The 143,119-nt window shown below is 45.0% G+C and overlaps 5 protein-coding genes across 6 annotated transcripts in view; 1 reads left to right on the forward strand and 4 right to left on the reverse strand.

Moving 5' to 3' along the window:
* Nucleotides 1-3,992: 3,992 nt before the first annotated feature.
* LOC102519947 (glutathione S-transferase A4) lies at nt 3,993-16,832 on the reverse strand. The gene is made up of 7 exons (XM_006182381.2): nt 16,816-16,832; nt 14,115-14,220; nt 12,868-12,919; nt 12,089-12,221; nt 9,322-9,463; nt 5,872-6,003; nt 3,993-4,279 (listed from the first exon to the last, which is right to left on the reverse strand). The coding sequence occupies exons 1-7, from the start codon at nt 16,830-16,832 to the stop codon at nt 4,157-4,159; spliced, it is 705 nt and encodes a 234-aa protein (XP_006182443.2). The 3' UTR covers nt 3,993-4,156.
* A 6,270-nt stretch (nt 16,833-23,102) lies between these two features.
* Nucleotides 23,103-37,640, reverse strand: LOC102514716 (glutathione S-transferase A4). The gene is made up of 7 exons (XM_006182361.3): nt 37,540-37,640; nt 36,482-36,586; nt 30,875-30,926; nt 29,447-29,579; nt 28,430-28,571; nt 26,794-26,925; nt 23,103-25,052 (listed from the first exon to the last, which is right to left on the reverse strand). Exons 2-7 carry the CDS (start codon nt 36,569-36,571, stop codon nt 24,930-24,932), a joined length of 672 nt encoding a protein of 223 aa, XP_006182423.1. The 5' UTR covers nt 36,572-36,586; nt 37,540-37,640; the 3' UTR covers nt 23,103-24,929.
* Nucleotides 37,641-41,335: 3,695 nt separating this feature from the next.
* On the reverse strand, nt 41,336-89,437 carry CILK1 (ciliogenesis associated kinase 1). Of its 2 annotated transcripts, XM_032463276.1 has the most exons (14): nt 88,903-89,437; nt 72,275-72,557; nt 68,783-68,837; nt 64,466-64,587; nt 63,429-63,508; nt 58,454-58,586; nt 56,934-57,105; nt 54,810-54,977; nt 52,157-52,468; nt 50,448-50,638; nt 50,196-50,344; nt 48,978-49,106; nt 45,939-46,061; nt 41,336-44,920 (listed from the first exon to the last, which is right to left on the reverse strand). In XM_032463276.1, the coding sequence occupies exons 2-14, from the start codon at nt 72,373-72,375 to the stop codon at nt 44,766-44,768; spliced, it is 1,890 nt and encodes a 629-aa protein (XP_032319167.1). In that variant the 5' UTR covers nt 72,376-72,557; nt 88,903-89,437; the 3' UTR covers nt 41,336-44,765. The 2 variants fall into 2 exon arrangements, with proteins under 2 accessions (XP_032319167.1, XP_032319168.1); XM_032463277.1 differs by lacking the exon at nt 68,783-68,837 and having other exon boundaries at nt 88,903-89,422.
* Nucleotides 89,438-92,880: 3,443 nt separating this feature from the next.
* Nucleotides 92,881-113,398, forward strand: FBXO9 (F-box protein 9). Its single transcript, XM_032463278.1, has 13 exons — nt 92,881-93,281; nt 96,437-96,523; nt 98,681-98,836; nt 101,618-101,675; nt 103,002-103,101; nt 105,104-105,234; nt 105,975-106,089; nt 107,789-107,907; nt 108,110-108,200; nt 108,860-108,955; nt 109,259-109,352; nt 110,895-111,046; nt 112,806-113,398. Exons 1-13 carry the CDS (start codon nt 93,279-93,281, stop codon nt 112,912-112,914), a joined length of 1,311 nt encoding a protein of 436 aa, XP_032319169.1. The 5' UTR covers nt 92,881-93,278; the 3' UTR covers nt 112,915-113,398.
* Nucleotides 113,399-133,580: 20,182 nt separating this feature from the next.
* Nucleotides 133,581-143,119, reverse strand: part of GCM1 (glial cells missing transcription factor 1) — an 18,128-nt gene continuing 8,589 nt past the window's right edge. Inside the window, exons 3-6 of the mRNA XM_006182364.2 lie at nt 137,984-138,236; nt 136,882-136,994; nt 135,767-135,895; nt 133,581-134,344 (exon numbers count right to left, since the gene is read on the reverse strand). Of these exons, the coding sequence (XP_006182426.1) occupies nt 133,616-134,344; nt 135,767-135,895; nt 136,882-136,994; nt 137,984-138,236 (1,224 nt within the window). The 3' untranslated portion in view covers nt 133,581-133,615. The remainder of the gene's footprint in view (nt 134,345-135,766; nt 135,896-136,881; nt 136,995-137,983; nt 138,237-143,119) is intronic.

Below are 143,119 nucleotides of genomic sequence, written 5' to 3' on the forward strand. Positions count from 1 at the left end.
CTTAAATTTGGAAGAAGAGGATGCTTTGGGCCTGGCAGGAGTGAGCCTGGCTTCTCGCCCTAGTCCTGGTCCTGGCTCTGGGAACCTAGGTCCTCTGGCCTCTCAGGGCCTCAATTTCCTCACTGTGCAAACTCCAATGATCTTATTGTTGCCGGTGGATCCAACCGGTGTTCCAGGTTCTTGTCCCGTCCCAGAAAGAATTCAGAGACAAGACTTAGAGGTTAAGAAAGTAAAGTGAGGATTTATTAAAGGATGGATAGTACACTCTCAAGGCGAGAGCGGGCAGGCTCAGGTGAGCTGGCTGCCCTGAGTTTCTTACGCAAGTTAGTTACATAGGGTGTAAAAATGAATGAGCAGAATATTCACTGAGGAGGGAAGGGCTTGGGGTCGTATTTCCTGATTATCATCCCAACTCCACCTTCCCAAAGGGAGGAGGGATTTTTGTCCTTATTTAGTCTGGAAGAGAAGTGTCATGGCGTAGGTGCATGATGGGTACTTCTAACCAGCAAGGCTAATTTTATTGAAATGAGGGCATAATGAGCAAAAGGTTACATTCAGACACTGGAAATTCCTGCCTTTTCTGATCTTCCTTTGTTGGTCTCCAGGCCAAAAGGTGTGGCCCCTTATCAGCCCAAAGATTCCCACTTTTCTTTCTCGGCCCAGGGACCCCTGGTGCTTATGTGTGTTTCCTGCATTGGGCTTGTGCCCCTCCTTTCTACCCAATTCCTGCCATTTGGTCTGTGTCGCCCTTTCTCTGCTCAGATCTAGCTATCTGCCTGCTCTAACAATATATCTCTTGGAAGGTTGTTGAAAGAATTAAATCATAAAATGGATGTAGAGCCCCTGGAAGAGAGTCTTGTCCATAGAGAATGCCCAGTAAATGTTACTTTTTTTTTCTCATGACCCTTGCCTAAAGCAATCTCTAATCTCTATGGGGTGTAGTTAGAGCATGAAGGACCCTTGATCACTGATAAAGCCACGTCTATTACCTGATACTTGAAATTCCTTTTAAAAGGAACACAGCTTTTACCACAGTTAAATATGAGGTCTCAAGTACAAACCTACAGAGAGAAGAAATGTAAGAAATTACAAGAAATTGTAAATACAAACACAAAATAAGTAAACCACGTGACTCCAGCTGCAACCCATGCAGGACACACAGGTGGGGAAGCTCTGTGTCAGGGAGCCCCAAAATATTCATGTTCAAGTAGTTCTAGAACAGCCTGCAAATTCCTGCCCTTTTGGGAAAACTGCCAGTTGAATTACAGCTTACTTTTGCATTAAATCCTATTTGCTTGAGATCGTACCTTAACTAATTCAGGGGCTTCTGAGATTTCTCCTGCAGGAGCCTGACCATCTCTCTGATGGTGTCTCCTGTGAAGTCTTATTTCATTGACTGACACAGGGCAGTTCTGCAGGATCTTCTTGCAGGAAGAGGACGTAGCAAGATGACCCAGGGCCATTGTCGTGGCATTGTGGGTTCAAGCCAGTTTTATTCTGCAGGAGCGAGATAGACAGAAGGCAGATCAGTGATTGCCCAGGGCCAGAGGTGGGGCAGCATAATCCTGAATAAGGAAACTAATTGAACATTTTTTAATAAATAAATGAAACCTCAGTGATGCTGCTTCAAAAATAGCAATGTGGCATTTGTAAAAAAACAACAACAACAAAAAACAGAAACAACAAAAAACAACAACAAAAAAACTGAGCTGTGAATATAAGATTTGTTCCCTTGACTGCATGTTTGTTTTACTTCTTTAAAAAGTTTTATCTGAAAAAAAAAAAAAGCCTCAAGTTCCAATAGTGTTACAATCCGAAAGGAAAATAAAAGTCCACCCTTGCAAGATTTTGGGAAGGGCCCAATAGATACTGGATGGGAACGGGCTTAGGGAAAAAGGCAAAATATGCTAACTCACAGCACGATAATGTCTGCTGAAGGCTATGAATAGAAATACCAGGTTCAAGTTTGCCAAGAAAGATCTATTCCCTAGCTGCCACTTGTCTCCCAAAATGAACATCAGGCCACTGACAAATACATTGAGAAGATCACGGGTCCCAAATTCTGGATCCAGGTTCTGGCTCGGTTGCTCATTAGCTTGTGATGCTAGACAAATTTGGCTCCTGTCCTGGGTCTAGTTTGTCCCTTCCCTAAAAGCAGGATGTAATTCCCGCTGGCCCAGGACAGCACAACACGAGTCTGTCTGTTACTGAGTCCAGACTCCTGCTCGCCCCACGACAGACCAATAAATCTGGAGACGAGGTGTTGGGGCAAGGAATAATGACTTTTATTCAGAAAGTCAGTATACAGAGAAGACGGCAGGGGAGGAGAAATGGGGCCTTGGATGCTGTTGGGAGCTACTGGGGTCTCTGCAGCTTGCTTCCTGGGGCACACAGAGTTACCCCCAAAGAAAGCCCTACAGGAAAGGATGAAGGGCTTAGGATGGTTACAATAGAGACAGCAAGTAGCATCTAATGGGATTATTGGGCAGTGAAACCTGCCCTGGCACTGGGGGTCTGTGCCTCCGGGGTGTGCTCTGGGGCTTGTGTTCAGACCTCTTAGAACAAGGCAAAACTGGCTGGGAGCGCTGGGAACTCAACCACGGGGTGCTCTGCTTCTCAAAGGAGGAGCCCAGAGCAAGGGGTCAGGACCCAGGAAGCGGTTGTTTTTAAAAGCAATCTAAGGAGGAAAAGATTTTATCTTTCACTGTAAAACTTTCAAATTCTTTTAATTATTTACCAAGAACATGCGATTATTAAAAAAAAAAAAAGAGAGAGAGAGAGAGAAACTGGCCTGTAGTTCTGAATCATCAAAAATAATTTCTTTTTCCTTTTTTCACTTCATCTCGATCAGGTCAGACTCATGCCTTTGGTGGAAGTCAGAGGGAAAAGCCATCCCACACGAGGGGGCGGGGTTTCCTCTGAGAAGCCGCCCCTCCCTCTCTCAACCACCATCTATTGGCCGTGGCTGTGTCAGGTGGGGGATGAGATGGGGCGTTCGCTAAACGCGACCCTGAGGTTGGGCTTTGTGCGGCGAGCAGGAGCTTAGCATCCCCGACCCCACCGCTGGGCTCGGAGAGGGCGGCGCCGGGCTCTCAGTAACTCTGCTGATTGGCCCGCCCTCTGAGGGGCAGGAGGGACGGATGGGGCAGGGTGTAGTGGAGGAATGGCCACGCCCCGTGGTGGTCCTAAGGAAATGGCGTGAATAACAATAGAACTCAATAATGATGAGTCATTAAGTCATTTACAAGTAAGGACACTTACCTGGACACACTCAGAATCTGATCCAGTGTGCAGCCCGGGCGGGATGTCCCAGCAGCAGCTTCCAGCTGGTAGAGTTGTGTACCCCAAGCCACTGGCAGGGGTCTTGCTCCAGACCAGAGACCCCACCACCACCACCCACCCCCGCCCCAGCGGGAGCCACAGCTAAGCTCAGAACAGCACCCTGAATAGCGCTCTACCCCTCATCAAACAGAGCCCTGAGGTGGAGCTGAGCTCCAAATTTCACTTCCTGGGAACCCATCCGTACAGGATGTATTATCAAGACTAGAGAGTTTTGGGGTCCATTTGTATAAATATTCAGCAGTTATATCTAATCTCAGTGTTACTTGAAATTGTTTGACCAAAACAAAACCTAGTCCCTGGTGTCTCTGTAAGTGGAAGAGGGTTGTCTATAATAAGGTTGCTCAAGGTTTTTTCGGGGTTGCAAAACGATGTGTCCTGGATGCTCTCTGTCCCTCATGCTTCCTCTTAGGATTTACTAGTGTCTGCCAACGTCTTTATCATTTGCCCCTTTTTCTCTATCCCAAGTACCCAGCATCCCCGATCCTGCCCCCTCCAATCCACTCACTCTTCCTTCCGTGGTCCCGATCTTGATGCAAACAGCAAGAACAGCGCCCTCTGGAGGGCACTGCCCACAATATACCAGCTTCTTTATCCACATTTGACAAGCTTAAAAAGTGTCACATATCAGAATGGTTTTAGACTGCATTTAATTGGCATTTGCTGTTTGATGGCAATATAGTTTTGTTCTTTTGGAACACTTTACTCTTAGAACCTACACTTTACCCCTAGAATCTACAGTTGGATTCAGTTGGCGGCGTGTGCTGACGCTGTGATTGGTTCATTAGTTTGCCATCGTTAAGACTGCAAACTGCCTTTACAACTGCAAGACGTTCCTGACGACTTCAACGTAACGGCCATCTGGGGGCGGCTGCCTCTGTCTCCCAGGCTGCAGGAACTTCTTAATTGTAGGCATGTTGCTGATTCTTGTTTTAAATGCCTGAAATGAGAAACAGTAAGATCAGGGCTTTAAGAGCCATCACAACCTTTAAGAAAAATCAAAACTTTGTCATGAGGGAGGGGAGCTTCGATTATCAGCTTGTGAAGCCCAGGGTGTTGAATCCAAGTTCATCCTGCCATACGTGTTTGCTGGGTGCTCTGCAGAAGGATGATGCAATTGCTGGTCTGTTTAGCATTAGTGAAATTTTCTTATTGAAAAAATCATTGACATAACTAGGCAACAATGCGTATTAATAAGTCTAGAAATTCATATTTTTTGACCTATCAATTCAGTGTTTGGGGAATTTATTATAAGGGAATAAGTGAAGGGGTGAGTAAAGACATAACTGTAAGAATGCTAGCACAATGAAAAATTAGAAATAAACTATGTTTCCAGGAAAATGAAACTGGTTATATAAGTCATGGTACATCTCTGCAAGAAATATAAGTCAGCAATTTAAAATCATATTAATATGAATGGAAAGAGTAAGTTTCCTCTGTTGACAGGGATTGCAATACATTGCATTGTTTAGTTGGAAAAAAAAAAGCCCAGGGTAGAACACAATATACCCTATTTTCTGTTTTGTGCGAGAAAGCAGGAGTGGAGGGAATAAATACATATCTGTATTTGCTTGGATCTGCATAAGTAGGAGCCTTGGAAAGGTTTACAGGAAACCAATAAGAGATGATGGGGTGGGAAGGTGGGAGGGCAGTAGTGGGAATGAGATTCCACAATTTACACCCTTTTTGTATAGCTCTGATCTTGCAAAAAGATGTGACTTTATTGCCTAATGAAAATAAAATAAAATAAAATGATATTACAGAAGAATATCTGATGACATGTCAAGATATTTGTGATAATTTTTTAAAATGTTAAAAGCAGACCACAGCAATATTTAGGATGATGCCATTTGTGGGGAAATGTCAAAGAGGACAGGAAATCTAATGCAGTAACATTTGGCTGGTAAGATTATAGGTCTTTTTTCTTTTCTTTTCTTCTTTTGGTTTATATAAATATCTTACGTGTATCTTTTGTGATCATTAAAAAAATGCTAGTCTTGAACTACAAAAACCTCTGGTCACCTATTAGATGAAATGTCTGTAAGGAATTAGAACAGAGGCCAGGGAAGGTCTGGCAGCGGCAAGATTCAGAGAGAAAGAGGTCAGAAGACGGGCAGGGTAGCAGGGGAGAGGCAGTGCCTTTCCAGCAGAGGCTCTGAGCAATTGAGGGGCTTCCTGGGGGTCCCTGGCATGAGGGGGACTGACAGAGGCAGAGTGGTTTGGTCAGCTGGGATGGAAAACAACAGAAACAGACTCGTCAGCCTTGCTTAATCAGGAAAAAACACTCAAAGCACTACAAAAGGTGGAAAGCATTAAATGTTTAAGCCAAAAATCAAATAATCTATTCTTTCTCCCTTCATAAGGTTTTATTTCCTAACGACCATATCATGTGAGCAGGAGACAAGCACCAAAATGAATAAAGCAATGATTTTTGGAACAGTCTTCTTAACTTTCAAGAGTAACCTGAAGGCACATTTTGTTTCAGTCTTTATGTCTTTTTTCTTGAGCTTTGCGTGGATGTTAATAAACTACCTTTAGCAGAGGGAAGTCAGAAAGAACAGAAGCATTGAGTTCTTCCACCATTAAAATAGCTTCCAACAGCTGTATGTCTGCCCAGCTGAATGTGTTGCCAACTAGAAAATCCTCTCCATGGTCTTTCAGAATCTGCAGAAAGAAGAATAACAAAGAATATCAAATAAAATTAAAGACTATTTTGCCTGGCTAAACACTTACAAAAGCATGGGCTTTTTTGTACAGATCAAATTTACTAAAGAAACCTTTTTCTTGATAATCTCCACGAATGCTGGCAAGGGTAAGATGAAGCTAAGACTCTTACACATTGCTGTAAATTGGCACAATCTTTTCGGGAATTGGTCAGTGATTTTCAAGACACCTGGAGTTGAAGTGCTGGAACAGAGCTCCCAGTTATAAGACTAGAGCTGGTTCAGTAAGACTGTACCCACCATCATAGAGAGACACAAAGGTCATGATTAGCTGGAATCTAGCTACTAGACAACAGGTAGAAATGAGGCACCAATGGGATACCAGAAGTCCAAACCTCAGCCTTTACGCCATCCAGTGAAAAATGAATATAAAAATTTCTCAGGTGCAGCTTTGAGTAGCAGATGTACAAAATATAGGTTTCTTCCATAAATAAGGAATAAGGGTAAGTTTAGGTACCACATCTCTTCTTGTGATACATACAAGAATCAAAATGAATGGTCATATGGATGAAAAAAAGTCTAGAATCAGTGAATTCTAGAATATCCCAGCCAAGGCAAAGATGAAAACAGTTGATGGGCTATATCAAGTATGTTAAATATATAGAATGTGATTTCTGCCAAAGACAAGCTTGCAGCTACAAATTATACAGCACATAATTTGTACAGGAGACAACGCTTCCAAGAGACAGAGGCAACAGACTCATGAAAAAGAAAAATTTGAGCCACAGAGCCAAAAAAAGAAACTGAACTCTTTAAGGAGTTAAGAATGTCCAACATGTTCAAAGAGTTAATGAAAAAAAAAAAAGGCATGTAGAAAAAAAGGACATATGGATTTGAAAAAGATAAAAATAAATTTTTTGAAGTAAAATATATACACGTTGATATAAAAAAGTCCATGGAGAAGTTGGAAAAAATCAGTAATTTGGCATATCGATCTGAGGAAACCCACAGAGACAGAGAGACTGGAACTATGAAAGAGACGTTAAGAGACATGGAAGACAGAATGAAGCATCAACATATATCTAATTGGGCCCCAAAAGGACAAAATAGAGAGAATAAGGAAGAAGCCATCTTCGAGTGTTATTTGGTGGAGAATTTTCCAGGATTTTGTTTAAAAAAAGGGAGACTCTTCAGACTGAAAAGAAACAACACACAGATAAATAAAAACAAATCCAGAAGTAAACACAGAGCACTGAACGTATATTAGATAAAGATGGAATCTAAAAATGATAAATATAGTGCCATCAAAGGAAAGATAACCATGCTAATGATAACAGACTCTGAAATAGCAAAAAACCAAGGCCAGAAGACACTGCGGTAATATCTTCAAGGCGTTAAGAGAAAATAAGTATTAATCTAGGACTCTATAACCATCTAAATAATTATTTAAGAGTGAAGATAAAATGAAGTTATTTTCTGACAAAGACTGGAAGAGCTGACTGCTGACGGACCCTTCTGGGAACTCTCAAAAAATGTTCCTCACGTGGAAGGAAAATGTCCCCAGAAGAAAGGCATAAATTACAGGGAGAACTGGTGACCAAAATCAGCTAAACATGTCATTAATCCACGTAAGTACTGACTGTTAGAAAAAAAAAAAAAATTGGGGGGAGTTTAAAATCAAGTTGGATCTAAAATATGACTCAACAAAAACATAAAAAGAGGAAGAAGGGAGAGGTTTGGAGGGAAAGTAAAGCCTTGTCTAACTGAGAGGAGGATAGTGAGTAATAATTTAAGAATGGCATGTTCATCTTCCAAACCATTAGAAGAAAAATTGAGAATAAAGAAAACCTGATCAATCTAACAGGACACAGAAAAGGCAGGGGGTGGGGAGGGAAAGAAAAGCTTTGTATTTGCAAAGAAAAAACAAAACAGAATGAAAGAAGTAAATTCAAATATATTAGCAATGACAAAGCATTCATCTATATGACTCAAAAACAGAGTCGATTGAAAGAAGGAAGTTGGAGACAAGCTTCTACTATGTTATTGTGTACTTAGAAATATTTTAAGATCCATTTGTGTAAAAGTTTTTTAAACATCCCAAAGCCAAGGCTCTGTTTTTCAAAATGGACAAGAAGAATTTATACCAAATTCCTGACAGTGATTGCCTCTAGAGAAGAAGAAAGGAAGGGACGTAACATTTGGGTACAGTCCAAAGGAGACCTCAGTTATCTGAACAGATTTGTTTTGAGGAGAAAGAAAAAGTTCTTAAGCAAGAAAATGAAAGTATTCACATTTGTTAGTGCTGAATAGTAGCTCCTGCTTTTGAAAAATATTTTAAATAATAGAACAACATGTGATATGATCTTGAGTATAATTACAGTTATGCAAAATCTGAAAAGAAATAAAACTTGTTTACAATGAAAAGACTGGAAGGAAAAACACAAAAGTAACTGACATTTATCTTTGGTAGTGAGGGTGGTAGTGATTCTGTATTGTCCAATTTTTTAAAATAATGAGCATTTACTTCTTATAAGTTTTAAAACTCACCTTATTTCAGAAATTAAGTTTAACCTGAGTGAAAAAAACTTGAATTTACGTGATTTTACAATATAGAATTTAAGTCATTGAGTTGAAGTAAATAACATGCTTTGATTCGGCAAAAGTGGTTTGGTTACCTATGTGAATCAGAGAAGTAGATTTGCAGCTTAGTATCCACTCAGAAATGACTTCAGAAAAGTTGTAAGTTAAAGAGACTTTATCTTTTGACTGAAGTTTGATTTGCCTCCAATATTAAACTTAAAAAAACATCTGATGCAGTGAATTCAAGATGGTGATGCCTTGTACTGATGGCTTATTTAAAAATCAGAGGAGAAATGCTGGATCCTTTTACTGCACTTGGTTTATTCCATTTATGTTTTGTCGGAGGTTCCCTAATTATACATGTCATTTGTTCTGGAATCCTTATTAAAGTTTTGGTCCAAATGCAGCAGGAGCTCTAACAGAGCTTCTGTCTTTTCAGATATTCATTCTTTATTCTTATGAGCAGTGTAAAATGCCCAAATTCTGGATCCCGGCATCCTGGGAAGTGGAACTGGGGCTGTGCCCTGATCTCCCTCCCAGTACTCGTCCGCCCCTCCCTGACTGCCTCCTGGGCTGGGGGTGCGGGTGAGGGGACCCCGGGGGGCTGGGATGTGGGGGACCCTCATAGATGCCAGCCCCGCCCTGTCCCCTCCCCCCTCAGGATCTGAGCACGCAGCTGTCACCGACCCCTCGCCCTGTGCCACACCCGCCTCCGCCAAACTGGGTCGCAGCAGCCTACCTTTTCAAAGACGGGGAAGTACCGAGTTTTCGCTTTCTGGACGACTAAAGCAAGGTCCTCCTCTTTTTCCTCGGGGGGTTTGAACGCAGCCTGCGCGATCATCATCATGAGGTCCAAGGTGCCGTCTGCGTACATGTCGATCCTGGCAACACACCGGAGACTCACTCGGAGGGGAACTTCTGAGTGTGGGCTTTCCCAATCTGCCCCTTTTTTTGGTGCAACCAGATACTGGGGCAGAGGACTTCTGATTCCCCCTCCTCTAATCATGCTCAGGAGTGATTTCTGGAACCAGAGCCAGCCACATGACCACAGTATAGGAGGCTCTCTGGAAACGCTTATTGAAGATAGGAATGTGCTTCTAAGTTGAAATTGCCCATAAACACATACTTAGATTATTACGGTTTTAAAAACCAAACTGAATGAGGTTTACCAAAAGTGCAAAACTATTAGTACCAGACCTTTCCACTTACTTAAGAGAAGGTAGGTATATGATCTAGCGGGTCTTCCCTTGACCTGACAACTGAGAAAGATTTACAGCTCTATTTCCTTCTCTTTAAAACTTCCCTTTCATTGACAAACACTTTTAAAAAAGAATATTTAAAAAAACAAATTAGGTTATTTATGATCTATTCTTTACTACCTATTGGCGCAGTCATGGTATGCTAGATATTTTTACAACTAGCATTCAAACCCATTAAGGAGTGTGAGCCTTTGTACCCCCTTTCTATGTGCTAATTGCCCAACAATTTGGGGTTGATGATCTTCTTTTTAAAAATGTTTTTTCTTTTTAGGGGAGAGGTAGTTAGGTTTATTATTTACTTACTTATTTTTTAATGGAGGTACTGGGGATTGAACCCAGGACCTTGTGCATGCTAAGCATGCACTCTGCCACTGAGCTATACCCTCCCGGCTATATTGTTTTAACATATATAAGAATAATTGGCTTCCATTGTTCTATCGGAATCACAAATAATTTTTCTACCTTGTTAGATTGTCTCCCAGCCTACTTGCTGTAGTCACTTAGACTTTATGTCTAACCTGGAAAAAAAAAAATTAACGATGCTATATACAGTTTAGGACACACATCTTGAAAAAAAAACCTTAGAGATTTAAAAAAAACTAAAAACCTGCATCAAAACAATGAGAAACAGACTGCTTTTGCATAATAGTACTTGTTTACGTTATTATAAAAACGATTCTAGTCATACACTGTGTTTGACATTGTGTTTGAAACGTGGGGCTGCAGGTTAGAGTGATTAAGTCCGTATTAAGATGGGGCTATGGGAAAGCTGGGGTTGGGTGCCTCTTGGTACGGACTTTGCTCATTCCCGTGTTATGCGCACACTCTTTTCTGTACGATAGACTTTGCCTTTTCTTCTACCATGTGTTCGATGTATATCAGGCATCCCGTAGCGTCCACGATGATGGGAATGATGAAACAGACTGCACCTGGGACCTGGGACCCTGGGCTGCAATGCTTGTACCATGTGGGAGCAACAGAATACCAAAAAAACCAAAAACCAAAAACCAAAACCAAAAACAAAAAAACCTATTAAGAACTAAAAATAACTATATCGCATGCGTAGTTGGAGCTAATCATGAACAACAAGATACAAAAAGACCAAAAACCCAACTGCCATTTCTGAGGTGTCAGGAGCAAAAGCAGGGGACTGGTCATGACCCCTGCACAAGGACCACCTCGCCGCCCCTCCAGCCCCTCCAGCCCCTCCCCTGGACCCCTGCCCCAGCCCCCGCCCATTTAAATGACCAAATTACCACCCCACCCCTCTCAGGGAACTAGCAAGGGAAACTGTTACTAGTTTTTGCTCTCTCCTGCTGCAGCACAAGTCCCAATAAAGCCTTGCCTGAGTTTCCGGCCTCTTATAATTTCTAGATTGATGAAGGAGACCAAGAACCCTGGTCAGTAACAATGAGATTTCAGGGCCCACTGAAAAGTCTCCACCGACTCCAGATCCAGATACAATCTTAAGAGTTGGAAATCTTTGTTTTGGCTTAAGTTTACTCATCTCCTGTGAAACAAAACTATCCCTGGGAGAAATAACCCAGGTCATCCCCAGCCACGCCTAGCACAGTGCAGAGCACAGAGCAGCTGCTATGGTTACACATGTAGGAAAAAAATGGCCACAAATCCCCACCCTTCAGTATTTGTGATAAAACTTGGCGCCCAGCCAACACCCCAGCCAGAGTCTCCTGGCTGACTCTTGGCTGACCACAGACATGGGAGTGAGTCCAGCCAACATACATCGAGCCTGGCCCAGGTGTACTGACACGCAGACACCATGGACCACAGACTGGTGAGCAATAACAAATCCTTCTTGTTTTAAGTCCCTGGGTTTCGAGGTGATACATTATACAGCATTATTTGCAGGACGAGATCATTGATACCATGCTCAATATGTTTGCTGAGTCAGTCATTTCCACCTTCATGCAGAATAGTTTATTAGGTCATTTTATGAGAACATACTTTGTTAGGAGTGGGGAGAGAATACGAGAATGTTGGATGCAGACCGCTGGGATGAGTAGAGGGGAGACCTGGAGCAGGTGCTCAGAGTATGCACATGACATGTCTGAGTGGCCAGAGCATCTCGCTCATTCCCTTGCCTCCTCCTCTCCATGCAGGCTGAAAGGCTGCACCTGAGCTGGGTCATAGTTGATGCACGACCACAGAGCTTGGCTGAGAGCCAAGTATAGGCATGACTACTCTGGTACCTGACTGCCTCCTTCAGGTCCATGACTACTCTGGTACCTGACTGCCTCCTTCAGGTCCTTCCCACGCAAGTTGTACTTGGCAGCGAGGTAGCTGAGAACGGCCCTCGTCTGCGTCAGCACCATTCCATCAATTTCAACCAGAGGTACTTGGCCGAAAAGCAGATGTCCATCTGCGGTTTGAGCAAAGAGAGGTTAAGATACGCCCCCTCCACCATTGTGGTAAGCCCACAAGAGGATCCACTTCTAGTTTTGTTGGGTCATTTTAGTTTTCAGCCCAAGTGATGAGTTCAAGACCCCAGTTGTTGAGGAAATGCCTACCGTTTGCTTCATGGAAAAAGTGAGATTTGTTTGATGGTTTCTGTCAATCTGTTAAAACCACTAAGGTATCTGTCAATCTGTTAAATCCACTAAGGAAAAGTGAGTGTGAACCATGAGAACCAGAGAGTATCTTAGATCTAATTCACCCTCCCATTTGCTCCTTCTCCTCCAACCCACTGGAGCATCGTGAAGAATTCTTAAAGGATTCTCTGGTGAGATGGGGAGTATTGAGTCAATTGGCACTGGGTCAGCCTGTGCTATCGTATCTAGTTGATGTCAGAGTCGTAGCCTCCTTGATAAGCTTGTATGAAGGCTGAGGAGGCAATGATGATGATACAGTTAGCTCTGGAACAGGGACACAGTGAGCTGTCAGCATTAGCAATCACACCGCGTCCCTGCTCACACAGTTGTCATCTTAGAGCTTCGTGTTGAAATGAATATTTCCTAAAAACATAGTTCTTTTTCCAGGAAGATAACATTGAATAAATCTAGGCTTACCCTTCTGCAACTTCTCATATTGCTCTCTTGTTTCAAGAAATTCTTCTTCAAACTAGATAAAGGATAAAGACATTGTTATAACTTTAAGGTTCTAGAGAGAGAAAGAAAGAAGAAAGAAGAAAAGAAAGAAAGAGAAAGAAAGAAAGAGAGAAAGAGAGAAAGAGAGAAGGAAAGAAAAGAAATGCCCACAGTTTAAAATTCTCAATGGCTTCCAGGATGAAAATTTTAAAAGGAACTACAAAGCTGCCAACTACCATATTGCTGAAAATTCTGACAGTGTGTGTGTAGATTAGCTTAGACTAATGTGGGACTGGCACCTCTTTGGGGGTGTTGCCTCCTTAAAGGACACTCCCAGTCCCCCATTCATATTTTTCCTTTTCTTCATCTTAGCTCTGCCTTCTCCTTTCCTCCATCCTCCCCTGTGATTTCTCTTCTTCCCTTTCCCCTCTTCCTTCTCTCTCTTCTGTGTTATTCTCCCTCCATATCAGGTCAGATTCAGTTTCTCTTTGATGCTCACATCCTCAGTGAAAGGGACCCAAAGATCATTGACACAGGTGGGGTGTCATCATTGATGGATGGAGTTTCTAAAGCTTTTGTGAGAAAGAGTGACTTTTTTGTCCCACAATCCTTGAGATGGGAGTGAAATAAAGTGAGCAAAACAAAGTGAAATAAAGACAGTCCTGAGCCCATGTTCTAGAGGAGATGACATTCAAATAGGGCCAAGGAAGTCTTCACCTGCATGAAACAAAATACTTGTGAAGCACGTGCAAAAATCTATGGAAAAGTCAGTGAGAGGAAATTCAGAGTTAAGGAAAGATCCGATGGGGCTGGCCTTTCAGAGGAGGGCCAAGGAGGGGCCAGGGTGCAGCTGGGGCCAAGGTTCCGGTGGGCAGCTGCAGGTAAAACATGACTGATTTGCCAGCACAGAGCTGGAAAGAGCCCAGGGCATCAGCTGGTTCCAATGGAGAGAATGATTCAGATGCAGGTCTCCTCTTTCTCTCCTCTGTCTCGTCATCCACCAAGATCTTTCCAGCCTCACGAAGCTTCCAGAACACTTCCCTAAGCTTCTCCGTCCCACCCTGGCTTAAACAAGGGCTGTGATCCCTCCTTCACTTAGGAAGGAAGACAGCTGGGAAGGGAAAGAGTGGATAGAGCTTGAAGGCATCATCCTGAGTTCTGATGGGGGAAGAGGACCACTTCAGCCTCACCCAGGTTATCCTCCTTTCCTCTCCCAGTCGGGAACCAACCTCCACGCCAGCTGCAGCCAGCAACCAGTGGATCGACTCCATTCTGCACCGGCCACGGAAGTAGCAGAGCTTGGGTTTGGCTGCTATGACTCCTGGCTTGGGCTTTCTGAAGGGCAAAAGAGGTTAAATGTGTTTAAAGAATAGACTAACACACGCTGTATGGTAACAATTCCAGGGGGAGGGTATAGCTCAGTGGTAGAGCGCACGCTTAGCATGCACAGGGTCCTAGGTTCAATCTCCAGTACCACCATACAACAAACAAATATCTAATTACCCCCCCCCAAGAAAATAATAAATAAAAATTCCAAAGCAGGCGAAATGAAACTGTTGTTTAGGGACTCATCCATAGGAGGTAAAACTATGAAGAAAAGTGAGAAAATAATGATCACAGACGCAGGATGGTGGGTACCTCTAATGAGGAGGATGGGGGTTGTGATTGTGGGGGAGATGGTAGGGTTCCGGGATACTGATGATGTTTTATTTGATAATGTTCTATTTCGGAAACAGAATAAGTAATTAGCCTTTATAACTAGTCTTCGAAATGTACAGAAATGTCTTTACACTCTCCTGTATATATGCTCTATCGCACAATTGAAGAGAACAGAAAGAACAACCTGTACATATGAAACCATCTGTATTCTGCTTCTGGTCTCTTAAGGAAGGAATCAGGGGTTAATGTGATGGTGTCATGAATGACTGTGCAAAAGAAATCTTCTAACAGTAGGAGGGAGGTGAGCCGGTTGGAACTGAAATGTTCCGTGGAAACTGGGGACTCTTTCTTATCTGTCACAAGACTCTCCTGAGTGCTGGGACAAGCACAGAGGCAGACCGAGACAGAACCAGGATTTAGCCTGTACCTGGCCACCAAGGAGCTGGATCACTTTAGGCCCAGTTCACTCTACGTCCATCTGCCTGCATGTGCTCCTCTGTAACTGGGAAGAATCACACCAGGTGACCTGCCACCTTTCCCAGCAGAATATAGTCATAAGGTGGTGTTCCCAATGACACTTTCATCTCGTTGTTGTAAAAGCCACAGTGGCTGTTGCGTTAGTGACCCCTGCTTATCTCCCAGGGATATAGAGACGATCGAATTGGAGAACACAGAGATTGAGTGCTCTGAATAAACTAAAGCTCTACACCAGCGTAGAGGATGGCTGGGTCTCCTTTTCTTCCATCCGCCTCTCTGACTCTGGATGCAATATTGCATGCTTCAGGGAGACAGCAACGATGCCAGCTGCTGGCGCAGTGCACAGGAGCTTAGAGGCTTTCAGGACACGTCAGGGTGAGCACACGGATGGGGAAGCCGCCCTCAGCACTTACTGTGGTCCTCTGCCCGGGAAGCCCCAAACTGCCACATATCCTGCCCCAGCCTTGATTCCACCTGAGGGTGCTGCCCATGCTAACAAAACTCACAAGAAGGTCAAAAACCAGAATACCAGTAGCTCAGTTTATGATGAGAAATGTAACAGTTAATACCCGCAATCATAGGATGACAACGTCACTCCGATTCCCAAAGTCTTGCAGGCGTTTTGAAGCCATTCCCCGCACAACTGCTCTCTTCTCTGCACTGGATTTTCAGTTTCACTCTTGGAGAAGTTTGATTGCTTTCTTGCTGTGGCCTTGCCCCCACCAGGCACTGCCTGTGTTCGGTTGCTGTCAAGATTCATTCCTTTTAAATTGCCTTTTAGCTATTGCATGTTGACAATTTCAGGAGCTTCGTGAAAACCCACCGCTTTATTGTCTTGGGAGACACAGTGATTCAAAAGATACTGTAATTCTCTGATGTGAAGAACTATGTTTAGGTCCGGCAACTGACTACTCACAGACCTCAAAATGAACCCTACAATTAAGTGAGCGTGGAGGAAATATGAGAAGAGAAAGATGGAGACTGTCTCTTCTCAACTTCTCTCCAGCAAGATAACTCCTAAATTCTCTGATCTCCTGGCATGACCCTTGTAAATTGGTTAAGGATCAAACAGAAGCAGCCCCTCACACGCATAGAAGTCAAAAGGAGGAGGGTATAGGAATTCACCAACATGCCAAAGGCACAGCGGGACACACGCAAACAGTGGGTTCCAGCCCTGGGAGTCACATTTCAGATGGACCAGGTGCCAGGAGGCAGCAGGCAAAAGAAGCTGGGTGACTGACAAATGATTCCAGCCCTCACTCGGAGGACCCCCTCCAAATCTCTAAGTATTTTGCTGCCTTCAGACAAAACTCAAGCAATACTGGTGAAGTCAAATAGCAGCCCTCCACTTGGGAAGTGTCATCTCTCCGCTCTCTGAGTATACTTGACCCCTCTCCACCTGCTCTGGAGAAATGGGCATGAGGCTGCAGGTTTGGCTGGGGCTGGTCTGGGGTTAACTGCTGTCATTCTGTCTCCCTGAAACATTTAATCCACCCAAATTCTGTTTGAAATAAATCCAATGGGACAAAGGAAATCCTGCTCAATCCCTTCTCATAGTGATTCTGTTCTGCTCCCCAAATCTAGCCAAAGCTACAAGTTATCTTTTGGTCTAGAAACCGTGGCTCCAAATAAGATCCATCTCTGGTAGCCTCCAGAAAGCTGTTTCTGAGCAGTGGGCACTTAAAATGTAGGCTGAATAGTCTTTCTTCTGTCTGGCTATTCTCTTAGTGATTTGAAACCCAGAAAGATGAAAACTCTCAGCCCTGGATTTCCCATGGGAGAACGGTACCTCACATGGCCACCGAGGTCATGGCTTGGAGGCTCCAGACAATATATTGGTACCAGAGATCCAGTCAAGAGTGAGCTATGAAGGTGGGAGGGCAGAGCTCACATGGTAGAATGCATGCTTAGCATGCATGAGGTCCTGGGTTTAATCCCCAGTACCTCCTCTAAAAATAAATAAACCTAATTACACCCCCCTCCTGGCTAAAATAATTAAATAACACAATAATAAAGAGTAAGCGACCAGACGACCAACAAGTGTCTACTATATAACACAGGCACTATATTCAACATCTTATAATAACCTATCATGGAGAAGAGTCTGAAAAATAATAGATTTATATATAGATGTATAACTGAATCGCCTTGCTATACACCTGAAACTAACACAACATTGTAAATCAACTGTACTTCAATAAACATATTTTTTAAATCAATTTAAAAAATATATAAAAAGTGAGCTACCAATGGCTGTGCGTGGCGCCAATGGTAGTGAACTCTCTCAGATGAAAAGATTGGCATCAAAATGCCATCCTAAACTTACTAAGAATGAGGCAAGCTTCTTGTTGCCATGGTGAAATCGACATTCAAAGGGATGTGGAGCTATGAGTCCTCGGAGGTGTCCGAAAAAATGAGTGGGGACCCTGGAGCAGCAGACAAATGAACAAGAGCCAGCAGTGGAAGGTTGTCTCTTCCGTGGGGGGAGAGGAGGGTTGCTGAGTGAGAAGAAGAGGTGGGGTGTAACCTCCTGGACGTGGATAACAGCCACTCCGGCTTGTCCAGGTTATGAAGGCTGAGGAAACTGAGGGCTCAGGCGTGGCTCTGATTCTGTTCATCTCCAGCCTACTCCGTGCCAGGCAGGGTACCCGCGTTCTGGTGGATCTTCCAACGGAAATCATAAGTGGGTGTAACTCTCCCCATCTGTGATATCATGTGGTATTTTTCTTTCTCTTTCTGGCTTACTCCGCTTAGAATGATGACCTCCAGAGACACTTGTTTCTTAATTTGTTAAGATTTCCCTGTTCGATCCTTCTCTCTTTCTTTCAACATCAGACATTAACTGAGCTCCCTCTCTGGCTATAGTACTGGGTTGGACACTCCAGGCAGACAAAGATAAATAAGATGTAGTTCCTGCCATCAAAACCCTTACAAAAGGAATACCTATTGATGGAAACATCCAGACTGCCAAGAGGTAAGTCGGCATGAAATAAGTGTTTAATAAAACTGCAGTATCATATTGCAGGATATAAGCAGAGCCTTACAGAACAGGTATATATAAATGTGTTTGGGTTTTTGAGCCTCACCCCACCCTGCCCCACGGCATTACAGATTAAGGGTCTAAACCAAGTCCTTTAATCCTTTTTCCTGGACCTCTAATGAATTTCAACAAAGAATAGGATAAACCACAGATTGGTAATGCAGAAGTTTATGTTTCAAAAAGTAAACCCAATTTTCATCATTTAAAAAAAAAAGTACATTGTCAAAGCTTAAAAGAGCAGGTGCAATGGAAATATTCATTCCACCCGTGGGAAGTGAAGTTAAGAACAAGTGAGGCGCTCCTTCTGAATATCACCCAAAATGCAAACACTCTGAGAGCACGGTTGCTGGAAGACCCACAGCCCCAGGGGGTCAAACTGAGTATAAACTCATGCTCATCTTTTCAACTCGCTTTGTGTACCGACTTTGACCGACAGGTGTGTATGAATTAAACACACCTGGTTCTCCAAGCAGGCTCCCCCTACTGCATGGGTCTTTTGATATTGGAAATTGAGCCCCACCTCCCACGACTGGCGAACGTCACCTATGCACAGCATCCCCTGGGATGAGCAGGGGTGTGCACACCCCCACCAGAGCCCCAGGTGCCCAACGGAGGTGGGCAGAAAGCAGCCATAATGGCATGACGACCTTGGAACAGTCGGGTTGTGGTCCTTGGGTAACAAACACGCCCTAAATCTTTTAGAAAATGTGGAAGAACACAATCTCAGTTCTGCCCCGAGTACCAATGAAAACAAAGACCTCGGTTAAGATTTCAGCTCTCCCTTTCACTTGAGCAAGTTTTTTTGACCTCACTGAGCCACAGTTTCTTCATAGTTCTGAATTCATTTGCTTAGTAAGGAGGTGGAGATGCGAGGAGTGGAAATTGCTGAACAGAGTTAAGGACAAAAAACGGCGCACATCACACATGCACACACACATATGCACAGACACATCTATATCTCCAGACTGCAGCAGCATTCACATGTGCAAAAAGAAGCAACGATGCTTCTTAGAGGAGTGGAAGGTGTTCTCTAGAAGTGCGATTTGGGACGAGGGGCATCAGATCTACTTGGGAAATTGTAAGAAATGCAGAATCTCAGTCCCGGGGCCAGATCTCCTGAATCAGTCTGCATTTTTCACAAGAGCCCCAGGAGATTCACTGGTACCCAGGCAGACCTCAGAGAAATGCTGGGTTCGGTTCCAGACCATGACAATAAAGTGAATGTCACGATAAAGTGAGTCACACGCATTTGGGGGGTTTCTCAGTGCACATAAAAGTTATGCCACACGCTACTGTAGTCTATTAAATGTGCAATAGCATTATGTCTAAAAAACAATGTGCATACCTTAATTTGAAAATACTACATGAATGGACCTGGAGATTGGCATCCTAAGTGAAGTAAGACATAAAGAGAAAGAAAAATACCATGAAATTGGAAGACGAGCAATATTAAGAGCACAACTAAAGCTTTCAGGGTCGCTTTAAAGTTATAGCCCATTTTTAATTGACTCTGAATCTTCTACTTTTCTATCATATGACATATTAGCAAAATACTTGTTTGGTGGGACTTGAAGCATTAATTAGCTGGATTTGACGTGCTATCAAAGGGAAAGTCTCCTATGAGGAACTAGCCCCTCTGAAAAAGAGCTCAGGTGTTTCTGTGGCATTTTAAACACACAAACAGCTGAATGAACCATATTCCTGGGTGGGAAGGGGGTGGGGTTGCTTCTGCAATAGGATGTTTGGGGAGGTAGCTCTAAGCATCTTCTCCGGAGAGCCCCCTATTTCAATTTCAGAAACGAAATTTCCTTTCCATTAGGGTCTTAATGGATAGATTCATGTTGCTTACGGCTTACATACTTACTTAAATGAAACATAGAGCTGCCCGAGAAGATGACTTTCATCCCAGGCTGCTTGGAGAATAAACACAGTGAGCTACCACGTGGCCCACTGCTGTTTAAAGTGCGGGATGGGCTCTGGAAAAGTCTGTGTCAGGGCTTGACTGAGAGACTCCTGCTTTTCCAAATGGCACCATACCCCAGGGATGCAGGACCCCAGAGGAAGACCACTTGGGTCAGATCATTTGGACTGAATCTTCCAAGCACACATGGAGTAGATTATCTAGATGCAGGAGGCTGAGTTTACCCATTAGGCACCCGGCACAGAACGGGTGGTGCCGGCGTTCTTTTCAACTGTGTACGGTAATGTGAGATTTGGCTGAAGAAGAAAAAAATGTAATGGCTCAAAATTAATAAATGCTTAAATTCTACTAAGTAATATGTTATGTAATTCTACATAACATATGTAGAATTTGAATGTAGAACATACATGGTTTTGCTCTGATATTATATGTATCCCATGCACAGGCAATGAAAGTCTTCAAAGGCCTTGTCTAGATGAACATTTGCTATCTTGTTTTCGTTTATGTATCTACACCGAAGAAAAAATATCTGTTCCATTTATTTGATAGAGGCAAGTTTAGAAATAATAGGCATTAAATTAAACCATGAAGTTAAAACAATTGCTGACTACAAGTTACAAATTTGGCCACAAATCTAACTATCCAACCAAGTCCAAGAAGAGAGTATAAAAAAAAATGACCACTAACCTTATCTCTTCCTGGCTCTGGTCTCCCGGTGCTGTGCGGGGGATTAAGTCAAGGCTTATAACCCTTTCCTTTCCAGTTGAAAGCTCCACCCACCTCCAGGGATTGGCCAAGGAGCATCCAGTTTGTATATATCTCTGGGGCTTCACTTTACATCCGTTGTGTATGTGATAGAGCATCAAGTTTCTCAAGTAAGAACAAAGTAAGGTTCCAGGGGCTCACTCAGCAAATATTTACTGAGTACCACCCTGTGCCAGGCACCGTTTGAGGCCCTGGGTCTACAGTGGTGAGCATGACAGACCGAGGTCCTGCTTCTGTGGGGCTTACATTCTGGTTGCAGAAGAAAGGCAGTATAAATACACAGATAAAGTCGATGTGTTCAAAATAATAATAGCAACAATATATCAGGCGATTATATCTTATGGATACGTGAGATCTCTGATGGCAGTGTTATAAGGGGTAGGAGGGAGGAACTGGGACTAATCATAAAGTACCCGCACTACCTGCGAAGTAGTGCAGTGTTGTTTGAAAGTGGTCTTAGTGTAGTTGTATGTAAATAGTGCAAACTTTAGGACAACCGTTAAAACTCAAAAAGAAAAACTAACATTAAATGGCGGGGAGAGTATAGCTCAGTCGCAGAGTGCATGCACAAGGTCCTGGGTTCAATCCCCAGTACTTCCATTAAATAGATAAACAAACAAACAAACCGAATTCCCTCTTCCTTAAAAAAAAAACATAAAAATGAAATTAAAAAATGTTTAAAAACCTGTAATTGACACGCTATGAGAGGAGAGAAAATGGAATCACATAAAAAGCTCGATTAAAACCAGAGCCTGCAGAAAAAGTGGAAGGAAAAAAAAAAAAAAAAGAAGGGAAAAAGAAACAAAGAACAGGGCAACAAATAGAAAATAGTCACAAACATGGTGGAGATTAATCCAATAATCATTTTAAATGTGAATGTCTTAAATGCACCGATTTTTAAGACAGAGGCTATGGCGAGTGGATTAAAACAGGACACAATTATGTTTTTCACAAAAAACCCACTTCAAATATAAAGACGCAGATTGCATAAACAGGGAAGATTGCGAGGTGGGGGGGGCGGTGTCAAATGCTCTGAAAAAAATCAAATAAGTTGGTGAGAAAGAAGTATGGGGTGTGTGGGGTGGGCTCCCGAGCTCATGGTCAGAGGATTCCCTTCGGTGGAGATGTTGGTGTGGAGAGAACAAGGTGCCCGCCGTGCAATCTTCTGCGCGGACAATTTGGGTTCGAGGAATGAAAAGCACAGACAACAAAGAGGGGACACCAGCAAGAACGAGGGCGGGCTGCAGGCTGTTCGCTGCAGACCCCGCCCCCTGGATTCACCTTCTGCTCCGCCCCCTGGAGCCCCCGCCCCTCCATCCCCCGCCCCGCCCCGCCCCCAGGCGCCCGGGCGGGAGTGTCAGGTGGTCCTTCCTGCAAGCAGTCTGCCAAAGCCCCTCTTAGTGCTTCTGCTGGGTCCCGGGGCTCATTAGGTGCTGCAGCTCGTCCCCTGTAGACGCCAGAGCCTCACGCTGTCCAGCTTCCCCTTTCATCGCAGGCAACAGAGCCCCGGCAACTGGCCGGTTCATCCGTGGTGTGCACTCTACCGCGTTGGCTCAGCGGTAAGCTGGTGAGCCTCCTGTCCCCGCTCTGCTCTGGTTTCCTGCCTCAGGGGTCTTTGAAGATACTGAACTGATGCCTTTGAAGATACTGAACCCAGCGCCTGACTTCTTGCTCCATGACTGGAATCTGGTGGCTCCGGAAAATGGGAGGGTGGAGCGCGTTTAAACCTAAGGGTCTGGACCCATGAGGGGCTGCGACAAAGCTGGGGTACCGCACCTGTGTGGAGTGGGGGAGGGGAACTTGCTTCTCAGCTGGGAAGTGAACTGCAGCATTTAAGGTCATGTGACCTTGAGCAGACCCACGTGGGAAGGTGTCTTCACTGGAGGCGGCCTGGCCTCTCGCAATTACTTTCTCTAATCCTCTAACTCAGTGCAGAAGCCAACTTCCTTCCCGGGCTGTCGTCTCAAAGAGCCAGCCTTAAGGGTCCCCTTGTGTCTAAGAGAATTAAAACCCCCAAACACCCTTTGTTCTATAGCTTATGGTCTACACAGCAGGCCTTTGATGAATATTATTGGGCAATGGCCCTGGGTAGTAAAATCCCATCCAGAAGGTCCTGTAAGAGCCCAGATTTTTTGCTGTCCCACAAAACTCAATGATAGAGACCCCTGGGTATTACCAAGTCGATGTCTGGTTCCCATGTGTAAATCAGCCTCCAAATGAGTGTGAAGTTTCTTCTCCCTGAAGAATTTAGAAAGACCACCCTCTCTCTAACACCAACTACAGGTTCAGGGAGTGTCCCCTAAACACCCTCAGGTCTGCCAGTCGGCCGGAAGGACTCAAAGAACTCACTGAAAATGGTTATACTCACAGCTACGGTTTATTACAGGGAGACAATACAGAGGAAACTCGGTCAAGGGCAGAGATGCACAGGGCAGAGTCCAGGAGAGTTCCAGGTACAGAGCATCCAGATGTCCTCATTCTGTGGAGCATGAAACAGCAAGTGCCAGCTCCTCCTGGCAAGCACAGGTGACAATGGAGTACTGTCACAGAGGAAGCCCACTCTCACTCAGGTGAGTCCAGAGTTTTGACTGGAGCTCCATCACGGGGACATGTCTGTCTGCCCACGTGGCTGGGCTGTCAGCAGACCCTCCAGAGGGGAGCTGACACCACGCCTACGCCATAAGTCATAGTTGTTATCTGGCTGGCCCAGGGCCCCAGGCAAACAAAGACACGCCTTTCAGAGATGACATTTCCTGAGACTCAGAGATCACCTCCCAGAAGCAAAGGCCCGATCTGTCTCTTGGGAAGGTGAGGCTTTTTACTATACCCCTGCCCCCATTTTCTTCTTTTTCTTCTCTTGCTCTCAGGAGCCTGGCGGTTGCATCAGCCTGGGTCACCAGTGCTCCTCGGGCCTGCCCCATGCAGCACCTGCCGCCCTGCCGCGACTCCTCCAGCAGTTCTGAATATTAGCATGATGACAGTGCTCACTGCGTCCAAGTGTGAAGACAGACCTTCACGTCTGCGCTGGATTTTCCTCTAATAAAACCCTGAGGCACTTGCGTGGCTGGGACAGGCATTCAGGGTCCTCTCATGACAGTTTTTTACATCTGGGCAAAAATCCCTCTGGCCGTAAGGAATGAGTGCGTCCTGTCTACAGGACCTGAATCAAACAGTTGCCTTTTGTTTCAGTTTTGAAATTCCCAAGTGTGAGTTACTCCCAAAGTGATAATTCTTTCTTTTCTAAAATGACTTCTGCTGTTTACACATCTATCTCGCCTACTGTATGGGGAGTTTTTCCTAAAGCAGGGCCTCTGTTCCAGGGTTCCTGCCTCCTGGCATGCTATTTGGCACGTATCAGGTGCTCAATTAGTATCTGAGATGTAAGTCAACACATGTTTAAAGCAGTATGAACAAGCCACACTTTTAGTTCTTGAAACGTAAAAATTTAGAAGTCTACAAATAACCATTTGGGCAGTAAGAGGATAAAAGTTATATATATTTATATTCTCTTATACTTGGGTCAAATATAACTGGAAAGATACACAAAGGATAAAGATGCTGGCCTATGGAGGGCAGAACTGAAAATAAAAAAACAAACCACTTTAACTGGATAGCCTTCTATGGTTTCTCGATTCTGGAACCATGTGAATGTATTATATATTACAAACGATTTAATTTAAAAATTCTAGCAGCAGGGCAATGATTTGTAAATCCTTTATTTTGGCAAATATCGATGGCGTTCATGACTACCATGGATCTATTATAACTCAGAGGAGAGTTACTCACTATCTAGCGAATTCCGTTGTCATGAGGCACCAAAAATAAGACGAGCCTGGGGCAGGGGGTGGTTAGAATGGGAGAAGGAAAGGAGAAAAGCAGCTCAGGCGAGAACACGAGGTCCTGCCCATCCTCATTACCAGGCGATTAGCAGACAGAGCAGATCTAACTTAAATGCCGGCCTCTCCAAAAAAGGTGTTCGGAAGGGGGTCCCATAACAATTACTCACTGGACAAGACAGGTTGATGCTTCTAGAAGAGAGCTCCTCGACATGAAAGACCAACTTAGGGACAACTACACACAGCACCACGACAGCTGGATCACGACAGCCTGGCTTCCATTAAGACGCTACTGTGGACGCAGCGACCTCGGGGCTGGCGCTCATTCGCAGCCGTGGGAGCCGCTCTACGGCATGAAGATGTTGTACACGGTTCTCACGTAGATGTCATCCGGGGGCGGCTTCCTCTTGCTGCCAGGTTCGAGGAATTTCTTAATTGTAGGGATGTTACTGATTTTCACCGTGAACTCCTGAAAAGGGAAACACAAAAGTTCAAGGCGAACAGCAAAGGTATTCGTTTCTATGAAAACACCGGTATGCAAAATGGCCCATCAAAATGTGTTCAATGAATAGTTGTTGCAGGGATCCACATGAAACCATGATCCAGCATCTGTTTAGGGTCTGATCTCTCTCTCTCTCTCTTTTTTTTTGGGAGAGGGGAAATAATTAGGTTTATTTGTTTATTTATTTATTTTGATGGAGGTTGAACCCAGCACCTCGTGTATGCTAGGCATGTGCTCTACCTGCTGAGCTATACCCTCCCCTCACTCCCGGGTTTGATCTCTTGGTATAGTTATTTATCATTTCTGCCAACAGTGGCTAGAATCTAGACCAGGCTTTCTGCACTATGGAAAACAGTATGGAGTTTGCTAAAAAACTAATAATAGAGTTACCATATGATCCAGCAATCCTTCTCCTGGGCACATATCCAGAAAAACTCTAATTCGAAAAGATACACGAACCCCAATGTTCACAGCAGCACTATTTACAATAGTCAAGACATGGAAGCAACCTGTCCACCAACAGATTACTGGATAAAGAAGATAAAGTATATATATACTGTGGAATACTACTCAGCCATAAAAAGAATGAAATAATGCCATTTGCAGCAACATGAATGGACCTAGAGATTATCATACTAAGTGAAGTAAGTCAGATGGAGAAAGACAAATATATGCTATCTACTTATAAGTTTAATCTAAAATATAATACAAATGAATTTATTTACAAGACAAAAACAGACTTACAGACATAGAAAACAAATTTATGGTTACCAAAGGGGAAAGGGCAGGGAGGGATAAATTAGGAATTTGGGATTAACAGGTACTCACTGCTATACATAAAATAGATGTGTGTTACTTGGAAAAAAAAATTTTTTTTAAGTATATGTGTTACTCTTCAGAGATTTTAGTGTGTGTCTCTCTTGGCTTTTGCTAACTTGGTCAAAGATGTATCAGTTTGGTCTAGACAGGTGATTGGCAACCTTTTTCTATAAAGGCCAGTTAGTAGATATTCTAGGCTTTGCGGGCCACATGGTCTTCATCCGAGCGACTCGACTCTGCTGCGGTAACACAACATACGTATGAGTAGGCGTGGCTTTGTGCCCATGATACTTAATTACGGACACCGAAGTTTGAACTTCATATAATTTCAGGTGTCAGGAAGTACTATTATTCTTTTGATGTTAAAATGTAAAAACCATTCTTCGCTCAAGAGGGCTACACAAACAGGTGGCAGGCCTGATTTGGCCCAAGTGGCTGGAGTTTGCGCCCCCTCTAGTGGAGAAGAAAGCCCACTGGATTGAACACAAAGCTGAGGCCCCCACTAATGAGGCCATCCCGGCTGCTGACTTCTTTACGCGGGGTCTCTGTTTCCTCAGAGGTATATTGAAGGCATTGGATGAGATTAGTTTTTAAAGCCCTTTTCTGCTTCCAAATTCTAGGATCAATCCTGCCACAATACCGAGGAATAAACTGAGTCACACATACAAGTCTATCCCTGGAATCTGGGCAAGGAGAGGGGTGAGAACTCTTTGGGGTAATGTGTAGGGTGCCTCTCAGCAGCTCTCAGACCTCAGCCTCGGACACTTCCAATTTGCGACCTATTTAGAACCTAAAAGAATTACACACACACACAGAGCCAACCAATCAACAGACGTTAAAGAAGGTCTGAGAATTCTCAGCCAACCTTCTAAAATGCTGCTTTATTTACCTGGAGGTGAGGAAAGGCAGACAGGACGTTAGGAATTTTCTCTTCTAGAGCCAAAATGGTCTGCAGTAAAATGATGTCTGCAAGGCTCAGCTGATTACCAACAAGAAACCGTTGTCCGTGTTCCCGTAAAACCTGCAGGGTTTAAGCATTCTGCATCATTTACAATACTCGACGTGGAGAAACTGAGGAAGCTGTGCAATCAGCGCAGCACCTGAGAAGGACCAAAACTACAGCCTTGTCTCCTTTTATAAATAAAGTCGACTAAGAGGTGGTGCCCGATAGGAGAGAGTGCAAAAGGTGCAGAAATGAAGGCATCCCTTAATATCTGCTCTACATCAGAATGAGCTCCTGAAAAAGGGAAGGAGACATTAATTCTGGATTTAACATCCAGTGCTTTAAAAGGATACATTTATTCCCTAAACGTACCTACAGAAAAGAATTAGCCCTGATGCCTTCCAGAGGCTGGGGGGACGTGCCGTAAGTCCTAATCTCATTTGCCAGTTCTGAGTTTCTACGACCTTCAGGACTCAGTCATAAACTAGACATGATGATTTAAAAAAAAAAGGCAGGCTTCCTTTCACATCTTCTAAGACAAAGAAAATTGAAAGAACAAGAGTTCATCCTGACTCTCATTTTGAAAGTCACATATGGATGAAGAGATTCACAGGAATAGATGGTGATCGGGAAGAGGCAAGGCATAGCGAGAGAAGAGAGGAGATGCCTTGGCAGGTGCCCACGAGTGTGAACACATGTGTGTGTCTCACAGGGGCTCTACAGATGTCTCCAAATCAGACAGAGCTAATGGAGCAGAGTGGGAGAAGTCACGGTCAGAGGCCAGAGTTCCAGTCCCGGCTCCCACCTTGGACACATCACTCAATCTCTCTGTGACTGTTTCATTACATGTAAAAGAGGGTAACAATGTCTAGCTCCCATTCTGGGCAGAACCCTGGCACAGCCTTCTCCGTAGGAACCGGCAGTGACCTTCTCCAAGGCACCGCCCTTGTCACAGTCCCTCTCTGCACTGTATCATTCTACCTTCCTAAAGTGCCTGTGGGCAAGAGACCATGAAACCAAGGACAGAAAAACACAGAAGGCCAGAGGAAGTCTGCCTACTCCGTGTTTTTACCTCCTCTTCTTTTGTTTTTTAATTGAAGCATTTAAAACAATACCTGTCAGTTGAGGAAAAGAGAGGAGTTTGAAGCTCAGAAAAACAGACACAGTAAGAAGACAAGAAAAATAACAAAACAGAAAACAAAAAGAGCCAAGAGAAGAGAAATAAAACAGAAATGGGTCTTCTCTCCCCATCAGTCAAGTAGGAGGCCTGATACACACGTCTGCACAACGAACGAATGAAGGAAATAGATAGTTTCTGCTTTTCTGAATCCCTCACAGGGTGGCACCTGGCAAATATAAATTATGAGAATGCACACATGGGCCCCTATTTTTCCCAGAAAATATGGAAGACTCTGGAAGAGTCTGGGAGCTCCAAGACATCCTGGCTTTGTGCTGACAGACTCTGCCAGCTCTCAGGAGTCCAGCAAGGTGGGTCCAGCGGGACTCAGCTCAACTCTGCCTGAGCAGCAAGGGGTGTTTGTGGTCCAGTGGTGCTGTGTTCACAGGCTTCTCTGCCACCTACCTTTTCGAACACAGGAAAGTATCTAATTATAGCCTTCTGGGCCATGTTAACCACCTCCTTTTGCTGATCGTCTGGTTTGAGAAAAGGATGCATGATAAGCAGTTCCAGGAGATCCAGTGTCCCCTCCACGTACATGTCAATCCTTCAAAACACAAAAAAGCAGTTTTCTCAGTCGCCCCTCTTTGAACTCATCCGTTTCCACAACTAAGTATCCAGAGTGCTTTTTAGTTAAGGCCCTGGCCAACTTAAGTGCCAAGAAGCATTCATCTCCACCCGTCCCTCAAGAGCAAAGACGCAAAGTCAGTTCTAGCTGTAATTCAGAAAAACCTGTCACGAATCTCAAAGCACAAGAATTGCCAGTGTCCTCTCCCCCTGGCCCCTGCACCCCAGCCCTCACTCCAGCACCCACGCTCAGTGTGGGCGGTACTTCATGTTTATAAAAATAGTGGGGATCATTTATAGAATGCTTGGTGTGTGCCAAGTGCTAAACACTCTATATCCAGTATTTCATTGAATCCTATGACAGTGTGAGGAATGTGCTATTGTTAACCCCGTCGTAGGGGGAACTCATCAGGACACCAGAGCTTAACGCTTTGCCCAGGGTCACGCTCCAGGGGGTACCAAGACCAGGCTCTGAATCATTATAATTATCAAATTATAATCCAATGCACAGTATCCTGGGCCCTGAATGTTCCAGCAGCTCCCCATTCCTAATACTCAATGACAATACATTTGCAAGAAAGATGAAGAATGATATCAAAGCATTTATAGATGTTGAAACTTGCATCGTATCCCAGACACACGCTCTGTGATCTGAACTCAATTCTCTTCTGTCCTTTTACTCAGACTCTCTGTACTGATTTCCCAACTGGTCTTGACGACCTTTCTGGAGTTTTGTTCCCTGTTTGCACTAACAATACAAGACATGAGGTGGACAGGTGTGCTGTAGAGGACAGCTTATCAGCAAAGCATCGGTAAGTGGACAGGCGAGAGAACACATAAGAGGGGCCACAGTACAGGGTCCTCTCCTTGAGGTCTTTGCCGAAGAGATGGTGCTTGTCCGCTATGTAGTGGAGGATGCTCCGGGTCTGCACCAACTTCATCCCGTCAATTTCAACCATTGGCACTTGTTGGAACAGCAGGTGGTTACCTGGGAATGGAAGCCCTGAGTTAGGCATGACCGCTTCCCTGCCCTCCACACTCCAAAAATGCTCTGCTGAATGGAAAGGGACCCATTTCCTGACCCAATGGGGCCAGGGCCTTCGGAAACAGTAAAGCACCCTCAACTTCATTCAGGGGTGGAGATTTAGCCATGAAACAAGCTGAAAACTAGCTTTGCTCTAAACCTTCCCTGTTGGCTTTCACCCCAAGAGAAATAAGTAGCCTCAGTGTTAAGGGGAGAACTAGTGAAGACATTTCCCCAGAGCTGCGCTGGTCAGGACAGTAGCCAGTAGCGGCATGTGTGCAGCTAAACGTAAAGTGACATTAATCAAATTTTTGAACGATTTAAAACTCACTTCCTTAGTCGCCTTGCACACATTTCAAGTGCTCAGCAGTCACACACAGCCGGTGGCTCCTGCACTGGCCGGCGCAGAAGAGAACAATCCCGTTACTGCAGAATGTTCTGTGGCTGCACTGCTTTGACAATCTGGTAATGAAACCCAAGTCACCACGTGATACTCACGTACACGTGTCCGCAGCTGCAGCTACCTCCAGCAAGTTCACTGTCACTAGTCAAAAAGTAACCGATTACTTTCTTCAACAAGCCTGTTTCAAACACCTTCCATGCACCAAAACCCAGGGAGGGAGGCACGTATGGGATCCAGCCCAGCCCTGGGTGGGAAACTGACGGATTCATGTAGTGTCACGCAGGACAGGTGGCATCACAGCCTTGCAGAGCTGGTCCCTCTCCAGGGAGCCTTGAGTTGGGCCTTAGGACCCTGCTGATGACCAGGAAGGAGGCTGCTTACAGGGGCCTGTGTGTGTGTGTGTGTGTGTGTGTGTGTGAGGGGTGTGACCAGGAGTTAAATGGGGCGGGGGGGGGCCTTTCACTGGTGTCAAGTCTGTCCGGTATTTAGTGCAGACAGCGGCCCAGTGTAAAAGGGACGATGAGGACAGAAGTGGAAGCGATGAAGGAGAGGAAGAAAAGTCTGGGGGGGGGGGTGGGGGGTAGGGAGTCCAGGAGCCAGCGGGGAAGGAGAGGGATGGAGAAGGACCGCCCACTCGGATGGAGGGAGGAACTGCTCCCTCCCTTTCACCAGCTTCTCTGAAACTACTGAATCCAAAGCGACCTCCTGGCAATTTCAGCGACTGCTCCCTCTTGCTTGGCTGGTTTCAGGATGCTGTTCTGGATGCAGAGCATCAAGAGCATCTTTGCCCTTCCACATAAATATCAGTTCTTAAAAAAAATCAGCATTACTGACAGTAATACATTTTGATACTCACCATCCTGCAGCTTCTGCAACTGCTCCTTCGTTTCTAAAAATTCTTCATCAAACTAAATTTAAAAAGACAGCCCCCCCAAAAAAGAAGAGAAATGTCATTATAGGTTCAAGACAAAGATACCTAGTCAAAAGCAGAGAGAAAAGGACACACTCAGCACCCACATCTGGGTTTCTAAATATCACTGGGCTCCCAGGAGAAAAGGTGGACTCTGTGATGTCTAAAAGTGGGGATGGGCTCAAAGACTTATGGACACGTCACAGGCGAAGGCAGGCAGGGCCCTGCACGAGAGGGATTCCCTAGTCACATCTGGGACAATTCAAGGTTTGAAAAGAGTGTTATCAGTTATAGTAACACACGCCAACCAAAAACCCGTGTCCATAACTGATACTTTTTTAAAAAGAGAGAAAAATAAAGCTCTTTTTCACAGGAGAATTATTCCTAGTTAATGTAGAATTATTCCTAATTAATGATAAAACTAGAAAATCCCCAATTTTCACCCTACAACATAAAAACCGATTCCAATAAGGATCATAATAGGTGCTGAAATCACTGGGTCCCAGGGCACAGAAGCTTCCCACAATCTCAAAGTGTCACCCCACAAGTAACTTAATTAGGACAAGGAAAAAATGCCTCTGCAGCGGGAAGATCTGGAGGTTTCTCCATCTCCCAAGTGGTCAAACTCAGCTCCCCACCAGGAGACACCCTGAGACACCCTGTGCTCCCTGCCGTGACCTAACTTGCACCGGACTACAAGGGGAGAATGAGGGACGCTCTGTCACATAAATAGCCTGGACTCCTTCCAGCCTCCAGAACTTTGGTTTTGTCTTTAAGCTCCTTGGGATGCGCAGGGTTCAGAAACTGGATGGCGGGACCATTTGCCTCCAGCCGATCCCACTCCGTGGTCCTCACCACGTGTCTAGACATCCATTTACTTCCTAACTGAAAGCAGGAGCCCCGTTCTTAAGGGCAAATCTTTATTTTAAAAGGATTCGGCTCTTCTTTATAGTATGTGGCCTCCGAGCCTCATAACTCATTATTTCTGTTGGCAGAAACTCAGGCAAAAGACTCAATTCCTCCTCCACACACTCCTTTTCTGTTAAGTGAAAGGAAGGGAAGAGACCAACAACCGTAGGTACTGTTCTAGATGAAGAGACTAGAGACACAACCAGCAAATGCCTGAATCTTGCTTGATTAGATCCTGGAGCAGGGGAGGGGCAGTTGTAACTGCTAAATACATAAGTAACGGTTGTACAGACATTTGGGAGACAACAGGGAACTTCTGAATATGGACCATATCTTTGATGTTGTAAAATTAGTACTAATTTTCTTAGTTGTGACTATGATGTTGAGGTTATTAGATTAATTGTTTATTCCTTCTCAACAGGAAGATACAGGCTGTTGTCTGACACTTACTTTCAAATGATGGAGAATTTAAAAAAGCAGACAGAGAAGGAAACAAATGTAGCAAAATGTGAACAACTGGTGAATTTGGTTGAAAGTTGTCCATTGGACAATGATAGCTTTTCTGTGGATTTTAAAGTTTTCAAACTAAAAGGCTGGGGGCGGAGGGGAAGGAATAGTGAGAGTGACTTTTCTTGTGACTTATAAAACGTGCTCTAATGCACTAATGCATTTCATATCCCCACGGAGTCCCCAGATGGTTCCCTACCCGGTCAGTCCTTGCTCTGCCCCCCATGTCACCCAGCTTCTCTCCTCCTCCTCAACTGGCTGGCTTGGGGGGGGAGGGGAGTGGTTCATCGGGATGATGGGGTGCAGGCATGGCTTGACCTACCCCCTGAGTCCTTGTATGGGAGGAGGGAGCCTCAGTGTCCTAGAGGCACTCCCTCTGGGGCCCACGGAGCAGTAGCCTCCAGGCAAGAATGTTCTGGGCATTTGTCCAAATGCCCAGCTGCGATGCCAGGGGCGTTCCCTCTGCTTCACTGCTCTCCAACTTTTCTGACCATCATTTATAGCGTGTGGGAAGGAGTGTGTGTGTGTGTCTGTGTGTCATCCCAGGCCCACCCCTCAGAGAGTCACATCCAAGGCTGGGAGAGACCAGACATGTACCTTTTATTAGAAACAAGTCCAACTGAATAGTTCTGATTTTGGCTTTTGACTTCTGGGAACACGTAGCAAAAGGCGAACTCTCACTACGGACACCCTGTCATGTCAAGCTTTATAAAACTGTCCGTAGAAGAAACCGGTTCCAGGACAGAAGGTGAGAGGGTGGGAGGGAGAGGATGGAAAAACGTCACCAGGCAGAGCTGGAAGGGGCTGGGCACTGTCTGGGGGCTGCTCTGGGCTGTCAGGACAGAGTGTTTCCTGTCCACGCCGTCAGCCGTCGCTGTTCCCTGACCGGGGTGCTGTTCCCCCTGGAATTCTTTAGAGAAGTGCCCTTGTCCACACCTCGAACTCCGTCTTCACACCCGTCCCTTCTTCTAAGTGAACTGCCCAGAAATCCTGAACGAGGAGTTTGTGGCCTTAACGTCTTCTCTTTCACACCGTTCATCTCCCTCTTCACAAGGAGGATCTGACTGGGTTTTTGGAGCGGGGGGTGGGGGGGTCAGGTGGTCTTCAGGCAAATGAAGCCCCAAGCAGCCAAGCAGCAGCACCCAGCATCCAGCACAGAGCCAGGTCTGGGGACTCAAACCAAGCGTGAGACAGAGGAGGATGCTGACTCCCTGAAATAGGCCAGGCTGCCTCTCAGCAGGTGTCGGTTACATAGTTACCTGCATGCCTGTGCCTTAAGTGTCAGGCTCTACCTGACACTGTGACCCTGGGAATCAGGAACTCACCCAGCGGCTGCCAGCCTGGCCCTCGCCACTATTTCAGATCTGTATGAGCACAAATGTAGCTGAAAATGTCTTTTGGCAAAGTACTAGGAGGACTCCTGATTCTGCCTTTGGGGACTTGCTCTTATAAACCACGTGGTCGGCCCTGGTGAGGGGGGTCAGTCCAACTCCACCCTGGTCAGTTCCAGCCAAGACCCAGGCTGGGCTAATGACTTCACCCCACCTGCCTGCCTGGTCTAGGGTAGGCGGGTCATATGACCCGTGCATTTCTTTATTTAACTTGTGTAGGGCTGGGTTTCTCTTACTGTAACCAGGAATCTTGATTCACAGGAGAATAGGAGGGGCAGGGTAGGATGCAGCTAAAGAAGAGAGGGGATTTGATTTTGACAAGGGATTCTATTACATACATGTGTAAGACCCCCACTGCAAAACCTATTAAATAACTGCAAGCTCTGAAGCACACAGTGATTAGACAGGTGACATAAATATGCCAACCAGGTTCAGGCCAAAGGATCAAGAACTGTTTCACTCTCCCCTTAACACAATTAGAAAATGAGTCCTGAGACGACAGGGGAGATGGAGACGGTTTTGAGCTAGAAAGGTCCATCTCTAGTGGCCGTCCTTACCCAGAGTCAGCAACTGCTGCCCATGGGAAGGAGGGCCTGGTATCATCAGATCTTCCAACTTCCCAAGAGAAGCCAGAAATCAGAATTTGTATGTAAAAATGAAATCGACTAATTTAGAAAACTGTAAAACACTGCGTGGTGGGTTACAATGATATGCACAGAAACCAAACCCAAACCAAATCAGCAAACAAAAAACGAAACCCCGAATCCAGCCACCTTCGTTTGTCACCTGTGGAGGTTGCTAGGGTAACGACTCGTTATTCTGCAAATTCATAAAGAGGCAGAATCAAGCGTTTATCTTGCTTTTCTTACGTGAACTGTACTTCAAGGTAATTAAATAGTTAACCAGTGAGCAATTGCTCTTTAAAAGAAAATCACATTTCATGAATTCAGGTGAAATGACAGAAATAGGAAAGCCACCATTTTGTAATCTCTAACAATGGTGATGCCCAAGGCTGCGAGGCCACTCGTGGAAAGGGGACCTGGGGAGACTTCATGCCGCATGGATCAGGCTCATGTCACGGAAACAAACTGGCCAAGCTCAGCAACGCTGACAACGAGGCAGGCAGACATCATGCACCCCTGATGTCGCACAAGAGAAATGTGTTCACCGTGTCAACTCTGATGCAGTCTGGCAGGAAAAAATAATTAAAGGTAGGGAAAAAAAAGGAGCCGGAATCTGATCAGGCTTAAATTCATGCTGATATAAATAAGTGATGGAATAAGTAAACCAATGGAGGAGAAGACAAATCTTCCTTACATAGGAATTCTAAATGCAGAGACTCCCCACTCCAGGAGGTGAGTATGGGCTGAACTGAATGATTCGGTTCCAAAGAATAGAGGGGAAATTAGTCACTTTACAGTGAAGGAGCCTGGCAGACACCACCTTAACCACGTGACCAAGGTAAGTGCACAAGGGACATCTCACATTAATATCATGTAACCTCTTATATGATGCAGTAAGAAAGACACTCCCTCAAACCCAGAACCCAGTGTAATCATGAGAAAAACACCAGACAGGCCCAAACTATGGAGGATTCTACAAGAAACATGACCAATACTTTGCAAGACTGTCATAGTGGTGAAATAAAAAAAAGACTGAGAAACGGTCACAGATTACAAAACGCTAAGGAAACATAATGACTAAATACACTGCTGGATCCTGGAACAGTAAAAGGACATTCGTGGAAAAGACCAAGTAGATTTGAAACATGTCTACAGTTTAGTTATGCACCAATGTTAATTTGTTTCCATGAGCTTAGGTAGGATGTCATCATCAGGGGAGACAGGGACAGTTACAAGGGAACACTCCGCACTATCTGGACAACTTGACTATTAATCTAAAATTATTTCCAGATGCAAAGTTTATTTTCAAAAAATGCAGAGGAAATGTTACAGATTTTTTAGATACTGAAAGAAATGTAATCAGATGCAACCTGTGGACCTAATTTAGATCCAAGGAACAAGTTCTGTTTGAGACGATTGGACTGAGGGCTGGATGTTAATAAGGAACTGTTGTTAATTTTGTTGGGTGTGATAATCATATCATGGTTATGTGTTAAAACGCTCATCTTTTAGAGAGAAAAACTAAAGTACTCACAGATGAAATGATATGATGTTTGCGTTTTGCTTTAAAAGCAAGTGGAGGGGAGGAGACAGATGAAACAAGATTAGCATAAAGCTAATTGTTGTGGAACCTGGGTGGAGAGTAGGTGGAATTCCCGGCCACGTTTTCTCTACTTTTGCTCTCACCTGAAAATTCCCATAAATAAGACACTACAAGAACAGAACAAAACCAAACACACTGTGGGCCAAAGCAAACAGGTATGCAGACAAGATAGGAAGGCTGCCCGTCTGAAGCCACTGGAGTAAACAGCAAATTCATCGAGAGATTCTATATTCACAAATGTTCTGGGTGTATGGCAAATTGAAGGTTCCTTTCTTTCTCCTCATTAATAAATATTGATGGTAGATCCGACGCCAATGGTTAAGTAAAAGCTGAGAGTAAAACAGAATCCCATCAAATACATTCCATTCAGAAAGAGAAAAACCCTGGAAAGACTCTTCTGACTCACGGAGCCAAGTCTGAAATATCAGTGGGAGAGGACAGGGCTCCGCCATTGACGCTTCCCTCAGAAGTCTCAACGTTGTAGTAAAACCTGTGGGAAAACAGCATAGAGGTAGGGTACCTCGACTCCCGCGGCGGCCAAAACCCATCTCACGGATTCCATCCGGCCTCTTCCGTTTGGATAGTGAAGCTTGGGTTTCGTAGACATCATGGCCTTTCAGGTTTTCTGCAAAACAAACGCAGCAGCTCCTCGCACGAGAACAGAGAACAGCCTTAATTTCTTGTCTTTGACCGAGTGCCCAGGGGCTAAACGACTATTCAGGACTTTGGCACAGGAAATTGTTTTTCAGGTATTTTGGGGTTTTGGGGGAAGGGTTTTTTTTTTTTTTTTTGGTGGTTTTTTTTTTTCCAAACTGCGTTTTCCCTCACTCGACAAAAAACATACCACCATTTTAAAACCTTAAAAAAAAAAAACCCCACACCACCACTTGGCTTTCATATCGTCTCTATTTCTGATTTCTTACTCTGGACCTTGGGAAGCTGGGGCCATTTGCTGTAAAGACATCTGTGCTAGCTGCATGGTACTTCACAGACTCCGAATATCCTATACTTTGACCTTGAAAAATCTGAGATTTCCTAAATTCGGCCTGAACAGGCCAGACGCCGAGGCCCGCGGAGTTATGCACACACCCACGCAACCTCCGCAAAAATCCACTTTCACAGGCAGCGAATTTGAGTTTCAGAGCATCCAGGTGGACAGGCCGAGGATTATCATTGTCAGTAAGGCAGGCCGGCAGTGATCATAGCGGGGTCCTGCAGGCCCCCGCCGCACCCGCGACCCGCGGGGACGCGAGCCCCCAGCCCCGGGTGCGCCCAGGCCACCGCTCGGCCGCCGAGCCAGGCTCCACGTGGCCTGGCCCGGGAGACCATCCGAGCCTGCCTCCCACCCAGGGCTGCGGACTCCACAGAGCAGGTTAATAAAGATACTCAACACAGGGCCAAGCACGACCCCCACCCGCGTCTGCCCCGATGGAGGCGGGGGCGCAAAGGACCAGCTTGGGGGGAGACAGGAATAGGATGGACGCGAGGTGGCTATGGGATGGAGGGAAACTGAGAGGCTCAGAGCCGGGAGAAACAAGAGGGGAAGGGGTGGGTGGGGGTGGCAGGAAGAAGACAGACCTGCGTCCGCTCCGAGAGCCGGGAACCGCACAAAGCGCCCCGCGAGCGGTCTGCAGCTGGGGGACCCGCGGGCCACCAGAGGCACTCTCGGTGGGCGAGGCTCCGGAGGATTTCACCAATAGAGACGGCAGTATTTAGCATGCCCCACCCATCTGCAAGGCATGCTGGATAATACGAAGACAACAGAAATTCAAGCCCGTTTTAACACCCAATTTTAACGATTTGAGGGGATTCAGTGACCTCTTAAGTGTTAGTTAGACTTGAACTTTAGTTAAAAATGCCTGTTAGAAATCCTGCATGAACAAGAACTCGACCTATGCTAAAAGTTTGGAGTCTCCTTCGGTTTATATAGCGCATGCTCGGCAGAGTTACCTCGGATGTGAGGGCGATCTGGCTGCGACATCTGTCACCCCATTGATCGCCAGGGTTGATTCGGCTGATCTGGCTGGCTAGGCGGGTGTCCCCTTCCTCCCTCACCGCTCCATGTGCGTCCCTCCCGAAGCTGCGCGCTCGGTCGAAGAGGACGACCATCCCCGATAGAGGAGGACCGTTCTTCTCGGTCAAGGGTATACGAGTAGCTGCGCTCCCCTGCTAGAACCTCCAAACAAGCTCTCAAGGTCCATTTGTAGGAGAACGTAGGGTAGTCAAGCTTCCAAGACTCCAGACACATCCAAATGAGGCGCTGCATGTGGCAGTTTGCCTTTCTTTTGACGATGATTTTTCTAATCTCTTCAAGAGCAAATGCAAATCATGATACACAATTCGTATTTTGAAAGATATCACATATAGCTACGTAACACAAAAGTGCTGTTAACAAGGTCCTACTGTATAGCACAGGAAACTACATTCAATATCTTGTAAACAGCCTATAGAAAGATGAAACCGGATATATGTGCACACATATATACGCATAACTGAATCATGCTGTACACCAGAAATTAACACAACATTGTAAATCGACTATACTTCAATGAAAAATATTAAGGAAATAAAAGTGCTGTTAACTCATTAAGCAATAGAACTTAATTTCTCTCATTTTGTGTTTGTATACATAACTTTTTTTCTCCTACCCTTCCTTCTTTCTTTCATGACCCGGTGGATCATCCTGAGCTTTTCTTTCATTTTGTATACTTTAGACAAAACTGCCTTAAGCCACAGCTTAACATGGCACCTTCCTGGGTGGGAAGAACTGGGGGTGTTGGGGCGGAGGTGTTAGTAGGGCTAAAAAAGTAATTTGTCTGGTAAATAAGTTAAAACTTAACAATACATACGTATTAGAGAGTAGAATGAAAAATTCACCTGAATTTTAAAATTAAAAACATATTGTCTCCAAAAGGCCTTCAGAGCGATTTTGTTTTCAGAGGCAGCTTCTGTCATTTCTCAGACCATAGATGTTGCTGACTATTGTTTTCACCCAGGAGGGGCTCTTGAGAGTATCTGGCTAGAGAAGCCTGTGTTGCTGACCAATTGCAGCAACTAACACAATCAGATCTTATTTTCCGTGAATTCCTCTGGCAGAAACGTGGAGAATCAGTTGGGGCCTTGCAGGGTGGAGAGAGGCCAATTAAATATTTGTGTGAATTAGAGTAGCATCGTAAGTCTGAAGATGGGTAAGAAAAGGTGAGATATTAACGAGGTGGGAGGAAGAAATGAAGTCTAGAATGATGCCCCCTTCCGCAAACACACACACACACACACACACACACACACGCACGCACTTCCTCTTCCACCCTCCTTGGGGTTTTTTCCCCCCATAACCTTTATTGTCATCTAACGTACTATATTTTTATTTTGCTAACTGTCTGGAATTTTGATAGAATGTAAATTCTATGAGGTTAGGGATTTTCATATTTTTGGAAATGTACTTTATATCCTGTTTCTAGAATAATGCTTAGTATGGAGAATGCTTTCAGAGAATGCTTGTTGAAAGAATAAATGAAAGAATAAAAGAAAGAAAGAATGAATGAATGAATACCTTGCTTTCTAGCTCCATAAAGTTTGGGGGAAATAATAATAAGTAGATTTGTCTTTCATTCCTATGAGCCATCCAACTGGAACTGTCCACTACTCCAGTGACGAGTTAGAAGAAAGGACTGAGATGCATTAACCTGCAGCAAAAGGGTGAGCTTACCCAGAGAGAGCATGTTAAGTTAGAAGGAAGCAAATCAAGAACAACTGGGCACCCTGAGAGTCAGGAAAGTCACTTTCATATGCAAATAACAGTATATGTTCCATTTCATCTTTCTAAATCTAATTCTGACCTATCATAGAGATTCCTCAGTTTAACATGAGCAGGAAGCCACATTTTCCAAACCTGCTGAAGGTGATCGTTCTTCGTTAACCTTCTCCAACCCACCTTTCTATGAGAATTCACTTTTATCGAGCTAGATAGGACAGGCATTATTATTCAGCTTTGTTGATAAGCCAAACATTTATCTCCATTTCCTTATTTGTAATTGGTTGAACCATATCATATTGGTTGATATTTTACTATTTTTTTAACCTACAAAAATGGACCCTTTATACATCCAGCCTGATAAATGAAGGGTCACACCATCCTGGTGATCTTGTTTACCTGAAAGAGAAACTAAGGCAGTGTCGTATGACTCTGTCATTACACAGGCTTGTGGAGAAATAAAAAGTCCTGTTATAATAATTCTGCCATTCCATGACAGGTATCCTTGGGTCATCCTGCTCCTTGGAAAACCCTGAAGTCATTCTGTTCTTGGAGACCCTTGGTGTTACTCTCAGTCTGGGACAGTCTTATAATACCTATCTACCTACCTGCCTGATATGTATGTTCAGAGGCCCTAGGACCTCATCTCAGCCTTTGATCCTTCCCCCACCCACTCAGCAGCGGGCAAAATGGCCTTAACAAAAATCAAGAGCTTTAACTCTCAGTGTAAGAGAAGCTATTATAATTAAATGCCCCAGGAAGAGGGAAACAAAGGCTTAAATTCAGTCTTAGCTATGAATGACTACATCAGACCCTAGTCTAACAGCAGGATTTTTTTTTTTTAATTGAAGTATAGTCAGTTACAATGTGTCAGTTTCTGGTGTACAGCATCATGCCCCAGTCATGCATATATACACATGTATTTGTTTTCATATTCTTTTTCATTAAAGGTTATTATAAGATACTGAATATAGTTTGCTTTGCTATACAGAAGAAATTTGTTTTTTATCTGTAACAGCGGGTTTTCATAGCAGGAAGGCTGGCTGGAACCTGCTGGACATCTGAAGAGGCAAGGTGGGTATATATGCCAAGAATTTACACTGATGGGATCATTACACGGTCAGGTCGGGGTATTCTGATCGAGAAGGGCACATCTACGAATTCACCCATACAAGGTTGATTGGTAAATGTGTTCCCTCAAAATTCTTTCAAAGATTCAAAGAATGGTTGGGAAATGAATTTCCCGTGGAATCCTGTATGGAATTCATGAAGTTAGGAGCTTCTTTTGAAGGTTTATATTGTACCTGTGAGTATATGATGAAAACTAGAAAAATACCAGATGAATATTAATCATGATGAAATCAGCAACAAGAAATTGTTCTGACTTGCATATTTTTAAAACATTCTCAGTCCCTCAACTCGCTAAAAGCTAAATTTAAAAAACCTCCACATTGCAGGATAACTCTGGCTATGCTGGTCTGTCTGCTTCCAATTTCACTTCAATAACACTGTATTTAGCGTTCAGGAGAAGTTACAAAATACCAAAATTCCAAATTAGGAAATAGTACCATTACCACTTGATGGAAGAACATAAAAATAAAAACCAAACACTCAAATCAATTTTTCTTAAACTGTAAATTTATTTGAAGCAGAATTTTCCTTAAGTAAAGTTAACGCTTTTAAACACCGTGGGACAAACTGTTCAAAAAAAGAGCGTTTTATTTCAGAAGGGTCTTGAGTATGTGGTTTCCCATCCTCCTATCTTTTCAATATGAGTATTTGCTTTATAAATAAATATATTCTTAGCTAGTCCTTTATAATCAAATCAGGTGACTAAATTGCTGTCAGATCTGAAATATCAGTGATCAGAAGACTGTTCAGGTTGTTTTAAACTCACATTAGCACAGTGTCTATGAGAAACTGATAATACAGATTCATGGGATATTTGCCCCCAGTTTATCTTCTGTTGGTTCCCATGAGAAGGTCCTCACAATAAATTATACAAAGTACAGTACTTTGGTTGGAAATTGTAAATGTAATTCTAAAAATTAACCACATATATTAAACAAACAAGTTGCTACAGTATGCTTTAAATGATACAAAAAAATTAGTATGTCAGACATTTTCGTATAAACATATTGCTTTGGGTCACACACTGAGCTGAAATGTGCAGCCTGGGTCTTGTTCTCTCTTAAATGGCACAAAACAATGGCTTGATGTCACTTCATGAGAAAACACGGTGCCCGTGAACTTTAACAGTACCAGTAAATGTATCGATTTTTGATAACTCCGGAAGATGACATAGCGTCATTTATTGGACATAGATAGTCCTTCAGACAAGAGATATGTCTAAAAAAATTGCTTGAAAATCAGTTTTCTTCCTGCTAAAATCGTACATGAGCTGGGGGAGCACTTAGTAATTAATGGCAGTTTATTGTAAAATGAACAGCGCTACCTAGAGTATCTTTTACGCTCAGGCAACTTGCCCTGCAGCCCGCACACATACTCCTTGGCTCATACTCATTGTCACTGAACCTTTTCCAGAAAGCCTTCTGGTGAGAAATGAGGTACAGCGGGGGGACAGGTGCAGTTAAACTCATCATTCCTCTTGGTGCCCTGCGATACATTTTATAATTCTATAGTAACTGAAAATATACGTACCAGGTGCCATTTCATTTTCCACTTAACAAAAAGGGACTGTTCCCTGCTACAGTAAACAGCTTGTAGACACAATTTATCCTTTACCCATTTCAGAGGGGAAAAAAAAAAAAAGAGGACAGATTTTGCTAGCTCTTCGGAACAGACATTATTTTTTCAGCCTTCTTGTTTTCTCAATGGCAGGTCAGCTACTTGACTTTCAAATGACTGAATGTGTTTGGTTTCTCAAGGGAGGTTGTTTGCTGATGAACCAAGGAAAGAGGAAGAGAAATATTTTCTGAATTTCAAAATGATTGAATGTGTTTGGCTTCTCAAGGGAAGCTATTTGCTGATAAACAAAGGAAAGAGGAAAAGGAAGAAAAGTGAAATATTTTCTGAATCTGGATCCAACAAAAAATATTAGCAAAACAAGTTTATAATGTGTAATAGCCAGGTAACTAGGTTTTTCAATTGAAAAAAAAAAAAGGACTTAACATAAACTAGGGCCAAGAATACGGTATTCACAACCCAGCTGCTTCTCTGGGGCTTATTTACAATTTAAAACCAGCTTTCCAGCAAGCTGGGTAAGGTTTCAGATTAACTTACTTTTTATACACAACACAGAAAGGGGAAATAAATATTAACCTCACAGTAAAGGACTCATCTCTGAAAACACATTTTCTGTTGCTTTAGATAATGAGTTAAGAAGATAATACAGAAATAAATTCAGCTTCAAGTTGTGCTTACATGTACATATTTATTTCCTGAAGCTTTGCCACCAGTTTGGTAACAGGAAAATATTCCATCTCAGATCCACACCCATCATGTGCTTTTCTCATGCCCTCAGGGATCATGGTACTTGGTCAAGTACATTCTGGAGCCAGACTCTCCACAGCACACATCACTCACTGACTTTAGGTTAGGGCCCTTTGGGAACCGTGGTGATTTGTTCAAGCTGCAACGTGTTATTAATACAGCAATGCAAAAATTTACCAACTTATTAGTTTGAACCATCTCAAAGTACCAATATGCATGTTAACCTATCAAAATGACAATGTCATTGGCTCAACTCCTGGAACCTGGAACCAAACGAGAGTGGCTGGAGCCCTGGGAAAAGGTGAGTCAATACGATCTGGAGACCACATTGCACTTACTGGCTGTGACCTTCCTTCTAGCCTTTCAGGAAACCGTGAGTGGAGGCGAGGGTGCCCCACAGAGACGGAGGAGAGTGGACCTTTTGTCTTTTTCTGTCTCCAAACCAGCTTTGTCATTTTCTAAATTGCTGTAAACATTCCTCTCTGTGGAACCGCCTCTGCCCGACAAATGGAATTCTCACTGTCGAAAGAAACTACACCAGGGTTAAGAATTCAAATGTGGCATGTGACAGACAGCGACATCATGGTAACCGTGACTTCCCAGACCAGTGTCACCTCTGCCATCCATCTTTCCTGCTCCCCCGAATTGCCATAAAAATTTGACTAGAGGACTGGAGAACTGAGCTATGTGCAAAATTCTATGGGTTCTGATCTCATAAAATCTGCTGCTGCTTTGAAACTTAGCTGCTTTCAGATCATGCACATTTGCAGGGATATACATTAAAGTGACTGCATTAACCTTTATGTTGAGAACATTTTGGCTTGAAAAGCTTCCCTTTTGTGGGTACTTATACCCTTGAACTTCAGAAACAGAGGAAAATAGAATGTGACAGCATAGCTTGGTTTCAGCTGGATTTTACTAACCATCAAAAAGGGTGTTACGAAAATCGGAAAAAAATGTTTACTTAGGGTTCTTTCATCTGGGGAGTAAAAAGAAAACAAAGTGAATCATAGAATAGTACTTTGAGAACAGCCCAGTGGTATCAAAACGTCGAACCAATAACATGAAATTGAGAACAGCAGACGGTCACTTTTCTAGTGCTGAGGTCAGTCCAAGAAGTACCGAATACGCCACATCGGAAATTTCACAGGTATCTGCACACATCGAGGAAATAACCCTTTATCGTGTAGCCTTAAATTGCACCCCTGTTGCAATACTGCATCAATATTATTACGTTTTTAAAAATCTGTATAAAATATTACCTGGAACCCCAAAGGAAAATCAATTAATCTTTAAAAAGTTCATTACAAAGTTGACTGTATAAAATGCTAAAACATAATCCATATATACAAAATCCTGCCGTTTAAGAAACTAAGGGGACCCAGTTTTAGAATAAAATAACTTTGTACAAAAAAAGCTATTGCATTCAAATCAATATTAAAAAAAAAAACAACTTTAAAAAAGAATATTGAAATGTCTCAGTTCAAGAAGAACAACTATACTCGGCTTTTCCACCATCTGAAAGTCTGAAGGTGAAACACCACCAGCTGGCTGAGGGCTGGTGTCCCGTGGTCCCCCACGAAGGTCTGGGTGAGGGTCATCGCCGAGATGGGTACTTAGAAGCCCAGTCCGTCCGGCCGTGCACGGGCTGGGCGGCGGGAGGCCGGGGCAGCAATCCGGGAGTGCTTCTGGGCTGGGTGTGGAAAAAAGGTCGCCCGGCATGAGGTCTCACAGCCTTCAGGGAAGAATAACCTGCAGTGAAAGAGAAAGGTGGGTCTGATTTTTTTTTTTTTAATTAAAAATTTTTATTTTTCCTTAATGGAGGTACCAGGGATTGAACCCAAGCCCCCAGGCATGCTAAACAGGCGCTTTACCAGGAGCTATACACCCACCCCCGCAAGGTGGGTCTGACTGATAAGGGATCCACGAAAACAGAGTGCAGATAAGAGCATCGAGGTGACAAAGATGTTAGAAAAAGAGTTTCGAGAGGAGCCTCTTCCTCAGTCCTCTCTCCCAGATAAGGACAACCCGATGGTATGGCGGTCAGGCCAGAAATACTGCTGTCATGCCTGACCCCTCTCTTTTTCTCAGATCCAACTTTGCAATTTGTTAGCAAATCCTACTGGCTCTGCCTTCCAGATCTACCCAGAACCTGGCCTGGGGCAACAATGACCACTGGCCCAGACCCAGCTTTGGGTCTCCCTGCTGCCACCCCTGTTAACCCTGTCAGTCCAGTGACAACAGGGCTTGACTGAGCCTGGAAGGCAGTTGGATCCCCTCCCTTCCCAGCTCATAACCCTCCAGGGGCTCCCACGTGGCTCAGAGTCAAGGATGACACACTTACAGTGGCTTGTGGAGCCTACAATCCCCCTCTGACCTCCTCTTCCTGCTCCCCTCCCCTTGTTCAGGCCACACCTGCACTCCACCTCCCTGCTGTTCCTTGTATCTCCCAGGCTCTTCCTGCCTGAGGCCCGGGCACTAAGAGCCTGCATTACACGGCTTGCTCACTCCCCTCCCACAGATCTTTACTTGCCGGCTCCTCTGCAGTGAGGCCGCCCTATCTAAAGGTGCTTGTGCACCCCCCTCCTCCAGCCCCACACTCCCTACTTCCTTCCTGCTTTATTTTTCTCCTTAGCACTTTGGAGCATCTTATTTGCTTTACTTATTGTCTGTAGAAGACAGGGGAGTTTATCTCCTGCACTCGTGGACCCCAGGACTTCCAGGCCTGGCATAAAGCAGCTGTTCATGAATAATCCGAAATAGAACTCACCAGGGGAAGGGTCGGGAATAGGGGCCAAGTGGACCCTCTGCATCGCAGAACCGATTTCTTTTTTCAGAAAGGAAGGGATATAGTTTCCAGCCAATCCACTAGAACTCGTTGAGCAGGAACCAACTGATTTGAGAAAGGAAAAGCTTGTTATAAGACGTGCACAGGACAGCAACAGGGTAAAGGACAGTGGAGCAGGACAGCAGAGGATCAGGCTTTTACTTTTAGGGAGAAAACAATTATAAAGAAAACAGTGACTTCTGAGCAGAGCATCCCACACCACACTGTTGGGAAGACTGGGGGACAGGGCGGGGGGTGCTGCCCCTGTGGTCTGTACCCATATGGAGCCTGGTGCGTTGGTTTGTTAAAAAAAAATGGGGGGAGGGATTTGGAATTTTCTTTCTCTTTGGGATAATAGATTTAACATGTTCTGGAATTTTCTTTTTTCCACTCCACAATATAGAATAGTTAGCTTTTCATATCAGTTTATACAAATTCTAGGCTATGGCTGAACCATAACTCACTTAACCATTCTCTTACTGATCAGCATACAGGTTAGGTTAATTATTTTGGTATTATAAGTAATTCTACAGGAAATATTCTTGTCCATATCAGAAAAACTAACCATTATTAAGCTATATTAAATACATCCACTTTTCATGTCATTTCCATCTTAAGAGTGTTTTTTGGGGGGGGAAGTTAGGTTTATTTATATATTTATTTAATGGAAGTACTAGGGATCGAACCCAGGACCTCAAGCAGGCTAAGCACGTGCTCTACCACTGAGCTGTACCCTCCCCCCAACCCCTTAGGAGTGTTTTAAGGGCAGGACCTGTAATGCACACATTAGTATTCTAGGCAGTTAATGGAAAGCCTTACATACAGCAAGTAATCAACACACTGGATGGCTGAATTAATATCTATAATGAGTCTAATTATTAAGGCTTAAAGGTACACATGGAATAATGAAGAATCTTATACCAACGGAAGTTATATTTGTTAGGAAGAGTCTATGAGGAGCAGAGTTGCTCCATGTCTTCACAACACAGAACATTCTTGGCAACTGCTTAATAAGGCAGAGTGAGAAAAACGGTCTGGACCTGGCATGGGAGGCATTGGGTTGGTCAGCTGGAGCACATTTTGCAATATTGGTGAATAGATAGAGAAGAAAAATGGGACGAGAACTGGAAGGAAATCACAACAGGAAAAAAATAGTCAAGAAACACAAGAAAAGACGCTCAGCCTCATTTGCCACCAGGACTTGCGAGTTTACGCCCCAGTTAGACACCACTGCACACCCTCAGATTAGCACACACTTGCGATCTTAGCTGTACCCAGAGGAACCAGGGATGCATCACGACTCCCACAGCCTGCTGGGCAGCAATGTGGCAATGTCTGTGAAGTCGAAGGTGAGCACATGCTTTAACCTCACCGGCTTCCGTCACACCCAGAGCCACCTCACTCGTGCACAGCAACCGGGGACATCAATGTTCACTTCAGTGCTCTAACTGCGAAAACTGTCACCAACTCACACGTTTGTCAAGAAGAGAAGGGCTGAATCAATTCTGTTCCAAGCGTCCATCAACAGACCAATGGATAAGTTGTGATACATATATATCTCACATTCCATTGCACACATAGGCATACAGTGGAATATTACTCAGCCATAAAAAAGAATGAAATCTTGCCATTTGCAGCAACATGGATGGACCTGAAGGGTATTATGCTTAGTGAAATAAGCCAGATAGAGAAAGACAAATTCTGTATATCACTTACATGTAGAATCTAAACAAATACAACAAACTAGTGACTATAACAAAAAAGAAGCAGATACAGAGAACAAACTAGTGGTTACCGGTGGTGGGGGGGTGCAAAACAGGAGTAGGGGAGTAAGAAGTTCAAACTATTAGCTATAAAATAAGCCAGAAGGATATATTGTACAACATGGGGAATATAGCCAATATTTTACAATAACTATAAATGGAGTATAATCTTTAAAAATTGTGAATCACTATACTGTACCCCTGTAACTTACAGTGTACAGCAACTATACTTCAATTTAAAAAATTGTGTCCTAGTATAAATAAAATCACACATTGTATCATACACACATATACTGTATCTACCCTACTATACATAGTGTGATATATATTCTATGTATGTATAATTGCTACATACATAATGTAATCATTAAAATGAATGAAGTGGAGCAGGATTATATGCATATAAATCTGAAAACATGGAAAGCCATACTATGTATTTTTTGGGTATATATATATACCAAATATATATATATTTAAAAGCATGGAAATAATAAACACCCAAATCAGGGAGTGTCCAGGGTCAGGGAGAGGAAGAGGAAGAGAGAAAGGGAGGGAAGGCTGAGGCACTGGGCTTCGTGTGTGTTTATAGAGTCTGACTTTATAAGCTGGGTGGTAGGTACATGGATGTTGGTATATTCGTTCTTTTTTGTATTTCTCAGAATGAATGAACACATGATGGACAAAGCAAGGGGAAGAGCAACCCAGATGTTTCCTTGGCATGCAGAAGATGAGGCAGCCCACAGCGGGGGCTGCCCGTGCAGGGGGAGCAGGTGCACTGGGAACCGGGTCCATCAGCCTGGAGGACTTCTGAAATTCATCCACCCAAAAAGAGTGGAAAGGGCCTTCCAAACCATCCACCTTCCAACCAGAAGGGGTTCTGATGCCCTGGGCTAAGTCAGAGCAAGGCAGACCCCATGGAGAGTGACTTCTGGAGGTCTCCCACCACGGAGCAGGGCTTCAGAAGTCAGACTTGGTAAGGCTTTTTCCCTGGAGCCAGGGAAGACTTCACTCTTCCTCCCCAGCTTTTCTTGAAGGCGGAGCCAGAGGGAGCTGGCTAGGTCCGCAGGGCCTGCTGCCAAGAGAGAGGGGCAAAGGCCTGGAAAAGGGGCCCAGGGTTTTCACACCAGGGAGGCCCTCGTGGTGACCCTGGTCTCTCTGTACCCACTCTGCCGCATCCAATCTGCTTCTTGTCATTCAGGGGTTAATAACCAGGACTCACCTGAATTTATTTTGCTGATCACTGATACTGTCCCTGAAGATTTTCCAGACAAACCAGAACTGGACCATGGATTCGATGGAATAAAATCCTTGCCTGGATTTGGGAGTATGCCATTTCTTATATTTATTCCTGATTGGGAAGAAATGTTTTTAGGACGCAAAATTCATAGGGTAATCTTGCACCACAAGTCACAGATGAAATGAACGCAGAACCCAATTTGTGAAGGTTCCCCTGGCAGGGGAGGGGATAGCTCAGTGGTGTCACTCCTCCAGGCACAGCCCTTCAAGAACTTCCTATTGCTCATGAATTAAAATGCAGATTTCTTACAAGACCCCAAAGACGCCTCATGCTTCACACCACATCACCATCTCCGACTGCGCTCGGGCCATGCTGGCCTCTCACGAGCCAAGCCCTTTCCTGCCCCCAGGGCCTTTGCACTGGCCGTCTCTTCTGCCCGGCGTGCTCTATCTGAGGCTCTCTCCACCTGGAGTTCCTTCCCAGTCTCCAGGGCCTTCCCTCACTGCTCTGTCTAAAGCAGTGCCCCACCCCCTCCATTCCATCACCCTTAATGCCACTTGTCACCATCTGTAACTACTGTGTGTCCATTTACTGAGGTCTGTCTCCACCATTAGACAACTCAGGGGTGGGGATACTGCCCACAGGCTACTGGCTAATGTCACTGCATTGACTGTGATGTAAATAGAGGGCCCTGGCGTTGGGCAACGTAGTGGCCCCTCTAAGCTATTTTCTTTGCCCTATTCCCGGCACTGAGACCGGAAGATGCTCTTACTTACTGATGGAGTGACTCTGAACAGACGGCTGATGCTGTAAGTTTGAAATACGGAGAATTCGGAGAGAGGCCTGGGCCCCCTCCAACTACAGCGTTTACACCTAAGCCCTGGAGTCCAGCCACATGGGGTGACGAGGCTCCCACCTGGTTTCCTGAGAGCACACGGGGCTGACAGTTTTGGTGGAGAGACCCTGGGCCAGCTGCCTGGCTCTGATCGCTTCCTCCCTCCTCGGGGGCTGGACCCAATTTCCCCCACCAAATTTCTTATCTTCAGCAACTACACAGGACTGTGAAGCCTGGGCTTCAGCAAATATTTTGGAAGAGCAGCCCCAAGCACTTGCCGACTGAAACAGAATCTCTGTGAACACGTGACTCCAGGGACAGGATTTCTTGTCAGCGATCAGAGCAAAGGCAGGAATCTCTCTTACCGGGCAGGTACCGGGAGTGCCTTAGGTAGTGCTGCTTGGCCGCAGACCGCAGGGTGGGCGTGTCGCGCCTGGGATAGGACGTCTGGGTGGGGGCGCTACTCCCGGCGCCCCCGGACTCGGAGGGCTTCAGGTCCAGAACGCTCTCAAATCTGGATGGAGAGAGGGCGGCTCGTGTCAGCACGAGCTGAGATGCTCATCACACGGAAAGACAGCTCACAACCCCCAGACGGCGGCCCGGCAGCCCGCCCTTGCCTGCAGAGAGCCTCCTCGCTCTGTCTCTTCTTGTTTTTCAGGTCAATCCTGGTGAACGAGGGGCTGAAATCCGAGTCATCCAAGTCAGCCCAGTCATCGGAATCCTTTGTCGACCTGGAAACGAGACCCCACCTCCTCCTACTCTTTGGCTTTATCTCACCATTTTTGTGCTCCAGGCTGGTGAGAATTTTCTGTGTAGACAAAAAGGGGAGGGGGGAGCAATACTTGGCATGAAGGGAGCTCACCCACGAGTAACCCTCATTCTGAACTTTCTCGGTTATGAAAAGGAGGGTCCTGGGGCGTATTGCTCCCCAGTAGGTGCTGATTGTCAGGAACGGTGACCGTGGGAAACACCGTCCCATGCCTGTCTCTCTCTCATCCTGCACAGATTACAGCAGCTGTCAGCCCGTGGAGACACTAAACTGTGAAACATAAGGGCTTGAAAAAAGAGACTTAAAGGTACTTCTTGCGCACGAGGATGGCTGGATTCTCACTCAGGACTCGTCTCTGACAGTGAGTGTGACTTACACTGTCCTAAACAGAATATGAGAGAGTACAGCTAAGGTGTTGGTCACCTTCTCTTTTACAGAAAATGATGCAAATAATGCCTTCTTGCCTCCTCAGTTGCCCTGGAGAGGATTTCACTACAGAATTAGCTACGGTGAGAAATTTCCAAACCCAGGTGGGCGAGGGTCGAGTGGACACAGTCTGGAGACACCACCCCAGAATCTCCGGCACTCACTGACTGAATACTGATCGAAAGAAAAGGTTTTACTTTTGCATAAAGGTGTTAGAAAATCATACCCTCAGACAGCATCACGGGGCTAATGGTAACCAGATTCCCTTCCCAGATGATTTTATTGAATGCAACACTCACTGTTTCCTTGTGAACAGCAAGAGAAGGAGCTGGACTCAATCAACAGCCTGGCACTAACAGCGTCAATTAGGGGGAGGGTAGAGCTCAGTGGCAGAGCGCATGCTTAGCATGCATGAGGTCCTGGGTTCAATCCCTGGTACCTCAGTTAAAAAAATTAATTAAAAATATATCTAATTACCTCCCCCCACCAAAAATACACAGCACCAATTGATGGCACTGATGGAAATAATGATCTACAAACAGTGGGGTGCTGGATGATTTTCAGACTATCTTCACAAGCAGAGGGACCTTTGATTCCCACAAATAGCCCCACCTGGTGGGCAAGACAGGCATCGGGATGAGGGCATGGGGTCCACAAAGATGAATATTAACAGGGACTAGACATTTAGCAAGTTCTAGCTGGGTGCTGGGTACTGTTCTAAAATCTTTCAAGCCTGAACTCATTTAGTCCTCAAAAGAACTGTATCCGGCAGGTACTTTCATTCCCACCCCTGTTTCACTGATGTGGAAGCGAGGAACAGAGAGGCCAGGTACCCTGCACAGCGCCATCGTGCTGTGAAGCCACATAGCCGAGACAGGGACCCTGGTGCCCTGGCTGCCGCGTCCAGCCCTCGGCCGACCCCCACAAGTGGCACTGTAATTCACAGGCAGCGTTAGAACTTGACCTTTAACTCCAAAGCCAAAGCTCTTTGCACAATTCCACGAGACTGCAAAGACAGAGCTACTATAGTTAGCCATGATCTGCTGAAAAAGAAACTATTTCATGCCATAGGTAGGCTCAGAAGAGGAACAGGCCAGACTGCAAGGCTCCCTAGCAGCTCTTCCTGCTTACTGCCTGAGGATGCTTGGTGTGGAGGGGTGGCAAGTGCAGAGGGCTGGGCTTGTCCTCCGGAGGGTGGTCTGTCCTGGCAGCCTCGGCTTTGTAGGAGTACAGGAGATGCTGAGGGGGCTGGCTGGCTTGATGCTGTCTCGACGAAATCCGTGCGTGTGGCTTGGTTGGGGGCTGGGCGGGAGGGACCGGCTTTATGTGGGGCGGTGGGCCTGCCTTTTCCAGGATGTCCTTCTGTGGTTTTCCTGAATCCTGAAGGCTCTGTGTGGTGCTGCCCAGGGGGTGCCCAATCTGGAAGTAAGGATATCGAAGTGCCTGGAATGACACACAGTACTGCTTTAGGAGAAGAATCTGGCCAGAGAGGGTGACACCATTCAGGGTCACTGGCTGGATTTCATGTAGCCAGTTTACCATAGTTGCTTAGCCCAAACCAACTACAAAACCACATCCTGAATCTGTAACACCCCTTGTGATTTTCTTTCTAAAATAGTGTAAAATGTGCGGACTGGTTGCAACACTAAAATTATTTGCATAAAGCAGCCAGGTTCACTGCTATTCCCTTGGCTACTTCTGCAAAGATCCTGGCCTTGTGACTCATTTGCTATGTGTCTTAAATGTAATAGTTCACCATTCCAAGCCCATTTCTTCACTCCATAGAAAGGAAGAAAATAATATGAAATGGAGAGAACCAAATACAATGATCCAGGAGGACTCTGAAGAATCAAATATAAAATAAGCAGGTACAGATGATAAACAACAAGGATTTACTGTAGAGCACAGGGAACTATGTTCAGTGTCTTGTCATAACCTATAATGGAAAAGAATTGGAAAAAATATGTAAAACTGAATCACTTTGCTGCTCATCTGAATTTAACACAGTACTGTAAATCAACTATAGTTCAATAAAAAATAAAATAAAATTAGCAGGCATAGATGCTTTAACACCAGAAATGCCAAGAGGGTAATGTATGCTATAGTTAAACCTTGCCCATCAAGATAGCCTAGTTTTCTGGATAGCCTACAGATAAATCTGGAAGTGCTGGGGTTTGCAATTCTTTCTGAAATATTCCTAGTCTTTTTAAGTGGAAGTCACTGAACATAACAGAACCGTCCTTAATGACTCTGGGACATAGCTATAAACATCTGTGATAATGATACTATCGTACAGGTTTTGGACCCTGGCATCTAACTTGGGAAGTCTTCTCTGTCCTCCCAGGTATTTTTACAAAGTATCAACTGAATTGGGGGTACTTTTGTTTTTTAGCTTTTCTGATCCTATTCTTAAAAGTACACATTCCTCCCTTGGTTCCTCCTTACAGAATCTTTTTCTTGTACTCTCTAGTGTGTATCTTTTAAAAAACTGGGTTTATCAGAATGCTTCCCTCCTGCCCTGAAAACATGTGTGAATTTCATCACCAGAAGCACATTTCTGAGCGCTTTCCAAGCTTCTTGAGCCATCTGGAGTCTTCTGGTACCAAAGCAGGGTTCCTTCTTCCTTGAGCCAGTGGAAAGCTGCTTTTCTCCCATTCCTTAATCCCCTCAACTGCCATCTCTCGGCTCTCACAAATTCCAACACCACATCGGCACTGTCTTCCAGCATCTTCGTCACATTTGCTTAGCTTAATTGTTGACTCTGCTTAGAACTGGTCACCTTTTTGATTCTCTGAGCAACGGGACTGTCATTGAAACAAGTTGAGAAGGGACCGGATACGACTAACACAAAAAGAGGCCTGGGAGTGGTTGAAGCCCACAGCACTACACGCCTCTTTTGGGTTCACTTTATAATCTAAGTCACAGTGGCTTCGGCGGGGGGGCAGTTGGGAAAACAGGAGGCAGGGAATTGGAAGGTGTGCCATCCACATGTAGGAACGGCAGTTGGGTACCTACCTGTACTAGTTCCTGGCGGAGTGATTAAGGCAAATTGCTCACACTTTCTGAGAGGCAGCGTTTGCATTTAGAGAATGAAAACAGTAACACCTATCTCATGGAGCCTTCACGGGGTTAAAATCACATGAAAACATACTAAAGCATCTGCAAACTGTAAAGTGCGGTAACACGTTAATTACAGTTATTCTATCCTAGCTCTCTCTTTTTCATCTGTAAAATGAGGGATTTGGATCTTATAAGATATATGCAAACTCTCTTTCAGCAACCAGTACTGCCTTATAAACAAACTGCTATGTAATCTTAACTCAGAGAGAATATATTTGAAAATGTTCTCCAAAGGTAGGTGGATATAATCTGTTTATTTTCATTTCCTCATATATGGTGATGCATCACATGAATTGTAGTGCTATTTTCCAAGCAACTGTATTGTTTAAATCTTAAGAGAGCTTCAAACTGTTTTAAGTTCTTATATAGTTTTTAAAGAACATTATAGAAGAGTAGGGTATAGCTCAGTGGTAGAGTGTGTGCTTAGCATGCAGGAGGTCCTGGGTTCAATCCCCAGTACCTCCATTAATAAATACATCAATCTAATTACCTTCCCCCCAACCATCACCAAAAAAAGGACCTTACATAGTTCACCACTAGTGGTATTCAATCCTATTTTTCACTCATAATACCAAATAAAATACTTCCCATGAGATTTATAGGAATTATTCACAGTTAGACATGAACTTCACAAGAAATGCATCAGGAAAAAATGGAGGGAAACCTGACTAGCTGTCGGCCGTTTCTTGGGATCCCACTGAAGCATGTCTCTCAGGAGCTGAACTGCTTCACTGCTGGCATTTGGAATCAGGGTCTTCAAGTTATTGGGGACACACTGGGGCCAGCGGAAGTTCATAGCAGTTGAAAGTTGGTAGCCTTCAGGCCAGTCCGTCTGAAAGAAGGAAAAGGAGGGAAACCTTACTCAGCCAGTCGCTGTGATAGGACTTGATATTCTGGCCTGCATGTGTATAAAGGAAAAGTGATCTGTCATTACCACGCCCACGTTCAAGACGGTGGTGCTCTGGGTGCTGAAACACAGAGGACTGCTAATGGAGAGACACAAAGGACAGGAAGGCTGGGGATAGTGGGAAAGACCCTGTATTTACCACTAACTCGTTTTTAACTTTCACACAAGACGGTTCAGCTCTTGAGATTTGAAGGCTGAACCAAATTAGCATTTTCCCCACTGCATTCCACGAGACAGAGGTTTTAGAAACTGTAATGAGATATCTGGGGAGCGAGGAATACAGCAAAACATCTTGTTCTTGGTCAGATTAATTTGAGAAATCCTACATATTACTAGATCCCCATCTTGATGATTCAGAGTCTACATGCTGAGAAACCCAGCAGTCAAGACAGCTGCTCCATCTCAAGCCCTCCTCTTTTCCATGCATCAGAACTACGGGACTCAGCACTGGAATGAAGGGCAGAAGATGCAGCACAAGCAGTCCTCAAGGCCCCTTTTAGTTCCAACTGCTCTTTCACAAGACACATTCCGATGTCATCGCTTTTTATTTTTTTTTTAAAGGGAAGTGTCAGAATGTATAGCTGGTATCATTCATTCACTTACTCACTGAGTGCCTCCTATATGCTTAGTCCTGTCAGGCATCTGAAAAGTAATCCAATATCAATCCTGCCTTTAAAGATACGACTGTCCAAAGGAGAAGATAAGACACTTATTTAAAAAACACAATAATAAGAATAAAAAGTGAAGGGAGGGTATAACTCAGTGGTAGACTGCATGCTTAGCATGCATGAGGTCCTGGGCTCAATCCCCAGTACTGCCATTAAAAATTAACAAAAATTTTTAAAAACCTAATTAACTACCCCCCCCCAAACACACAAACAAACAAAAAGTAGTAAGAGTCACAAGAGAGGTAGAGTCACAGTTATCCAAAGGTAGGAGAGATTCCAGCAGAAGAGTCTGGAAATCTAAAAGAGGTGGCATTAATGATTCTTTCAAATAATTAAAAAAAAAATTTTTTTTGAGAGTCTGGTTTGTACCAGCAATAGTGCTAGGACCTGGAAAATAAACGCACAGTAACAGAAGGCAAATCCTTTCCCTGAGTGAGCGGACGGTCCGGGAACAGATAGGCACACAGATGATACATAAGTAACACAGAGCGCAGCTGCAGACGGAGACACCAGAGGAACAGGGAGGAGGAGGATGCCGAGGGTCTTGGAAGAAGACGGGGGAGATGCCAGGGCACCGAGACGGGTGCAGGCACCGAGTTGGGGGTGAGGAACGAGAGTTGGGGGCGGGGCGGGGGGAGGCAGAGAATATTTTTAGAGGGGAGGACAGCTCCAGAGCTGTTCTTTAGAGGGATAAATCTGGCCGCAGACTGGAAGAAAAGCTGGAGGGAAAAGTCTTGAAGGCAGAAAGGCACCAGCGGGGCGATCACGGCGGCAGTCAGAGATACTGGGCGGAGATGGTCCACCGGATCCATGAGCCTTCAAAGGAGGCTGGTTGCGGGGTAAATCATGAGCGGTCTGGGTCAGATGTGCTGAGTTTGAGGTGGTGGCGAGGGGGCCAGGGGAAAATCCCGGAGACGGGTGTAAATTTGTGAACGGAGTTACGAAGAGGGGTCGCATTTAGGAGGCTTCTGCCTGGATAAGAGTTGTAGGCACGAGAAAAGAGATGCTCTGCCAGGGAGGTGAGGGGACGTGGAGAGAAAAGCAGGGGGAGCCCGGACCCCTGGAAGTCTTCCACCGCAGAGGAGAAGGGGCGGAGGCGGAGGGTTACCCGGGACGAGGACGGTCCCAGAACTAGCCGTGCTGCCCGGGCTGGGACACGGGGACCACGGGAAGCTGCCGCGGCGGCCCACAGGCCCTCGTCCCACGTCATTACCTTTTTCGGAGTCCCCAGCACTTGGCAGATTTTGAAGATCGTGTCGATCTCACTGGCCCCGGGGAAGAGCGGCCGGAGGGTGTACACCTCTGCCATGATGCAGCCCACCGCCCAGATGTCGATGGGGGAGCTGTAGTTGGTGGACCTCAGGAGCACCTCCGGGGCCCTGTACCTGGGGCGCAAAGGAGAGACGTGCTAGTGCCAGGGACGCCGCCCAGAAGCAAACTAAATACAGTCAACCCTCCGGGCGAGGGTTTCTGTATTTCCGTCTTCTGTCTAGTTCAGGGCGGTGCACGGATAACGCCCTGCCTCTCTGCTTCCCGGGGTTTTCTGTCGAGCATTTCTCCACCGGCCTCTTCTCTACAGCATCTTGGAGAAACACAGACAGTGAGAGAGGGCAGGAAGAGAGACAGCGAGACAGGAGGGAAAGGGAGCGAGAGAGAACCCAGAACTGGTCCTCTGTAGGCTCTTCTTGGTCATGGCCAACCGCTCAAATCAGACTCGTAGCGTCTGAACATTTTAACAGCATCAGTTCGCTGGTTTTCAGACAAGGTTATTTGGACAATCTTTTACACGACTCTTTTAGCAAAGGTCTTCTGGAAGCTTCTAAATATGTAATATTATTTAGATTATGGAAACGTGCAATGCACTTCCTTTTAAAATGATTTACAACACAAACTTTGATGTGTTTGTTTATTTTTAATTTATTTTTTTAAATGGAGGTACTGGGGTTGAGCCCAGGACCTTGTGCATGCTAAGCATGTGCTCTACCACTGAGCTATACCCTCCAAATTTTTGTTGTTTCTTTTGGGGTGGAGGGAGTTTAGGTTTGTTTGTTTGTTTTTTTATGGAGGTACTAGGGATTGAACTGGGGACCTTATGCATGCTAGGCATGCTTTCTACCACTGGGCTGCACCCTCAACCCCAGGCCCTCTTGCATGCTAAGCCTGCACTCCACGGCTGAGCTACACTCACTCCAACACAAGCTTTTAAAGCCTGTATGGGGGTGGGGAACAGCTCGGTGGTCTAGCGGGGGCTTAGCATGCACGAGGTCCTGGGTTCAGTCCCCAGTACCTCCATTAAAAAACAAAACTAAACTAAACTAATTACCCCCTCCCCACAAGAAAATAAATAAAACATAAAATTCTTTTAAAAATTAAAAAAATCAAAATATAATTAGAAAAAAAAGCTTGTACAATGCCACCATCCCTGCATATATGTTTCAAACTGTGCTCTTCCTCATAGTGAGAACTTAGTATTTCTGACATTGATATTACCCTCAGTATAACCATATGGTCTTTAAAAATAAGAAATGCAAATATTAATACTATCCTTAATACTATGATATTTTAAAAATTTTTATTGAAGTGTAGTTGATTTACAATGTTCGTTTCAGGTGTACAGCAGTGATTGAGTTATACATAATATGTACATATATATTTTCTTTTCAGGTTCTTTTCCTATAATGGTATGTTTTTAAAGAAGTGCGATTAAATAATTTTGAGGAGGATGGGACTCACCATCTGGTAGACACATAGTCTGTGTATGGAGGTCTTGAGCGGATTTCTCGGGCCAATCCAAAGTCTGCGATTTTCACAAGCTCAGGTCCCATACAGAGGAGGTTCTCCGGCTTTAAGTCCCGATGGAAGAAGCCTGTGGAGGTAGGGGAGAAGGAATCCAGAGGTGAGATCGCGTCTGCATTACTCTTTGCGGCTGTAGGGCGTGACAGCAGTGATCTGCAAAGTAGTATGGTGTGACACTGAAGCCTCCGAAGATGTCAGCTGTTCCTCCGCAACCTCTGTGCTGAAGTGCTCAAGTCTACACCTGCTGCACCTGCTCCAGACCCACATCTGATGGGATGGCAGCTGATGTCACTGTCACCCCCACGTCGACCTGTCCCAAACCCCTCTTCGCCTCTCCCAAATCATCTCCTCTTCTTGCAGCTTTGTACTTCCACAGAGGAAGTGTGCACCCATGAAATGAGAGCAAAGATTCTGGTTCCCCATATATCCCACCAAGCAGCTTTCCTTCCTATGGATCATACTTTAGGCCCAAAATAAACTGCCAGATGGAAAATGGCAAGGAAAAAAGTTTAACTGCAAACAGAATCTTTTTTTGTTTAAATGGAGGTACTGGGGATTGAACCCATGGATGCACGCATGCTAAGCATGCACTCCACTACTGAGTTACACCCTCCCCTGCAAACAGACACTTAAAAACGACTGATGAAAACTGTATTTGTCAGTTGACATAGGTCGTCTGTAATGCTGTATAAGCCTTTATAACTGGGAAGCATTTGTGACTCTGTCTTTAGCATATCCAGCCCTCTGTTCTTTTTATCACCAAATAATAGCAATAATTATGATCATCAGCCATATACCCAAGAGTTCTGTTCCTTGGCAACGAAAAGACCCTCTTGTCATGTCCACTTACTTTTCATCTCCATTTTAACAAAGCATCACTATTTCATTGCTATGAGAGGCAATGCTGCCTCTTGGTAAAGCTTGCAGACCGAGAAGGTTGCCTGATTTCAAATCCCAATTCTGTTCATTGGCTGGCAAATCACTTAACCTCTCTGTGCTTTCCTCATCTGTAAAACAGGGGAATAACAGCATCTACCTTGTGGGGATGTTTTGCAGGATTCAGTGTGTTAATATTTGTAGAGCTCTGAGTGCAGGACTTGGGACAACGGCACCTCGCAAGAGCTTGTTGTGAGCAATGCAAATCCTCTCATTTTATCTCCCTGACAACCTGCTTGGGGCAGGGAGCAGGGAGGGGCAGGCAGACAGGGTTCCATTTTTTGCAGATAAGAACTAAGGCTTACAAGGCTGGTGACATGTCCCACCACCTGTGGGAGGGGGCGCTAGGTTCCGACCCGATTCCTGGCTGGGTACGTGTGCAGGGCTTGTCGCAGTGAACCCACTTTTTCCCATGCACTTGGGATTCCCAGTGGAAACCCTCATCACTGGGTCATTCAGCAGTCATGCAACAGCCCCGTGCTGCTGACACAGAATCTTCCTGTTCGAAACTGTTTGGCTTTCAGAATACAGGAAAAGACCTTCAATTCAATTCCAGGGTCCCCCATGCCAGTGCAATCAGAGGGATTTCCTCTTTCATCCTGGCAGAAAATGTGTTGTGCTTGCTTTTTTATTACCAACCCCTGGGCAAGAAAAACCTCAAACCACAGAGAAGGCTTTCTCCCCTCCACCACATCCTGTTCACGAGGAATCTGATATGAATGTATGGAAATAACCAGAGACTACTTCAACATGGTAAATTTCTGTAGCCCACCTTCCTGCTAGGGAAGGTATGGTTTCACAGACATCACTGAACTTGAGCCTACGGAGCTTTTTATCAAGGCCATGAGGACAGCCACACACAGAAAGGCCAAGGGCTGACTCAAGGTCAGGCACAGCAAGACAGCGGTGAAACAGCTACATCTCGGGGCAAAACACTGTCCTCCGAGCCACCGAAGGCATTTCAGACATCCTGCATGGAGATCTGTTAGGGCAGGGCAAGGATGAAACCGCTTTGCGTCCATTATTTAATTCCTGCAAAGTACACATGTGTGGGCCTTGCTCAGTCTGCCCAGGTGGAGCTGTGTTTTCACTCCCTGGGGGGAAAGGAGTCACTGACATGAACTACGGCCATAGCAACAACCCGCAGCGCTGCTCTGCCCTCCCAAAGGATTCCACTCCCAGGGACACGAGGTACCTTGGCACGGCGAGAACCAGCTAACAGGGAAGAGCCTGAAGCTCACAAGACGAAGCTGTGATGTGCTTTCGATGATTTTTTTTCCATTACTGGAGGAAAGGGACCCTACAAAGCTCCAGAGTTAAGTCAACACTGTCTAAAACCATGCAAGAGTTTTCAAAAATCATTTATCAATGAAAAGGAGGTAGGACCTGCCCAATGAACACCCACCCCCACCTCCAATTACTGTCACACTTTCTTCATCTCTTGTTCTCTGTTCTCTTTAAGAGAGAGGTTTTTCTAGTGAAGCGTGGCAAAGGGGCACAGATACCTGAGCTAATCTCCACTCTGCCACGCTCATGCCAGTGGGGCCTCGGGCGGGTCTTTAAACCTCTCTGAACCTCAGTCTCCTCTTCTTTGAAAGGAATAGATGCCATCTACCCTCCCTACTCAGGAAGTTGGCAAGGAAATAAATAAGGTAACAGGTGAAACGTTATCAAGCTCAGACTAGAACTGGCACTTAGCTGGGGGGAGGACGTCAGCAAGAATCTCCGGGCAAAGCATGGTGCTGGGGTCGTAAGAGCAAAGCAGGTCTGACCTTGTCCGGAAACGGTGCCTTCTCTGTGCCCTTTCCACACACCACCTGAGTGTGTAAGGCGTGCAAGGGAGACTGACAGTGCAGAGCTCCAAAGAGCTGTTTTGACACAGTAATTTATGGGTGCTCAATTACTAGACACAAGGGTGTATTGTGTGGGCATATTCATGTGCATTTGTGGGTGTTGTGGGGAGAGTGTATGTGTAGGTACAGGTGCATGTGCAAGGGTGTGTGTGTGTGTGTGTGTGTGTGTGTGTGTGTTCATTTGATGGGTTTAGGCGGAGACCTGGATCAAAGGCTACAAGTTCTTTCCAGCAATAAATATTTGAGTCTCATGAAAAGCAACACAAAGAGAAAGAAAAGTCAACGCATGTTAACTTTCTCATAGGTCCACTGCTCCGTTTCCAGTACTGACTGAGGAGCCCAAGTCACTGAGACACTGACTGGTCCCTATTTGAAAACGTCCTGGTTGGCCATTCTCTTTGGAGAATCCCTCTGATTCCTCACCATTTCTTCTTCCTGACCTCTCAGATCTAGTAAGTGATCTGTCTCCTCCTATTTGTCCCTAAGACACCAAACCAGCAGTTTTCAGCATTTTGCAAACTCACACCATCCCTTGGGAATTCTTGTGAATAGAGGCAAAAGTGCTTCTTCCACCCGCGCTGGTGGAATCAGAGATACCTTTTACTGAAAACTTTTTACGAGAATTGGTTCATGGTCTTGCACATGACCTGCCAATTATTCAGCGCGTGCCCGAGGCTGCCAGTGTACAGCCAGCCTCTGTCTGTTGGTGTTTCAGTTAGTCTCTAAGTGCGAGGGGCTGCTTAGGGGTCACAGAGCCAGCTGCGAAGGGTCCCAGACGTCCCACCCACTGGCTGCGGCACAATGTCTTCTCCCCTCACTGCCAGGTTGTGTCAAATCTGAACTGACTGTATCATCAAAGGGCTTCCTCCCAGTCTCCTTACTGCATAATGAGACTCACCTGTTGGCGCAGTATTTGCAGCAGCCACGGTACCTTAGACTGGGAGCGAACGGATTTCTCCCCATGCAAGACTGGCCGCCTTGCCCATCTGTCTGTCTATCAAAGCAACCTCAAATGGCCTCCTGAGGGGGACCCCTGCCTCCACCAGTGGACCTGTCCATTCCCAGGCTCTGCGTTTATGAGAAAGTAACGATCCAACCCCAGCTGGGTCGGCGTCCAGTTAGCAACAAAGACTAGCAATACCGCAGGACTTGCTGGAAATAGAACCTCAAAGGCATCGCTACTCAATACCGTTCAAAAGCGCAGTCAAGAGGACTTCCTGAAGGGTATGTGACTGTTCATTCCTCTGGGTGCTCTAAATCCGTCCTTGGACTCACCAGACCATCCCTGCAGTGAATCATTCTGGGCCCCAGGAGGACCGTTTTCTCTGATCCTGTGATGTAACTGGTCTATGTTGAGGGAGATGACCTGAAACTATCCCATGTAACCTGTCACCGTGTTCACCATGAAGTCACGTTATGTAAGGGTCCACAAGAGAAACCTCTCTGGCGTTAGTACCAAGAGCAATTCTGCTTTTCTTGGGCAGTTGAACTGCTTTTACTTCAGAGAAACTATGGAGATTGCAAATGGTCGTGTTTCACATTCTGCATTGTCTGACGGCAAACTCAGATTCAAATTTTCTACTTAAAAATATTTGCTGACGTGCCTTTTGTGGATCAACCTCACTCCTGGCTATAGCCATGCCTTGTTTTGCCTTTTTCTGTGCTTATTTTAAATTCATTTTGTTTTCTGGTGTTGCATAAATCTTGTTAGACAGCTTTGCACCTTTTTGAACAAGCTGTAATTGAAATACATTAGGAAAATGAGAAGCCACAGCAAAGCAGTGTTAGTTAGTGGATTAAATATCACATGCGAAGCTTTTCTGAATTCTAATTTTAGGTTTCTCATTCACACACCAGTTAAGGGTCAGGAATAATTCTTGGATCTAGAAATAACAAGCTTAATGTTAGTGCCTAAAGAATAAGAACATGTGGACATGATTTAAAAAAAAAAAAGAGGGAAATTCAGAACAAGCTACTTAAAATAACATACTCCAAAATCCACTGTCAGTCTCGCAACTGGTCAATTTCTGGGAGTCAATAACAAAAGGCACTGACAATTCCTGCATCTGCTACCTGGTGACATTTCGCTGCTATTCAAAAGCACAATAGTCCAATCCACCTACCGTGTTTGTGAATAAATGCAAGTCCTTGTAATATCTGATACATGATATTTCTTATAGCGGACTCAGGAAACAACTTATTTCTGTGTGGGGCAGAGGAAAAAAAAGTTATAAATCGAGATTTACATATGAAAACAAATCCCTTGTTTTCATGTTCTTTTAGATATATAGTAAGAATTTAAGAAAACATTGGCCCCCATGCTAATTTGACCAGATCCTTTGATGATAAGGACCAAAGGAAAACAACCATTGAGCCATATGGGAGAGTGGACCTTATAAATACCAAATATATTCAGTTATGTCACAAAGAAGAAAAGACTAAACATTTAATAACAAACCAAAAAAAAAAAATTCCCTCTAGTACATCATATAAAAAAATCTTCTCTCTCCATAACTATAAATTAAAACTTAAAAAAAAAACTGATGGGGAAAGTTTGGGGTCTTTCAGAGGTCTCATGAGATGCAGTGGGTACCTTTTCCCCACCGCTGGGCAAACCACACAGCTTCACTGCTGTTACTGACAGTGAAAATGGTATCTGTTCACCGAACTCGCTCAGAGGGATGCTGTGAATGACATTCATTTACCAACCAAAAAAGGGGCCCGGACAGTTCGACATGGTTCACTTTTAAAGTTAAAAATTACATGGTAGGAAAGTTCTTTATTAGTTTGTCTGTCTTCCCAGCATGCAAACTCTGAGCACCGCAGCTAGAAAGGCCCTGCAAGGGACTTGATGTTTCCAGTGAATGTCTCAGTAGGAACGAAGCTGCTACACCCCTCACTCGTGGTTGCCCCGCCCATACGTCCTGTGGGAAAGAGGGCCGCAGAGCATCTGTTAAACCCCGAGCCTGCTTAGGTGAGCAACCCACGGCTGCACTGACCACGCCGCTACCACCAGGCAGGAACGCGGGTGGGGCCCCGTGTCTTCTGGGCACCTTTAAACAGCAAAACCCAAGCAGCACGCCCGCGATAAACAAAAGCAGAAAGAAAACCTATCCCCTCTGAAACACTTATTTCTAAGCTCCTGAAGACCAAACCGTACCTTTCTTTAATGAGCTGGTAAAGATTTTCCTTCATGTACTCAAAGATGAAATAAAGATGATCGTTTTCCCTGATAACTTCTTTTAATTTGACAACATTGGCGTGGTTGAGCTTCTTTAAAGACTGAAAAGGAAGGAGCAAAACACAAAAAATTAGAGAAAGTCTGTGGCTGAAAAAAGAAGCAATCCCACATACACTTGGGAAGAAATACCGAATGCTAGAACCACTGAATGCCACAATTAGTTTTTATTGACAATTTCATAAATGGTATTTCTCTGAAGTTGATAGTGACTTTACATAGAAAAATGATTGCGATTCACTGATGAGAAGGTAAGGATGTGACCGTGACTGGAACTTCTGGCTACCCCCAGCACCAGGCAACGGGACAGGGCTATCTGAGGTGCACCCGCTCCAGATGACGGCATTCACGCCATGGACATGGCCAGAGGGGGCTCCGCTGAGGTTTGATGGAGCCGGCATTGGAGAGGTGGAGAGGCAGCTGCTTGGAACTGAGACCACCAGCCAGCCGACTGCAGACGCTCAGAACAGGAAAAAACAAACACACACAATGTCTAAACATGAAAGTGTTCACAAGCGTCCAAATCTGGCAGGACGCTCAGTAACAACGCACCCAAGGGATCAGAGCTGGGGCGTGTGTAATACGGCCGAGTTACTTCAAGCAGCTGGGAGCAGGGAGGACATATGGTCAGTGAATGAGAACTGAGTAAGACTCTTCTGGAACCTCCTCCCAGAAAGACAAGTTTTTGCCAACTGCTTCTCTGGCAGGAAATTCTCAGCTGTTTTGGCCAATGGCCCAGATCCTTCCAGAATGACCCAACCGGGCTGATGACTTCTTCCAGCTGGTTGGATTTCTGCTTCTCCGTGAGTAGCAAACATTGCCTAACATGTAAGCATTCACCAGATTCTCATGGACCGCAGCCGTTTTTTTCTCCCTGCTTGCCTAAAACGCACCCTAAGTGATGGCTGAGGCGTGCAGTGGACGAGCAGCAGGATGAACAGGGAAAATTCACTCAGAGGAAAGTGAAGTCAGCTTTAAAACTTTTCAGGAAGAGAATTCTACAGCTTAATCTCAAACAAACAAACAAACAAGCCCAAGCAATCCAATCAAAAAATGGGCATAAGACCTAAACAGACATTTCTCCAAAGAAGACATCCAGGTGGCCAACAGGCACATGAAAAGATGCTCAATATCAGTAGTTATTAGAGAAATGCAAATCAAAACTACAATGAGGTATCACATCACACCGGTCAGAATGGCCATCATCAAAAAGTCTACAGATAACAAATGCTGGAGAGCGTGTGGAGAAAAGGGACCCTCCCACACCGCTGGTGGGAATGTAAATTGGTGCAGCCACGATGGAGAACAATATGGAGAGTCCTTAAAAAACTAAAAACAGACTTACCATATGATCCAGCAATCCCACTTCTGGGCATATATCTGAAGTAACCTCTAATTTGAAAAGATACATGCACCCCAGGGTTCATAGCAGCACTATATACAATAGCCAAGATATGGAAGTAACCACTGAAAGATGACTGGGCAAAGAAGACATGTTACAATTATACAATGGAATACTACTCAGCCATTAAGAAAAAATGAAATAACGCCATTTGCAGTAACAGGGATGGACCTACAGGTGATCTGCCGTCTTGCTTCTGAGTGAGGCTGATGGGCAAATTAAAGTCTGTATCAGTTTCACATAAAAGGAATTAATGATAAAAGAATTTTGTGGCGGACTTTATGTGACACAGTCTGGAGAGGTCTATTTCAGGAAAGAAGGCATCTTGGTCTGGCTTGGGAAAGGCTTCCAAGGAGAGGCAGAGGCAGGACAGTCATATCAGAGCAGAGGAGCAGAAGCAAATTATGCCCGGCTCTGCAGCGCACCCACGGACCGTCTATTAGGGGCAAACAGCCTGGCGGGGAAGAGAGGACATGGAGACAAAACACACGGAACGGAAGAACAGGATCGCGAGAAGAGCCAAGGGAGAGATGAGACACAGAACAGCAGAGATGTTTCAAGGAGCAGTCGCCAAACTCTGAGCGGTCGGTGAGAGCTGTGTTGACCTCAAGCAAACTGCTGAGTCTCTGGACCTCAGCTGTTCCCACCAGGAAACTCAAGGCACCATGACGTTCCTCACCAGGTGGTTGTGGGGATGGGATAAGACGGAGCAGGTAGAGGTGCGCCAGGCCCATCACAGCTGCGCAGTAAATGGTGGATGGCGTGTGAACAGCTGAGCGCTGGGGATACGAGATGTGTGGGAGGGGTCACAGCGGCCACGGCCACGAGCTGTGGTTTCTGGGTGAATGGTAATCAACAGAGGAGGGAGAAAATAGGGGCGCTGGGGTGGGGGGCACTCGTGCTTCAGGCACTGATGTCCACTAAGCAGCTGGCTACAGGGGGCCTGAAGCCAGGGTCGGCAAGCCCGTCCATCAGGGGACAGAGAGTAAATATTTTAGGCTTTCCAGGTCTGATGGTCCCTGATACTCCACTTTCCCAGTGTAGCGTGACATCAGCCACAGATCATTTGAAAACAAACAGGACAGGGCTGCATTCCAACCAAATTCTTTTACAGAAACTGGCATTGGGCTATTTGTCGACCCCTGGTCTAAATGCATAAGAAAGAGAAAAGATTTGATGGGGTTGCTGAAGCCAGGGGAACAAGTAAAACCACTCTGGAGGAGTCAGAGCAAAGGGAAAAACTGCTAAGAAAAGAATGTGAGAAATTATTGATATTTAAAGGGGGAGGGAGTGTATAGCTCAGTGGCAGAGCGCATGCCTGGCATGCACGAGGTCCTGGGTTCAATCCCCAGTCCCTCTATTAAATAAATAAATAAACCTAATTACCTCCTCCCAAAACAAAATAAAACTAAAAAAAAAAAAAAAAAGGGGGGGGTGAAACTACAGAACAAGGAGGTAGAAGAGGTGGGTAAAAGCAGTCACACAGACCCGGGAGAGGAGAGGAGGAAGTGGCCCACAGACCAGAAGACGTCCGAGAAAATGATGCCGGACTTGGCAGCTGGGGACTTGGAGGAGAGCAGCTTTGGTAGAGTTGCTGAGGTGAATGGAAATCAGTTGAGTGGAAAGTCAGTGGTGGGGGGAAGTGATGGCGGAGAGGGTGTTTGGAAGGTGAGGTCATGAGAGAGAAGAGGTGGGAGCTCCCGGGGAGAGAGGGCTGAGGCTGATTAGAAAGAACAGCAGGCACGTGGATGGACTGAAGGCAAAGGAAGGAGGAATTTGAAGATACGGGTAGGTTCATCATCACCAAATGTGTCCCAGGGGTTCATTGATGGATGAATGGATAAACAATATACAACATATCCTTACGACGGAGTGTTAATCAGCTTTAAAAAGGAAGGAAATCCTGCCACGTGCTACACCATGGATGAATCTTGAAGACATTATGCTCAGTGAAATAAGCCAGGCACAAAAAAGATAAATACTGTATGACTGCACTTACACGAGGTACCCACTTTAATCGAACTCATACAGACAGAATGTAGAGTGGTGGTGACCAGGGGCTGGAGGGAGGGGTTCGTGGGGAGTTGCTGCTTAATGGATATAGAGTTTCAGTCTTGCAAGATGACAAGAGTCCTGGAGATGGATAATGATGACGGGTGTACAACGCTATGTATGCATTTAATACCACTGAATTGTACCATTTTTAGGGCGAAAATGCAATTCTAAGTTTATTTTGAGCCCTGTGGGCACTAGCACTAAACACCTTTAGGGTTATCCTGATAGTCTGGACTATTGCTCTGAACACCTACCTGGCAACCTGCCACTTCCCTTTGAGTTTTTAACCTTAATGCACAGGCATTGTGTGCGGAAAATGTGCAAATGAGCCTTCCCCGGAGATGACTGCAAAATGTGATTACTGCATGTATTCAGTTTCTGACTGGTATGACAATTTCCTAATACTGTTCAGTTTGCTGTGTAAACACAATTGTGCAAATCTGTTTAAAAAGGGTCAGAAAGGTAAATAGTACATGATGTGTATTTCATCACAATTTGAAAGGAAAGGGACATTAGTGAGAAACTGGTGAAAGCTGAATAAATCTGTGGTTTAGTTAATAGTCCTATTACCAAGGTTACAAAAAAAAAAAAATACATGCACTAGTGTAATTGCATAGCAATCCTCTCCTCTCCGCTATTAGCTGCTTTAGGTTATCTGCCTCCTTTTTCAGCATCAGTGAAACAATTCAAACAGAATGGCTATATTAACTATAAATCTAAGCATGTATAGTGCTATTTTAATTGACCATACGTAAATTATCCCCTCGTGTATTCATAAGTACCTTGACCTCCCGAAGGTTCATGCATTCCTCCCAGGAATAAAACTTTCTTTTCATTCTAAAAGAGAAGAAAGAAACAAACAGTATGCTTACTTCCAGTAACAGGCTAAACTCTATCTCTCAAAAATTGTTTTCATTCCAAACCTAATGAACAGTGCTTAAAGTTGGTTCCAACTTCCACCAAATATTACACTCTTCAAAACAACATGTATTTAAAAACCTGCCAGTGCAATCAGTCCTCCGGCACAAAATTTCCCAGCAGAGTGAGAACAGGGCCCTGTAAAGAGACCTGGACGGCTGCCTTGCTGTACCACTAATTGGCTAAGCTCGCCCTGGAGGCAAATCCCTCAGGCTTACTGCATCTAGACTAGAGCTGTCCAGACTTTCTGCATTGATGGAAATGTTCTGTGCTGTCCAGTATGGCAGCCACCAGACACGCACGGCTACTGAGCGCTTGGGTGCAACAGAGAAACTGAATTTTGAATTTAAATTTTAAATTTAAATGATGTATGATTATTTGTCACCATGTCGGGCAGCACAGTGTGAGACCCTCCGGCGCAGGGGTTGGCAAACTCCCATGGGCCAACTCCACTCCGCCATCTGATTTTATACAGCCCGTGAAACAGGAATGCCACTTATATTTTTAAAACAGTTGGGGAAAACAAAGCAAAAGAAAAATAATATTTTGTGACACGTGAAAATGATCTGAAATTCAGTTTCCATGAATGAATGTTTTATTGGAAAACAATCACACTCACCTGTTTCTAGATGGTCTGTGGCTGCTTTCCCACCACAACAGCAGAGCGGCGTGGTGACAGAGACCACACAGCTCGCAAAGCCTAACCTAAAATATTTACTGTCTGGCCCTTTGCTGGAAAAGTTTGCCAACCTCTAGTCCAGAGGCGGAGGGGTAATCTGGCCAGAAATGTCAGTCAAGGTTCTCTCTTTCATGGCCCTTCAGGCATGTCACCTCATTTGAAACTCACGGCATCCCCATGAGACAGAAAGACTATGAAACAGAGCAGTTATGCCATGTCCCCAAGGTCTCACCTCTGCCTAATAACCCTCATCTCTCCCCCTCACTCTGACCGTCCGTCCCCGATGTCACACTGTCTCCTGGTTGAGTGACCAGTTCCTGTATTTATGCCCCAGACCTGCTACATGACAGGGGCCGATCACGCACTGGAGATACAACAGTGGACCCGACCTTGGAGCAGGAAGGCAGGTGATCAGTCATCTTCCGTGCTGAGTGCCGTGAAGGAAAGGGACAGGGCACCCTGAGAGTGGACCCCAAAGTGACCTAACTTCACCGGGGTCTCAGGGAACAGTCCTCTAGTGAAGTGATGGTTCAATCAAGACCAAGGGCATTTAGCCCGGTCGGAGGTGTGGGGAAGGGAGTAGTATGGGAAGGCTCAGGGCAGAAAGGCATCTGGTCAGTTCAAGAAGCCGAAAGGCCAGAGTGACCAGGACAAAGCAGGCAAGCGGCCAGTGAGAGGAGACGCGGCCAAAGAAAACAGGCAGGGGCCGAGAGAGGCGGCAATTTGTAAAACTGGGGACTTGATCCTAAAACTGAAAGCAAGACATTAAAAGCTGTCTTCATCTGGGTTCCCTGAAGCAGAGCCTGAGGCAAGGATTTGGGTGCAGGGAGTTTATTTGGGAGGCGACCCTAGGACGCCAGGGCAGGGAGCAGGACCCCTGAGAACAGAGCGGTGGTGAGCCCACAAGAGGGTGCACCGGGGAGCTGACACCATGGTGGGTGACAGGGGCTCAGTCCTGCTGGGGACCTTCTCCGGACCATGCAGAAGCACCTCGGTGAGTCTCCCAGGTGCACCTGAGGTGGGATGCTGGTGGTGGGCACAGCACCGCACACAAGTCAGGTCAGACACGGGGACGTGATGGCAAAGAATGTTTGGCACAAGTGATTTTAGATGACTAGACTCATGTTTAATATAATCCCTTCAGGCTGGAATGGACAGGGGAAAGAGTGGAAGCCAGGAACCTGAGGGAGGGAAGTATTGTAGTGGCAGAGGTGCTAAGTGAGACTGGGCTGAGGGGGAGGTTAGCAGTGGGAAAACAGAGACTGTAGGTGGATGAGATAAACATCTGGGGGTTAGAATCTCCAGGACCAGACAACCAATGCTGGGGCACACAGAGGGAAGACTGGGAGGACTCCCGGGTTTTGAGAGGATGGTAGTGTCACTTATCAAGATAGGGAATAATGAAGGAGAAACAGGTCTGGAGCAAGAGAGAATGTGCTGGATATAAGTTCCGTTTTGGACGTGATGAGTGTGAGGTGTCTGCAGGGTATCCAAATGGAGATGTTGAGAAGGCAACTGATGTAGCTGGAGGGGCAGGCAGACTCTAAAATGGTCCCCAAAGCCCCCCGCCTCCTGGTATTCACCAACTAGTATAACCCTCCTCCTTCAATGACTTGCTTCTGACCAAAATAATACAGCAATTTGAGAGGATGTCACTTCTGTGATTAGTTTACAAATGCAATAAGAGATGTTGCTTGCAACTTGGCAGAAGACTCTCACTGCCTTCTTGGTTCCCGTGCCTTGATGAAGCAAGCTGCCATGTTGTGAGCTACTTTTTGCAGGGACCCATGTGGCAAGGGACTGAGGGCAGCCTCCAGCCAGGAGCCAGCAGGGAACTAAGGCCCTCAGTCCAACAAAGCACAGGATACTGAATGCTGCCCACGGTCATGTGAGTGAGCTCAGACCTGGGTCCTTCCCCAGTCCAACCTTCAGATGAGACCCCAGCACCAGCCAACACCTTGACTGCAGCCTCATGAGAGAGACCCCAAAGCAGAGAACTCAGCTAAGTCATGTCCAGAGTCCTGACCCACAGAAACTGTGAGATAGTTCTTGTAAACCACAATACTTTGGGGTAAATTGTTCCGCAGCAACAGATACCTAATACAATGGGTCTGGACTCCGATTGCAAAGGGCACGTGGGGCAAGGGGAATAAAACAGTAGTCACCAAACGGAGTCACACGTGTAAAGGATCCAAAATAAGTCACTGAATTTCTCAGTGTCAGTTTCCTTTCCTATCACATGTTTCTTTATTTGCTCGTTCCTGCCTCCCAGTATGAGAAGACCCTTGGAAAAAGCATTAGTGCTGTGTGCAAAGCAGCACATCTGACGTGGGGACATGGTTAAGTCTCTAACATGAGCATCCCAGAGTCCCCCATCATCCAACCCACAGAAATCAACGCACGTCTCCATGTGCTCCCCTGTAGAGACTTTTCAAAGACGAGGAATGGGGAGCATACAGTTAAAACTATGTTGACAATGTGTCACTGAGGATGAATTCATGAGCATGAAAGAGAAAACTTTTTTTGAGTTCTTTTTGTTTTTTTGCAGGGGGGAGGTAGTTAGGTTTATTTATTGATTTACTTTCTCAGTGGAGGTACTGGGGATTGAACCCAGGACCTCGTGGATGCTAAGCATGTGCTCTACCATTTGAGCTATACTCTCCCCACTAAAACTTACTTTTTAATAGCAATCAGTTCCCCAGACTCAATGCTTCTTCCCAGCAGGACGGAACCATAGGTTCCATCCCCGAGTTGCTTGATGGTTGTGTATCTATTCATGGTGTGCCTGCTCAGGCCGGACACTCATCTCAGGCCAGAGGTGGACCAGTCCTGCAGCCGCAGCAGGCCTCCCCGGAGTGTAACCAGATTTTTCGATGGCAGCAGCAACAGCAGCAGCAGCAAGAGGTCTTCAAAAGAACGTGACTATCTCCCAAATACATATTTTCAAAGATGAGTCCTGCCTGTAGAGAAAAACGAGAGACAAAGATCAATGCACAACGTATATTCTGAGTCTGTCTAAATCAGGGACCGGCAAATGGTAAGCCCCAGCCACCACCTGTCTTTGTCAAAAAAGTTTTATTGGAACACAGCCCTGCCCACACATTTGCAAATTGTTTGCAGCAGTGTTCACACTACACAGCAGAGTTGGGTACCTGTGACTGAAGGCTTGCCTGCAAAGCCTACAAGATTTGTTATCTGGTCCTTTCCAGAAAAAAGTGTGTCCACCTCTGGTTTAAATAATGTTCTTTTCCAATGTTTTCTAAAACGAGAGGTAGCATTCTTGGAAAGTGATTTTGTCCCTGGCTCAGAAACGAATCAGTTGCAATGTGATGCCTTTCTGCTGACTAATCGCTGTGGGCAAACTCCCCACGATAACCACCAGGGAGAGAAATTGCTGAGCTACGAGACACCATGCTAAATACACTGTGTTCTGTGCAGTTCAGCTGCGGTTCACCACGTAAACATACAAAAGCCGAGAAGTGCTTAAATTAAGGTTCTCCTGAGAGAGAACTTAAGACGTGCTCCATGAACTATTTGGGGCTAGGCAACAACAGTATTATTTTTCCTGTTAGACATTCAGAAGCCGAACAAAAAGAACTTGTCATTTTTTAAGGCCCGCATGTACGGTGTGCCCCTTTTAAAATCATTCAGTTGGGCTTTTTTTAAAGGATAAGTCGTTGATTTTTTTTTTATATATGTACTAATTATTGTTTCTAAGAACAGGTTAGATCTTTAGCTTTTAAACTTACATAGTTATCAAAGGAATAAAGCCAACTACAAAATAAGAAACAACAGAATGCAGTAATCCAAACATAAAGGACAGTCGACATAGTCAAGAGATCAACCTAATAATTAGTTCATTTGTGTCCTTATTATTATTATTATTATTTTAGATTCTTCATATAAATGATGTCATAAGGCATTTTTCTTTCTCTTTCTGGCCCACTTCACTTTGAATGACAGTCTTCAGGTTTGATTTTTTTTTTTCATTTTCATTTATAAAACTGAGTGTCAGTCGGTCTACCTATATGGAAGAAAATGTAAGCCCATAACTTAAATGACTGCAATGCCTTTAGGCAAACATTAATGAAGTGTAAATGCTTAAATAAGAACATGAAACATCAAACTAATTATCTGAAGAATCAAAGGATCCGAAGATAATGATTAGAAGTACATGACATTCTGCATTGAAGCCCAGTTAACGCAGCTTCTCTTTTCAGATGAATTCCAATCAATGAATATAAAAGCAAAGAGGGAAATACATCCACTACTAGCCCAACTTCACAGTAAAATCTGTTGCAGGCAAGATTCTTTGATGGATGTAAATATCAGTGGATAAAAGTTTGAGGAGAAACATGCTATTCCCATTGTTTCAAAGTATCTTTAAGATATTTATTGACGTCAAAGGGAAAGATGGTGACTCTGTGGGCAGGAATCTAGCAGAAACCTCCTTACCCTAGTGATCAAGTTCCACATCACCATTCATAAGACACATGACATCACGAATCCTGGATAGGATGCTCGGAGAAGGGGACGCCTCTGTGGTACTCTTGTCAAAAATGCAGAACCTCAACCTACTTGTGAGAAAACCTCAAACTCAAAATGTGGGACTTTTTTTTTTTAAAAAAAACTGACCAATACTCTTCAAAAGTGTCAAGATCATAAAAGGCAAGAGGACAGACCAAGGAGCTGTCACGGATCAGAGGCAATTAAGGAGACAGGACAACTAAACTCAACATGAGATCCTGGATAGGGTCCTGGAACAGAAAAAGGGCATTAGTGGAAAAGTTGGTGAAATTTGAATAAGGTTGTAGTTTAGTTAATAGCATGGTGCCAACATTAACTTCCTGGGTTTGATCGTTGTTCTGTGGTTACAGAAGATGTTAGTAACGGGGGGAGCTGGGTGAAGAATGCCTAGGAACTCTGCGGACTATTTCTGTGACTTTTCTGGAAGTCTAAAATCAGTTCAAAATAAAAAATTAAAAAACAAATCTAGTCTGTGTTCTGTGCGTGACCTCGAGAAACCTTGAGAAATGTACAGGTTATGCCTGATTTCACCATATTCTACCATAAAACTGGAAATGCCTTAGAGATCAAGCTTCCGCTCCCCATTCCTCCACCACACAAACTCATTCTCCTCCCCCCAGAACCATTTGAGGCCCCTGGTTTCCTTCCTTTCGAAGCTCTACAGGGTCAGACTCCTCACAGCTTCCTTGAGCAGCTCTTTATAGCAATGTATTCCATTGCCGATTAGTACATATTTATAAAGCACCTACTATGTGACAGACCCTAGGTTAACATCTGGGGCTAGAGGGACCAATAAAACATGGCCCCTTTCCCCAAAGATCTTAGAGTCTCATGGCAGAGGATGAGGATGGGGGTGTGGAAGGGAGTGGCTCATGAATATGCACGAAGATATTTCAAGGACACTGAGGGTACAGAACTGGGGACGGGTTAAGAAGAAGGCCCCCTGCCTTCCGGCTGGGTGGATTCCACGAGGCTCAGGAGAGCAGCAAGAAAGGTCTTCATAAAAGACTGAGTCTTAAAAGAAAAAGAGAAGTCGGTGTTTTGTAAGCCGAGGAGTTCTAGCACTCCACTCCAGGGAGCAGAAATGAAGGCACGGGCACTTGAATCTGGGGTGGAGGGGAAGGTAGGGAGTTAGCGCACGGTGGGCTGTTTTGGATTCCAGATGTGTCTCAACATAACATAGAAAGAGTATTTGGGTCAAAACATAATCAAATTTGGGGCTCTGTGCTTCTTTCCCCCTCTTTTTCTTTTTTTTTTTTCTTATTTGTCTTCATCTGTTTTTGATATGACATGATTTCTGCATTATTCGTAACTTCATTTTCCAACAAATTCTCCTTGATGAACCGTGGCAACCAAAACTTAACAACGACCTTCATTCCAGCAGCATGTGGTTTTGCCCTCGCTTTTTTTTTTTTTTTTTTGCAATGGCATTATACTACTGATTCATATCTATTCATTATTAATCATAGAAGCCCTTCTTTGATAGCTACTTCCTTCTCTACTAAAATTGTATAATTGGGACAATGCCTTCCTAGACTATCATGGAGAAAGGTATTTGTGGAAGAATTAGGAAGTTCATTGAAATCAAGACAGAGTGGGTCATTCACGCAACACACAATCACCCAAACGATTCTTCCTTGTTACAGTCTGCCAGATAACAAAAACATGCCATAGAACAGAATTCAGTTACTCTGGCAAGATCTGACTCTCGTCACACCGGGGCAGTTGCTTTTTAATTTTATTTCAGGTAATAACGTATCGGCTGTCAAATCGATCCAACCAGTGTCTCTTCAGGCATTAATGTCAGGTTGGCAGTGTATAATTTTATTCAAACTGTACTGAGATGCCAAGCGTTATGCAAGGCTTTAGGGGTGCATTATGGATAAGGCGAGGGTCCTTCCTTTAAATAACTCACACTTGACATATATATGGAAAATGCAGGAAGTTCTACAAGAACATGGTGGAGACGGCAACCGACTCTTGGGAGGAAGGAGAGGTGGGACACCCCTGCAGAGAAGAGGGGGTACAGAGGTAGCGAAGAATGAGCAAAGTTTCATTATACAGAAATGGAAGAGAAAGGAATTACAGATGGAGGAAACTCTGCAAAAGGTTGCTTATAAGAGCTCGGCATGGTCACATGAGGACAAAAGCCTAGTGGTTCACTCCCTGGGTGAACAACAGACTCACTGGGGGACTTTGAACAAATACTGATGCCCAAGCCCAACCTCTAAGGGTCAGATCAGGGGCGGGGACTGCGTTTTGGTAGTTTAGAAAGCTCTCCAGGTGATTCTAATGTGCAGCCTCAATGTGAAGTTCAGGACTAGGGCACACAAGCCGTGAAGGGCAGTAAGGAAATGGAGAAGACAGCCAGAAACTTCGGGTGGGGTCCAGTCGTGAAAGGGTACACTCGTCATGCACGACTTTGGTCTTTACCCCGACATAAGAATTCTCTGGGGTTTTTAAGCAGGGAAATGACACGAGGAGGACCCCCCTGGACTATTCAAACTGCTGTTAGAATAGAGAGACTAGAGGCAGAGAGACTAGTCAAGGGGGTTAGTGCAACAGCCAGGAGAAGTATGTAGAAGGCCTGCCCGAAGGCACTGGGCTGGACGGATGCTAGAGCCAGAGACACGGGTTTTGGAAGAGGGAACGTGAGTTTGTGTGTGTTATTTGGACAATGTGCAGAGACAACGGGTTCTGTTTCCGAAGGTGCTGAATTTGAGGAATGCACGAAACCTCTCATGGGAGATGCTCAGGACACAGCTACAAGCAGTTCCAAGGTTGTTCTATTTTTTTTTTTTTCCCCAAAGAGAGTGCATTATTGGAGTTCTTCCTAGGAGAACAGCATTCAGACAAGGCTAACGTTGTGCACAGTTCTGGGGCATTCTGCTCACAGGGAATGCTACCTAAACGGTGACCCTTGGAGTTTCGCAACATGGCGGTCAAAGTTCCAGACCAAGGGACACAATAGCCTAAACATGAGCCTTAATTACTATGCAATTTGGGATGACAAATGTCTAGATAGACATTAAAGAACATAATACGGGTCCTCAACGGAAGTACAGGAAGAGTAGTTAAAGAAACACAGAATTCATGGAGAAAAGGAGGATTAGAAAGCACGGTAGTTGTTTCAAGTGTACAAAGGGGTATCAGAGAGAAGGATTCATTACACTATCTGTGGATCTGGAAAACAGAACCATGCCACCATCTGACCTTTCTATTCTCTAGTGAATTATTTCCAATACTAAAAAAAAATGAAGTGGTATTATTCAAATTCTCAGACAAAAAGTCACATTCAACCCACGTCAGTGCTGAGCACATCCCAGCAGGAAGTGGTTAAATACATTTGGGATTCATATTGTTCAACTGTTCATCACTTGTGGGGTGGCCCAAAAGGAAAGGACAAAACCTCACCGGTGCTCTGGGAAAACGACAGGGCGATGGACAGGGCATCAGGAAAAGGAGGGAGAGAGGACAGATACTGTTGCTGATCTGCCCAACAGCAATGTTCCTCCTCCTGCTTAGTTTATAGAGCCCTGATTTTATTCAGGATTCAGTATCACCAGGAACGGCAGCCACCAACACAGCCCCAGGCTGTGAACTATGCTCAGGCGAAGCCAAGTCAAGCAATTCCACTTCCTACTGAAAATCATTTAGGAGTGGGACTACAGCTCTGACTGATGAGATGGAAAGGATAGTGAGCAGGTAGGGGAAGAGAAAGGTTTCTGAGAAGGAATCCACTCCCTGAAAAAGACAGTTGACAAAGACGTTGCCCCATGTTTCTGCCTTGAACACAGTCATCTAAAGCTGTAACATGTAGGGCTGAGACCGCCTTCTGGCGATTATGAGACGTCAACTCTACAGATGAGAATCTCATCTGCTGAGGATGGATGGAAAGAAAGAAGCTGGGTCCCGATGATACCACTGGGTGGCTGCACGATCCCTGAAAACATCTGCTTTAGATTTCTCGTCATATAACCTAATCAAAAGCCTGTTGCTGACGCTACCGTCAGGTAGTCTGTTAAGTACAACTGAAAGCATTCCTGATTCAGTGGACTAAGGCCACACTGACTTAAGAGACTACATACAAAGTGTTCTACTGGAGTTCATATAGGTAAGTAAACAGACTGATCTATCCATCGATCTTTTGTAGTCAGCATGGTTGTGAAGACTGAAAGAGGTGTGGGGCTGGAGACAGATGAGAGGAAGGAATTCTCTATGAGCCTAAGGTTAATTTTCCACCCACCATGACCTGCTTCCATTTTGGAAGAACATACAATACACATCTATTGAGGGCAACACGGATGAGTGTCCAGAAATGGCCCTGGGTATCGCTCAGGGTTGCCTGGGCAACTAGCTCTTTTCCCCAGGGTCATCCAAGCCCAATTTCTCTCTTTTTTTAATGGAGGTACTGGGGATTGAACCCAGGACCTCCTGCATGCTAAGCACACCCTCTACCACTGAGCTATCCCCTCCCCCCAATCTCTAAATAATGACTAATTTCTCTCACCAAGGACATGTCATTCACCCATACATTGATCCATGCATCACTGACAAAAAATAATTTAAAAAAATGTAAATAGTTTTCCTTACCCACCCTATTAGTTTCCCGTAGCTGCTGTTAACAGATCACCATAAGTACGCTGACTTAGAACAACAGAATCTTATTCTCTCATGTTTGCAGAGGCCAGCGTCTGAAACCAGTATCCCCGCGCTGAGATCAAGGTGTTGGCCCTTCCTCCAGAGGCTCAGGGAGGAATCCATTCCTCGTCTTCTCCAGCGTCTGGGGGCTTTGGGCGTTTCCTTGGCTCGTGGCCACATCACTCTAACCTCTGCCTCTGTGGTCACACTGCCTCCTCTCCCTGTGTCAGACCTCCCTCTGCTTCTCTCTTACAAGGACTAGTGTTTGCACTGAGGGCCCACTTGGATAACTCAGGTTTATCTCCCCATATCAATTTTATTAATTTTATAAATTTATTTATATAATAAATTTAAATACGAAATATAAATTAAATATAATTAAATAAAATATAAATTAAATAAAAAATAAATACAAATAAAATAAAACAAATTTATTACTTTAATTGTATCTACAAAGTCTATTTTGACAAATAAAGAAACATACACAGGGTCTAGGGACTAGGACCCGATCTCTCCAGGCGATACCACGAGCCTGTTACCCTCCAGTGAAACTGCCCAAAGACACGCGTGATCATACGAACTATGGCAGCCATGGTTTCCACTCAACCAAGTTAAGTATTTTAGGAATGAAATCAGGAATCTAACGCTGAGTTACCCAATGAACAAAGGCATTCTTTTTTGAGCCATAGAGAGTATTTCTCTTTAATTTGCAGAACAGACAAGACTTTGAAATCTCTGAGAAGATGATGTTAACATATGGAGATTCCACACTGTATGGACCAGGGGTTGCAAGTGGACAGCCTGAGGACCAGATTCACAGAGATGCTTTGAGTTTATATTTAACGATGGGAACTTGCATATAAAAATTGCGATTTGGGGCAGCTCTGGAAAAACTGAAGAGCTAAAATGACACACAGTCCTTGGCCCTTCACGGGAACAAAAAACTAAACAAGCGTGGTCACCGTCCCTTCCAGTCAAACACGAGCTCTCCAGCAGTTTGCTGCCCCCATCCTCCCAGGTGTCCCTTAAAATAAATAGCATGTCAGTTGCTTTTTTTTTTTTTTTTTCTAGTTCCCATTTATTTTTGTACCTTCACAGCCACTTGTTTTACCGGAAGAAAAACATTTCTCTGTTCCTATGCCTCTATCCAAAGTGACAAAGTAAAAGACAGCCTGGAAAAAAAAAAAAAAAAAAACCTCTTTTGAAGAAAAATTGGAGGGAAAGAAAAATTGTTGTCCTCTTTCTAAAAGAGAAGAGCAACTCTTTACCATTGAACAAGCACACAGCCCACTCCTGAGGGTCTTTTCCATTTCCTCCTCTGCCCCTGACAGTGTGTGAATTCACAGCTCCTGGTGTAGACAGTTTTCACTGCTGGAGAAGTCAGTCGGATGCAGCAACCCACCCATCAACTTGGGGACTTAGCTAACGTGCACTTCTAAATCCCACTGACTCCAAGAATGAACTTGGATAATCAGTCACCATGACCAGTCCATACTTAGCTCACTAATCTATCAAATAAAGTAGTAATAATAATTTTAGTACTTACTATGTGTACAATACTGTTTTAAATGCTTTGCATATATGAATCCATTTAATCCTCACAACGGTACCAGTCGGTACTATTATTATTACCCCCATTTTATTTTATCAGTAGGTACTATTATTTACCCCACATAAGGAAACTGAGCCCCAGGCTACTCATCCAACATTATACAACTAATAGATGTTGGCACTGTGGTAGGAACCCAGGCTGACTGCTCTAGACTCAAGGGAGAGATTGCAAAAGATCCAAAGACCATGAAATCATTTAAGGATCTGAGAGCAAGGGGAATTAAAAGAAGTACTTTGTAGCTCAAAGTCTAAATACAGAAACCAGCGAGGTGGCCATGCTCTAGTTGGCCTCATTCTGCAACCCAGCTTCAGCGGACCCAGCGGGGACCCCGCCAGCACCAACTGCCTACAGCGGAGGCAAGGGACTGAGGACAAAGAGGGACTGGGTCCTAGCTTCCACTCGGCACAGACCGCCTGTGACTCGGAGCATCTCTTGGTCCTCGGGTTAATTTCTGGGCGCCGGACTTAATGAAGTGAGGTGGTTTCCTGCTCTAAGGCTCTGTGGTTCTGTGACTCTCTGGGTCAGGAATGAAGCTAGCTTTTGTCTAAGGAAAAAAAAAATAGATCAGTGTTTCCACCTTTTTCCATCACATGCACAAAAGATAGCAAAGAGCAGACAGTGCCCTGGAGGGACGCTGCACACTACACAGCATCTCTCTTCCAGAGCTGGACAAGTGTCCCGCTGCCTCAGCCAGACCCCAAAGCTGGTAATCTACCCCTTCCCTTCCCTTGGGGTCCAGCTCAAACATCACCTCTTCAGAGCCTCCTGCCCCAAACTGCTCAGACACAGCCAAGGGCTCTCTCCCTGGGACGCCGCAGAGCCCTGACCCCTCCTCACTGCCAGCCCTTCCCCAGCAGTGCCCAGCGACATGCAGGCCTGGCCCGGACACTCTGCATGCTTCCTGCATCTCTGTTCTCACACCTCACACTCCGTTTGTACACAGAAGGGTCAAAACATGACTTTTAGTCTTTGCAATTCATTTTCTAGACTACCCTTGGTAAGCATCTCAAAACACACAATGCTTCTAATTCTTTGTGTGCAAAGTTACAGTAATCAAAGTGTTTGCCCTGAGCTGAAGTGTTCTGAAGTTCTGAGATGGGGGAATGGTAAATACTAAGGTAAAGAAAGGGCCCTGCCTGGGTGAGTCCTCCCACCACAAGGCTGGAATTACTGAGTCTCAGAGTCCCAGAAAGGCCCCCCTCAGGGTACCTCAGATCAGGCCCTTGGCCTTTGGGTGAGGCTGTATCTCTTAGAGCAATACAATTGTATTTGCTTTCACAGGGTTCCAGCCCATCTTTGGAATGAATGCTATGGTTTTTCTGGCTAGGTGACACTGGGGAAACCTTCCTGCCATCTGCCCCAACTCCCTCCCCTCGACTCAGTCCTCAGTGGAGGCAGAACACCTGCTCGCAGCCAGCAGTACCGCCAAGTGTCCTGGGAAACTGACCGGATGCAGGGACGGAGGTGGTCCGCTCTTTATTTTGGAGACTTGATAGTCATTGAATAAATGCCACAACTACTCATATTTTAAGACAGGAGACAAAAAACTGTATGCAGAAGTGGGCTTCTCTGGGAACTGCGGTTTACCAAGCCCACTCCCCCATTCAGATCTGTATGAAGAGCTCTGCTCCCTTCACCTTGATGGCTTTCCACTGAAAAGACACCATTGCTTTCACTTGTCCTCACAGGAAAACTTCACCTCGTGCAAAATCGCTCAGTGGCCCTTCGCCTGACACTTCTGAGTCTTATTTTACCTCAAGTGGCCCGTATTCTAGGTTCAAACATGTCATAACTTCATAAATGTAAGGTTAACATGGTTATATTTCTTTTAAAAGGGTACCAAAAATAGTGCACCTGTATTTCTGTCTTTCTCTCTGGGACCGAATTCTTCTGCCCATGTACATTTTAGTAACAATGTCCTCTAAGTATTTTTGCCTCTTAGACTAGTGCTTTTTTCTGCACTGAGGACAGCAGCTCCAAGACCAAAAGACCTCCTTTAGATGGACCTGGCCTTGTCATGGCGGACCATGACAAGGAGGGCATTAAAGATGCTTTCAGTGACTGTCTTAACGGAGACACGGGGGAAGAAAATCCGTTACCCTGGCTGGACTCTTCTGTTCCCCAGAGACTGTTTCATGCCCTGACCCCCCTTTCCTCCTTCAGCCTCAGCTTCTGAGAGGGGAACTCCTCATGCACCAGGTCCTGAATCCCAGGAGAAGGGTCCACGACTTCCTCCCGCGTCTCCTGCACCACCGAAGGGCGCTGTGCCCCGAGCCTAAAGTCTTCTAGCACTTGTGGGTTCTTTCCAAACTAGGATCCGTCATTCTGCGAGGTTCATGGGCTGTGAAAAGCCGAAGGGAAGACCCAGAGGATGAATACCCATGCCCCTGACTCGTGGGAAACTGCGGATGAGCCAGGATGATAGTCCCCACCGGCTTCATGGAGGTGGTGATGGTGGTCCTGGCCCCACCTGCTTGCCTGATCACCATCCCCTGTTTTACAGGTGAATAAGGGAGGGCGAGGTGAAGACGAAGGGAGCGAATCGCCAAGTGTCACATACTCTAGCGCTTTGCAAACATCACGGCGCGGTTAACTGCGGGCTGATATACTGCAATGTAAGATGCTTTACCACCTTGCATAAGGACAAATCAATCAGTAACGCATATCAAGGAAGCAAAGGCTTAATATAAAAATTAAATAGAAGGAGGAGGGTAGAGTTCAAACGGTAGAGCGCATGCTTAGCATACAGAGGTCTTAGGTTCAATCCCCAGTACATCCATCAAAAAAAAAAAAAATTAAATAAATCTAATTACCACTCCCCTCCAATAGAGCAGGGCTCAGCAAACCTTTTCTGTGAAGGGTCAGTCAATATGTTAGTCTGTGAGGTCGATAGGGCTGTGTCACAACTATTCAACTCCTCTGCTGGAGCACAGAAGTGTAAACAAATACGACTTTATTTACAAAAACAAGGAGCAGGCAGGACAGGCCTGCAGGGCACCATGTGTGGACCCCTGAAACACAGGAAACCCTGCACGGAGGCAGAAGCGTTTTAGCCCTCTGTACATAACCCTCATCTCCCCCAGGGTCACAGGTTTGCATACAGACTGTGCATCCTGAGAGTCTGAGCTCTTCGAGGGCAGAGGTTTCGTCCTGTTCACAACCGTATTCCCAGCACCTAGACAAGCACCTGGCATCCTGTTGGCCCAAAGACGTGCTCAGAATAAAGATGGGTTGGATGATTAAATTAATGAACGGGCAATTTATGGGTTTATAAAGGGTCGCTTTTTTTTGTTTTTGGCATAAAGGGTCACTTTGACTTATTTTCCTACACCATCAACCCCAAGCCTACTGCCGTCCCTCATAACTTGTCTGCAAAACTGGACAACTCCATGGAGACGAGTGCACGGAAATTATGAATCCTTCAAAAAAACTTGTACAACAGTTTAGGAAAACATTTTCTTTTTAACAGCTTAAGATAACGTGTAGATATATGCAGCTTACTTTTTTCTCACTCAGTTTTGTCTGAGTTCAATCAGTCATTGATACATTCACTTTCAAAGCACAGGCCGAGTCCAAGCGGACAAAACCACGAACTATACTGTCCTTTGGGATCTACAAGCTCACGCAGATGGTAATTCCCATAGTATGGTCAAACATGTCGTTGGATATCACACCGTCGCTACTTTATCTTTTTGGTCCTGGGCCATTATCCTTTATAGTAACCACGAGAGCAGTCACTTGTTATCAGCACTTTACCGCTCCTAGTCCACCTACAGAAAGGTAAAAAAATGACTCATAGTGACCTTTCCTCACACAGATGTGGCTTGCACAAGCTCTTGGCCATGACTGGACGTTTATCAAGTGGCTACTAAGAGCGAGATGGAAGAAAACTCCAAATGAGACGCGAGGCACTACTGCGCCCCTCCATTAAAAAATCTGAGTTAGGACGACAAACTCAGGGTCTAGGGAAAATGTCAAGTAAGATAATGTATAACCTCATGCTAATTAGTACAGATTGACTGCTCAGTTCAGTAGGACCTAAGTTCAACATGGATGGAGCATAATGTTAAGGAAACTTGACTACAGCATCAGAGTTTTTTCCTTGGTGAGACCTTAATGATCATCCCGAACCCTCATTGCCCAGATGAGATCCAGAGGCCCAACCAATAGGATTCTTGGCACCTTCAGAGCAGCATAATTTTAAATGTGTGAATGTAAGAAATGTTTTAATTATCAATGTCACAACTGCTGCCACTTCCCCTTCTGGGAAAAGTATATGAAACAGATACCATATGACATCACGTATATGTGGAACTGAAAAAATGACACAAATGTACTTATTCACAAAACAGAAATAGATTCACAGACATAAAAAACAAACTTATGATTACTGGGGTGGGGAATGGTGGGGGAGGGGGGAAAAATACAAAGTTTGAGATTTGCAGATACATACTACTATATATAAAATAGATAAACAAGGTCCTCCTGTACAGCACAGGGAACTACATTCAATCTCTTGTAATAGCCTATAATGAAAAAGAATATATATGTATAACCGAATCACTTTGCTGTACACCAGAAACTCAACATTGTAAATCAACTGTACTTCAATTTTTAAAAAAGGATATGAAGCCATTGCTAATCTTGAACCACATATAAAACAAAGTGGCAGCTCTTCAAAGACGTGCTTTCCTCAGACCCTGAGACGGCTTCACAAGTCAGCGCTCGTAGGAGTTGATTCCGGCTGCACAGGTGAGTCTGACCACAGGCACTCTTTCTATGAAGGTTTTGACTTTCAAAGCACGGCGAGCCAGCGCCTTAATTCAAGTGCAAGAATGCTTCCATTCCCGCAGAAGGAATCAAGAAAGGAAGTTCTCCACTTGGATTGAGTATTTCCCTAGGCTCTGTGGAGCAGTAGGATTTCCTAGCATCAGACAGCACCCCACGGGGAGCAGAGAGAGTGAGCCTGAATGCCACCTCCACCTCAGTCCCCTCTTGTGAGGAACCTGCTGCTTCTACTTCTTCTTTGGCTGAAGATGTCTCTGATTTCTTCCTGCCACAACGCTTAGCATCTTCAGGCAATGTGCCCCAGAAATAGATTTGTTTCAGCAAATTAGTTTTACCGGGTAGTTTTCTAGAACACATGGGTATGGATAAGGAAGTAAAAACCATTTCAAGGTAAGCACAGCCACAATCTCGGACACGGTTACACCATAACCCCCAAACTGTATGCGTGTAAGGCACCTGGCTCACACCTCTGTTTGCAGATCTCCCAGTCAACCACACCTACCACAAACAGTGACGTCCACAGATGGGAGCAGTCTGACCCTCCAGGCACAGGCCCTTCCCAGAACCCACAGTCATCAAAGAGAGCTGATGAGAGAATTTACAGTTAAGTGAGACACCATTCATTCACAGGCTGCCAGATCAACACACACAGGAAGGCCACTGTGCCCAGAATTCTGCCAAGGAACCACTAGGCAGGTCGTCCGGCTGTGAATACATACGCACACGTACCCAACGAGCAGAAAAACAGAGGTATGGGGTACACCTCCAACTCAGCGAGACCCTGCAGAGTGAAATGAAGTGTCGCAAGAGAAGCAGTTAAAAAAAAAGAAAATTAAAGGCAGTAATGTTCCTGGCGAGGTTTAGATGGAAAAACAACAGATCCCAGACACAGAGCTGTAGCCAGGAATAACCTAAGCTCAAGCCGTTTTAAGTAAGAGCAGAAAGATACTGAAGGTTCTGCACAGCTGCCGCCCTCCAGGCCGAGCCCTGGCTAGTGTCTAATCCAAGTCAGCCGACAAAACATCTACCAAGTATCTGCTATGTATTCAGGGCTCTCCGAGTCACTGGAGGGATGAGCAAATTTTTGTCAGGCGTGTGGCGGATGCTGATCAGGCACCCGGACCATCTGCACGCCACAGCTGGCTGGAGAGGCATTTCCCCTATTTTACACACGAGGACTGATGCTTGGAGACTCCCTAAGGCCGCATGAGTAACCAGGAGTCAGGCCCTGACCTCAAACCTGCCTGACCCCAAAGCCCGCAATGGCATATTACCGTGCAGAAAATACGGCTCCTGCCCTCAAGAGGCTTAAAATTACCTAAATCAATTAGAGATCAACGTAGCCAACAGAAGGTAGAGCTAATAAGTATCTGGAGACGTGCACCAAACAGAAGAGAAATGAAGAGAAGACAAGAAATGAAAAGAAGTTAGGATTTAGGCTCCTCCTGCGAGAGAGGGTAAGATTTGCACAGGAGGACGGGAGAGGGCAGGGGGGTCTCTAGGAGAGCCACGGAGCAGGAACAATCCTAGCCCCCTTAGTAGAGCAGGCTAGCGAGAAGACGGCATCCACTGAGTGCAAAGATGCATGCTGAACTGAAAATAGAATTTAGATAGGACGAGTGAGGCCCGATTATGAAAGGCTTTGAATATCAGGCAAATTCTATATATAAAAATAGATAAACAACAAGGACCTACTGTATAGCACAGGGGACTAGATTCAATTTCTTGTAAGAACCTATAATGGAAAAGACTCTGAAAAAAAATATGAATGGATATGTATAATTGAATCATTTTGCTGTACACCTGAAACTAACATTGTAAATCAACCTCACTTCAATAAAAAATAAAATTAGAAAAAAAACCAGGTAAATTCTTTTAGACTTGGGGTAGTTGAGAAGGGAGAGGACCGGAAGGTTGCAAAGCAAGGAGAGACATAAGGAAGTGACAGTTGTAAAAGGCAAGATGCACAACAAAGCTGAAGAGATCAGAAAGGGGCGTGTCTCATCCATCCATCCATCCATCCAGCAAACATTTAATGAGGACTTACCAAGAGCCAGCTTTGGAGGCTAGCTCAGAGGCTGCCCCAGTCTGCAGGAGAGGAAGGGTGAGGCTCTGGATTAGAATGGGGAGGAAGGGTTCTATATAAATCACATTTCAAAGGTCTGGATGACTCATTGATAGAAAGGATGAAGGAAATGAAGGACAAGATGGTTACAGGTAATTCCAAAGGTCCAAGATGGACATGATCGCCACCATTACTGGGAACCTCAAAAAACACAATTAGCATAAAACAATGAAAAGTATAAACAGAGCTTTGATGATGTTAAACAGGCAACAAACTGAAAAAATAAAAACCCAAAGGCTCATTCTTTATTCTGGTGACTTGTTTACAAACAGTCTGTAGGTAAGAAACTTCAGTGAGAAAAACCATTTCTTTGTGACTAAATGCTGAGTTCCCTTGACTAGAACAGCCCTCTGTCTACACAGACAGGCTCCATCAATCCTCCAACACATCCCCCCATCGTCTAAAACTAAACTGGTCTCATTTAGAAACATGGCTGTCCACTCCTGCCCTGCCACGAGTTTTGACTCTGAAGAGGAGGACAAGGCAAGGTACACAGGACAGGAAGGGTTACTGCGGAGGGCTGGACCCTAGGGAGCAAGCAGTGGTACAGGGTATCATTTTAACTAAAGAATCCCAGCCCTGCTCTTATTTCTACACCCACAATAACTGGTCCTCAGATAGACAGGAAGGCCAAATTCTTTACCAAATCACAGCGCTTTGTTCAGAAACTATTTCAAATGTGCATATTTATGAATATATTAACTCCTAGCACAGCTAACATATGGTTGAGGCACAAATTCTTCTTAATAATTTGTATGTTAACTACACATATTTAAAGCTCATTTTAATTTTATACTCAGCAATAGTACAATTCACTTTTGGGGCACATCCTGAAAACCCACTCACTGGAAAATGTGAGAAATGAAAACTGCACCTATCAAACTTCCATTGCTACAAAAAGTGCTCTAGGCTAAAATAAAAAACACAAGTGCCAATGCCTCTGAGAAATCTAGCCCTGGCTGCAAAATTCAGGGTGATAGTCTCTCAGTATAATCCAGCTTCAGCAAAAGCAGATTTTTATTTAGTTATAAGTGGAAATGAATACTCTTTTCTGCAGAATGATGCATTCAAGTCCTTTTATATTTAAAAGTAAAAGTAAAAGCCCTCAATGCTGGTGTCAAGCTTCAAAGGGTGCATTACAAAAGAAACGGTTGTTCTGGAAAATCCTTCGGCATCTCTCTCATAACATCTACTCAGATTAGCAAGGAAGAAATCAGAGCAGAAAGAAACCCAGTGAAAAATGGTTGCACACAAACGTGTGAGGATTTCTTGCTCAGAACCCTTGCGGGACAGCCAAAGGCCTAGTCGGAAAAATTCCAAGAGCAAGTCCTCATATCCTACTAACGGGCTTCAAAACCGGCCGGGATCTTTCCCTTCTTTAACGCTCAAAGGTAAACACCCATCAAAATCTTCCAGACTCGGGGGAAACGGGAGTTTTTACTCCAAGAGGGAGAGAACCACAGGACCGCGAAGAGAAACTGCAGACCCTGCGCCTCCCCCTCGCCCTCCGAGCCCTCGCGGGGCCACTGCACGGGGGTCCCCCATGGCTCAGGTCCATGACCCCGGGTGACAGGTCACCCGGCAGAAGCCCCTAGTCCCCGACCCCACTTACCGGCGCCGCGAGCACAGGCGGGGGCCCGCTCCTGCGGTGAGCGCGGCTCCTCGGAGAGCGGGCGGCCCGGGAGCGGGCGCGGGCACCGGGCGATCCCCGCTAGGACCGGCCGAGGGGTCCGCGCAGGGCCGCCCGGGGGCGCCGGCGAGGGGCTCGGGCCGCGCGGCGCATGGTGAGCAACAGGGACCCGGCCGCTCTCCAGCCTCCGGCAGGAAAACAAACAAAAGGCAGGGAGGCTTCTGGTGGGGACGACCGGCCGCTTTCCCTGGAAAAGTTACCCTGCAGCTCCCCTCGCTGGCCCCGCGCGTCCCTGCACCGCGGCCGGGCCGCCGGGGGCGCCGAGCCGCGCGCTCCGCTCTGCACCCGGGCCCGACGGAGCCCCGGGTCCCCGCGGCCCGCCGACCGCCGACCGCCGGCGCGCCCTCCAGCGCCACGCGCGCGCCTTACTGCAGATCGCTTGCCTGCATCAGGACTGAGAAAGGCAGGCCGAGGATGCACGTTCGGAGAGCATCTCCTTACGGATGGTCACGCCGAACACACTTTCCCGGCTGAAAAACTGTCCCTGAGGCCGCAAGACATTGTGAATGAGTCAGCGTCACCGAAAAGTGGTTAAGAGGGCAAATTGCGTCATATATATTTTACCATAATAAAACCATGTTTAAAATAAAAACCAGACTTCCTGTTTGCAGACCTTTGAACTTTGAGAGTTTTTACATCGTGAGGAACTTTAGTTTGAAAGACTGGATTGTTACCCAGGTAAGGAACAGACTAGATAAAAGCTCTACACCATTGTCCTCAGTGTGTAGCTGGTGCTATGAACTATATAACACTTAAAATTCACCTTTTAAACACTCTCACTTGGGTTGTTTAATTATATTGTAGATGTTACCTTAAATCACACATATAAGGACTGGCTCTGAACCACTGTGAAAAAGACATCACTGCTGGAGAGAGTTCTCCAAAAGGTAACCTTCCTACACTGTTGATGGGAATGTAATTTGGTGCAGCCACTATGGAAAACAGTATAGAGAGTCCTTCAAATACTAAAAATAGACTTACCATATGATCCAGAAATCCCACTTCTGGGCATATGTCTGGAGGGAGGTCAAATTAGAAAAGATACATGCACCCCAATGTTCACAATAGCACTGTTTACAATAGGCAAGACATGGAAACAACCTAAATATCCATCAACAGATGACTCAATAAAGAATAATCTGATATGTGAATATATGTATATATATATAGAGAGAGAATACCATTCAGCCATAAAGAAGAATAAAATAATGCCATTTGCAGGAACATGGACAGACAAACTATATGCTATCACTTATATGTGGAATCTAAAAAAAGAGACACAAATGAACTCATTTACAAAACAGAAAAAGACTCACAGACATAGAAAATAAACTTATGGTTACCAGAGGAGGAAGGGGTGGGAAGGGATAAATTGGGAGTTCAAGATTTTAAAATACTAACTACTATATATAAAGTAGATAAACAACAAGTTTCTACTGTATAGCACAGGGAGCTATATTCAATATCTTGTAGTAACGTATAATGAAAAAGAATATGAAAAGGAGTATGTGTATGTATATGTATGACTGAAACATGATGCTGTACACCAGAAATTGACCCGACATTGTAAACTGACTATACTTTAATAATAATAATAATAAAATATCAAAAAAAATTGCTTCGAGGTCTTTGATATAAATTTACAAAATTGCCCCAAGCCGAATGCTCTCAAACTTTATTTGGAGGCATCAGGCTCACTCGGAGCTTGTTAGAACAGACTTCCGGGCCCTCTCCCCAGAATTCTGGTGCTAATGCTGCTAGTCAGGGGACCCACTCTGCCCCAGACAACACAATTTTAATTAACAAAGCAGTAGTCTTTTCATACATTGTGGATCTTTCTCTGAGTTTAAATTCCCCAGCTAATATCAATTTTATGATTGATTTATGATTTCATATCAATCTCACTGTCTTTGTTTTTGAATTCTAAGAACCAAAAAGATTGTTTTTTTCCAAAAAGAAATCTATGCAAAAGGCCTGAATCCCTCTCTCCTCTTGCTCCTGTTGAAGAAACCTATAAGAATTGAGACAGTCAAGCTTCCTTAGACTTCCTGTCCCAAATGGGAAAGAGTCATCTGGCCACTTGGCAAATGAGTAACATTCATCTACCTTTTGAGTTTACCTACATAACACCCAAACCATATGGCAAATGAAAATTGAAAGTTGTCATCAATGGGAAGATAGAGAGACAGGAGGCAGCCTAACAAATCGTATACTACACCCATGAAAAGTAATTTTTTAAGTATTTAAAATGATCAGTTTTAGTCGAATTCAGTTGTCCAAGTAACTGGCAAACAGACTGTCTTGGTCTACCTTTAACAAGGATCCACTGGGCTAGTTAATGGCTTAGGTCAATAGTCCTAGCCTTGGGGAAATTATAACTCTGTAAATATAATATGATGAGATAATACAACCCTGTAAAGAAGTCTAGTGGATACAGTGGATGCTGATCTAAAATAGAAAATTAGTAGTTAGGAACCATAACAGTGTCTTAATAAATTAGATACTCAACTTACTGTTCCAAATACTAATTATTATTATATTAACATTTATTGTTTAGTTGCTGGAATAATAGAAATCATCTGTGCTAATCGACAAAGCATTCAAGTTTAATGAAATAGAAGAGATCTGAAAACATTTCAAAACCCATTCATTTGTAAAACTGATCCTTCGTATTCGAGTCACATATATCATTTCCTTCCATTATAAATCCTTACAGCTAATCTTTCCCTCTGATTTTAATTTCAAAATCCAATTTAAAAGAGGTCATTGGGAGGAAAATCATCCTTAGAAGACCTAAGTCCTAGAGTCTCCTTTAAAATCTAGAAACAATTAAAGTTCTGGTCTCCGTTAAACAATAAGATACTTTTTATAGGTAGTTGATTTAGGATGTAAATGAAGACACACTCATCGGAAGGGCGGCTACTAATATTAAAAGATAGCATTTGGGACTTCCTTATTTTAGCATACCTTTCTGCACTCATTCCCCGCCCCGCCCCGCCCCAGCTCCTTTTCTCCTCTATTAATTTCTGCGGAAGCCTTACTGCATTACTAAGATATCTAGAATAAAATAATGGATAAGATTTTAACTCTAAACTCGTGGAACGTAGGTAGGGTCCTGGAAGCTTTAGAATCTCCATAAATGTTTGTTGAATGAAGGCAAGAAGCCCTAAGATTGTAGCTTTACACAGAGCAGAGAATATGCAAAATTCAGTATTTAAAACAATGTTAAGTGTGGGAAAATAAAATTTCGCCCGACAAACAAGATTGCCTTCTGCGGAAGTGAAATCAGGCGTTTGAGCTTTAAGAGGTGGGGCGAGGAAGGCGTGTGAGCGCCGGCGCTCGACGCGGAACGGCGGACTACAAAGCCCAGTGTGCCACGGAGCCCTCCCCGCAGAACTCGGGGTTCAGGGCCGTGGAGCCGCAACGTCCTACCCGCGTTGCATGATGGGGTCTGTAGTGAAACGTTCGTTGCGAGGGCTGAGTTATCTTGTCCCCTGCCGCTCTCCAGAGAGCATCTTTTCCTCAACCTCCAAAGCAGTGTTTTAAAAGAGTTTAGTCGTTATAACAGCCTGTGAGGGTAGTGGAGTTTCACTGTTTCCCTGCATTCCTGGAGTGGGACTCTAGCCACAGTCGCCGAGGAGGACCGTGCAGCGACCGTCCCGAGCGCCCATTTCGATGTTCCTTAGGACCGCTCGCCGTAGGGTCTCAACTCTAGATTTGTGTTAACGCCTGTTCAAGTTTGCATAAATTCACTGAGCCGAATGCTGGGTTGAGTTTGGCCGTGGGCACACCGGTGACCCCACCCGAGCTATGCCTCGCGCACACTGCTAGCCCACGCCCCTTGCCCTCCACCGGGCAGCAGGCGGGCCGCGGGGCTCCGCGGCCCGCGCGAACGGCGGAGACGGCGACGCGGCACTGCGCATGCTCGCTGCTCCGGCGCAGGTTTCCGCAGCAGAGGAGCAGCTCGGCTGCGGCGTCCGGGGTCTCCAGCAGGGCCGACGCTCCGGTTCGCGCACAGTCCTCGGCCTCGGCGGGCCCCGGCGTCCCTCCGCTCCGCGAGTCCCCGGCCGCCGCCCCAGCGCGCCCGGATCTGGCCCCCTGCCCCGCGAAGATGGCTGCCGTACGCCGGGCCCGCAGTTACTGCCGCTGCCTGGTGCGCTTCTCCGACCGAGAACTCTGCTAAGCCCCGCTGCAGCAGACGGCAGGAGTAGACACCGGACACCCAGCGCACCTCCTCGCGGGGGCGGTGCCGAGGGGGCGCCGAGAGCCCCGCGGCCGCGGCCGGCCGGCCCGCCAGCATGGTAACTCGCCGAGGGGCGCGGGCGGGAGGGCCTGGGCCTGCGGGGAGCCCCGGGGGGGGGGCGGGAAGGGGAGCCGGCGAGCGGCGGGGGCTGCATGGCCGGCACCGTCGCGGGGCTCTGGCCTGAGAGGCAGCGGAGGGGTGCCAGCCCTCACCGCTCCCGGGGGTTCCTTCCTGCCGAGCCCCCCAGCCGGGACTCCAGGTGAGCAGAGCGCGTTTGCAGAAGGGCCGAGAAAATATGTCTTTTCTCAGCCTGCTGAGGACCTTGAACCAGTCTCGCCCCCCTCGAGGAATTTTATTAAAAGCATAGTAAGCGTGGATTGAGGTGAGCCATCGCAGCAGCTAAAATCGGGAGAGAGCCTTGGCAAGCGGAGACACTTGTTGATTCCACCCCCCCCACCCCCACCCCCGCTGGAAAGCCTGCCCGCGAGCCGCCGTTCTGGGCCCTTATGGAGTCCTGGGTTTAGGATGCACCTGCCCCAGGACGCGTCAGGGCCCCCCCAGGGTTTTGTCAGGCGGTCCCCGAGACGTCGGGTTGGAGGGATCATGTCTCACTTCACAGCAGTGAGGGCCCGAGCAGTGTCGGAGCGGTCCAAATGGAGAGACTGAGCAAAGCTCCAGAAACTGACAATGCAGATTCCATGGGGTATTGCGTGCTGGAATGGTAGTCTTTGCCCCATGCTGCCTTGTTTTGGCTTCGAATAAATTGTCCATCCGAGAGCCTAATCTCTGGCTAAAGTTGAATGATTCCAGGGTGAAGTGAGACCAGACTGATTAGTTTATAGTCGTTACCCAAATGTGCGTTGAATATGTGAAAGGTTGAATGAACTTATTAAATTAATCTGGAGGCTAGAAAAACACTAATTATGCTTCTGAACTATCAGAAATAGTTCTCTGCCCAGGATTAAGCACTTAATTTTGTGTATTATTCTTAATCCCAGGTGTAAAACAGTAAAATGGTGAACACATGAGCTGCTCAAGTGAAAAGTGCTGTGAGGTCAAACTCAATTACGAAAAACAAAGTGAAAATCTCTGGGTGACAGGCAAAGACCTACTTATTTCAAGTGGTATTTGAGTTAAAAAAAAATAAAGTCATAAAACCCCAAGTTTGATGGGTCTTGTTTTTGTCTTCATACAGTCAAAATCAAAGTCATAATGGATTAGAACTTTTAAAACACAGCTCAGGGGAGAAGATAGATGCTGTCTGTGTTATAGGTTTCCTGTCTTCTTTCCTCATCCCTGAGATATGCATTATGTACCCTCGTGGCATTTTATTTGTTGATTGAAACAATTTTTTTGAGCGCCTTTTGTTATCCTGGCGAAGTGCTAGATCCCGGTACAATACCAGATCTTCAATATAACCAACCCTGTAAGGTGATTTACGGTAAACCTTTAATCATGGGATGTCACATACGAAAAGGGACCTCAGAAGTCACCAAATCCAACACCCTCTCTACAAATGAGACAGCTAGGCCTGGACAGGCCTTGACCTTGAATCAAGCAGTATGTTGCTTGATTCAATCCAGGTATCCAAGGTTTCCAAGAAGACTGAGATGTGATCCTTACTCCCAATGTAGTAATTCAAGCGAAGGAGACAAAAATCTCAGTACAAGTCCTGAGTGCTGTAATCAGCAGCTCAAGTGTAATGGGGAAAACGAAAGGGCCAAGTTAAAAGGATCAGAAAAGGCTTCTTACTGGGATAATCCCTGAGCTGAGTCTTGAAGGATGAGTAGCAATAGCCAAGCGAGGAAGAAGATGTAGTCATTCCAGATGCGGAGGGCGAACAGCATATGCAAGAACACGGGGCTGGAGAGAGCAGGGACTGCTGGGTTAGAGGTAGAGGCTGAATTATTAAAATACCCCAGGGACCTCAGTCCCCTTCCATTAGCTGTCCTTAGAGTTTATAGTAATAAAGCAGACTCTTAAATTGAGACAAGGGAAACATACTTCTCAGTGAGATCAATACATTCAAACCCCTTTATTGTGTAATTTCCTATCGATGTTCTTAGGAAAAGCTCTCAGCTTAAAGAGACTGAAGAAAAAATGTACTTGACAATACAGTCGTGCTTAAATTTGCCAGTTTTCTGGGAATTCATCGGAGTCTCTGCTTCTCTCCATTTATTTCTTCACTGATTTAGCCTTTCCACCTTAACCATGTACTAACTAGTTCACATCTTCAAGGCATCTCTGCTGCAAGTCTGGTTGCCAGAGATAAGCTTATTTATGTTGTGCTGTGAAGTAGTCCAAGTATATTTGGTGGCTGTGCTCAAAGATAGGTGTTCACTGAAACACTTTTGTCCTGGAAACAAATTGCAACCCAAACTGGCAACTGTAAAACTTAACCATTTTTGGAATGAGGAAGACTAAATCGATTTTATTTTGTTTCTAACCTTCCCTGATTGCCACATTTCTTTATAAGACTGAGCACTTGAACTGTTGAGCACGTCCTGTGTGCTCATAAGTCTTAGCTAACAGGCTGGACCTAGGCAACGTTTTGTTTTCACTGGAAGGTAGGATTTAGTTTCATTTAGCAAACGTTAAAAGGGTAGAATGGAAGGAAGCTGACCTGAGGCCTCTGTTAAGCCCTAAGCCATGCATGGTAGTTCTAATCCAGCTTTATTCCACTTTAAATCAATCCAGTGTATAAATATCTGGGTTTATGGAAACAAAATAGAACAGTCTTCTTTACAAAAATCTTCACTATTACAGGTTTTTGATTAATGAGCTTTTCTAGTACATTGAAAATAGTAATAGACAAAAGTCACATCCACACATAACATTTCAGTTTCTGTTAAAAAAGGGACAGCCATGTATGGACTGTGGTCTTTTAAGTGATCCAAGAAACGAAAACTATTTGTTTAACGCTATACCACGACCAGCTGTTATTCTCTGAAGCAAAATTGTTCTTTTTAACCACCTACCCAAACATCTGAAGCTGGAGCCCAGTGAAGGTGTTTATTCATCAGTATGAAAAAAATTAAAGTGTCAGGTTTTTCTGGCTGGAGTCATTAAATTACCTGTGAAGAAGATGCCGAGAGGCAACCGTGTGTTTCATTTGTCAAGGAGCCGAGTGGGAGATGGCGGTTACCGGGGGACGCTGGTGGGTGTTGGCCTGTTCCTGGTGTCACTGAGCCTTAACTTGCCTTTCCCCCTCAGGCAGAAGCTGAGGAAGATTGTCATCCCGATGCTGTGAGAGCAGGAGATGATGATGAAACTGAGAGCCCGGCTGAGACAGATCTGCAGGCACGTTTCTCCACCTGTACATTTAGTTCTTCTGTTGATCCCTTACCTAAGCTGGAGTCAGGTGTAGTGATGAAGACTTGGGGATTCTTATTTGCAGCAAAGAATTTAACTGTGTCTCAGACCAATATGTAGAATATTTAACTTATAACTATGTTACAGACTTCTTTTTTTGCAGAAAGAAGTGTCAGTAATTGCTGCTGTGTAATTCAATTTATAGGTTTAAAAGTGTTCAGACCAAGGCTGAAGCATGACTAAAAGACATCACCTTAAAGAAAAAGAGTGACAGATTTGACCACCTAAAAGTTTCAAACTTGTATATAGCAAAAGACATCCAAAATCAATAGAAATTATCAACTGGGAAAACTGGTAGCCACAGGTGGGCACAGAATTGATAGGTCTGATACAGATATAACTCCCTGTAAAATTAGGGAGACCGTAAGATAGAAAGATAGAAAGATAATGGAAAAAATTAATATAAATATTTGTTAAACATTAGAAGAGATAATTAACCTTACTAATAATTTTTTTAATACAAATTAAATCTGCAAAGAATTTTTTTTTTAAGTGATCAGATGAGTGAATAATGCCTGTGGCTCTGCAGGCCGTGAGAACACGCCTGCAGTGGATGTGGAAGTGCAAGTTGCTGCAACCCTTTTTGGAAGGAAGATTAGCATTTTTGATCAAAGTGAAAAACATAGCAGGGAGGGCACAGCTCAGTGGAAGAGCACATGTTTAGCATACACAGGGTCCTGGGTTCAATCCCCAGTCCTTCCATTAAAAAAATCCATAAAGATAAGACATTGGAAAAACATCAAAAAAAAAAATTAAGAAAGAAAGAAAAACATAACATTCCCTTTGAGCCAGCAATTCTGCTTCCAGGAAATTAATCCTAAGGAAGTAATGGGGGAAGTGAGAACGTGTACACGTTCAAGAATATTTATTGTAGCATTGTGTACGTGGGAAAGTGGAATACAATCCAGGTATCCGTCCCTTGTATTAAGTAATGATGTGTCCATACAGTGAAATACACCACAGCCGTTTAAAGGGATCAGGTCAACCTTTGTGCAGCAAAGTAGAAAAATATTCATTACAATTAATTAAGTGCATCTTCTGGAACTTATAAGCTTTGTAATACTTGTGCCTTTGGAGTGCACCAGCCGGTGGACCTTAAGAGTGCTTCTAAAGAGCCGTCAGGTCAGAGGTGTGTGTGTGTGTGTTACGTGTTGGGGGTAGGAACATGGGTGTCAAACTGTGTGCAGAATGTAGAGAAAAATTATTTTTAAAACTTTCATATTATATACTTGAAAAAAAAAAAGGATGAATATACACAATCCAGTTACCAACGGCCTTCTTTGGAGGAAGGGCGTCCCAGGTTGGGTTCCCAGGAAGCAGACAGTGAAGGGGTTGTCAGAGGTTTATTCAGCAGAGCTCCTGGGAGGGCTGCTGGAGGGGGCGGGGTTGGGGTGGGGGTTGGCCTGCTCTGCTGTCTCAGTGGACCACCTCAGTTAATCCCGTGGAAGTTCTGAGGATGGAGTAACCTTTGAGAGCCAGGCTGTTTTTGTTTTGTTTTTTTTAAATTTTTTGTTGTTGGTTTTGTTTGTGTGGTTTTTTGTGGGGGTAGTTAGGCTTATTTATTCATTTATTTATTTTATTATCATTATTATTTTTTTAATGGAGGTACCAGGGCTTGAACCCAGGACCTCATGCATGCTAAGCACGGCATTCTTCCACCGAGCTATACTCCGTCCCGAGAGCCGGGCCTTTAACCAGTCATTGGTCACTTTCATGGATTAGTCATTGAGTAGGGATCACCTGGGAGATGTGTTCCAAGTAAAGAAATGTTTGGAAGCATGCAAGTTCAGTCCCTAAGCAATGGCTTATAGTTTCAATTCTAATTAAAATTGGATTTTCCCATCTCATTAGATTTCTCCTGTACAAGGAACCTTTAGGCAAATTTTCACCATTTCTTCAAAGCCTTAAGCAGAAAATTACCTTGGAAGATATCAGGGGTTTAATGGTATTGATTTAGTCATTTAAAAGAACGTTTTCTTGTCCTAGAATATGCGTGTGTGAGGAAATCAGTGTGGGACCTATTGACACATTGTTCTGGAGTTGAGCTCCTGCGTGATGAGTCCTAAAACACTTTTCTCCCCTTAGGCACAGCTCCAGATGTTCCGAGCTCAGTGGATGTTTGAACTTGCCCCAGGTGTAGGCTCGAGCAACTTGGAAACTCGGTCTTGTAGAGCAGCAAGAGGCTCTTTACTGAAAACAGCGGATACCAAAGGAAAGCAAGAGCTGGCAAAAGAAGAAAAGTTAAGTGTTATGGGTGTTGCACTTGGAACCAGCGTATCCATCCCTCCCTGCTTCCTGTACCACTCCTTCTTTCTTGCAGGTGGACAGTCTGCCCGGAGCTCTTTGGTAATTCACACACCCCTGAGAGTCACTCTGTCTCTAAAAGATAGATGCCTCTAAATTTACAAACAGAACTCCAAAAGGGGAAAAAATGTGTTCAAATGTTAACACCTTCCCAGAGGTCTTGATGCAGCATTTTGTTATATTTTGAGTGGAACAGATTTATGCGGTGATCACTTCCTCATTGTGGAAGATTTTGAATGCTTCCTGATGGTTCACCGCTTTCCTGGTGCTTATTCACATGAAGCACGTTGAGCCCACCGTTTCCCTTTCTGTCACATTTGTCCCTCAGTGTCCAAGGATGCTCACATTCCTTGTATAAAGTGGTGTAGTGTTTGCGTGTGGCCACACACAGCCTCCCACATACTTTAAATCATCTCTAGATTACTTTTTTCCTCTCTTTCTAAAAAAATACATTTTTATTGAAATATAGTCATTTTACAATGTTGTGTCAATTTCCGGTGTACAGCACAATCCTTCAGTCATATAGGAACATACCTATATTCGTTTTCATATTCTTTTTAACCATAAGTTACTATAAGATATTCAATACAGTTCCATGTGCTATACAGTAGAAATTTGTTGTTTATCTACTTTATATATAGTAGTTAGTATCTGTAAATCTTGAACTCCCAATTTATCCCTTCCCACCCCCTTCCCCACCAGTAGCCATAAGTTTTCTGTCTGTGAGTCTGTTTCTGTTTTGTAAATAAGTTTGTTTTGTTTTTTTTTTTAGATTCCACATATAAGCAATATCATATGGTATTTCTCTTTCTCTTTCTGGCTAACTTCACTTAGAATGACAATCTCCAGGTCCATCCATGTTGCTCAAATGGCATTATTTTATTCTCTTTTAAGGATGCATAGTATTCCATTGTAGAAATATACCACAGCTTCTTTATCCAGTCATCTGTCGATGGACATTTAGGTTGTCTAGATTACTTAAAATACCTAGGACAATGTAAACATGCTGGAAATAGTTGTAAATGCTACGTAAATAGTTGCCAGTGCACAGCAAATTCAAGTTTTGCTTTTCATCACTTTTCTGGAACTTTTTTCTCAAATATTTTAGATCTGCAGTTGGTTGGGTCTGAGGCCGGGGAGTCCGCAGAGGGGGAGGGCTGACCGTAGTCTGTCACTCCACGGAGGCTGTCCTCTTCACACCGTCAGGTCCGCGTGTGCGTTTATGACAGTTCGCCATTAAATAATCGACATCATCATGCTAACTGAAAACTTCCATATCCGTTTTGTCACTGTTAATTTTGAAATAGAGAGTCCTCTTACGGGGAAGTCCTGTGCACCTTCCCCGGCCTCCCTCCACCCGGACCCCTTCCGTGGCTGAGTTCTGGGAGATGGACAGTGGTACAAGTCACAGAGCTTGTTCTGGTCTCCCAGGGTTACTAGCACTTTTGTTTGTGGGTATGTGTATAAGTAGCTCTCTGCAGCTTTTATTACACGTGCAGCTTCATGTAACCACGGCCACGGTCAGGATGCAGAACTGTTCTGTCACCCCAAGGCTCGCTCAGGCTGCACTGTGCTGGTTACACTCTCCTCCCCACCTCCTCCCAGCCGTTCCTAACCACCAGCAGCCACGAGTGGCCTCCACTTCTGTAATTTTGATATGCAAAAAATGTGGTATAAACGTGACCTTTTGAGACTGGCTTCTTTTCACTCAGCATGACTGCTTTAGGATCCATCCCAATTTCCCGTGTGCGTCAGTAGTTGCTTCTCACTGCTCTGGGGTGTTGCGTGGTGTGCAGGTACCCGCTTTGTTTAACCAGTCACCTGTGGAGGGACATTTGGGGCGTTGTTTCCAGTTTGGGGCTGTCATTGCAAGAGCCGCTCTGAATATTCGCCTGCAGGTTTTTGCATGAACATAAGTTTTCATCTCTCTGGGCTAAGAGCGCAATTACTGAGGTGTATGGTAAGTGCATCTTTGATTAAGAGAAACTGCCAAACTCTTTTCCAGAGCATCCACACCATCTTGTGTTCCTTCCAGCAGCCTGTGAGGGTCCCCGCGTCCCCGTCCGCGTTTCGTGTTCTCATCACTTTCACACTGTAGCCATTCTGACAGAGGCGTTGCGACGCCTCCTTGTGATACTTTGTGTCTCCCTAAATGGCGAGTGATGTTGAATATCTTTTCACGTACTGTTTGCCGTCTTTCTCTTCTCTCTGTGAGATGGCTGTTTGTCTTTTCTAATTGGATTGCTTGTGTTTTCACTGTTGAGTTTCGAGAGTTCTTTACGTATTCCAAGTACGAGTCCTGTGCTGAATACGTGGCTCGTGAATTCTTTCAGCCTGTGGCTTGTCGTTGCAGCCTCTTTTCAGGGTATGTCACAGAGCAAAAGGGTTTCATTTCGATGAGGGTCAGCTGATCAAGGTTTTCCTTCTGTGGATTTTGTGCTTTTGGTGTCAAATGTAAGGGCTCTGCCGAGTCCAGGCCTCCAAGGTCGTCTTCTCTTGTTCTTCCCGGAAGTTTTTTAAGTTTCACATTGAAGTCCTCCACCTGTTTTTGAGTTAACGTCTTACATCAGATGTGAAGTGGAGGCCGACGTTCACTGTCCTGCTTGCGGGGGCCTGACTGTCCGAGCGCCTTTCCTTGAAGGGGGCTGTCCCTCCGCCCCCCGCACTTGTTTTTAACGTGGACTTTCAAAAATTGTTTTTCACTGTTTGTGTTTACAGGCTCGTGAACTATTCCTAAAAGCAGTTGAAGAAGAACAAAACGGAGCTCTCTATGAAGGTGAGGCCTCAGGACCCAAGATCGTCTGGGTTAACAACTCTTTGTTACTGACCAATTTTATTTTATGTTTTGCTAGAATACATTTAGCGTAGAATGTCAGCCTCCCTATATTTTTTAAAAATCAAAAACAAAAGTTGTATTTTTATATAACCTGTTTCCAAAAAGTATTCCAGAGAGACATCATAGTGGTAGGATGAGTAAGATAACCTTTTTCTACATTCAGGGGTTCGTCTGTGTTAATTCCTCATGGTTAAAGTCCTAAAAATATTGTTCCTTGTTTGAAAATAGGATATTGCCCCTTTTAGAGGTGAAAATGACTTCAGAGGAGGGGTACGTAAAGGACAGATTGAGGAATATGTACACGTTTCATAAATCCTAATTTACAGCTTTTGCTTCTCTCCTTAGGCCGGTAGAAATGTGTAAGCACACCAAGGGGTGGGGCTGTTACCGGATTAAGTTTGTAATTAGGCCTTCATTTTTGTGACAGAAAAGCTAATAATCGGGGCATGGCAGGGAAATGCTTGAGCTTGAGTCATTTGAAAATGCCCCCAAAGCAACGTTTTCAAAGTTACACGTTTCTCCTAGTGGTGCTTTTACTCTGAGACAGTAAGAGGGCCCAGACGGTGACATCCCTTCATGGCCTTTATTGGCTCGTGAGAGCCCTGACTGTGCGTGGTGGACAGTGAGTCACCCAGGGTGTGTGGAGCGGAGGGGCTGGAGGTGGCGGCCTCCTCGGCCCCAGTCCCGTTGGCACGTGTCCGTGGGGCAGGTGGCTGGATGTCCTAGTTCTAAGCCACCCGGCCAGGAGATTTATAAACAGGTTTTACAGGTTATTCAGCTAAATAAGAAGCAGCTAGATGAAAGGAAGTTGGATTTGAAGGAAAATTCGAAAAAACTCCTCTCTTTATTCCAGTAGGCAGGAAGCATTTGCTTTTCCTCAACTCTGCCTCCTGGAAGGAAGTTTGCTCAAAGGTGGTGTTTTGCTGGGGCTGCAGCAATGGCGTTTTCAAAGCCCAAAGAAGGACGCCATGTATAAGATCCCATCTGACGACCCTTAAGAGGCCAAGGGGAAAGATGGGCCGAAAGATAGAAATGAAATGCAGCGTCTTGAGCTTCTGTAACATGAGAGCTTTAGAAAAAAGAAAGATGGTTTCTGAATAGGAAGGTTTGGAAGTAACATTTGTGCACTGAACACAGTTGCATGTAGAAAAAGGGAATTTGGCTGTTTGTAAAGCAAGTTACCCAATTAAACCACAGCTTAGGGTAAGTAAAGGAAATGATGAAAATGTGTGGTCATAGCTAATTTAGCTTTATTTCTCCTTTTAGCCATCAAGTTTTATCGTAGGGCTATGCAGCTGGTGCCTGATATAGAGTTCAAGATCACTTATACCCGATCCCCAGATGGTGATGGCGTTGGAAACAGCTAGTGCGTATATGATTTGATAGTAACACATAAGAGTTTGTTAACAGTCTCTGCCCTGTTGACTCTTCACATGATAAGAAGATGGTGCTAATTCTGTGAAATTCTATAGTCTTTATTCTAAAGACTTATTTATAAAGTTGTAGAAATTTCTTAAGTAGGGAAATTTTAAGGTTGAAGTACAGAAATGCACATTTTAAACGGATAAAACAAAAATAAGGTGACGGAAGAATTTTTGTTTCTAATAAAAGCAGTGTCTATTGAAAGGAGGAAATTAAAGGACACATTTCAGCTTTGTGAAACCTATATCAAGTCAAAACTATTAAAATGTAATCAGGCCAAAGCTGAAAAATACTAGTAATAATGGTTGAAATCAGGTACGTGGGGTTTCATTACCCTGGTTCTCTGTTGGAAACTACATTTTTTAAAAGGCTTTTCATTTTATTAGGAAAATGCTGGACTCTAACCAGGCCTTGTTGCAGACAGAACATTGTTAAGCCTCTAACATTTGTTTAAAAGCCCAGGAGCAGGACGTAAGCGCTCCCCAAAGAAACCACCTGCTTTGTGTAGGTGCCACTCTCATCAGTCATGGAGTAGCGTTGACAGAGCTCAGGAGGACGTGTTTTTAAGCCAGTACTTTTGAAGCTATTTGTAAAACAGTTACAAAATTGTGTTGGCTTAATCCCCTCTCTCCCCCAAAGCCCAGCTGGCTGGTATTTAGAAGGGAAGGGAGTCCGTTCCCACCGGAGATTTATCAAGTTTAAAATGAGCAGTACATAGAAAAATAAAATCTTGGTAATGAGGTATTATGTTAACTACTACATTACCTCTGCCATGAAACACTTAAGTTACCTTTATCCATAACTGGTGCTGATTGCCAGGGTTTCTTAACTGCTTATAGTATTAACACTTAAGCTTTGGCTAAACCACATTAAAAATATCCCAGTGAAGTCAGCGTCGATTGCCTGCTGGAACTTTTGGGCTAGAAATATTGTTCACCAAGTTCGATTTAACAGTTCATACTCAAAAGGACTTGTTTGGACTTTTTCTCAGCCTTCTTTCAGTTTGGAGAGAGTTGTTCAGACCCACCTCTTAGCCAGTTTCATAAATAGATGCCTGGTGCTGTTAAGAAAGGTTGTGTTAAAACATTAAAGAAGCATTGCTTTGTCTCCCGTCCCATCATACAAACCCAGATGCTACGAAAGTGCTTTAAGGACAGAGTTGTGTATTTTCTTACCGGATCGCATAGGCCCTAAAAATCTCTGCTGGGTTTTTTGCCTCCTGTAAGAAGTCAGTAGCATCGCGATGGGGTCCAGCCAGCCTCAGCCACACGTGCCCTTGGTTGTCATAATAAGCCTTCCTGGTTTTCTGACTTCATCCTCATCCAGCCTTTTTGCAAGTCGGATCATTTTTAAAGTTAACTTCAGCAAAAATGGAAAGCTAGCTATTTTTCTAGAACTCTTAACTACACATTTGTTTGTACTGATAGATTATTTGTGGCCCTGCTAAGATTTTTTTTTTTAATTACATATTTTCCTCTCTAAAGGTAGGGTCATAAGGCACAGAGATTAGAAATCCCTTGGTAAGTCAGCATCTCAGGTGACGTCTGCATATTTTATTTTTATTCAATTAGTGTGGATGATGGTCACTTAAAAGGATATATTTATGTAAGGTTTTTTTTTTAATCATTTGAAGTTATCTTTTTTACTAATTCAGGAAATGTTTACCATAAAACTAATTAATTAAATCTCAGCACCTATCTCCAGAAGTTCTAATTCTTTCTCTGTGGGAATTAAAATTGCTAAAGCTCCCCCCCCAAAAAAAAACCTGGTATGGTATTCCTTTGCAAGGCAGGGTAAACTTTTTATCATATCCAAAATAAATAAATAAATAAAGTAGTAAGAAGTTTGCTTTTAGACGACTTTTTGTAGAGCAGATTTGAAAGTACTGTGCGGAAGTCTGTGTGCGGACCAACGCGCTGGTTCCCTCACATCCTGTCTTTTCTCAGCATCGAAGACAGTGATGAAGACAGCAAGGTGGCTGACCTCCTGGCCTCCTTCCAGCAGCAGCTCACGCTTCAGGAGTCTGCGCTCAAACTGTGTCAGCCTGAGCTCGAGAGCAGCCAGACTCACATATCAGGTGCGACTTCACGCGCGTTACCCTTCAGGGAGAAACGCTTGACCTTAAGATTTACGTGTTCCAAGCCAAGAAGGTCAGATAGCTCGTCAGACCACTGCTCTGGGTCAGAATCCGGTGGGAGGCCAGGTTGTAACCAGGATCAGAAGGAGGGCAGCAGCGCCCTTGTTGAAGGGTGCCATTCTTTTCTCAGTGGAGCTCTGAGAGGGTGAGTGTCCAAGTTGTGGGGCAGCCCTAGGAAAGCTGGAGGAGGCCTGGTGTCAGCAGGCATTTCAGCCATGTTGGACGCTAGTCCTGAGATAGACTGAAGGTTTAAAAATGAATTTCTTTTTTCTTTTCATGTGTTAAATACTGTTCACTTACGGGACTTTTCAGAGGAAGACAATTGAAAATTTTCAGGGAGATGAAAGTAACTTTATTTAATGTCACAAATGCAACAGGGATCACACTCACGCATATGTACTATTTTTCTAAGGCTTATTTTTATACATCTTGATGGTAAAAAGATCTGAGAGAGAGAGATGTGCTTACGAAAGTAGCTTCAGATCTATCCTGTGCTGGAAAAACGAAGGTGTGTGTGTCTCGCTTTGGGGTAGTTGGATGCACTGGTGCGTAGCTCTGAGCAGCGCTGAAGGTGTGGCTGTTAACACTTCAGGAGCTCATAAAGGTGTCTGCCCTGGGGACGTGCCGGGAGCGGGTGTGCGGGAGGGAGAGTTGCTGAGGGGACGCGTCCTCTGTTGCAGCGCTGCCAATGGAGGTGCTCATGTACGTCTTCCGATGGGTGGTGTCCAGCGACCTGGACCTCAGGTCTTTAGAGCAGTTGTCACAGGTGTGCAGGGGATTCTACATCTGCGCCAGGTACTTACCTTTTTTTTTTTTTTTTTTTTTAAAGCAACTCCGGCAGTGTTTGAAAAAGGATTATGGTCTTTTGCCAAAAGAAAGTATTCTTTTGAAATTATTCTTTTGATACAAGAACTTGATGGATATTCTAGGTAAAAACTTAGAATGAACAGTTTTGCTAAGCCGTCCTTAAGTGGGTTGGCTCAGACAGCTTAGCATGCCACGGCTAGAAGGCACTAGGTTTCCAGGGTCTAGAATAACATGGAACATAGTCATACGTTAACTTCTGCAGGGTGGTTTGCATGCTGGCTTAGCTGATTTGGAGAAAGAATTATGCTAGAGAACTACACTTAAGTCATTTTTACAGTAACTCCAAACTTGATAATGATTTAAATTTAGATGGCACCAGAATTTCCTTTTGTCCCATTAAAAGTTATCCTAAAAATTCCTAAACACGTACAACCTACCAAGACTGAATCAGGAAGAAATAGAAAATCCGAATAGACCAATTGCTAGCAAAGAGATTGGATCTGGAATAAAAAATCTCCCCCCAAAAAAGAAAAAAACAAAAAACCCCAAAAAACTCCCAACAAAGAAAAGTCCAGGACCAGAGGGCTTCACTGGTGAAGTTTTCAAAACGTTTAAACAATTGACACCAGTCCTTCTCAAATACTTCCCCAAAATCAAAGAGGGGGCACACTCTGACACAAGGCCAGCATCACCCTGATGGCAAAGCTGGATAAAGGGACTCTGCTGGAGAGGGAGGCCCCAGGCCGGTGTCCCCGAGGAACGTAGACGCAGAAATTTGCAACAAAATACTAGCAAACCAAATTCAGCAGCAAACAGCAAGGGTCATTTACCATGATCGAGTGGGATTTATCCCTGTGGGGCAAGGGTTTTGATTTGATTTGAGCTGTATTAGAGTCATGTCAGTTTCGTCCGTCATTGGCTTCGCTTTTTGCACTAATCCCACAACAGAGCCTTGGTGCCGCGTGCAGAATGTATCTCCAGTCTGACCGTTTCGCTACTTGTCAGTACTGTTCTGGCTCTGCCCCCATTAGGCCCGGTCCGGATTGTGGCATCGGCGTCCAGTGTGGTCTCTGGGCTCCCACTCCCACATTCCAGGAGCACATCCTCCATAGACCCCCAGAGTGATCACTGGAAAGCATTAGCCATGCTCAGACCCCTCCAGGGGCCTCCACCTCACTCAGCCAGCCTCTCCCTGCTGCAGACCACGACCTCACCTGCCCCTGTTCCCTCTCAGATCAGGGAGTCTGCACGTCACCTTGTCACTTTGCTGCGGCCGCGTGATCCTTCCTGGTCTTGCACACCGGCCACACTCCAGCCTGAGGGCCTTGCACGCTGTGGCTGCTGCCAGGATACCCTTCCTCCTCACTGTAGACCCCTGCCCAGAAAAATGAGTCCCTGCTTCCCCTCCACCATCATCCTTGTCCTTTACCCTGCTTTGTCTGTCTGTCTTTGCACTGAGCACACTACTTAACACTTTTCTCTCTTCCTTTTATTTTTGTTTGCTTTCCCTGTAAAAGAGCAGGGCCTTTGCCCTGTCCATCGGTCTGTCCCCAGTGCCCAGGGCAGTGCCTGCAGGCACCCGGCCAGCATTGCTGAGTAGACGGTGGTCGGTAGCAGGAATGTTTCTCATGTCTGAGAGCGTAGAGGGAGTTAGTATTATATGTACTGATGTGCTTTTATTACCTAGAGACCCTGAAATCTGGCGTCTGGCCTGCTTGAAAGTTTGGGGCAGAAGCTGTATTAAACTTGTTCCATACACATCCTGGAGAGAGATGTTTTTAGAAAGGCCCCGTGTTCGGTTTGATGGTAAGTTGAACTCTTCAGAGAAATAGTGATCTGTCACGCTGATTTTGATGAATACACAGTCTTAATTTTCCGTGACAGACCTGAGTACCACAAGCACCTTTAGAGGAAACCACGATAAAAGGAAAGCTGGAAACGTGTTACATGATTGTAGTATTAAAAGTTGTGTATTGTGTTCTTTTTAAAAATCTGTTTCTTTTCCTAGGCGTGTACATCAGTAAAACCACGTATATCCGTCAAGGGGAACAGTCTCTCGATGGTTTCTATCGAGCCTGGCACCAGGTGGAATATTACAGGTACACCTGCAGGAAACTGAGCGAGTGAGAAACGCTCCCTCTCCGACAGCTGGTTCATTGGTTATTGGACACCTGCTCTTTCTGCCTTTTGTATTTATCCGCAGAATGGCCCTCGGTGTTTTTATCCGGTATTCCACAGAAACCGCGCTCAAAGAACCAGTAGGCTAAGATAATTAATTCCTCCTGGCTGTAAAATTTTAAGAATTTATATTTTCAGAGCTGTTCCTTGTCTCCCGCCCTTGGTGGGCTCATTTGCCTTCCCAGAGGGCTCGTGCTGTGATTCAGCCTCCTTGTCCACCAGCTACCACTGCCCTCGAGAAACAAGTAGACCGTGTTAACTACCGTGTAATATCATCGGACCGCACTTTTGTTTGATGTTAATTAGTGCTTCAGGGAAAAACACACAACTTTAACAGAGCAATATTTAATCCAGTTCATTTGGTGAGTGAAACTAGAAGTTCCACCATCCCCTCGAAGGAAGGTAATAAAATGCTTTCGTTCCCTGCTGCTGGCCTCACGGGTTTCAGGCACGTCTGTCCCAGAGATGTTTCGCTAGTTCTTTAGCCTGTGGGATTTCTGTTTTGGTTTCACAGCCATGAGTAGGTTTAGGTACCAGTAAATAAGGACACGTCCTGTGCTTGCGTTTTCCGTGTCCGCAGGTACATAAGATTCTTCCCGGATGGCCACGTGATGATGCTGACCACCCCCGAGGAGCCCCAGTCCATTGTGCCGCGGCTGAGGACGAGGAATACCAGGTAGTTCGTTCTGCAGTTTTCCGTCCAGCCTGCATTTTGGGTGGTAACTTGGAGATTTTGTAACTGAATACTGGATGATCGGAAAAGCAGTCATTGGGGGTGCCTGTAAAAAATGCCAATCCCTGGGCCTCTCCCTGGAGACATCCTTCAGTGGATCTGGGGCCTTGGAAACCAGGTTTACTCAACACGCTAGCTGATTGTCCTCAGGCGCGTTGAGTAAACACTTCTCGCCCGTTACTTTCTCTGTGACTTTAAATAAATGCACGTAACTGACTTAAAGTATATATATTCTCTCATTTTCAGAACGGAAGCAATTCTACTGGGTCATTATCGCTTGTCACAAGATACAGACAATCAGACCAAAGTATTTGCTGTGATAACTAAGAAAAAAGAAGAAGTGAGTACGCAAGGGGGAGCTGGCACATTTCTTTAAACTTCCGTGCCCTGCGCATTCACACATTCTTGATTAGAAAAGGGTAAAGAATACTGTCTCATCACTTCTGCTGTTACGCAAAATGGGTGTTGACTTAACAGCATATCTCTGAAGAGAGCTGGAGGGTTTTCTAAAATGTGGTTATTTTTTATTGAATCAGCTTAATTCTGCTCCAGGTTTCCTTCTCTGGTCCAGGTTTTTTTAACACATGAAAACGCAGAGCTGGAATTATTTCCTGTGGAAGTAACTAGTTACAGTTATGTCTAATTATGGTTTTTTTGGCTTTTCTCATTTTGAATCATAGACGATTAACCTAAATTGTCTCATATAGATAATCCTTTCACAAGGGTGTTTTTCAAATTTCTGTTTCTACTGGAAATAAGCTGAAGTGAGATCACTGCCTTCTTTCTGTTCTTGCAAAAGGGAAGAAATGCCGAGCAAACATGATGGCTGAATTATTACATCCAGAGTACCTTAGACTCTCAACAGAGTAAGGGTCTGATTTTGTTCACAGCTTTTCTCCATGTGCAGTTGTTTTCGATCCTGGTTGAAAACTACATTGTGTACCCAGGAAGTCAGTTTTGGGGTAGTTGGAATAAATACTAGCCTATTGCATTTATAATTAATATCATTTTTGAACGAAGTTTCCCTTGTGTTGGGTCTCCAGTCCCCACCCCCAGCACCGGGAGTGGGGATGGTTACAGCGGGGTTTCTTCTGAGTCCTGTCACCCCCTGGCCCTCAGCTGTGGCCTCTCTGGCTCCTGGAGTCAGGGACAGTGGTCTGAGGGGCAGAGATCCTTGCTGTCACTGTGACCTTGGCCATGAGTTTCCTGAGGTCATCAGAGCTAGGGAGTTGTGAGGCCCTACTTGAGATTTTATCTAATGAAAGAGTTTAGGAATTCCCATGCTGACCATCAGTTTTCTCTTCAGAATATGACATGGTAGGACCATGTGTCATATTGACCTTCTTGTGTTTTTAGCAGTATTTGCAGACGTGATTCCAGCGAACCCAACACTTCTGTTTCTCTGTTGACCATTTTACTGTTGTTGCAAAAGAGAAGTTAGACTTGGTGCTTTATCTGCAGCCTTCCCCAGTTTATCACTTTACCTCTTGAAAAATTCCCAAGTCTTTCGAACAGAAGGAAACCCTAGGCTTGGAGATGGGAGACAGGAGATTCAGTTCCCATCTGCAGCGGCCGCGTGACTTTGGTGGACATGGCTGCCTGCCCTGGTCCCACTTCACAGGATGCTTGACCGAGATGATGATGGAGGACAAGCCTTCTGTGTTCAGAGCACTTGCACGTTCTCCCAGGCGCTCACACGCGTTCCCAGTTAATAACCAAGACAGCTCTTTGCTGTGTGCGGATGTGATGTGGCTCGTGTGTCACTCTCCCGTAGCGTATTCCTAAGATGTCTGTGTGTGGATGTCAGCCAGCCCCTTCTGCCTGTGTCTCTCCGTCCGTGGAGCGAGGCCTCATTGTTGCCCGTGTGCCCTTCCTTTCACAGAAGCCGCTTGACTACAAGTTCCGGTATTTCCGCCGCGTCCCCGTACAAGAGGCTGAGCAGAGTTTCCACGTGGGGCTGCAGCTGTGCTCCAGTGGTCACCAGAGGTTCAACAAACTCATCTGGATCCATCATTCCTGTCACATCACCTACAAGTAGGCAATCGCAGTGAAAACCCCAGGGGTACAGAACAGCGGTGTCCTCCCCGTCGGGCCAAGGGGCCTCTCCGATGGGGTTTGGTTCCTCAGAGTTAATGTTCAGTTACACGCTGTGACGCTCCTGCAAACCAAGAGAGCAGCTAGCTTGGGAAAAACGAAAAGTGGGCCAAGACGTGGGGCGTCCGGAGCTCCCCTATGGCGCCCGGGGGACGCGGCGGGTCCCCCCGCGTGGGGTGCGGGCAGTTTCCATGAGTAGGGGCGGCGCTGGGTCCACCCTGACTTCACCCTCCGACTCGCGCGAGGCAGTCATGGAACACCAGGTCTCTTTTCTTCTCCCATGTTTCAGTCGTACAATTTTTCTCTTTATTTCCCCACTTGGTTTACCCCCGGGGATTGTACACAGATTTCAGATGAGCTGTAGTCAGGAAAGTAAGGCTGCTGAAAAGGTCTCTGGTACTCCAAAGCCGAAGCTGTCAGTGGTTCCTGCTTCAGCTCTTTGTGCTTTTTGTTGAGATTCACTCGGATGGAATCATCGCTGAGCAGATGACAGTGCATGAGAAAGGAGTAGTGCAGAAGTTAGTACTTGAAAAAGCAATTAGGAAAGTGAAATGTCAGTTGGTGCGGATCCTGACTTAGCTGTGGTTGGGTGTGAAAGAATGTGACCGAGGGTCTCCGTTCCAGTTGAATCCAAAATTCTGATGGGCAAAATGTGAGGTCATCTGCCGTTAACCTGCTTCACGACCTCGACCACAATGTCGAAAACTTCCCTGGTCACGTTTCTACCTTACAAGTAACTTGCCTCTCATGTGGAGGGTCCTGACAGTGGAGAGAGCGCTGCTCTTTCTTCTCACCCTTGCCTGCCAATCCTGCCGTTTTATTTTTGCTTCTCTGAATAATGTCTAAAGTGGAATTTTTTTTTTCTTTTCAAAGAAACCAAAATCAAAAGTAGGACCAAGCCAATGAAAAGCATCATGTTTTAGAAAAAAAGGGCGTCATTTGTAGCTGCTGATGACCACATTGACTTCCTTATCATATTTGTAAAGTCATTTGGATTGTTTTTGTTTTTCTTTTTTTTAGGAGAAAATAAAAGGCGGTGGTAATATAACTCGTCACGTGCTCCCCCCTCAGCCTGAAATTATGCTGTTGATCATGCAAATATCAAATCATTAAGTTCTATTCTAGGATTATAATTCTTTCTGATACACATTTTATCAAGAGCTTTAAAATGTCCATAGCCTTTGACTTAGAAATTCTGCTCTTAGGAATCTATGTAAAGGGCATAATCAAAAATATCACAATGTTACTTTTAATTGCCAAATATTGAAAACAACCTAAATCTCCGACAGAAGGGGAGTTGGGTGAATTGTGATAAATGCAGACAGTGAGAGATGTGGCCACAGAAATGGCTTCTGAAGAGTATTTAAAGATGTGAGGAGATGCTTACGTCAGTGTTTAAGAAGCAGGATAACTGACAGGGTGATCTCAGTAAAGCTCGACGGTGGGGTTGAGATGCTTAGAAGCAGCCCTAAACGAAGGGCTTCCTGCGGCTCCATCTGGGTGGTGGGGTGGTGCGCAGTTCTCCTTTTGTAAATTTTTCACATTTTCTATGATCCACCTCTGCTGCTTCACGTGGACTGAGATGAATTAAAAATTAAAGAGGCTGAAGCCTAAAGTCACTCCCCACTCCCAGACATGCCAGGGTCTTAACTGAGTTGAGATCTCCCGGTAACAGGTGACTGTGTGCTCTCTTTTCCAGACCGACCGGAGAGACGGCAGTCACTGCCTTTGAGATCGACAAGATGTACCCGCCTTTGCTGTTCGCCAGGGCGAGGAGCTACACCGCGTCCTCCGAGAGGCCCCTGTAGCCCCACACCCCCCCGCCCCGCCGCATGAGTAGATGCATATAGAGAAACAGAGCGCCTAAGTTATAAATGTACAGATATATATATATATGGGGCTGGAACTTATTTTACATTGTTGGAGTTCTCTCAAGAGTATAAATCGATTATTTTTTTTATTTAAAGGGAGAGTTGATTCTTGGGGTGTTGGTTTTGAAATGAAGAAGTGGGAATCACAAGTCTTAAGTACATTTACGTTGTGAAAAAACACCGGAGGTTTAAATCATGCCCTTCTTGGGGCAGCCTTGTGTCACGTGGGCTGTCCCCTGCCCGCTCGGTCATCCCGGCGTTTCAGGGTGTGCGGGGGGGTGCCCCGCGGGGGTCAGCGTTCGTTTCACGGAGGGCACAGTGTGTTTTCACCAAAGGCTCAACATGTGAACACCCCTTCTGGGTTTGTTTGAAACTGTTTGACCAATAAAGATCATAAATAAATGTTTCTTTCGAGAAAATATATTTCTGGATGGCCTTTTTTTGAAATGTCAGAATAGTGAACCATCCTAAGGTAGCCAGCGAGGGCTGAAGAATGAGTCCGCGCCTCTTTGGTTTTGGTCTCTGTATGCGGACGATGGTGTCTGTCTCCCGACCCTGCCCAGGCCCCGTACACATGTGTGACATTGCATGAGAAGGAGCGACTACCCCCCAGGACCGGGACTCTTCAACAATCTCACCTGTCACCTCCATTCCTAAAGGCAGTCAAGGGTCCTGTAAACCCAGGCCTAACTCCTCCAGAATTCCAGTCGGGAGAGAGCCTGCCGCCCAGTAAACTGGGTGTCGGCCTCCCTCACGGCAAGGCCACGAGTGCTCCGTCCCAGAGCTTGCATCTGGCACATGTCTGCCGGATCCAGGTGTGTCTTCGGTGGCTCAAACATGGCTCGGGTACCCGTATAACCTTTCAGAGCTTGATACCCATGGCCATGGTTGCTTTCAAGTTCATGGTGACATTAAAAGAGGCTTCATATTCCCACAATCCAGTATAGGATGGGCTTTTTAAGAAGCCAATACATGTTATGTTAGAGATGAAAACCATCTGTCCACCGTGTAATGAGAGAAAAAGAGTTCTGATGGCTTCTAGTAACCTGTAATGAAAAAGAATATGTGTGTGTTCTCATACACACACACACACACGTATAACAATCACGATACTGTACACCAGGAGCTAATACAACACTGTAAATTTTAAAAAATACCTTTCTTCCGGAAAAAAAGTTCTGTTTGCACTGGCTTTTTGCAGCCGTCTGAGGAATGCATTCCTTAAGTTGGAAAACACGGAGAACGGAGGTGCGTGCCTCAGATAAGGCGGCTCTTCGGGACAAGACCATGAATTTTGATATGCAAGTTAAGAGGACATCTGATGAGAACAGAGTCAAATGTAGCTAGAAAAGTACTTTCCTGTGGAAAATGGAACTGGAGGTTCTCTCGTTTGCCACCCATCCCCGAGTTAGGTGAGCTATTGCTGACACCCTGGGGGCCGCTGAGGGCAAACGTTCTGCTATGGCCAGGAAGGCATCTTCCACTTATTTAGCTTGAAACAGAAAATACTTCCTTTTCAGATTATATTTTCTGTGTACTAAAATTTTTTCACTACAAAAGCAATAGACATTTATTGTGAGAAAATTAGAATATACAGAGAGTCAAAATAAAATAATCCTAAAATCCAAAAATAACTCAGCAGAAGGAATTTTCGCTGTGTAATTTTTTCTCCTGTTCTCTGCAAACCCGCAGGAATTAGCTTCGGATATGTCCTTCCTTTGCTCTTCCGACTTGACAGAAGCCGATACTACAGGAAGCTGATAGCAGTGTCAGTGTCCCTGGTCTGTGTTTCCAAAAGACCCCACAATCCCCTAGCCCAGCAGTAATCAAGCTCTATTCTGTTTTTTTTTTTTTTTAACATGCCAGCGTCCCACCAACAAACGCTGGCTTCTCTGGGGACAAGGACTACGTCTTTTAAATTCCTGATCCCAAAGCACCTCCGTGCTGTGAACATCAAATAAAATAACCCCTAGCAAGCACCGGACAGAATCCATGGGCTCTGGGTGCGTCTTCTTTCAAACGAAAGTGGCACGCTTCCGCCACTAGGTGGCACTCTTGTCCCATATGGAGTGGCTTCTGCTTTCCTTTCTTAGCCTGAGGGAGAGGTCCGGTTCTCACATTCACAAGGGAACAGGGGCGTCCCAAATCCTTCTGATTGGCCTTCAAAACTGCACGTGACAGGATCGAAGCGTTAAGGTGTGGATCCAAGATGAAATGCTGTCCTGATGACAGAGCTTTACTCCTGCTGAGCTGAACTCCTCAAGAACCAGCCAAGGAACCCGTTTTCTCAGCCAGTGTTTATCTGGCCAGTTTATCTTGGCTGTTCGGGGAAACTGAATACCCTGTTTTGGAAGTGAATAGAAAAGGGATCCTAGGATGAGTCATCTGGGGTTGGGTTGGGGTTGGGGACAAGATGGGAAGGGACACAAAAGAGGTCAGCCTGTCCCCGTTTGACGCACAAATGGCCCAATTTGTGCCCACTTCATACGTGGGAGGCACCGAGCCCCACTTCCCAGAGTCTTGTGCACAGTAGGGAAATTTGGGGCATCCCTGCTAAATCCACTCAAAGCTTCCATATCTGCACCTTCCTGTGACTCCAGCAGACCTTTGGCTATGGAACTGAGATGCATGAACGCTTGTAAGACTGATCTAAGATGTGCCTGACACCAGACATGTGTGTGTGTGTGTGTGTGTGTGTGTGTAGGAGTGTGTGCAGCAGAGTGAGGGGGAACAGTGTGGAAATTTTTACCAGCAGTACAGGCTTCTTTCTGACCAAGTGGATTTCTGTGCAGACGAACTTTTTCTCGAAGGCTGGAAATATATTCAACCCAGTGGACTGCATACAGGCCAAAAAGACAGTCTGCTGAAACCCGCTGTGTAAAAAGGTGACTGTAGAGTCAATTTATTGTCAAAATTAGGACACTTTTTAGTGGAAAGAGGAGTGCATCTTGTAATTACACCGAGACAACCAGCATAACCCGGGACTGTCCTGAGCAAGCTGGAAATGGACTGTCACCCCGTGTACCAGGCATCACCAAGGCCCGACAACCGTTTCATCAGATTTGACGTGGAATGAGGCTATTTGTTCTGACCCATTTTTCTCCCTCCTGATAGAAAAGAAGAAAACACCTTTGGTTTCCAGGTATGAAGTGACTGCCATGGGACCCCACTGATTTCCCTCAGAACCCTCCCCAAATCCTGCGTTTGGCCGATGGAGACATCAGTGCCAGACGGTGCCAGAAACCACCAACAGTGTGAAAAAGGGCTGAATCTGTTTGTCAGGTTCTGCTTTTCTCGTATCTGCTCTTGATTAGGTCTCCTGGGCTGGGACCTAGGATCCCTGTGGACGGTCGCCGAGAGATGTCTTCCCTTTGCCATATGGCTCGCATTCCCTCCAAATGTCCGGCTGGAAGCTGCGTTTCCTGCCTCGTTCCTTCTTGGTTCCCATCTGTGGGGCTCTTCCCCTGCGGGACCATCTAGAGGAGTGAGTAGGTTTATTTGGGGCACTGTGATGCGCTGTGGTGCCGAGACCACAGATGGGACCACAGCACCTGAGCTCAGAGCACCCAGCACGGAGCCTGGCATGTGGTAGGGGTGCAGGAAATGGGAGGCTGCTCCCAATCCGACCATCGCTGTCATTGTAGGACCGGAGTGCAGCGGAGGGCAGCCTCGGTGGGCTGCTCTGCCAGCAATGTGTCAGAGGAGGAGGTCCTTGCCTGCGTGCCCCCAGTTCAAGCCTCCAGTGGTAGATTCTTGTAGCATCTGGAGCAAGGGACAGCTACACACATGGGGGCTTCTCTAAGGGTCTTTCAGCTAAGCATCCTTCAAACCTGAAACATGATTCCTTCGAGTCCCTGGGACCTGAGTAGGAAGGAAGGGATCTTATTCTCCCAGATGTGAAGGAAGGAGGTTTCCCCCTAACTCAGAACTCAAAGGGAGAAATAAGGAAAGAGATTACCTACAGGGTATAGACACCCTAGGTTTGAACTTCCACACTTACTAGCACTTGTTATCTTAGTCAGAGTCATTGAAACAACTGGAGCCTTATTTGTAAACTGGGGTTAATGGTAACTATCTGCAGGGTTGCCATGACAACAAAAGACTACACATCTTGGGGGGCGTGTATAGCTCAGTGGTCGAGCATGCACGAGGTCCTGGGTTTGATCCCCAGTATCTTTACTAAAATTAAATGAGTAAATAAATACATAAACCTAATTACCTCTCCCCATCAAAAACAATAATAATAAACTTAAAAAAAAAAAGACTACACATTTTAGGCTCCAGCACAAGTGGGCCTTTTACAAATGGAAAATATTATTGCTTTGGATTATCCAAAAGAACAGTAACACCCAGGCAGGTGGGGAAGGTAGCTCTATGACTGACAGCCCCCAGAAAGGAGATTCTTAAATCATAAGTCTTGAAAAGAAAAAAAAAAAGCCCTGAGACTATGCTTGGGACCTATCTCAACAGGGCAGTTGACACCAGAAAGCCTCTCAGACAAGGGCAAGTCAGGTTACATCAAATCGATGGCTGGGCTTGATCAGTTGGTGGGGATTTGCCTGAAGTGCTGGTTAAGAATGATTCTGATGCTGAGTCTGAACTCAGGGAAGCAGGCCATGATTGATTGACTGGTGATGCCTGCCCTGGGCACAGGACTGGGGAGGCACATCATCACCCTCTGTTCCTCAGCGATCAATGCATAAGACTGCCCTTGACACAGGCAGGAGTGTGGACATCTGGAGCAGCACTCGGGCTGTGGGTAGCCCAGGGGAAATAAGTGGGAGGCAGTGATGCATCAGAGACTGATACAAAAGGAAAGGTGTGGAGGATCATGGGAAACCCTTGATAGTGATGTTGGGCAAATGCCAACGATTTCCCAATTCTACCCAGGAGCAGCCCCAAAGGGGTAGCCAGAAGAGCCTGAGAAGTTACCTGGAAGAGTCAAGAGAAAACTGGGCACACTGGGAAACCCTAAGAAGTCCACAGAGCCAGTTAAAGAACAGGCGAGGTGGTGCACAAAAGACCACAAGGCAAAATTATAGCAACTGCCTGACCTTGTCCTTGGGAACAGTAGGGTGAGAAGCAAGAGTTTATAAACAGCCAGAATGGTCAAGAGCGTTTATCCCCAAACTTAACGCCCACTCTGAGACCCAGTGGCCTTGCTCTAATTGCCAAATGATACCTCAACACGTCTATTCTGAGGACTCTAATCTCGACAAGAACCGAGTAAGGCAAAGTGCAGCCTGAGTCTTCCTTAATGACAGAGTACAAACGATGACCCCTGAGAGGGTCATGAAGACTCTAATAGCAAATCCGCACTCCCGGCCCTGCCTTGCCCTTGCTCCGCTCAACAAGAAACAGCAGTATTTGAAACATGAATCGCAGCCTCTAAGCAGACCTGAGTTAGGAAAGGCAATCTGAAGAACTTGGAAAAGCAGGAGAAATATAACAAATGAGAAGTTTTCTTTTAGGAAGAAACATGTTTTGGAACAGGCTTGTCTTCTTCTCCTCCCTACTGAGACTGTCATTAGGCAGACGTCTCTGAGTGTGAAGACAGTTGCCCACGTGGCCACCATGTTGCCCGCACCCTCCAGGGTCCACTGTCACGGAGGGAGCATGGTACGGCTCTCTCTCTAATCCTTCTGGGGCCGGCAACCTTCCCTTCCCTTTCCTTCCTACGTTTTCCAATAATACAGAAGACCGGGATGCACCTGTGAATCTTCCAAACTTTTGGGCAAACATTGCTGAAAATTAAGTCTACAGAACCTGGCTCGGTTTGAAAAGATGTAGGTTCTAAACTCACTTCTTTCCTGTATGACTTTTTAAGGAGTATGTATTTCAAAACTTGCCCTTCTGATTATAGAATTAATACACCCATTTTGTAAACTGCAGAGAAACATTAGAAGAAATTAGCATTAACCCATCAACCTGCCACTAGAGGTAGCCACTGTTTGCATTTGCATCTAATCTCTTCCACTGATTCCTGGGTACTCTGGTCATCCATCCTCTGGTCATCAAAATGAATTTGTGAGCAAGGCGTGAACTTAATGCGTTGTGACCATAGACGTGGTAACACTCATCGCTGGGCTGGGGAATCATTTGGTGAAGGTTAGGCTTCTCTGCTGTGTTCTGGGTATTTCAGCAACTGGAACCACTGTCTTTCATGGTTTGAGAAACACTTTCAAAGCCTCATTTCCTCACTGGTACAGTGGGGAGAACTCTGCACCAGATAGTTGCGTAAAGGTCCCTGCAAACTGGAGATGAAACGATGATTTCAAAGCCTACTTATCGCAGCACATACAGGAAGGTTTTGCCGACGGACTGTCCTTCAAACCCCAACCGTTGGCTCTGGTCCCCTGTCCGCTGCTAGACCAAGTTTCTCTAGATAGGCAGTAACTGCCCGATATACCTCGATGACTGGAGGTGAGGGCGAATCAGAGGCTGTCCTAAGATTAACTCTATTTCCTGATCATTGAAACATTCCCTATAATTCTCTGCTCAGTTCTGGGAAGACATAGTCAAAGGGCTACGTTGTCAGAATGATGCAGGCACCTCAGGAAAACAGTAGACATACTGACCAGGAGATGAGACAGTGTTCTACAGAAAGATACCTGTTGGTGGTTAGCAGTTACTCACTGAAACTATCTCCTTTTAGTTACCCTTTTGGTAACTGCCTTTTATAAATGTCTGAGTTGGGGCTGGTCCTATGTGTGGGCAGAGGATCTGAACAGAAGACTTTCAGGACTCAGGGGACTGGTGAAGGGCAGGCTGCCTTTCAGTGAGGAGCCAGAGAAGCAGGGCTGTTCCTCCTCACTCACCAGCCATGTGGATTTGAACCCCTTCCTCCCAGTTTCTCTACTTACAGGTTTCTCAGCCTTAGCATCCTTTCTTGTCATTCACGCCACTGCCTAGGTCAGGACCTCACCATCTCTCGCCTGAACCTTGTGCATCAGCCTTCTGTCGGCGCCCTGCCCTTGTCCCACCCCTGCCCCCAGGTTAGTCTTACTGAAGCCCAGCCCCGCTCTGTTATTCTCCAGTCGCCAACTTGCACAGCCCTCCTCTCTCTGCCAGGATCCGCAGGTGGCCACAAAGGAGCCACAGCGGGCCAGGCAGGCAGACAGTGGCTGGCGAGTCCCTGTGCATCTCATCTGAAAAGGAATCAGCTACTCGGCTCTCACTGACTGTCTCTATGAGAAATCTGGGTTGTCCGTGAAATGCCTGTATTTTTAAAAGTTGGCTCAAATTTTAAAAGAACAAATGCACTCTGTACAAATGAAAGCTGGATGAATGAAATTGGCCATTGTGTCCGATTTGGTGTCCAGGCTAAATCCAAAACCACGAGCTTTGCGCTCTAGGCTTGGAATGACTTGACATTGACCTACCTTTCTGGCGTCCTTCCTGCTCACGCGCTCATGTAGTCAAGAGCCAGGAGACCTGAAGCGCCTCCCTGCCCTGCCTCTCTGCTCTGCTGGCTCTGAAATGCCTTTTCTCCCAGCATCTCCTGCTCCACCACTCCACCTTGAAAGTTTCCACTCCTCCTCCTGGAAGTCTTCCCTGATTTACCCCCAGCCAATGACTAATTAAAAATTACACACCATCTACTTCCCTGGGTCCTCTCAGAGGGTTGTATTTCACCTCGGTTGTGCTTTCTATTATCCTGACAGCCACCGCTCATCAGAAGGCTTCAGATATAAGTTTTTCTTTAAACATTTTTTATTGAGTTATAGTCATTTTACAATGTTGTGTCAAATTCCAGTGTAGAGCACAGTTTTTCAGTTATACATGAACATACATATAGTCATTGTCACTTTATTTTCCACTGTGAGCTACCACAAGCTCTTGTATATATTTCCCTGTGCTATAAGGTATAATCTTGTTTATCTATTCTACATTTTGAAATCCCAGTCTGTCCCTTCCCACCCCCCACCCCCTTGACAACCACAAGCTTGTATTCTATGTCTATGAGTCTGTTTCTATTTTGTCTTTTTGTTTTGTTTTGTTTTGTTTTTTAGATTACACATATGAGCGATCTCATATGGTATTTTTGTTTCTCTTTCTGGCTTACTTCACTTAAAATGACGTTCTCCAGGAGCATCCATGTTGCTGCAAATGGCGTTATGTTGTCGGTTTTTATGGCTGAATAGTATTCCATTGTTATAAATATACCACCTCTTCTTTATCCAGTCATCTGTTGATGGACATTTAGGCTGTTTCCATGTCTTGGCTATTGTAAATAGTGCTACTATGAACATTGGGGTGCAGGTGTCATCCTGAAGTAGGGTTCCTTCTGGATATATGCCCAGGAGTGGGATTCCTGGGTCATATTGTAAGTCTATTCCTAGTGTTTTGAGGAATCTCCATACTGTTTTCCATAGTGGCTGCACCAAACTGCACTTCCCACCAGCAGTGTAGGAGGGTCCCCCTTTCTCCACAGCCTCTCTAGCATTTGTCATTTGTGGACTTTTGAATGATGGCCATTCTGACTGGTGTGAGGTGATACCTCATTGTAGTTTTGATTTGCATCTCTCTGATATTTAGTGATACTGAGCATTTTTTCATTTGCCTATTGATCATTTGTATTTCTTCCTTGGAGAATTGCTTGTTTAGGTCTTTTACCCATTTTTGGATTGGGTTGTTTGTTTTTTTCTTATTAAGTCATATGAGCTGCTTATATATTCTGGACATCAAGTCTTTGTTGGTTTCATTTGCAAATTTTTTCTCCCATTCTGTAGGTTGTCGTTTTGTTTTACTTATGGTTTCCTTTGCTGTGCAGAAGCTTGTAAGTTTCATTAGGTCCCATTTGTTTATTCTTGCTTTTATTTCTATTGCTTGGGTAGACTGTTCTAGGAGAGCATTTTTGAGATGTATGTCAGATAATGTTTTGCCTATATTTTCTTCTAGGAGGTTTATTATACCTTGTCTTATGTTTAAGTCTTTGATCCATTTTGAGTTTATTTTTGTGTATGGTGTAAGGGAGTGTTGCTTTGCATGCTGCTGTCCAGTTTTCCCAATACCATTTGCTGAAGAGACTGTCTTTACTCCATTGTATATTCTTGCCTCCTTTGTCAAAGATTAGTTGACCAAAAGTTTGTGGATTCATTTCTGGGCTCTCTATTCTGTTCCATTGGTCCATATGTCTGTTTTTGTATCAATACCATGCTGTCTTGATGACTGTAGCTCTGTAGTATTGTCTGAAGTCTGGGAGAGTTAGAAAAGTTTTGATATTTAATTCTAAGCCATTTGTGTGCACAGCCCTGTCTCCAGCTATCCCCTCCCCCACTACTGAGCCCCAGGATCTGCCCTGTAGGTGACAGATGCGTGTCTTTATGAGAGCTCTGACTTTGAGGGACTAGGCTGGGTTTATCAGAGCCAGGCTAAACTCAAACCTGGAAGACCTTGGCTGGTTGACTCGCCAGACGAAACTGCCCCATCTCCCTGCAGCCCACCCTCCACAGGGCTCCACCCCTCCACAGCAGGGCCAGGGTCTCTTAGCTGTGTCCTTGGTCACTCGCGGTCTCAGGCCAGGGGAGCTGAATGGACGAAGCAGCTTCACCTTCCCCGGGGGAGTGGCTCCTGGCACTCACTCTGCTGACTGTTCGCATCACCCGGAAAAGGGAGAGACGCCTGAGGGAGCGGCTCCTGGATTCGGCTAATCCGATTTAGTACTGATATTATCACTTAAAAATGTTAGACCCAAGGAGACGCTTATAGACATTAAGATCAAAAGAGGAAAGTTTGCAGCAACATCGATGGAACTGGAGATCGTCATACTGAATGAAGTCAGCCAGAAAGAGAAAGAAAGATAGCATGTGATACCACTTACATGTGGAATTGAAAAAACGATACACATGAACTTATTTACAAAACAGAAACAGACTCATAGGCGTAGAAAACAAACTAGTGGTTACCAAAGGGGAAAATGAGGTGGTAGTGGGGATAAATAGGAGTTTGGGATTAGCAGATACACACTACTGTGTACAAAGTAGATAAACAACAAGGTCCTACTGTACAGCGCAGGGAACTATATTCAATATGTTGTAATAACCCATAATGGAAAAGAATTTTAAAAGAAAAGACTATATATATAACTGAATCACTATGCTGTACACCAGACACTAACACAATATTGTAAATTATCTATAATTCAATTAAAAATTGTTTAATTAAACCAAAGAGGAAACTGAAGCCCAGAGAAGTATGCTTGCCTGAGGACAAGGCAGGGTGTGCCCCAGATAGGATCCAAGACAATTAACTCCAACTCTGAGGACTGTTTTCCACTAAGCCATAGATTTGCCACTAATGTTTGAAATGTTCTAATAAAAACACAGGTGAGGTGGGTAGGGTTTAGCACAGAGGTAGAGCGCATGCTTAGCATTTAAAAGAATGATAAATAAATAAATCAAAGCAAAATAAAAATTATTTTTAAAAAAAGCAAAAACATAACCAAAACACAGGTAGGCTATCCCAAGGCCACATTTTTCAAAAACTCCATCCTGCAGCTGAGCAAACGTGGGCTCCTGATTTTTCTGGTCCTTCCAGCGTTGGGAGAGTAACGTTTGCTGCTCCAGCAAACCTGGAAGCCAATTCCTTAGCAGAGGCGGATGAGTGGGTCGTGTCTGTGTCTGCACCCACACGTTTCAAACTCCGAGCCAAACGTTCATCCCGGGAGTAGACAGAATAATGAACCGCTCACAGGTGATCTGCTGCGATGTGTCCTGCTCTGCTCTCCTCATGGCTTGTCATACTTCCCCGGAGCATTCAAGCAAAGAGGAGGTACCATTGAAATCAGGCAAGAAGATGAGACTGTTCCCTTCTCACCACCCTCCTGGGGAACTCTGCTGAGAGTAAGTCAGGGTAGGAAAGGGGTTACTGGTGCTGAGATGAGACCATTCTCTTCACTTTACAGACAAGGAAATGGAGGCTCAGAGCAGCTCAAAACCACCCACCTGTTAATTTGCAGACACACAACTGGGCCAGGCACTGGGCTAGGCTCTGGAGATTCAATGGTGAGCAAAGACAGACATGGTCCTGCCCTCACATTGCTTCCAGCCTCGCAGGAAAGAGACTGTGGATAAATTATATGAAGCTGAGAGGAAACAGACCATGCCTCCCCATAAGGATTACTTTGAACTGAAGGCACCTGAGGAACAGTAGACCACAGGAAAAGCTCTCTGCCCTCACCTGGTTTGCCTGAAAGCTGGGCATAAATTTCCCATGTGATGGTGACCCCCTTCCCATTCTTGTACCAGGAATGACTCTTAATCATTGGAGAGCGCTCCGGACTCTCATCAGTCCAGAGGTGCACGGAGAGGAAGCCCCCTCACAAATCTTCCTGAAATGACCCTCATCTTCGATTCGTTTCCCTGTGTAGCTGCATCCCACGGCGGGCAGCTCCTAGAAACCTAGGACCTTTCCTACGTCTTGTCGCTTCTCCAGGCAGGCGCCGTTCCGTGCATGAGCCTCTGGGTCTGACCTCCTCTTTGGCATTTTCGTTTCACTCTGGGAAGCCCTCAGTCTGCACGTGAAAGAAATCTCTTTATCCGGTTAACCTGTCTTCAGCAGCTGAGTCTCCAGGGCCCCAGCCAAAGAGCTGGGAGGATACAGGGAGAAATTTCCCTCCCCTCTGAGGTCCCCTGACACCTAGTCCCGTGGCCTTTCTACTGCTCCGAGATGCTGACACCACACTCCTGAGTCAGATGAATCAGATATCCCAGGTCGGTTACTTAATCTTCGGTCTTTATCTGCTCCTTTCCCCCCACACTTGACCTTGTCACCACCCCAGCTGCTTCTCTATAACACACTTTATCTTGTGAGGCGAGGCTGGAGATCTCGGTCTCCGTGGCCAGCGGTCCGTGGGTCTCCTGGCAGCATCTCTCAGGGTCAGTAAGAGCCCCAAGCATGCTGCCCGGCCCGTATCTCATCTAGAGTCTGATAATGTGGCTCCACCAAAGGAAACCGGAAGCCAAAGAGAGAGATGGCTTCAGTTTTTTGCTTATTTTTGCGATCACTTAGCTGCGCAAACCCTGCCAGGCTTTGATGGCTTCTGAGAAATGCCAAGCATTTCTAAGGAAGCTATCATTAAAGTTAGCCTTTTGACCTCTCCTCGTCCAAAGTGTGCCTCCACATCCCTGCCCAGCATTCTTCACCTCAGCCCCGAGTGCCATGGCGCCATCCTACGGTTAAGCCCTGGGAGCTTTTGCGACCACAGAACCAACAAAATGCGGCAGGAGAAACCACAGCTGCTCTGATGAAACAGGTTGATGGAGTCAGTGTGACAGCTGACGTGCAAAGGCATGTGTGTCTGTTGGGGACCTTCAGGGACACCGCGGAGTGTTGAGGCTCCACGCCTCATGATGGAGCCTCAGTAACTATCACTGGATGTCATGAGTGCCCTTCACACTCACTGTGTGGCAGGTGTAACCCAGGTGTGCCTTGGGCTCCTGCTTGGGGGTCAGGGATGGTGGGTCACACTAGCCTCAAGTCTACCCCACCTGCTGCGCTTTACGTCCCCAGAACTTGTTCCTCCTTTAACTGCAAGTTGGTACCCTTTGACCAGCATCTCTCCAATCCCCCCACCCCAATGAAGGCTCCTTCTCTCAGCCATCCCTTCCTCCGCGCTGCTTCCTGGGCTTCCTTCTAAGTTACTCAACATCTCGGAGCTCAGTTTTCTTTTTTTTTTTGAGCTCAGTTTTCTTGTTTGAGGCACGAAGACAATAACACGTCCCATATCATCATTTTGGGTATTAAATAAGGTAATGTATAGAAAGCATTTGGCACAATGTCTAGAGCATCCTATGCTCTCAGTACAAAGTTTCAAAGTAATGATCCAGCAATACCACTCCTGGACATACATCCAGAAAGAACTCTAATTTGAAAAGATACATGCACTCCAGTGTTCATAGCAGCACTATATACAATAGCCAAGACATGGAAGCAACCTAAATGTCAATCAACAGAAGACTGAGTAAAGAAGTTGTGATATATTTATACAATGGAATACTACTCAGCCATAAAAAAGAATAAAATAATGCCATTTGTAGCAACATGGATGGACCTGGAGATTGTCCTTCTAAGTGAAGTAAGCCAGAAAGAGAAAGAAAAATGCCATATGATACCACTTATATGTGGAATCTTAAAAAAAAGAGAAAAAAAAAGAAAGGAAGAGGACACTAATGAACTCATTTACAAAACAGAAACAGACTCATGTAGTAAACAATCTTATGTTTACCAGGGGAAAGGGTGTGGGAAGGGATAAATTTGGGAGTTTGAGATTTGCAACTGTTAGCCACTATATATAAAAATAGATTAAAAAACAAGTTTCTTCTGTATAGCACAGGAAACATTCAATATCTTATAGTAACCTTTAATGAAAAAGAATATGAAAATGAATATATATATATGTATATGCATGACTGGGCATTGTGCTGTACACCAGAAATGGACACATTGTAACTGACGGTACTTCAATTTTAAAAAATGTGGGCTAAAAAAAAGAAAGTCTCAGAGTATTTCCATCATCAGATGAAGGGATAAAGAAGATGTGTTATGTATATACTAGGGAATACTGCTCAGCCATAAAAAAGAATGAAATTTTGCCATTTGCAACAACATGGATGGACTTGGAGAGCATTATGCTGAGTGAAATCAATCAGACAGAGAAGGACAAATACTGTATGGTCTCACTTATATGTGGAATCTAAAAAATACAACAAACCAGTGAATAGAACAAGAAAGAAGCAGACTCAGCCGACATAGAGAACAAAATAGTGGTTACCAGTGAGGAGGGTGGGGAGGGGAAAAAGAGGGGTGGGGGAGTGTGTTGTACAAATTACTGAGTGAAAGACAGGTTCAAGGATGTATTGTACAAGCCAAGGAATATAGCCCATATTTTGTAATAACTATAACCTTAAAAAATTGTATAAAAAAGTAAAAATTAAGTTGAAAATGTCTCAGAGTATTTAACCTTCGTTCCCAGCCTTCGTGAAAAGCTTTTGGCATCTCAGGATGGAGTGTCAACAGCTCACAGACTGTAGGTCCTCAAAGGATGTTTTCCATCTCCCTTATAAGCAGAGCAAAACCAGGAGGTGGGAAGAGGAGAGTCCTTGCAAGATCGGCTGAGGGCATGTGAAGAACGTAAGCTGACAGGCAACTGGACACAGGCTGGTTACTCTCTCGAGGAGCAGAGGACAGTGCTCTGTTCCTTTGTGTGCACAGGAAGAAAACTACTGGCGTGAAGTTACACAAAAGGGTTGTGAGGGAACGTGAACTCCCAGGCTTTGCGTCTTAGCCTGCGTCAGCCCAAAGAACACTGCGTCTCCAGTTACTGTCCAATTATTGTATTTTATTTTGTACTAAAAGATACACAAGTTCTCTGGGCTGGTTAGATTTTTAAAAAACCTCAAGGCTTAACAGAGGATGCTGAGATTTCCAAAGTTATTTTTTCTTGGCAGGGCTAAGGTGGGTAGGAAAAGAAACCAGTTGGCATTCTCTCCTAGTCAAGGAGGAACGACTCGGGAGGTGGCCCCCTGCTCTCTGCAGGATGAGAAAATCAACCACTGAAATCTCCCTGGGACAGAGTCCTCCTCTTCTCGGAGGACAATGCTCTAATTTTAAGGGAGGGATTCTGGTTACAAAGTAGACAATTCTTTTTTCTATTTTGAACGTCAGAATGAAAACTTGGGAGTTGATTCTGATTTTAAAACCCATTCCATCCTTTTTTTTTAAAAAAAAATCACAATGTGCAATTATTTATCCCTTCCTTCCCTCATCCTACTCTTCGATGGTCTCCATCTCTCACTTATGCCCTGAGCCTGGAAGGACTCTGTTGGCCACCAAGGCAGCCATCTCTACCTTCGAGTCAAGCCCTGATGTCCAGGGCCAGTTTGACCCCTACCGGTAGGGCTGGTAGACAAAAGGAAGCAATGGTTGTTAAGGCTCCATCTGGAGTCAAGGCCACTTAGGTGCCAGCAACACCTAAACTGACTGCCCTCAGTCCCCGGCTTCCTCCACTGACCTGGCCAGGGGTCTCTTCTCACCTGCCTCTCCAAGCTCACTCCTCCCCACTTACCCATTTCTGATTAAATCTTACCTAAGAATAAAGCACTCCTCCAAACGGAGGGCCACTTAGAGCCTTCAGGACCAGCAATTATGTCAGGAGCAGAAAAACACAGAGGAGAGGTACAGCTGCTGTGACTCATGCGATAAACACTAATGTTGTTAATCACATATGATCGGAGGGTAGAGCTCAGTGGTAGAGCACATGCTTAGCATGCACAAGGTCCTGGGTTCAATCCCCAGGACCTCTGCTAAAAATAAATAAACCTAAGTACCCCTCCCCCATCAAAAAATAATGTGATAATAAACAAATAAAAATAAATAAAATATTTTAAAAAATCATATATGACAAACAGTAGAAGCCAATAATAAAAAGCACTTATGACAAACTTGCATTAAAGGAAGTTCAGTAAGTGCTTTATATTGAGTTTGTTATCCTTACTTTTTCCATCAAAATAATGTTTGTATATGGAATAAAATATATATGTAATAGTACATGCAAAAGATTTATACTAAGAAGTACTAGTTCTCCCCCAGGTTCCCCAGAAAACAACTAGAGCTCATCAATGAATTTGGTAAAGTTGCAGGATACAAAATTAATATACAGAAATCTGTTGCCTTTCTATACACTAACCACAAAATAGCAGAAAGAGAAATTAAGGAAACAATCCCATTTACCATCACATCAAAAAGAATAAAATACCTAGGAATAAACCTACCTAAGGAGGCAAAAGACCTGTATTCCAAAAGCTAAAAGACCTTGATGAAAGTAATTGAAGATGACACAAACAGATGGAAACATACACCATGTTGCTGGGTTGGAAGAATCAATGTTGTTAAAATGCCCACGCTACCCAAGGCAACCCACAGATTCAGTGCAATCCCGGTCAAATTACCAATGGCATTTCTCACAGAACTAGAACAACTAATTTTAAAATTTACATGGAAACACAAAAGGCCCAGAATAGCCAAGACAATCTTGAGAAAGAAGAACAGACCTGGAGGAATCACACTCCCTGACTTCAGACTGTACTACAAAGCTACAGTCATCAAAACAGTATGGCACTGGCACAAATCAGACATGTAGAGCAGTGGAACAGAATGCAGAGCCCAGAAATGAACCCACACTTACATGGTCAATTAATCTACAGCAAAAGAAGTATGAATATACGATGGAGAAAAGACAGTCTCTTTGATAAGTGGTGCTGGGAAAACTGGACAGCTACATGTAAAAGAAAGACATTAGAACATTCTCTAACACCATATACAAAAACAAACTCAAAATGGATTACAAATCTAAATGTAAGACCAGATTTCCTCCTAGAGGAAAACACAGTCAGACACTCCTTGATGTAAATTGCAGCAATATTTGTTTGGATCTATCTCTTAAATAAAAGAAATAAAAGCAAACATACACAAATGGGACCTAATTAAACTTGAAAGCTTTTGCACAGCAAAGGAACCGAAAAGACAACCTACTGAATGGGAGAAAATATTTACCTCATCTCACAGCCTATTCCACACCTGTCCTTTTTCCTTTTTTGGTCTTTTGAATATTCAATAGAGCCTAATTTAAAGTTCTTTCTTTGCGATTGCTGTGGCTGCCAGACAATCCATGATCTAAAAAGTACTTTGGATTCTGACACATGAATTGGCACGCCATCAATCACGTAAGTTTGAAATTCCACGTATCATGGTCGCTGCAAATGTGAGGTTATTCTGACCACTGCGTCTTAATAGTAAGGACCAGCATTTTCAGGGCCTCTCATTTGGCTTTGTGAGTTGCACAGACTTGGATGTCACGCTACCTGGGTGTATATAGTAAGCTTTTAAAAAATGTTCAACTGAAGACCTAGTCCTTGTCCTGCGGGGACAGTAAAGCATCCTTGAAATGACCTGAATTCAAAGCACCTGATGAAATTACTATCCTGATTATGCTCTGAAGGAAAGAATTTCTCTTCTCTGCAGAGAAACAGACAGAGGCTGGATAAGCTTTTATTCGGGAAGCTGTAAAGGAGATTCATGTCTGTTTAGATATTTGCACAAGTGACCTTTAAAGTCTGTCCAAACCCTCAGATCCAAAAGCTGTAGGTCTCTGATTGGTTGTTTATACTCAAGGATCGCGTGAGATAAGGAGATGCAGAATCATGGAGCTCTCTGAGTGGAGGTGAATCTCATGAGATGCTGCTTCCCCAGAATTTTGAGCCAAATTTTTAGCAAGCAGAGACACCTGTCTTAGAGCACGAAGGAAAGGCATTTTAGGGGGAAAAAATAAATCTGACGCAGCAATGAAAAGAACAAAGTACAGCTACACACAATGATACGATGGCTCTCATGGACACAGTGTTGAGAAGAAAAAGCAGATATGAGAGGATATGCACTTGGTGGTGGCCAGAGTGTGTGTTCTTGTGACAACTGACGGCCTTAGGCTGTGACTGTGCTCTGTCCTGTGTGTACATTCCATGTCAATACTTGCTTAACAGCATATCATATGATTCGACTTGTTAGGCTCCCCGCAAAAAGGCAAAATCGAGCTATTGTAATATGTGCAAAAGTGGTAAAAATATAAAGAGCCAGCCTAGCAGTCAGTCACCATTGGGATGGGGGAAGGGGCTTGTGATCGGAAGTGCGTGGGACTGGGGTCCACAGTCAGGTGACCCCTGAAGCGCTGGTAAGTTCTAGTTCTTGGCCTGGATGTTGCTTTATACAGGCATTCACTTTATAACTCTGCTAAGCTGAATATATAAATGTTATACACTTAGACAAAATCATTCAGTAACCAGTCTAAATGTTTATGACTAGGGGACTGTTTAAATGAATTACAGTCATTTAATGTATTAGGGATCATTAAAAATGAAGCAGCTGTGGTCTTTTATCCTTTTAAGGATCTGATGTCCAAATTGTGTCCTAAAATGACAAAAGTCATGTTAGAAATGAATCTAGTATGACACTACACACACACACACACACACACATACATACATCAGTCCGTCCTTGTCCATGACTTTGCTTTTGGTAGTTTCAACTACCCATGGTCAACTGCAGTCCAAAATATTAAATGGAAGATTCCAGAAACGGGGGAGGGTATAGCTCAGTGGTAGAGCACGTGCCTAGCATGCACAAGATCCTGAGTTCAATCCCCAGTACTGCCATTAAATAAATAAATAAACAAACCTAATTACCTCCTGCCCCTCCCCCAAAAATTAATTTTAAAAACAAAAGGTAAATAATAATAGAAGAAAAATACTTTTAAAAACAAACAAACAAAAAAGAAATTCCAGAAATAAACAATTCATAAGCTTTAAATCGCACACCATTCTGAGAAGTGTGATGAAATCTCACTCCGTCTGGCTCCTTCCCACCCAGGAGGTGAGTCACTCCTCTCTCCCCTCTGTGTGGTGTATCCACACTGTACAGGCTACCCGCCTGTTCGTCCACTTACTGGCCATCTCAGTTATCAGATCGACTGCCGGAGAATCACAGTCCTTGTGTTCAAGGAACCCTACTTAATTAATAATAGCCCCAAAGTGCAAGAATAGTGACACTGGCAATTCGGATATTCTCTTACTGAACCTAATTTATAAGTTAAACTTCACCACAGGTATGGATGTGTAGGGAAAAACGTCAAATATTTAGGGTTCAGTTCCGTGGTCTCAGGCACCCACTGGGTGTCTTGGATTGTACCCCTCCACACAGAGAAGGAAGGATTACTGTATGCAGAGCACCTCTAATCTTTGGGAAATAGATGGAGACTAGGAGTCAAATTTTGTATCATGTGCATTTGTTTCCATTCAAATAGAAGAGATCGCTTATTTTGAACACAATTGCTTATTGCATGGTTCTTTGCAGATTTTATGTCTAGGCGCTCCTTTATTATAGAGTATTCTCAGCAAAAACGAGCAACTGGCAATCAAATACAGCTGCCCAACCATGGCCATGTTAGTTACACAAGGACTTTCCTAAGCAAACATTTCTCAAGCACGTGTTTTGAACCTGGTATGGAGTTAGGTCCTGGGAAAATAAAGATAAGTGGGACAAAATCTGAGCCCTCGTGGAAAGGGAAGACAGTGAGGAAGAGGCAGAAAGAAAGGAGAGGTCACTTGGTACCACTGGAATGTCTCTTCATGCAGCTGTTTGATTTCACTGCTCTTTGTCTTTAGGAAACGGCGTTGGCTTAGATCCCTTGTCTTGACAAGTCTTAGAAATCGACATCTTTTATAAACCAATCCCACGTGTTTCATACTAGACCAAGTACCAACCACTTCACTGGTAGAATCTTCATCTTTCAGCTCCTCTGAAGCTCCCTCACTCTCCCTGGTCCTTCATTCTGTTTCCCAGAAGGTGTAGATGAGATCCTAGGTAGCTGGGCTTTTCACACATCTGCTTTGTTTGATGTGATTCAAAAGATATTGGAAAAGCAACAGACAATGCAGCTGAGGTGCCGAGAGCCCCAGATATTGTGGGGGAAGAAAAAGAGCAGGGGACATTGCCCGCCACAGACTGGACAAGTTTCCAATCCTCACTGAGCAGTACTCCAGTACTCCGGGGGAGTACCTCAGTACCCCAATACCCCGGTAATCCTGAGGACTACTCTAATACTCCTATAGTACTACAGTGGAGGAAGATAGGCCAGCAGATCACTGCTGTAAAGAAAGACGTCTTGCCTCCTGCTTGTCATAATTCTGATTTACCTGTGGTCACATTGTGAAAACTATTTCCTAAAGAAATGCCTTCAGCCGTTTCCCGAAACAGCTTTTTTTTCCCACGTGGCTATAAAAGATTTCAGTCATTTTTCTCCCCCATTTTATTGAGATATATTTTTATTAAGCTATAATTGATATACAACATTGTATAGGTTTAAGGGGTACAACATAATGACTGGATTGATGTATACACTGCAAAACGTTTATCACAGTAAGTTTAGTGAATGTCCACCACTGCACAGTTACAACTTTTTCCCTTGTGATGCGCACCTTTAAGATCTATTCTCTTCGCAGCTTTCAGAGATACCCACAGTATGAGCTGTAGTTGCTATGCTGTGCATCATACCTGCAGAACTTATTTACCTTAAAACTGGAAGTTTCTACCTTTTGATGACTTTTACTCAGTTCTCCCACCCATCACCTTCTGCCTCTGGCAACCACAAATCTGATCTCTATTTCTGTGAATTTTTTTAATATTCCGCGTGTAAGTGAGGTCATACAGTAATTGTCTTTCTCTCTCTGATTTATTTCACTGAGCATAATACCCTCAAGGTCCATCCATGTTGTTGCAAATGACATGATTTTTTTTCTTTTTTATGGCTCAATAGTGTTCCATTGAACCGTATTTTCTTCATCCCATTCATTTGTCAATGGACACTTAGGTTGTTTCCATGCCTTGGCTTCTGAAAATAATGCTGCAATGAACATGCGAGATCTGTCTTTGGGGTAGCACTCCCATTCCTTCAGATGTATACCTAGACATGGGACTGCGGGATCCGATGGCACTACTTTTAATTTCTTGAGAAATCTCCATTCTGTTTTCCACAGTGGCTGTACCAAATTACATCTCCCCCAGCAGTGCACAAGCGTTCAGACTTGGATCATCTTAAAGGACAGAGGTTTAGAAGCATTTCATTGTTGCAATGATCCAAACCCAGGTACCTCATCTCTTCGTCAAAATCCCATTTGTTGCTCTTGCTGGGCAGAGAATATTGATGAGGCTGAGAGGTGTAGGGGAGGAGAAAGGGGTCTTCCTGAGGTGAATAGCACGTCGGGGGAGAGCAGTAGTTGTTAAAATCCACACGCACCTTCTCTTCATAAAGATCACCCTCTTGATTTGGCCAGAGTGAGTGGCAGCTCATTTTGGCTGCTGGTGGTTCCAATGGGATCTGCTGGAAAAAGGGTTCTGAAGTGTTCTGGGAAGAGGGGCAGTCATAAGGCCAGCTGGTCAGAGGAAAAAAGTAATTGGGACCACCACTGTCATTCAGAGGATTCCTCCCCAAGGCCATATTCTTGTTCCACGTTTGCAGATCACTGTAACCAAAGACCCCAGAGACGGAGGGCTGAAGCAGGTCTTCGCTGCTGGAGACCCGACTGTCAGACAAACTGCATTTCTCGTGGAGCTGAAGGGGGTCCACGGTGGAAGTGGGGTCTGCTGGGTCAGCGACTCCCCCCAAACCGTAACTCCTGGAGAAGGATGCGCCGTCGTTGGGCGCCTTCTGCTGGGGAGCATGACCTAGTAAATGTGCGCTGTAACTGTCAGGCAACTGGACGCCTTCCTGCAAGGACCAAGTTAAACTTTCCCAGCTTGGCGTTTCACCTGGAAGAGGCTGGGAAGGAGAGAGAAAAGCTCACGTTAATAAGTTAAACTGCCACAGGCCCCCCAGGCCCCCACTGGCTGACCCCGTCCCACAGGCGCTCGGCGCACGTTCCTCATTCCTCGCATGCTTGGAGCACCAGGGCACCCAGCCCTCTCCACCGGCACCCCAGACCTGGGAGAGGCCAAGGCTGCTGCCATTTCCATCTGAGATCTTACTAACCAGCAAGGGCCGCATCCCCCTTTACTCAGACATGCGTGTGTTTATAACGTGTCACCTCAAACGCAAATCAGGTGTCCTAATTGCCTCTGTGAGACATTCGTAAGGGGCGATTTAAGAAAAACCAAACCACCAAAAATTTATATTATATTCAGTGAAACTCTCAGGGGGCCTCTCTCTCTCTCATCATGTCCCTCCTTGACTTTTCTATTTTTTTTAGCGTGGATTCCATGAAACCAGGGCCTATCTTTTTTTTTTTTTTTCCTCCTCAAGAGACATTGAACTCATTCTATTGAATCATAAAGAGGACCTCTGGAATACGAGGTGGTAAATTTACTTTTATAAATGGAGGAAGGAGGTTGCCCTCCAGTTAATCACAGGAAAAGTTATCTGTTGAGAATGGGGTTATCTTCTTGTTTCTGGAAGACGAGGGACTATGAAGAAGATGTGGATGGAGAGACTGTGACCAGGTAGGGTGAGCAGAAGATGCCCTCACCTTCTCCCAGGGCTCCCAGGAGACGGGGTGAGGGACCAGTCACTGGGATTCACGGACCCATATCTCCCTATAACATACTCAGATTATATATGTATTTTTTCTTAACATGCATTTAGAGACTCCAGGGATGGACCGGCTCCATTCCTGTATTCCTGAAAAGAAATGTGGTGCATGGAACAGTAGAAAAATTACCACCACTATTAAGCAGACAAACCCACAGACCTACTGTATGACACCCATAAAGCCACACACGTCACATCACAGTGTGACCGCAGGGAGGAGTCTCTGTCCCCACACCCACGGGGTCCACTGCTTTCCAAAACTCCCTGGTTATTTCATCGTGGTGGAGCGGGCTAAGGAAATCATCTCTTCTAGGGAAGCATGGAAAAGTATGAGGCTAATATTTTGTGGAGATCATTTCATTTTGTTCTGGTTCTGTCAGAAGTAGAGAGTGCCAAATACAGGTCAAGTACTAATTCCAGTCTCTTTTTATTAACTGCAGCAGAGAAGATGATTCTGAAACTGTATGGACTTTACAGTCGAGGGCATGCTACAAAAATGGTAGAGTCAGGGGTCTTGGCAGATGCTTGCTCACAGGTGAGCCTGAAGGTATATGATGTCTGGTTTGCACTCGCAGGTAAGGGACAGGGAGATCTACGGCCGCCACCACAGGGGTGGCAAGTCACTGTAGGTTTTGAAGGCATGTGGGGAAAGGTTACCTTTATCTGCGGGCTCTGCTTCAGCTTGGAGCAGACGGAGGAAGATGCTGCGGGCGTTTTCTTCACTGCTCTTCTGGCCTCGGCTTCCAGTTTGGTCTCTGGCTTTGGATGATCATGCTCTCCCTTTGACTTAAAGGAGATGAAGCAGTGAAATAAATAACCAGATGTCCTTTTCATAGTGTATAGAATTTTCCCCCACGCTCTGCCATCGGACTGGGTGTTGTGGCAGCTGACTATTGTGACAAGACTGGAGGAACCTTTAAAAAATCCTCCCGTGCGCTTTCCTGCCCACCTGCTCGCCCATCTTTTCTTAGGATGCTCCTGGGCGTGGTGCCTCTCCCCAACCCGGCAAAGTCACATCACAGTGATGGCGAGTAGCGCTGATGACACACGCTGTCAGTGACTCTTCAGCATGACGCTGTGAGGCCCCCACCGTCATCACCATCCCCAGTTTATGGAGTGGGAGATGGAGGAGTGGAAGGATTATGCCACCGGGGTAACCTCCCCAAGTAAGCGGGGAAGCCGGGATTCAAAGTGCTCCAGGGCTGGCCAGGCTGAGAGCCAATGGCTGGCCATTCAGGAATGTTGTGAGCTGGTTGTTAAACACATCTTGAAATCAGCCACTGTGGGAAGAGTTACATCCCAGAAAAATGACAAACCCTACCCATTAGAGCACTTTCTTTCCAGGGGGCAGGCTTAGCAAGGATGCAGGCCCAGGCCTGCCGGAGGCCACTGTTGATATCACCTCCCCCATGAGGGCTTCTTAACACCGCATTTTACAGAAAACCTGGGCTTAGGGGACTCAGGTAATGTGTCCATGTTTACAGGGCTGGTGAAATGTCAGAACCAGGTCTGTGGAAGGCCGCTGCACCCCTCAGCACCACGCTGGCCTGAGCCATCAGATTACTGACCACTGCCTCCTCTGGGAGCCTGAGCAGCTCCAGCCCCAGCTCCTCTCTCGAGGTGTGGGGGACAGACGTTTGCTTGCCCAGAGGGGCCTCGGGGAGGATGCAGGCTCCCCTCCACCTGCACATCTCCAGTGGGAGACGCCCTCCTTGTGCTCTGTGAACAGCTCCTGAATGAAAGGGAAATGGAATCGCTAACTTGAATCCAACCTGGAAAAAGATGAAGCGTCCATCGTGCCTCCAGAAGTTGGTGACGGGAAAGCCCCCGTGGCCCCGGCAGGGAATGAGCTTCAGGGGACCGTCGCAGTTTGGACAGCGCTTCCCTACAAGAGAGCAGAGGACGGTGATCACGCCTGGCTGAGCCAGGCCGGTGGCCCCTTGGAGTCTGTGCAGCCCTGCTGGCCTCACAGTTGACTCTAGGGATGACAGAGGAGGATCCCCCTGGCCAAAGATTTATGGGCCTTCATCCACTGGGCATGACCCCTGAGCCTAGGAGACCAGGTCACTCCCACACATGTTAGAGTAAGCAGTCATCTAGAGAGTGGGATATTTTACAGGTCAGAGGAGAGCTATTCTGAGCAAAAAAAAAAAAAAAAAAAAAAAAATTCCTCCCCTCCTTATTCACTGATAGTTGAAATTCTTTGTAGAGAAGAGGAAAAAATTCTTGCACTTCACAACTAGAATGAAGGGTCAAGGAGCAAAACCACATGCCGGAGAGAAAACAGCTACTAAATTTTCACTGAAGTGTAAATGACTGATATCAGATTCCGCCCCAGGTGCAGGTTTTGAAAACAAATTACAAGGCAAGAACATGAAGTAACTTGAAGTCTCAAGGGGGCAAGACACAGGGAATGCTGAATGCATCTATTTCACAATCCGATGAATATGATAACGAAAAATGAACAATCATCTCAGCCTCTGATTATGGCTGGAAACTAAATGGTGTAGAATTGAGTCTAATCTCAGATTCAGTCCCGGCTCCCACTCCAGATCAAAGCACTCACTGAGATCATTTGAGGGACCCCAGTCCCCAAGATGCCAGGTAGGAAGGGTGAGAGACAACTTTCTTTTAGACTTTGGCAGGGTGTGCTGGTGAATTCGTGTTAGTCCCTTAAGTGAGGCATCTTGCTTTTAGCAGAAGCCCCGAGTCAGGTGCCTTAACCCAAGGGAGCCTGGGCGTGGCAGATCGTTGGGGCAGATCTTTGGGACGAGGGGGCTGGTCGGCTCTCCACATGAGAGCCTCCACCACCCTCCAAGGCGAAGGCTGGGCCCTTGGGATGCGCAGGGACTTCGGGCCGGGAGCCGCACTCACTCTGCTGCTTCTGCCGGGCTTTGTCGCAGATGGCGGGCCTCAGGTAGACCTTGCGGCCCTCGGCGGCCGAGCAGTCGCGGCTGCACACCACCACGCCGAGGCAGGACTTCTTGAGGATGCGCGAGTTGTGGTTGTTGGTGTTGCGCATGGCCCAGCTGCTCAGGTGCCGCTGCGCGCTCCTGTCCTCCGAGCTGTAGATGTGCTTCTCGTAGGCGTCCGGCCACTCCTGGAACCAGTCCGTCTTTTTCACATTCTGGTAGAAACACAAAGGAGAGTATCATGGCCTCAGCTGTGCGTAGATGTGAAGCTGGTTTCGGCGCTCCAGGGACCTTTGGCAAAGACCAAGATGGATTTCATTCTGCGGCGGGAGCTGAGCGCGCGCAGCGCAGCGCGGCCACGGAACGGCTGCGTCCACCCAACATCTGCTCCCTGGACCAGCACGAGCTGTGATGCAGCCCCTCTGAATGCTTCCCCGACTAAGATTTCTCCAGCCTTTGGTGATAAGAGGGAGGGCCGGTTCTCACTAAGAATGTTGGAGGGTGAAGTAACATTATTGTGCTCTTACACAACGGGCAGGGCAATGAGATACTGTCTCTCCCTGTGTGGTGGTTACCTCGTTGGGAAAGCGGAAGGTTAATGGAAGGTCACCTGGCATAGGCGGTGGGAGGCGGGAGAGCCGCCTCCTGCCCTGTGGAGATTCTCTTCCCTTTGCTCTACTCCACGTTCAGACAGGGCAGAGGAGTCAGGAAAAGTTTATGTTGACTGGAAATGTCTAGGTTCTTGCCCAGGACGGGCGCTATTCCCTGCACATCAACAGCGAACTAAACAAGACTCTCCTTTAGGTGGACAGACACACAGGACCTCCATCCTTACAGCATGAGTTACCTGGCTGTCTGTGCCTCTGCTGCTTTATCTGTGTAACAGGGATAACTAGTCCCGCCTACCTCAAGAGTGGTTCTGAGAATTAAATATAATAGTTAAAAAATACTTAGCACAGCACCTAACATGGAATAAACATGAGTCACTGATGTTGCGGCTCACACAGATGCCACATTGGACAGATTCTTACAGTGAGAATTCAGTGGTCTCAAGAGACCACCGTGGGCTATGCCCATCCCTACAGCTTCCAGAGACCTGCCTTAAGAGCATTTTTTCATCAAGAAGATTCTAGAAGGTCAGGATAGAAGATTCTAGAAGCTCTGGGAGGAGTGTTCGGGTACTTCTTTGCTTCCCCAACAACAACAACAAAAAAAACACAGCAATAAAATATGAGAAAAGAAAGACATTTGAGAAGGAGAAAAAACAAACATCATCGGGATGGAAGGGCATCACAGGGAAGTCCAGGTCTACTTAGAGTTCAAGTTCAGAACATGCCAAAGAACTGTGTAGCATGAGACTCAGGGCTGGTGACTGTCTCTGAAGCCTCCTTTTGCTCATCTCTAAAATGGGGACATGGGGCGAGGGAGGGTATAGCTCAGTGGTAGAGCATGTGCTTAGCATGTGTGAGGACCTGGGTTCAATCCCCGGTACCTCCTTTAAAATAAATAAGTAAATGAACCGAATTACCCCCCCCCCCCAAATGGGGACATGGATAAAACATGCCTCACAAAAGTACTGTGAGGAGCAGATGTGCTGTAAACTGTTTGTTTTATATAGCTAATGAAAGTTGTCATTTGAATGGAATTTCATGGGAACTGAGGTGGGTCTGAGGAAATAGAAACTGGAGGTTTTAATAGTGAAGAGCTGGGGTCTGCACAGTAGGGCCATGGGCCAAATCCAGCCCACTGCCTGTTTTTTGTAAATAAAGTTTTATTGGAACACAGCCACGTTCACTCATCTAAGTGTTGTCTGTGGCTATGTTTACACACCGTAGCAGAGTCCATTTGCTGCAGCCCAGACTGTATGGCCCACAGAGCCTAAAATATTTAATATCTGGCCATTTATAGAGAGCTTGCCATCTCCTGGCTGAGATCACAGCCTGTGGAGGCTCATGGCCTGGGTGTGGGCCTTTAAGTAGTTCCTTCCCCTGAGTGTCTCCACTTCCTGCTCTGTGGGAGGGCGGCCACGGGAGTACCCACCTCACAGGGACGTTGTGAAGACTGAACGAGTTAACATACACAAAGCATTCAAAACAGTGTCTGCTATTTACAACAGCCAATACATGGGAGCAACCTAAACATCCATCAACAGATGACTGGACAAAGAAGATGTGGTATATTTACACAAGGGAATACTACTCAGCCATGAAAAAGAATGAAATAATCCCATTTGCAGCAACATGGATGGACCTGGAAATGACCCTACTAAGTGAAGTAAGTCAGAAAAAGAAAGAAAAACACCATATAATATCATTTACATGTGGAATCTAAAAAATGATACAAATGAACTTATTTACAAAACAGAAAGAGACTCACAGACATAGAAAACTTATGGTTACCAAAGGGGAATGTAGGAGAGGGATAAATTGGGAGTTTGGGATGAACAGATACAACTTACTATGTTTAAATTAGATAAACAATAAAGTCCTACTGTATAGCACAGGGAACTGTATTTAATAGCTTGTAATAACCTATACTGGAAAAGAGAAACCAATAAAATACTACCTGGCATATGGCGAGTTCCACATCAGTGTTAGCTGTTACTCAACCAGATCTGGGGCCAGCCAGTGTGGCTGTGACAGCCACCAGCTTTCAGGAGAGAGGTGACCCCCAGAGAGGCCACTGCTTTAAACCTTGTTGAGCCAAATGCAAGACAGGAGTCCAAGAAAACAAAAGCTTGATTAGTACAATTCTTGTTCACGACCTCCTTTCTCGGAGCAGTGACTAGGCTGGCCCCTCCTGTGCTGCCCTCCCTGTGGAGTGGGGAGGGGACTTTGTTCCAGAGAGAAGGGAGGAAGCGGGGTGGCGTCTGGAGGACCCCCCTCTGGTCCGCCAGGCAGCTACAGTCGGGGTTTCTAGGAAAAGAGGCCAAGCCAGGATGTGCTGCCTCTCTCCCCCAGCTCCCTGGTAATTCTGAGCAGGACAAGACTTCATGCCCAGGGTGAGGAGAAGACCTTAGGCAGGCCCTCGGACAGCCCTGTCTCCTGCCTTCTCCACCCACCTTCTCCTTTCTTCCTTCTGACCTAAAGCTCTAAACAATGATGGCCCTCTTCTCTTCCACCACAGAAAAGGCCGCAGAAAGCATAATATTTTATCTTCTGAAATCAGAATGTAGGTTCAAACATGAAAATGTGGACCTTTAACAATTTGGACTGCAGGAATCTACTGGTGGATTTGAATTCTTCAAATACAAAGCACGGTTGTCAAGGCAGCAGAAACAAGGGCTGGGGGGACTTGAAGAAAAGCTGAGATTTTCATGTTTAAACGGTGAGTGCCCCATTCAAGCTGGTCAGTGGCATAAAACCCACAAACCAGGGCAAAGGGGGGTGCTTGTCAGAGCACCTGCAATGCTCCAGGTGGAGAGCAAGGACTCGGTAGGTGTGGAGCAAGAAACCATCTCCACTGTCTTTGCTGTTGGCTTTTTCTCCCAGTTTAATGTATATTTTGATCGCCCTTTGAGACGTCCTCTTTTGATAGACTCTTGAGAAATACATTGTTTAGTTCCCCTGTATTTACAGATTTTCCTGTTGCCTTTTGCTATTAATTTCTAGGGTGAATCCACTGTAGCTGGAGAATGCATTCTGTGTTTTCGATTATTTTAATATTGTTGAGCTTTGCTTTAGGGCTCACAAAATGTCCTTTTTTCCCAACAGCCCCTCCACCTGGCATCCTCCAGCTCCATTAATAATGCAGTAATAATTTGGACAAGGTATAACCTCGAGAAAATTACTAGGAGTAAACATATTCATGTTGAAATAGTCTCTTGGCTGTTTATTTATGACCAGTCTTTTGACCTGGACATTTAGTGGGATTTTTGACACTTTTTTTGACATTGAAATTAAGGAAACCCAGATTCCGGTAATGTAAAGGAATCCAGGTGTCAAATGAATGATAATGAACTCTGACAGTCTCCTAAATTTAAGGCATTAGGGAATAAAATTTTAAAAGGAAGAGCAATCATTTCTTAATCTTGTTTAGCGAATCCCCACAAAATATTTTTTTCTTTTCAGATCTTCTGTTTATTTTAATTTCTAACTTTTCATGAGTAACTCTTTGTTTTTCCTCTTGGTTAAGAAGTTTATCATTTAAAGGGACTATTCCGGAGGTTTCCAACATGTAAATATAACGAATTTATACTTTATAATCTTATGGGTAACAGCACTGGGAGGGGGGTAGAGGGTTAATTAATATTTCTGTGATTCTGTATGTAATTTTTTTTCCTAAGAGAGTTAATCTTCTAAGTCAAAGTCTTTGAGCCTGTGCAGAGTACCCTTCATCCTCCCCTGATTTTAATTTACTTAACTACTTGAAGTTTTAATAGGATATCTTAAGAATTAAATATACACTATTACATAAAACTAATGAATTAAAATCAAAATTCTGAAATAAAGTATCAAACATTTATATTATCACGTTATTACATTAAAAGCGATTTTCACTTGGAAATAGTCCACTCTAATGTAAAGCAACTATATACTAGGTTTTCTTTAATAAAAATAGCGTGTTCATTCCTTAGAAATAAACGTTTCCAAATAAAACAGGGCTAGCAAACAGATACATGTTTAAGTAAATCAGAGAGAGACGAAAAATTAGTTGTAACAATGGAACACAGGAAAAAAATTGAAGCAGCATTTCGATTTGTCTTCAGCTTTTCAGTAACTTATCTCCCTGAGCCAACTGGAAACTCAACTCCAAGTGCTGTCAAAGGGAGAAATTCAGTTTGACAAAATGCTTTTTAGTTAACTTAATAAGAATTACTCCTTTGACTAATCTTGCAATTTCTTACCTTTTTGAAGGGGGGAGGTAATTAGGTTTATTTATATTTATTTTTTTGATGGAGGTACTGGGGACTGAACCCAGGACCTTGTGTATGCTAAGCATGCGCTCTACCACTGAGTTATACCCTCCCCTACACCTTTGTTAAATGGGTCAAGATTCAAGACACAAATTTCCTTATTTGCTCAGACAACACTAGTGCCCCAGCTTTCAAACTCTGTCACCTCCCTCTCTTTTCTCTTCTCCCTTTACTTTCCAGCTC

Source organism: Camelus ferus, chromosome 20 (assembly GCF_009834535.1).
Source record: "Camelus ferus isolate YT-003-E chromosome 20, BCGSAC_Cfer_1.0, whole genome shotgun sequence".
NCBI lineage: Eukaryota > Metazoa > Chordata > Mammalia > Artiodactyla > Camelidae > Camelus > Camelus ferus.

Coding starts and splice junctions, on each gene's coding strand:
- LOC102519947 (XM_006182381.2), bottom strand. Junction 12,920..14,114: donor TGGCTGCAGCTGGCGTGGAG/GTTGGTTCCCGA, acceptor TCCTTTATCTAG/TTTGAAGAAGAATTTCTTGA. Junction 4,280..5,871: donor CTGACTTCCCTCTGCTAAAG/GTAGTTTATTAA, acceptor TTCTCATTTCAG/GCATTTAAAACAAGAATCAG.
- LOC102514716 (XM_006182361.3), bottom strand. CDS start 36,571: ATGATGTCTACGAAACCCAAGCTTCACTATCCAAACGGAAGAGGCCGG. Junction 29,580..30,874: donor GTTGCAGAAGCTGCAGGATG/GTGAGTATCAAA, acceptor TTCCATTCCCAG/GTAACCACCTGCTGTTCCAA. Junction 26,926..28,429: donor ACTTTCCTGTGTTCGAAAAG/GTAGGTGGCAGA, acceptor TAAACCCTGCAG/GTTTTACGGGAACACGGACA.
- CILK1 (XM_032463276.1), bottom strand. CDS start 72,375: ATGAATAGATACACAACCATCAAGCAACTCGGGGATGGAACCTATGGT. Junction 58,587..63,428: donor TGCATTTATTCACAAACACG/GTAGGTGGATTG, acceptor CTACCTCCACAG/GCTTCTTCCATCGGGACTTA. Junction 54,978..56,933: donor TGCTGGGGACTCCGAAAAAG/GTAATGACGTGG, acceptor TCCTTCTTTCAG/ACGGACTGGCCTGAAGGCTA.
- FBXO9 (XM_032463278.1), top strand. Junction 103,102..105,103: donor GATGGCGTTGGAAACAGCTA/GTGCGTATATGA, acceptor GTCTTTTCTCAG/CATCGAAGACAGTGATGAAG. Junction 108,201..108,859: donor CACCAGGTGGAATATTACAG/GTACACCTGCAG, acceptor CCGTGTCCGCAG/GTACATAAGATTCTTCCCGG.